The sequence below is a fragment of the Antechinus flavipes genome, chromosome 6, assembly GCF_016432865.1.
Source record: "Antechinus flavipes isolate AdamAnt ecotype Samford, QLD, Australia chromosome 6, AdamAnt_v2, whole genome shotgun sequence".
NCBI lineage: Eukaryota > Metazoa > Chordata > Mammalia > Dasyuromorphia > Dasyuridae > Antechinus > Antechinus flavipes.
In genome coordinates, this window is record NC_067403.1 from 227,556,640 (window position 1) to 227,700,818 (window position 144,179).

At 35.7% G+C, this 144,179-nt stretch overlaps 3 protein-coding genes across 12 annotated transcripts in view; 2 read left to right on the forward strand and 1 right to left on the reverse strand.

The window, feature by feature from the left end:
* Positions 1-10,200: 10,200 nt before the first annotated feature.
* On the reverse strand, positions 10,201-11,016 carry LOC127541532 (uncharacterized). The gene has a single exon (XM_051966763.1). The coding sequence runs from the start codon at positions 11,014-11,016 to the stop codon at positions 10,201-10,203; it is 816 nt and encodes a 271-aa protein (XP_051822723.1).
* Positions 11,017-11,117: 101 nt separating this feature from the next.
* Positions 11,118-103,517, forward strand: HIPK3 (homeodomain interacting protein kinase 3). Of its 6 annotated transcripts, none has more exons than XM_051966387.1 (17): positions 11,118-11,366; positions 42,054-43,131; positions 73,132-73,255; positions 79,240-79,359; positions 80,165-80,251; positions 82,552-82,736; positions 84,182-84,341; positions 84,656-84,755; positions 93,074-93,195; positions 93,402-93,529; positions 93,617-93,778; positions 93,924-93,986; positions 94,267-94,560; positions 95,682-95,822; positions 96,495-96,730; positions 96,995-97,122; positions 99,552-103,517. In XM_051966387.1, the coding sequence occupies exons 2-17, from the start codon at positions 42,056-42,058 to the stop codon at positions 100,026-100,028; spliced, it is 3,603 nt and encodes a 1,200-aa protein (XP_051822347.1). In that variant the 5' UTR covers positions 11,118-11,366; positions 42,054-42,055; the 3' UTR covers positions 100,029-103,517. The 6 variants fall into 6 exon arrangements, with proteins under 6 accessions (XP_051822347.1, XP_051822350.1, XP_051822351.1 ...); XM_051966390.1 differs by having other exon boundaries at positions 93,405-93,529; XM_051966389.1 differs by lacking the exon at positions 11,118-11,366 and adding an exon at positions 12,752-12,920.
* Positions 103,518-129,527: 26,010 nt separating this feature from the next.
* KIAA1549L (KIAA1549 like) overlaps positions 129,528-144,179 on the forward strand; it is a 284,289-nt gene continuing 269,637 nt past the window's right edge. For all 5 annotated transcript variants that reach the window (XM_051967501.1, XM_051967504.1, XM_051967502.1 and 2 more), the window contains exon 1: positions 129,528-129,975. In XM_051967501.1, the coding sequence (XP_051823461.1) occupies positions 129,756-129,975 (220 nt within the window). In that variant the 5' untranslated portion in view covers positions 129,528-129,755. The remainder of the gene's footprint in view (positions 129,976-144,179) is intronic.

Genomic DNA, 144,179 nt, shown 5'->3' on the forward strand with positions numbered 1-144,179 from the left:
AACCAGGTAGGAGGGTGGGGATCATTTTTAAGAATTTCCCCGGGCCAGGTGGCCCACCCTCCACAAAGAGAGGGAGACACAGAGTCCTTATTACATCAAAACTATCTTGTGAATCTACAAAAAAAGAGAGCTGCTATAAATATTTTTGTACATATGGATTTTTTTCTTTTTTTTGATGTCAGGATATAGACCTCTTGTTGGTATTGCTGAGTCAAAGAGTATGTACATAGTTCTAAACTGTTGGACTGGTTGGATTGGTTGGACTAGTCCATAGCTTCACCAAAAGTATAAATTTAAAAATATAAATTGATGAATGAGTTTTTTTGTGCAATTCTATCAATTTTTTAAAAAAATAAGATAACTCTTTCCTTCTCATATTTTCCCAGATTCATTCATTTATTTGTTATTTTAGAAGTTTCAAACTGATAAAAATGATAGTTTATATATTTATATCTGGAAGGCATTTCTTGCTCTCTAAATTCTAAATATTTTAATTCTATTCTACTTTACTTTATTCTAAATACTTTCTATTCTAAAATACTTTAATGTTAATCTTCAAATGTAATCTATAATGTAGTCCTTTTTGAGCTCACTCTTCTGACACCAAATTTCCACAGGCAGGTTAGGTCTCTAAAGTGTGGCTATTACTCCCCTCATAGATTTAGGGGTACCTAGAAAAGGTTGTTCTAATATGTGGTACAGTATGAATTCTTTCTAAAATTATTTTTATTTTCCTCAAATGTAAAAAATAACATTTTTTGGGTTGTACATGTACATTAGTTTCTTTCTTTCTTTTTTTTACACATTTCCTTATAAATCATGTTGGGAGACAAAAATTAGAAAAGAGAAAAACCAGAAGAGAAAAAAAAAAGTGAACACAGCACTTTTGATTGATATCCAGTCTCCATAGTTCTCACTCTGGATGAGGATGACATTTTCTATCCAAAGTTTATTAGGATCGCCTTGCATCATTGAAGCACTGAGAAAAAACAAATCTGTCATAGTTGATTATCACACAAACTTGCTGTTGCTGTAAACAATGTTTTCTTGGTTCTGCTTGTTTCTCTCAGCATCAGTTGATATAAATCTTTCCAGGCCTTTCTAAAATCAGCCTGTTCATCATTTTTTATAGAACAATAACATTTCATCACTTTCATATACCATAAGTTACTCCGCCATTCCCCAGTTGATGGGTATCTACTTGTTTCCTAATTCTTTGTCATCACAAAAAGAGCTGCAAAGTTTTTTAGCCTTTTGGGCATAGTTCCAAATTGCTCTCTAGAATGATTGGATCATTTCACAATTCTACCCACAATGCATTAGATGCATTAGTGTCCCAGTTTTCCCACATTCTCTCTAATATTTATCTCTTCCTGTCATCTTAGCTATTCTGAGAGGTGTGAGGTGGTTCATCAGCCTTGTTTAAATTTGTATTTCTTTAACCAATAGTAATTTAGAGCATTTTTCCATGTAACTATAGATGGCCTTAATTTCTTCAAGTATCTGTTCTTTGACCATTTATCATTTGAGGAATGACTTGTAAGCACAAATTACAAAAAACATTCTTCTAGGAGTCTGTGACTTTTCCACAAATCTATAGAGTCATTTGGAAAGTGGGCTCGAACTCAGAGCATATGTGGCACACAAGTCACAGTTCTGGTAGTTCTATAGTTGTACTTTGCCCCCAAACATAGCATGTCACCCAAGGCCAATTTTCCTTAATTAATCTATTTTGTCTTCTCCTAGTTCTCAGTTGGATGTCCCATCTATCACTGGTCCAGTTTCTCCAGTGACATAGTCAATGACAGAGGGGTAAGGGAGAATACAAATCTTCCTCTAAGCTCATTTCATTCTCTCTCCCCCTCCCAATCCCTTTTTATTATCTGGTTTAGGGTTTTGAAATGTTTCTATTTCTTTCAATCAATCCCAGCATATCTGTCATTCAATTTCACGAATAGCTGGGAACAGGTTCCTTCTTAAAGCTAGTTTATACCTTTAATTGATTCAATAGAGGTGTCTAGGAATATTATTTGCACTTAGTTTACATGTTTGATGCATTCTATAACTTAATGAAAGAGGCATTTGTCTACTGATAAAGATATTAAGGCTTAGAGTAGCTTTTTAATTGTATTAATTAGGTTAGGGGAAGGTGTGTGAAACACTCTTATACAATTGTGCTTTTTTTTTTTTTTTTTTTTTTTTAATAGTCCATGGAATAGGTTGTAAGGCTTTTGTTTGGTATAGGAAAAGTTATCAAGTGAAAAAGAAAGCATCCATTCAAACTTCCTTAGAAATTTTTTCAAAGGGACTCTGGCCATCCAAATCATTGGCAAAATACTCTGCTAAATTATATCATTAATTAGAGATTTACTATTAGCATATCCTGTCTTAGTTTTAGATTGGTTGTATTTATAATAGTAGTGTCTTTATGCATTCCTCATATACTTTGTGTTATACTGAAACAGTTCATACATTCAATGAATTTAGTATTTTTATACTTATTTTGAAGGATTTTTATAATGGAGGCAAGTATGATATTGAAGAAAAAACATTAAATTTGGGATCAGATTGTATTACAAGTCTGCGAGGATTTAGCAATATAAATTAACCTGTGTGAGCCTCAGCATAATTTGTCAAATGAGAAATTTGGGAAGAGATGATCACCATGACTTGGAGATTAACAACTTCATTGTGTTAAGTGACTGTAGCTGTCATGCCTGTTTTTATGACATGTTATTGATCAAATCTATGATTTATTTGATGCTGAGTTCTCAATTAGAATTTAACCCATAATTATAGCATTATTCCTGTGGGAAATATGTTCATTGACAATCTGCTTTACAACATTGTTACCAGAAGTGAATTGTGGTGACCAATTAGCACACTGTCTTTATAGTGGGTCTGAGAGCAATGGCTGTAGTATAGAAGTAGTTAATTTATATCTAAAGAGTGATGTCTTTCATTCAAAAAACATTTTTCTTCACATTCAATTAAATCCTCTCCATTTACAACGATAAACTACAGATAAACTGATTGGTAAACCAGCTGTAAAATTTTGGGTTCAGCAATAATGGAAGAAATATTATGTACCTGCTAGTGCAAAACAGCCTCTGGGTGGCTCAGGAGATACAGCCTTAGGCCTACAATCAGGAAGACCTGAGTTCAAATCCAGCCTCAGACACTAGCTGAATGACTCTGGGAAAGTCATTTGACCTCTCTCTCTTTTTTGCCTCTGGAGAAGGAAATGGCAAACCCTTACAGTATCTTTGCTAAGAAAACAACATGAACAATATTAGTGTGATATGGCCCATGGGAATATGAGAAACTGGATATGTCTGAATGCCTGAACAATAATAAATATTAAACAAAACACTGTGCTAAAAGCAAGGAACACATAGGGAGCAACTAGGTAATATAGTGGGTAGAGCACCAGCCCAGAAAGAAAGAAAGAGACAGAGAAAAAAAGAAAGAAAAAAGAGGGACATGAAGACAAAAGCCAGTGATAGTCCAGCCCTGAGATGAGAAAGGATTTAATTCTGATAGCAGAAGTGGGAGTTTAAAGGAAGATACAGACTTGAAAAAAATGTGAGACTGCTATCTCTTATTTTTAGACAATTCCTTTCTTTGGACAATTTTTGGTACATAAAAGAACTTTCAAAATTTAACCTTTTTCTATTCATTTTCCTCCCTCTTCAATACTTCTAAACAGGTGTGACTTTATAGGTATGAGTAATGCTTTCATACCCTAGTTTAAAATCTTCATGAGTTGCTATGTCAAAAATAACTTATCAGTTGATGGCCAAACCTTTGGAAATGAGCCTTTCTAAACTTAGCTTGGTTAGTCCTCAGTTGACAGACAAACAATCCATCACTGCCTCTATATTCCCTGGTTTATTAGGATCTGCCAGGGTTGAAACCTTATTAAGTATGGGTGAATTCAAGGTAATCTTCATGGCATGATGAGGCAACAGCATAAAATTTTGATCGAGGTAAATTGGGTAGGATTCAAAGACTAATAAAAACTAGTTTCTGTCTTCCTGGAGTTTGAAATCTAGTGAGTAAAATAAGGCATAAAGATGAGAATTTGCAAAATATCATTAATTTTCTAAGTGTGGGAGCCCCATTTAAGCAATGTAGAAGTTAGCGTGGAGCTAATTGCTAAGTTGTTGCTTGAGACACAAAGAAGTTAGATGACTTACAACTAGTAATTGTCAAGAGATATAAATTGACTTTAAGCCCAGTACTATATCCACTACCTTATTTTGTCCCCCCAAACTGTACATAGATAATGATCAGTCACTCATTTAGCAAGTATTTATTAGGCTTCTACCAGGTGCCAGCCACTAGATTAGGAATACAGAAACAAAACTGAAACAGCTCCTGACCTCAATCTATTAGGGAGGATGTGAGGGTAGTAGGGGGAAAGGCTTGATATATGCACAATAAGTACTCAATAAATGTTCCTTAGAATCATTAATCATTAATAATAATCATTAATAAATAAATGGTGTTGAGTAGAGGTGTCAAACATGGTCCCACAAAAATCCTGCATGTAGCCCAAAACATTAAAATATAACTTGGACATATTAAACAAAATAAATAAAAATACAGTAGAATATAATATATTTTTAAAATAAGTACTTTTCTAAATCAATATAGCTTGCAAGGATCCCTAGGTATAGTTTAGTGGCCCTAGTTTCTGTTTGAATTTATCACTATTGGTGTAGAAGTTGGATATCAGGCAGGGAGTCTCAAAGGAGGATTAATGAAAGAAATGAGATTGGAACTAAACTTTGAAGATTAAAATATTAAGAGGTAGAATATGATGGGGTTAGTGGGCAAGTAGGAAGTGGCTACAGCCAAGATGAAGGGAATGACATGAGCAATCACAAAGGTAGGAAAGCATCAGACATATGTGCCTAATAGGGAATAGATTAGCTTGGCTAGACCATAGAGTAATTTACAGGGGAATAGGAAGAGACAAGCTAAAAAGGTAGACTAGGGTCAGATGGTGACTAGTCTTGTATGCCAAGCTAAAAAAACTGGAATTTTTCCAGTAAGCTATGGGGAAAGGCTCTTGAGTAGGAGAGCAAAGAGATCAAAGGGAGAGGAATTTGGCAACAGCATGCAGGATGGATTGAAGTGCCCTGGACTAGAGTGGAGGTGGGGGCATCTGGAAGGAGACCAGAACCAAGGAAACAGTTATAGTTGAGCCTTAAGGAGATAATAATCTTAATTAAGATGGTAGCACTGGGAGACACGAGTAAATATGAGAAACATTTGAGATAATGCTACCTTTCATTTTTAAAAGAAGTTCCCTTCTTCCCCTTTTTAGAGATGACTACATCTCTAAAAGATGAACAATGTCATAAGTATGGAGCATGGATCCCTTTCCCTAAAGATCTCTTGTCCCTGGATAATGGTCTGAAGGAGTCTGAGAGTTGAAAGTATTGAGAGAACATTTTCTGATGTTCTGGGTGTTTTTTTGTTTTTGTTTTTTTTTTTTTTTGCCATGTTAATCTTTTCTCCTTTAAAAAAATATTTTTTGATGTTTTTTACTCTTCAATTGTCAACCAAAAGCCCAAAAGTTAAGGGAAAAGAAAACTTTACAAGCTGTATCTCAAGCCTGGGCACAATTCTGTTTATCCATTTTGGAAGTACCTCGTATTTAATGTAGAGAAACAAAAGATTTTTTAAATCTAAATTTTATATACAACTGATGAGGATTCTACTTTCTCTCCACCCCCTCCCCACTTCTTTTAAAGGTGTCACCTAAAATATTCTTGTCCTAGGTTGGGAAGCAATAAGCAATAAAAATATCTATTTAAGTATGCAATGATTCTCTTTTCCCTTAGTCCTGCTCTAGTTACAATAATGAAAAATGTGTGGAGATAATCATTCTGCAAGCTCTATTCCCCTTTGTGAAAGCACTGAGAGACAGTACGGTAGGGAGAAAAAGAATGCTGGACACAGGGTCAGAAGATTTGGGTTCAAATTCTACCTCAGGCCTTATTAGCTGTGTAACAATTAGCATGTAACATTTCTTTGAGCTTCAACTTTCCTATTTGCAAAATGGGGATAATAACACTTGCATTATGTTTCACAGTGTGTTGGAAAAGAATGGAAAAATGCTTTGCAAACCTAAAAGTGTCGAAAATAGTGAGTGGTTATCAATGGAAACTCAATTCAAGCTAACCATAAGTGTCTACCTTGTCCAGTTATTCTGAGGGGCTGGAGATAAAAAGAGAAAATAGAGCATCTGTGCCCTTAATGAGCTTATTTTTTATTGGAGAGATGAAGAAAACATATATGTGTAGCAATCCTTCCTTCCTTGCTCCCTTCCTTTTATTTTATTTCATTCATTTTTCCTTCCATTCTTTTTTCTTTTCTTTTTCCCTTTTTTCTTTCCTTTTTTTCTACTTTTCCTTTCTTCTCTTCATTCCTTGCCTCCCTCACTCTCTTCCTTCCTTTCTCCCTTTACCCCCCTTCTTTTTCTCAAACACATGCTCAAATTGGTGAGCCATATACTTAAAACAGAGAATTGCTTTTCTCAGGATTCAACAGGTAATTCTGAGTAGCTTTAAGTTTCTTGAACTGTTGCTTACAAGCCCCTACTGATGTATTTCCACTTATCATTCAAACAATTATTTTGAGAAAGATTACTTACTAAGCAGGTATGCAAGGACAATTGTACAAAAATATCTCCCTATCTCCCAAACAGGAGACAAACTCTCTCCTTGAACACACAAGATTCTTAAGAAGAATGGGCTTGTCAATGGATTAGGAGACATCCTGTTTCCCAGAGGTAAGGCCCAGCCAGCAGATTGTACCCTGAGGTTGGCATAACAATCCTTTGCTCTGATGATCTATCCACTGGACCATCTAGCTGCCTCTAAAGTGCTTTTAAGTCTAAATCTATGATGGGTCTATTTGATTTCATGCAATGACTTGAAGCCCCTGTGATTCTTTCAAATTGGGGAATTATTTATTCTTGGTTTACTTTTGATTGATTTATTGAATTGAGATGTCTAGGCTTTCATGATTAATTAGACTAGAGTGAATTTTAATAGGCAATATGTATGAAATAAACATATCCAAAATGTTTGGGTGAGAGAACCAAGAGTCAGAAAAGATTTCTTGTAGGAAGTAATTCTGGAGGTGAACCTTGACAGGAACTTCAGGTTTCAAGGGGAGGCCTTGAGAAGGGGAGTGCATTCCATTCATGGGGGACACTCTGTGCCTGTGCCTTGTAAATTGAAAAATTTATATCCAGAACAATCCAGCTAATACAGGTAAGTTTGTCTGAAAATAAGAGTGCTAAAGTGGGGGTGAGAAGAATTAATGTATAATCATCCTGGAAAGAGAAATTGGAACCAGATTTGGGAAATGCCAAACAGAATTTGCAAATATAAACATTTTTTCGCAATATAGCTAGAGAGAAATGTACTTCACTTTTCCAACAGAAGACAGCAAGGGCTGGCAGAAACCAACAACCTGGGTTATAATTCTTTGTCTGCTACTAATTGTAATGTTGTAACTTTGGGCAAGTCTTGAGCCTCAATTCCCTTGTCTGTAAAATGGGAGCGATACTACCCAAAGAACTTATGTCACAAGGTGGTTGTATCAGATGAGATAAAGCATGATAAAGATCAGCTATCATCATATTTAGTTTATAAAACTAAAAATGAGATAGCCTTTAATTTCAAGGAAGAAAACAAGCATTTATTAATCTACTATGCATAAGGCTCTGTGGGCTTTTATAAATATCTTATTTGATTTCCACAGCAATCCTGGGAGGTAGGTGATATTGTCATCTCCATTTTACAGTTGAGGAAACTGAGGCAGACAGCGATTAAGTGACTTGTCAATGGCAACACAGATAAGTGCCTGAGGTCAGATTGGACTCATATTTCTGAGAACTGGTCTAATGCTCTATCATTTTGCCATCTAGTTGCTTAGTTGAAGATAAGGAGCTTGTTTCCTACTAAGAAAATAAGGATATATGTGTTGCCTGTATAAAAAATATCTGTCCACATGGATTGTCTAAATTCTACTTCTGGGAAAGCATGAATATCTTTGGAATATTGCACAACCCTCCCCAGGGGAGATTTGATTCCTGCAAATAGGGGAGTAGAAAATGGGGCTATAAGGCTGGTCACACTTTTCTCTTTGGAGAGAGAATGTTCAAGACTGTAATTTTATGTCTGCCCTCTCCTTCCCTTCCCTCCCCCCCAATCTTTTTGGGCTAGGGAAATGACTTTTTTTTAAAAGGTTCATATAATTTTCCTTGTTGCCATCCCTTAAAAGGATATTAGAGGGTTTGACTCTCCACTAACTGCTACTTATAGGAACAGCCATCTCAAATTGTGAAGAGCAAGAAAACCCATTTATAAAAGAGAGCAAACAATATATAGAAAAATATAAGTTACACAGACTAGAATATACCAGAAAATACAAAATGAATGAGCTCTTTAGGTGGGAGCAAACCATTTCAGAACTACCAAAACCCTGAAATTTTTGTGGGGGAGATAAATTGAAAATCAGAGATGTGTTTAGGTGTCCACTCATTGTCTGCCAGTTCCCCAATCCTCCCCTTTCCCTTCTCTACAGATGTGGTAGGAGCAAACTTCTAACCCATGGCAGAATGCAAGTTAGACTAGTTTTTTCTTTAAATTTTATTGAGACTATCCTTAGGACTTTGGGAATGAAAGGTTCAAGCTGTTGGCATTACTTTTAGATTGTCTGACTACAAAACAAGGATGTCTCTAAGACTTCTAATACAGAGCTGGGAAATCATGAGCATCTTAGGCAAGGAATTCAACTTGGCCCAGCAGAATCAATGTGGTGTCCTCAAAGACTATCTTTGTTGGCTAGCTCTACCCTTCCCAAATGGCTAAGTAAATCTTTGTTAACTGTTGGCTGATCTATGAGTATCGTATTTTATTCTAATATTGAACCTAAGCTCTCGGAGAACCGACCAGAACAATGAGTCCCTCCCACTGGAGGGATGTGACTGGAGCCACATGTGACTTCTCCAAAGCTCTTTGTGCCAACTTGTTCCCATATACTAAGCTCTTCTCATCAATTGGATATCAACTCAACGATAGCATGAAAAACTCCAAGCTTGGGAGCAGAGAAGGTTACAAAGTAAATACAAAGTAATCTGAGGAGGAAGTGAAACGTCATCTAGGGGATAGATGGGGAGGGACTTTCTGGGACAGGTGACTTTTGAGCTGAACCCAGAAAGATAAAAATCGCAGAGAGGTAGAGTTGAGAAAAGAGCAAATTCTAGGCGTGCAGATGTCTGGAAGATATGGAATGAAAAGTACTAGAACGTCTAAGGAAGGTTTTTCATATCGCAGTTCAAATCTAAATGTTAAATATTCACAGAATCGTAGAGTTGGGAGGGACCCAAGTAGCCAAAAGTATGTTTCTAACCCTATGCAAACCACCGTAGAACTCTTCTTGTAGATTTTCAATGAATAATCTAAAAATAAACAAAAACGTTAGACGTGTTATTCATCCCCCTAATTCCTGAATTGAGAAGGGTAACTAAATGTAATGTAAGCCAGAGAAGGGTAGATCCCATTTCTAGCCTTGGATCCCGCCACTAGCTAGCTGGGATGACTTTAGGCAAATGCGTGGTTGGTTCCATTTCTGAAAGAGCCGAATTGAACGATTTCCTATGTCTCTTTCAGAACTAGAATTTTATGATTCTTAAAGTAGGCTGTGGCGAAAGGGCGCGAAGGGTTAAGAAAATCTACTCGAGGTGAAATAGCCCCGCACAATAGAGGACCCGGGGCTCGAGAGCTCTCCCATTCTTTGAAGTCCCTTCACCACTCTGGGACTCAGTTTGCTCCTCTGTGCTTTGCCTCGATGATCTAAAGTCCCTTCTAGCTTAGACCCGTGAATTTATGGTTGGAGATGAGTCATTCCACTGGTTTCCTGAGGAAAAAGTGGAGGAGGTTCACTTGGGGGTGGGGGAGTGGGGAGTGGAAGTGTTCAACTTCATCGCTAGCTCTCGTTAGGGGGGAGGGGGTCTTTCCGGAGTCATTTCGTCTCCCCTCCCCTGGCGCCGGATTTTCGGGTGCACTTGACCGTGGACGGGAGGGAGGGAAGAAAGGAAGGAAGGGTGCCGCTCTGGATGGAGGCTCTCAGGGTAAAGAAGGATTACATCTCTCGCTCTTTTCTTAGGGGTGCTTAGCCTTTGCAAGGGATGGCGTGCATGTACATGGGGAGCCGCCCCCTTTTCTCCCCCCAGGACCAAGACCCGGGCCCTAGACAGGGCCGGTGCGTGGCGCAGCTCCTGGAGCCTGCAAACGTCCACTTTATAGGATGAGGTTTCTCAGTGGTGTTCCCAAGGAGGAAGGAGTGGGCCAGACAAGGTTCAAGGGCATCGCTGGGGAGGGGGGTGGCCGGCTGGCAGTGGAGTCGTGCCTGGGATAGGGTGCGGCTCGAGCTCGCGCCCGCGCTGGGGAGCGGGGAGTGCGAGGGGTCGGCTTGCTTGTGCGGAGGGGAGGAGTGGGGGAGAAGGGATGGGGGTGGAGGAGGGACTGTTCCCGCTCCAGTTCGCGCTCGGGCCCAGGCCCGGGTGGGGGAGAGACTAGGAGCGGGGCGGGGCTGGTTCGCGCTCCAGCGCAGGGTAGGGGGCCGGGCTGGCTCGAGCTCGGGCACGCCCGCGCACGCGCGCCGAGGGGGAGGCTGGCAGGTTCTGACGCGGGGAAGCCCTGGGTTCCGGCGCGCGGCGGCGCTGCTGAGGCGACGTGGGGAGGAGTGGGGCGAAGGCCTCCGGACCGGCCTGGACGGAAGAGGAGGAAGAGGAGGAGAAGAAGGAGGACAAGGGGAAGGAGGAGCCGGAGCGCCGGCGGTCGGCGGCGGTAGTTGGAAGAGTGGCGGGCTAGACGGCAGCAGCAGCATCGGCCAGCTGCGCAGGGCGCTGAAGGGCCGCGCGGGCTCCCGCTTCCGCCGCCGCCTCCGCCTCGTTCTCGTTCTCGCGCGCGCCCGGGCGCCGCGCATGGGCCTCAACCGCCGTGGCCGCGGGAGCCCGCGCCGCCCGTAGGCCCCGCGAGCCCGCGCCCCGCCGCGCCCCCGGGCAGGAAGATGAGGCGGGCGGCCGCGGAGCTTAGCCACGGCAACAGCAGCGTTAGCCACAGCAGCAGCAATAGCAACGGGAGCGGGGCGTCGTCGTTCCGCCGTTTGATCTCAGCCGCCGGCCCAAGATGGCAGCGGCCGCCGAGAGGGGCTGAGCCCGGGCTGGGTGGTGCCGCCTGCTGAAGCGCCTGGCTCCGTGGTCGTCCCCGCGACGGACATGCCCCGGGCCGCCGCCGCGGCCGTCAGCCGAGGGGAGCGCGCCGGCCTCTAGGAAGGTAAGAACCCCCGAGGCTCGCGCTTCCGGACAGCAGCCCACCCCGGCCGAACTTGACCTTCCCCTCCCCCGCCCCCCGCAGCTCTGGAGCGTCCCCTCCTCCGCTCGCCTTGCCTCGCCTCTTCCCGGCTCCCCTGGGCGGATCTCGGCAGGCCCCCGTCCGGCGGCGGGCTGCCTGCTCTGGGGAAACGTGGGCTCGGACGGCGGCCGCCCAAAGTTTGGTTTGGTTCGAGGCAACTTGACCCTCCCCGGGTCATTCATTACCCCAGATCCCCTTCCCCCATTAGAACTCTGGCCCTGCATCCGTCCCCCCTTGTTAGGACCCAAAGCCCGATGTTTTTTCCTTGCCATTACATTAAGTTTTCCATAAAAATTATTCCTATACCCATGTCATTACCGTAGAACCCCCATTATTCATCTCCCCCCAAAAAACCTTTTCTGGCACCTTCTTACCCTTCTCTTTACTCTCTGACACCCATAACCTCCTACCTTCTTCCTCCTGTTATTAACTCCCCAAGCCTTCTCTGGCACCTTCTTATCCTTGCCATTACTCCTGGATCTCATAACCTCCTGCTTTCTCCCCCCTTGTTATTATCCCCCCCCTTCAATAAAAGCCGTCCTTAGCGCCTTACCATTGTCATTACCTTAAGACCCCCATAACTCATAACCTCCCTCAATCCCTTCCTGACACCTATTATCCTTGTCATTGCCCTAGAACCTCCATAATTCTACCCCAAAAAGGCTTCTCTGGTACCTTCTTATCCTTGTTATTATCCTAGAACCTTCTTAACCTCCTACCTTCTGTTATTACTCCACCATAAAAGCCCTCCATGGCATCTTACCCTTGTCATAAACCTAGAACCTCCATAACTCATAACTTCCCCAATCCCTCCCTGTCACCTTCTTATTCTTGTCATTACCCTTAGAATCCTCATAATACTTCCTTTTTCCTCCCAAAAAAATCCGTATAAGAAACGCTCCTCCTGATCCCTCTTCCCATAAAAACCCTTCCTGGCATTTTCTCCCCCTTTCTCATTATCCTAAATCCCCCTCCCATAAAAAGCCTCCGTAGCATCTTCCTACCCTTGTCATTACCCCGGACACCCCCTTTTTCTTGTCATTATCCTAGAACCCCACCTTCTTCCCTTTGTCATTACCTAGACCCCCACCTCTCCCTTGTCATTGCTCTAGAACCTCCTCACATAGCTCCTCCCCTTCTTCCCCTGTCATTACCTAGACCCCCCCCCCCCTCCAACCCCCTCCCCTCCGCTGGCGTCGGGCTTCTCCCCGGGCGGGCATGGAGTGTGTCAGACTCGCGGGAGCTGCGTGTGTGTGATTGTTGTGAAAGAGAAATGTGATCCCGCCGCTCCGCTTCCAATTGCCGGGCGGGGGAGGCGTGGCGGCGGCGGCTGTGCTGCCGCCGCTGTCGTCGGGACTTCTCCCCTGGCTGGAGCCGCCGCCGCCGCTTCCCCTTCGGGCAGGGCTGAGAAACTTTTGCAAAGGTGTAAAAATATGTGTCTATTCTTGTCGCGAGGGAGGCGTACGCTTTAAAATGGTACGGGGATCTCGGCGCGGAGGGGAGGGCTCCGCGCTTTAAGGGGGAGGTGGGGGAAGAGGGCGAGGAGGGTTGGGTGTCAGCCTTTAAACTCCTTTGGACCTGGTGGTGAAGTCCTAGCTTTCCGAGTCCTGGAACCGGGGTTTTCACGAACGCGTGGTGGGTCTGCTAGGAATCGCCTCTTTCCACCTGTCATGTTTTTGTTCGGGAGCCGCTTCAGGCTTATGAAGAAAGCTTCTTGTTCTCTTCTTTTGGAAACTCTGTTTTCTTGTACTTGGGGCATTTTGGGAACTTAAAAAAAAAAACCCAACAACCGAAAAAAAACCCAAAACAAAACTAGCTAAAGCTTTTATATATTCAAATCGTAATTTTGAACTTCTTAAATTCTTTTTTTTCTTTCTTTCTTTCCTTTTTTTTTTCTTTAGGTCTATTTATGCTGACGGTACTTTTCCTAAGTGGAAGTACTTAGGTAAAACTTTTTCCTCCCCTCAATTTTATACAGTAAGCAATGATAAGGTCTTGATAGATTATAATTCAACTCAAGTATTATATTTAATATTTAAAGTAAACAAAATTCCATGAATTATTATTATAGTCTCATACGTTATTTTTTTTTGAGTGCTAAAAGTAAGAAAAAGAAATAACGTTCAATTCCGAAGTTCATAATATTAAAGAAGACTTTTCCCAAAGAAGGAAGTTTCTTGTTTGGTTAAAACTTTGAACATGCTCCATAGTTACTTTTGTGATCATTTTTTAGAGTTTCTTTCATAATAGTTCATGAGATTTGACTTTTAAAAATTTGGGATTCTCTCATCCACCATATACTCAGTAAGACCAGATTCTGCTTATGGTTGCAAATACAGTGCTAATTTTATACAATGAGCAATGATAAGGTCTTGATAGGTCACAATTGAGCTCAAGTATTATACTTAGTATTTAAAGTAAACAAAATTCCCTTAATTATTTATTATAGTGCCACCTATATATTCTTTTTTGAGTGCTAAAAGAAAGCCAAATAAAGTTTCAAGACACCATTACATCAACAAGTTATTTTTTGCCTTTATGAACTGTGTGGTCCATTATTTATGAAGATAAGATTAGGATGTTTTTTTTTTTTTTTTACATTCTCCAATTTAACTTTATAACTTTTTTGAATTTTGAAATTTGTTTTAATGTTGAGATGAAAAGGTAAATTGGTGGCTAGTTAGTGTTAGAATATAAAATGTGCTAAGCAACTAAAATGAAAACATTTGAGATTCAGGGAGTAGTCTCACATGTTATTAACTTCAATTTAGGTATAGGAGAACTGCATAATTGAAATTCTTTTACATTTCAACCAAATAGAAGGAAAGTAAATTAGAAAGTAAAAGAACTGAGCAAAATGTAATGGATTACAATCCTATTTACTTAATAAATAGTTTGAATTCATACATAGGCTCAAATATTAACTAGATATGTCAGGCAAGCAGATGGGGAATCAGCCTTATTTTATTTTTATGTGAACTTTTTTCACTAGTCATTGTGACTTGAAAATAAATCTTATCATTAGCTTTTGGATTGGAATTTTAATCTTTTGTTAATATGCTTAGAAACTCTTTTAAGTCTTCTTTCCCCATATTACCGTTTGTGGAAAACTATAAATATAATGATTGTAATTAGATGAGTATAATGGCCATGGATTCTTGTTTTTAATCTGTCTTTTGTAGGAATTTTAGAAAATAGCTTTCAAGCTAACTTTGACCAGCACACTGGTGCTCTGATGAGTTTGTTTTTCTTTTAAATATCTGAAGCATGAATACTCAATGATAAAACAATATAGGTTTAGACAGGTGTGGGAAGAGTGCAGGAAGGAAACCCCTCCCTCTTCATGGATTTCAGAAATTTGGGTTCATTAGTGTTCCTTAAATTAACTCATGGGTAGATGTCATACCTATGGAAATACCCCTTTCTTTCCTTCCCCTCCCCCCCCCCCCCCCCCTTGTATTGGCCTGTGAGTGTTTTTGTATGTGGATGTGCATTTTTTAACATTATACTTTTCTTTTGGTTGTCTCTTTTAATGACATAGAAATTGTTAGTCTTCTCACTGTACACAAGTAATTTGTCAAATCTGTATTTAGGACAGAATTTCCACAAAGTTCATTCAGAAGCATAAAGTTGTAGCATTTGAAGAATCTTCAGATTTGAATTAGAAAATGAAAAGATGTTATGACATAATGTATGTCAGAACCTTTAGTGGTCAAAGGAGTTTGTAAATGGGCATATTTGAATTTGTTAATCTTGTTTTATAGTTACTTGGAGAGCATAGAATAACTTATTAAATCATTATTATAATGTTGCCAAAATAAATTAGGATATTGTAAAATTCGAGGGTTGCAGCTTTCCTAATTTCCAAGTGTCTTGCCTTACTATAGCTTAGAATTTGCCATTTTCTTTTGGCACTAATAGTGTGCTAAAGTACAACCTTTTTCTCTGAATTGAACCTTGTAAATGGGCCTTCTAAGCCTTTGTGACCTCCATTGTGATATGCTCTACATGGAAGGCACTCTTGAAGACAGAATAGAACTTCAGCTTGTCCAGAATGAGGCAGCCTGTCTGTGTCTCTCTTTTTAAAGGCAGTATCCTCCAGAAGCATGATATGGTATTGTTGTTCACCTTTTAAATAATGTGAATTGTGTTAAACTATTAAGATCTTTACTATGGTCAACCACTTTTTTATAAGGGAAATTTAGATCAACAGGAATTTTCTATAAAACTCTTTATGCGTTGGGATCCAGTTGCTGAAAGAAAAAAAAGACCACCTCTTAGGTAATACCTTAAGCAATTAATATCAAATAAGTGATGTTATAATTTTGGAGTTGAACTTTTGAGGGATTGATGACATTTGTATCAATGTCATGGGTGGGGGGGAGGATATTCTTAGAATTCATATATTATGAGAGTATAGTCCACTTATTTTGGTTGATTTAATTAAAATTAAATTAAATGTGCTGGTGGGGGAAAAAATGACCTGTTAGTGCATAACGTTTTTTATGTTTCATTTGTGTGGTGGATAAAATCTGTATTTTGTACATTGTGGTTAAATTAGATATTGTTTTGTTGTTGTTTTTTAAGCAGGTCAGGCTACTTTCTTCAGTTGTCTCTATGTGTCTTGGAAACTGAGCTAAGATAGTAATAATTGGTCATTCTAGTTTGCCATGATTAAAGTACTAAACCGTCGGAATTATGAAAACATTGCTCTAATGGTGTTAAAAATCAGCAGTGTAGGGGAAGCTAATTGGGGAAGTGAATAGAGCACCAGCCCTGAAGTCAGGAAGATCTGAGTTCAAATCTGGTCTCAGACACTTAACACTTCCTAGCTGTGTGACCCTGGACAAGTCACTTAACCCCAATTGCTTCAGGGGGAAAAAAAAAAAAAAGGAATTTGCAGAGTATTGAGCCAGTTGAATTTTTCTGGTTTTAAGTCTGGTTTGCCATGGATATTTGTATTTGTTTGACTTGAGTTTGGGACATAGCTGTGTCAGTTTTTTTTTTTTTTTCCTCTGATGTTTCCCTATAGGTCATTGAGATGATATTTGCCTTAAAAAGTTTTTTTTTTTTTCTTGGTGCCAAGTCACATTTTCTGAATTTTTTCTGGCCTAGGTAAGACCAAATTGTTGGACTTTAAATGTGCTGTTAATTGGATCCAAACCATTTATTTGGTGGCATAAAATGGTTTCATTTATGTGAACCAAGGGGCAAATTATTAAAAATCTAAAACATAATAGTATTTTTTTTTGGTTGGTTCCAAACCATTTTTATGAAACACACTGTTATTTCACATATAAATATTGTGAAAGATCCTAAAAAGAAACCAGTTAGGTTGATGAGAAAAAAACAAAAGAGAGAAATATGTTTTGGCCTAAAAGCTCAAATTTCTGGAGATCAGAGTTCATTTATTTATGAAGACAAAGTCAGTGAGCAGTTGTGGTAGCTGAAAGGATAAGAATAGGCCAATGACACCTGTTAAATGATCAGTCTAGTTGAAATAGCATTAGCATCTCTATCTCTGGTTTTATATTCCTTGCTTTCTACTTCCATCTTTTCTTTGTCTCTTGCTTCCTCTCTTCCACTTTTCACCTAAGCATGGAAAGGATTTACTTAAGATGTGGTATTTAGGAATGGTTTATTATTTTGAGTACAGTTTTTAAAGGTTTTATGTTGTAGGTAAAAGCAGCTTAATTAAACACATGAAACAGGGATATTTAATTAAAACATAGGGCTAGTCTACAACCTGTCATTTGACAAGTTCTGAACTTTATGACTTGTTGCTATTGTAGTCATTTTTTAATTAGTTGTTTGGTTTAAGCTGATTTTCTCTGTTCCTGCCTCTCCCTCTCTTCTCCCTCATTTTTCCTTTTTATGATTACTATTTTATGTGTTGCTTAGAAATTTTTTAGTGATAAATTAAACACTTTACTAAGCCTCTCTCTCTTGTTTACCTTAAGTTAAGATTACTACAAGGAAGTTTGATTTTTAAGAAGTCAGATTGCTTTCTACATATTTAGAGGAAAAATACTGCAGTTTACTTCATCATTCCTTTTTTCCCTTTATGATAACTGGAATTGGTGTGAAAGATTGTGCTACCCTTAGAAAAGTGATGTCACTGGAGATTAAAAAAAAGTTACAAAGGAAAAATGGAATTATTTTATGAGTAATTATACTGATGTGGACTTTTTTCCTCCTTTACTGCTATTCTTTTCTGCAGGGAAGACCATCCTGAAGGACTTCTTAGCACAAATCCTCATGAAACACAGTCATGGTGTCAGTCATAATATTTATTAAGCACCTTCGTCATATGTGCCTGGCACTGTGCTAAGCTCTAATAATGGAAAGACAGTTCCTACTCTCAAGGAGCTTACAGTTTAATGGGGAAACATCATGCAAACAACTATGTACATACTATATGTGCAGGATAAATTGGAAATTGTAAACAGAAGAAAGGGACTTAAGAAAATTTGGCAAAGGCTTTGTATAGAAGGTGTCATTTTAGTTGGGAAAGGACTTGGAAGAAAGCTGGGGAAAAGAAATTTTTTTAAAAATGAGTTGATGAAAACAATTACAAGTTATTTTGTGTTCTCTTTTCTTAAATGTTTTTCTTGGGAATGAATGAAATAAAATACAGAAAAGCTTAATTTTGTAGAATGGTGGAGTCTGAAATGCCTGTTGCAACGACTTTGTAAAACCCTGTAAAACAATCTTTTAAGAGCTTGAAAATGATATTGGTTTACATTTCTACATATTGGTTTATCATCTGTTTAATAATACAAAAATAATCTTATAGGCTTGGAAGACTATATGACTGCAAATGTATAACATTGCCAGTTTTAAATAATTAATAATCCAGGTAGAGATTCCATGTTAAAGATGGAATTGGATATCCTAGAGAAATTTGTTCATTATATATGTATATTGTTTCTGGTACCCTAAATCTGCATCTAAAGTTTCTTTTCCTTTCTCCTATTGATATAATTTAAGGGAAGACTTTTGGCAGTTTACTTACAAGAAATATAAAGCTTTATGATATTCTTAAAATACTGGCAGGTGTATGTTAGTCTTAGATGCTTGAGAAACTAGAAAACTGTTGTTAAACAATAGGACCTCACATTTTTGGAATTGAAAATTAAAAAAAAAAACCCTACAATGAATTATAATTTGGAAATGAAACTATTATACCACAATAAGTTTACTTGTGTATATGCAAATAGAATTACAAATTGAATAGTGATTGATTGCAACACTAGCTATAGTAAAATAATTGATTACATCATCAAAGTTAATGTGACTTTGCAATATGTTAATGGGAAGTGTTTAGATTTGAAAATTGATCTTGTGGCATAGATGATCTTAATTTTAAATTATTTTCAGTTTAATGACACTGAATTTTAAAAAGTTCTTTTCATCCCCTTCCCCTTTGTGTTTAGATAGCAATCCTCTAAGCTTTATTAGCGTCAGAGATCAGGAAATTTTGTTGATTCTCTGTAAGACAATAAATTTTTCATTTGATACTTGAAAGCTCTTAAATACTCTTAAAATTTTCAGCTCACCTTCCATTCATTTCTCCCTGTGTTTCACCCTTCTAAATTTGTTCTTCATCTTTTACCACAACCTCTTTTACTGCTCAGGCCTCAGTCTTTCCTAATCTGAATCCTATGGTTAACCAGTTTAATTTTCTGTTTCTTCCAAAATCCTTTGCCCCCTTGCCCCAACCTTATTCATGCCTTGCCAAATCTCAATCTTGAGTTACACCCACTATGTTTTTTCCCTACTTCTACTCATAATCCGCTGAATGGCACTGGAGGAAGTCTTACAACCATGTTGACTGTGTACACTACAAATTTCTGTTATTTGATCTCAGCTTGGCCCTCACTGCTTTATTTGGCAATCCTTTTATTCTTTCCTAAATGACTTTATGTAGTACTCCAAAGTAACTATTTCAAGCCTCCTTTCTTCTTAATTCTTTTAGGCCACCATTTTCTCCTTCAATTTCTCCTTTCAACAGAAAGCCTTCCTTCCTACATATTGAGAAAATAGAGGCTGTCTGTCATACTTGCCTTTTATTTTACACTTCAGAAATTCGTGACATCATTCCCCAGTCCTTGCCAAGGATAATCCTTCTGCTTGTATCCTCCATCCTGTCCTCTCTCATCTCATTGCTTCTATAATCCTTCTTTCTTTAATCATCATTCTCTCCCTGTCTGCTGGTTCCCAACCTTCTTCCTTCAAACATGCCTGGATCTCCTCAGCCTAAAAAAACCTCAAAACTTCATGTGATCTTACTATTCCCATGAGATATTATCCTGTAATTCTTGTCTTTTATAGCAGAATTCTGAAGAAAAGCTGGTTGCACTCAATTGCTTCCGTTTCCCTCTCTTCCTACTCTTTAACACTTTGCAATCTGGTTTCTGATTTCACTTTTTTGAGTTTATTAATGAGCTTATTCTTTCCAAAGTTATCAGATCTTTTGATTGCAAAATTTGATGGACTTTTCTCTATTCTCAAACTTTTAAAAATCCTCTGTCTCATTGACAGTGTAACTTGCCCCCTTCCCCTGTGTACTTTCTCTTCTCTAGTTTTTCATGAAATTATGCACTGTCTTTTTTCTTGGTGGTCCTGCAAGGCTCCTCTCTGAGCCCTCTTCCTTTCTTTTTCTAATACTTCTTTCTTGGGGGTATTATTAGCTCTCTTCAGTTTAGTTATCTGTGTAGGTGAGATAATGCCCTAAACTCCCACATGAGTTATGTAATTTTGACTCATCTTTTTGGACCTCACCTAGATGTCCTATAGGCATCTCAGACTCATAGTGTACCAAATGAAATCTTTTCCTAAACCCACTGAAATTCTACTCTGAAATTCCTTCTCTCTGTTAAGGGAAGCATTGTTCTTTATATTACATTATATTACTATATATATATACACACACAGACACACACTTTATATTACTAAGGTTGATGTCTTGAAGTCATCCCCAGTTTTTTTTTTCCCCCACATCTAATCATTTACCAGGCATTCCTTTTCTACAATATCTCTCTCATCTACCCTCTCTTTCTCACCATATGCACATCACCTACTTCAAATCTTCACCGCCTCTCACCTGCACTCCTATTGTTTTTTTCTAACCAATGTCCTGGCTTCCTTTTTTTTTTTTTTTTTTTTAAACCATTCCATACATCCTCCAAAGAGCTTTAAAAAGTTTTCCTAAAACTTGACATATCATCTCCTTGCTCAAGGACCTTTAGTAGATCCCTGTTGTCGTTAGGATTGAAATATACACTATTCAATTTGCTCTTCAAGGTCCTTCACTGACTCTTAACTATCTTAAATGGCTTATTTCATGTCATTCCCCGGGACATTGGCCTAAATTGCTGTTTCTCAAACTTGGCAGTTCACTTTCTACCTCCATTCTTTATATGTTATCTCTCCTATTTCTGGAATCTATTCTCCAAATTTTGTCCAGGTTTTATTAGTTTATGTATCATTTTCTTATGACAGCTCCTCTAAGGCAGAGACTTTTTTGTTTGGTGTTTATATCATCACTGCTTAGCATTATGCTGTGTATGTAGTAGTTGTTTAAACAAAGACCTAGTCCTTGAATTAGATTGGAAAGTTCAAAAACTTTATGATTTCCTGTTATATTTTACAATTCAAATATTTTTGGTTTTCTTTTTTTTTTAATTTTTAGAATTTTTATTTAGTTTTGAGTTCTAAATTCCCGTCATACCTCTCCTACCTCCTCTCTGAGACAGTAAACAGTCGGATATAGGTTTTATATGTGCAATTATGTAAAACATTTCTATGTTAGTCATTTTGTACAAGAAGACTTGAAAGAAAACAAATGAAAGAAACAAAGTGAAAAGTAGCATGCTTCAATCTGTATTCAAGCAGTATTCTTTCTCTGGAGGTGGATAGTATGTTTCATCATTAGTCCTTTGAGATTATCATATCATTGTATTGTTGAGAAAAACTAAGTCTTTCACAGTTCTTCATCAAACTATATTACTGTGCAGAATGTTCTTCTGGTTCTCTTCACTATGCATCAGTTCATGTCTTTCCAGGTTTTTCTGAAATCATTCTGCTTATTATTTTTTACAGTGCTTGTGGCTCTTCGTGATTTAGTCAATTTAATTGTTATGAGTGCAAAGCCAGAGAAGTATTTCAGATTCCAACAAGATTTCGCGAAAAATTTGAAGTTTGCAGCTTAGGTTGACTAAGAAAATAGAATACTTAAAAAAAACCTCTTATATGATGCTTATCTTTAGCACACATACCAGCCTTTTTACATACTTGTCTTTTTTTTTTTTTTTTTTTTTAATTCCTTGTCTTTGATGGTTAACACAAGGGAATTTCCAATTCTTCAGGGTATGTGCGTGTGCATGTGCGGGTGCCCGCTTGCACAGGTGCATGCATATTTAGCATAAATGAAAACTTTAGCTTCCCTCAGTCTTCAGATCAGGCTTGTGCACTAAGTGTGAAAATACCTGGAGAAGATTTTGGGTCACAGAAATAAATTCTGAAATCACTTACCTATTTGGCACAAGTATCTTTGTAACATAAGTTCCTTAAAACCAGGGTCCATTTGTGTCTCAGCACTACTCATCATGGCCTGTAACGTACGTGCTTGTTAATTGGTTCAGTGCCTGATATTTCATTTTTGATTTGATGCTTTAATAGCATTTGCTGTGTCGAATTGTGTTTTTTAGTGATTTTAAAGAATGAAAAAGCAATACTTTATTAAGCATCTACTCTGCTGAACATTGTGGTACTGGGACATATGCAAAACTAATGAAGGTGTGACACATCTTTAAGTAATTCTACAATCTAAAACAGGTATGCACAGTATTAAATGTATTGGAGAGCTTCAAAACAGTACAATGTGAAGTGAAAAGGGGAAAGGAGTGTTGTTATGGCTGTGGGAGAAGGAGAATCTGAGGAAGGCAAATCACATAGGACTTCAAATGTGAACTGAATTAACAGGATAAGTGAGAGAAAAATAGAAGAACAGATATCTCCCTCATGGGGAGGGAGCAGTGTGAGAAACGACTTTGAGGTGGGAGGGTGTCCTTTGAGATTATCAAAGGTGTTTAGGGTGTTTAGGAGTTAGAGTGCTGGACAGTTTGGTTGGAGGGCAAAGTGTGATGCATTGCATTTCTATTGATAGGGTCTGGTAATTGGATAAGGTAGGAGAAGGAAGAAACATAGAACTCTCAGGTTTCTCTGAGAGGTCTGATATAAGATCTTAGGTCATAAATCTAGAGCAAGGAGTCTTAACGTTTTTTGGTGGCCTGTACCTCTTTGGCAGCCTGGGGAAACTTCTTGACTCCTCACAATAATTTTGTCAAATGTATAATATGAACTTAAAGAACACGTTCATGGGTCTTGGAATAAGAACTAATCTGGAGCTAGAAGAGACCATAAGAGTAATCTAGATCAACCCCCTCATTTATAGATGATTAAGGTTATATGTTTGCAGGAGGTCAAGGAGCAATAAGTGGCAGAGTCAGGATTCAAAGTCAGCCCTATGCCTCCAAGTTTATCACGCTTTTCACTTCATTAATTTATATATTAAAATTTTCTAGCAGCCAGTATAAGTAGAACAAAAGCAGAAAAATTTTTGTTGTTACACTCCCTATCTTTACCCTTAGTAGATTAAAACTTTCAGCATGCTATATGTGGCAAAAATCTGCCACATTTGTTTTCTTGAAGAATACTTGCTTGATTTCATAACTATAATATTTGTTGCATTGTTATAACACTGACATCTTGAAACTTTAAAAAACATATATCAATAATATTTTAGAGTAATTTATGAATTTTAAGAATTCATGGTGGTATTTTTCTATCAATCTTTTCATGACCATGAATGAATCTGTATAACTGTATATACACTTAGAACTGTATAACAGTGTAACATTGGTAACCCTGAGATTGATGAAATAAGACTGGTCTTTGTTTGTATACAGTTGAATAAAGGGAAAAAAAAAAAAACTTGTACACAGTTGAATAAAGGGAAAAAAACTTTTCTTATTTCATTTCAGAAATTACTTCAGCTATTACTTATTGCCTAATGAATATATTTATTTTGAATTTTTAAAAGTATAATTTAAGGAATAAATGTTATACTTGGGTTAATATCGTAGATTTAAAACTGGAAGGGACTAATCTAGCTCCTCCATTTTATAGAGAAGGAAACTTGAAGGTCAAGGAAGTTCAGTGATTTTTTCCAAAGGTACAGATAATAAATGACAGCGCTGGAATTCGAACTTCTGACTCAAAAACATAATGTTCTTTATTGTTTCATGCTTATGTTTTCATTAGGGTTATTTTATTGTTGCTGATTATTTTAATGATATTAAGGAAGTTCCTAGTGTTCAGATTTCTTTATTAATGTCAGAACTAAGTACTAATTTTCCTTTTTCTTTTTTGGGGGGACAGGATCAGAGGAAAGAAAGATTTTCATAATGCATATGAGAATTGCTACCATTTTTCTTTTCTAATTAGTTAGGTTATTGAAACCCATCAATCAATATTATATCTTTTTATTCTCTTTTCCCCCCTTTGACTTCTATTTTCAAAGATTTGTGTGATAACCTGATGAATTCTTATGAAACTTCTTTTTGTGTGGATGCAAGTTTTTTCAGAAAGAAAATTCTTTTTGAGATTTGATCATATATTGTCTTGTTTGAAAAAGAATCTAGGAAAAGCAAAATGAAGATTTGATTTGGGAAGTATGTTATATAATCCAATTTTTAAAATTTCTGTTGAAAAAATTAGTCAATCAATGCTTTAAAAGTAGTGATAATTACTCTTTTGCTTTGAAATTAATGTCTTTCTAAATGTTCATACCATTTCCTTCAGAGATTCCACTGCTAACTATATGTCCTAAGTGAATAAAATAAATAAATAAAATACTATCTGCAACAAATAATAGTAATACTTTTACTGTAGTAAAGAATTATAAAGTAAATTGACTTGATTTGGGAAATGGCTAAGAAAGCGTGGCTCATGAATAATGGGTATTGTGCTCATGTGAATGATGAATAAAATAAAATGAATAGAAAAAGACTCACAAATTGATGCAAAGTGAAGCCCAAAGAACTGGGAGAAAAACATACTTAATATCTGCAATAATGTACATGGAAAAACAGCAATAAAACAAAATTTCATGCTTTAAAATTATAATGAGCCAATTTGACTTTAAAGAAGATATATGACAAGACAGAGTATATAACCCAATCACATCTTTTCTCAGTTTGTTGATTAATTTTGTCTACTTTTTTGCTCTCTTCTTTTTGAATTCTTTGGTGTAAAAGATGGGTGTCTAGAAAAGGAGTGGAAAGAGGGATATAGTAGGAAATGTAGCTGATAAAAACCAAAATATATTAGAAAAAATTTGTTTTAAATAAATCATTGGTCAGAAAAAAAGAAATTGATGTCTTCACTCTGTTTAGGACTCTGTTCCCCCATATAATATCCAAATTGATCATTAATATTTGACCATGATAAATGATTGTTTAAAATTTAGTGAGTTTTATGAAACTCCTAATATTGTACTAAAGATATATTAAAATCACTTATAATTCCTTGAATGATCACTGTAATTTTTCTTGAGCTTCATTTGGATCTCATTGGACATTTTGGCCTTTCTTTCATATCTGAGGTTCTGGAGAAAGGGTAAGAGAGAAGAACACAGTGGGAAAGTGGATTTGATATCAGAGAACTTGAATTCAAATCTTACTTCATTTACTGTTTTTACAATGTTAGGCACTTAATTCATTGAATTTATGGACTTGGTTTTCTCATCTATAAAGTGATGGGATTGGACTAACTGTCCTCTCCTAAATTCAAGAAAATTTGTATTTTAAATGCCTTTAACATTCTTCTTCTTTGTTTTTTATCTTTTATCTCATGAAGCGATTGTGTATGGTTAACCCTTTTAGAAAGGATGTATAGTAGAAAGTTTATAAAGACTTGTTTTAAAAAAATAACAAAAGTGGAATAGCTATTCATCCCAAATACGTAATGAATTACATCAAATATAGTTATAGAAACACAGTACTGTAGGCTATATTGGGATCTTAATATTCATGTTTTGACAATTTATTTTTCCAAGCCTCAAGATCTTTCTAAAGACCGATGTCTTATAAATATCACGTCTTTTCCAAGTGTTTCCAATTGGAGAGATGATTATTGTGATTTTCTATCCTTTCCCCTTTAGTTTCTTAGATACTTAAAAGAAAATTGAGATATATACTAATACTCTTTATATTATACACTTTTTAAAATTTAAATTTATTTTAAATTTAATTTAAATTATACACTTCAGTTAATACTCTGAGTTCATCAGTTCTCTGTGGCGAGTCCTTTAGACTTGTCTTCAATTATTGTATCAGTCAGAGTAGCTAAGTCTTTTACAGTTGATCATCATTACAGTATTCTTATTGCTGTGTACAATGATCTCCTTGTTCTTTTACTTCATTTTATCTCAGTTCATATAGGTCTTATCAGGTTTTTCTAAAACCATTCCCTTCATCATTTCTTATAGTCCAATAATAGTTTTATCACAATCATATGTCATAGTCATTCCCCAATTGGTGGTCCAATCTTCCAATTTCTAATTGTTTGCTGCAACAAAAAGAGTTGCCACAAATATTTTTTGGAGCAGATAAATAGCCAGTGGATAGAGTGCTGGGCCTGGAGTCAGGAAGTCTCCTCTTTGTGAGTTCAAATGTGGCCTCAGACACTTACTAGCTGGGTGACCCTGAACAAGTCACTTCACCTTATTTGCTTCATTGTCCTCATTTACAAAATGAGTTGAAAAAAGAAATGGCAGACTGTTTGAGTAGTTTTGCAAGAAAACCCCAAATGGGGTCACAAAGAATATGGCATGACTAAATGATGATAAATATTTTGTCCTTTTCCTTTTTTGTTGATCTCTTTGGGATATAGACCTTATAGTAGTATAGTTGGATCAAAGGGTATTCAGAGTATTACACCTCTTTGGTCACAGTTCTGATTTGTTTTTTAGAATGGTTGAATCTTTTCCCAATTCCACTAAATGTTCATTAATGTACCTATTTTCCTACATCCCCTCTAACACTTGTCATTTCTGATAGAAATAAAGTGGTACCTCATAGTTTTTTAAATTTGTATTTCTCTAATCAATAGTGATTTGTAGCATTTTTTTTTTTCAGATGACTATTAGTAGCTTTGTTTTCTTCTGAAAACTACCTGTTCGTATCCTTTGACCATTTATTAATTTAGGAATGGTTCTTATTTTTATAAATTTAAATCAGAAATGAGGCCTTTCTAAGTTTTCCAAATGATATTACTTTGTTGTCTGTGATACCTTTTAGCAAAATATAGTTTTCATGATTATCTTTTTAAATTGAATCTGGTTTTGCTTTTGCTATACCTGAGATTATGAGTATTATCCCTGCCTTTTAAAATTTTTGTTTTACTTCAGCTGCTACATAATAGATTTTGCTCCACCTTATCTTAACTTGGTGTACGTCTTTCTGTTTCAAGTATATTTCTTATAAACAGAATATTGTTGAATTCTAGTTTCTAATCCATTTTTCTATCAACTTCCATTTTATGGGTGAGTTGATGCCATTTATATTCCCAGTTACATTGCATTTTGTATTTCACTTCATCCTCTTTTCTTCTATTTCTTCTTCTTTCTCTTTTTATCCTATCTCTCCTCAAAAGTTTCTTTTTCTTCTGATCACCATCTCCCTTATCTATCCTCCCTTTTACCATTTGTCCCCCTTTCTCTTATCTCCTCTTTCTACTTTCATGTTGGGTAAGATAGATTTCTGTACTCAACTAAGTATGTGTCTGTGTATTTATCTCTTTCTCTCTCTCTCAGACACACACACACACACACACACACACACAAACTCTCTCCCCCTCCCTCCCTCTGTCTGTCTATCTGTCCGTCTCTGTCTTTTTCTTTTTCTTCTTCTTTGAGCCCATTTCAGTGAGAGAGTGAGGTACAAGCATTGTCTTTCATCTCTCTCCAACTATTATTTTTTCCAATGTAAAAACTCTTCCTTGCAGGTCTCTTTTATGTGAGCTACTTTCCCCCATTCTTTTTCTCCCCTTCTTCTTTTTTTTTTTTTTTTTTGGAGAGCACACCAACATAATTGACTCATGCCCTCTATTGTCTTTTAATTATCCTAATAATTATAAAGTTCTTAGGCATTATACATGTATCATTTTTCCATATAGAAATGTAAACAGCTTGAATTTAATGATTCTCTTATGATTTCTCTTTCATACTTTCTATGCTTCTCTTGAGTCTTGTGCTTGAATGTCTGATTTTTTATTCAGCTCTAGATTTTTGATCAGGAATGCTTGAAAATTTCCCATTTCATTAAATGTCATTTTTTTCCCCCCACTGAAGTATTATTCTCAGTTTTGCTGGATGGGTGATTCTTGATTATAATCCTTACTCCTTTGCATTCCAGAATATTTTATTCTATTCCTCTACTCCTTTTAATATGGAATCAGCTAAATCTTGTGTGGTTCTGGCTGTGGCACCATGTTATTTGAATTGTTTCTTTCTGGTTGCTTGCAGTATTTTCTCTTTGATCTAGGACCTAGGAATTTGGCTGCAATATTCCTGGGAATTTTCATTTTGGGATCTCTTTTAGGAGGTTATTAGTAGACTATTTCAGTTTCCTCTTTTACTCTCTCTATTTCAGTTTCCTCTTTTACTCTCTAGATCTAAGACATTAGGACATTTTTCCTTCATAATTTCTTGAAATATGATGTCTAGTCTCTTTCTTTGATCATAACTAGTAGGTACAGAGATCTTAACTCATATCTCAGTGAATTTACATGCTTATATTCTAACATTTAATCGAGTATAGTTGGCTTACTGGGGGCATTATCTAAAATTAGTAATTGCTTTAAATGTTTTATTGCCCTTGCAATATTTCCCCACAACTGGTGATGGCTGATAACTTAAAAACCAATTTTCAAAAACAGCTTCAATCACCCATGCTTTTTTATGTGACCATCAAAAATCTGGAAGTGATAAATGATTGTAACTTCTCAGAGAGGAAAAATTTTGATACTGACAAACAAGCATTAGTATAACTTAAAACCCCCTTACGTTATCTTTCTAGTAGAAGAATTAGGCTATGATTAGATGTGTTAAGTATAGGTTGAGTTTTTCTTTCTTAGAAATGTAGATTTTTGAATTTTTCCAGAGCAAGCCTATTTCATCCCCTTAAAAATATGTTGATGAGAATATATCCACTGCCCTTGATTATTTTCTTTAAAATATCAGAGTATTACCTGCTTCCTCATACAGTAGTTGTCCCTTTGGCAATTTTAATATTATGTAATTGAACTCTAATTTTTTAAAGTGTTCAAGCCAAATAACTTTTACAGTAAAGATTTCTTCATTACTCACATTTCCAGTTTTTTCTTGCTTTAAATAAACTTGAAGTAGAAAAATGTTTTTGCCTGTAATTTTTAGTTCATAAAACCTTTTCTTTTATTCTGCCTGTGTGTTTTTATAATTTTCTGTACCATAACCAAGTATTCCAACATTTAATCCTATTTTAGAGTTATTATCACATTCATACCATTCATTTATAACAAAATTTTCTTCTAGTATGATAATAAGCCTCTTCTTTTTGCATTGGTAGTGCTTCTCATTTTTTCTTTTGTTTATTTTGTTAGGGACTTGTTAAAAACACATACAACTGTTGGTAAGTTAAAACATCTCTTTGTAACTTACATTAGGAGCGCATCACATCCATATTCCAGAATAGGAAAATGCAGTTTTTAGGTGGAGTAGTGTCTTAAAACCTTTGACTCCTTTACCTTAAATGTGACCTGGTATCATTTTACAATTGTTATTAAATAAGTCCTTCCGTTATTAGCATTTAACATTAACCGTGATCTAGCTGTGCAAAACAGAAGTCAGTTGCTCTCCTCAAAGAGCTTATTTTTATGAATGGGAGTGACTATACATTTAAGAGAGTAGCAGTCAGGATGGTGTTATTTGGTGAATAGAGCTTTAGTGGAGTAAATAAGACAATAACATATCCTTGCTAGTTGTGTGATTGTATTTTCCAGCAGCTTTGAAATGTCCACCATGTCATTTTTTTGTTCCAAAGTTGGAATGTTTTGCAAAGTCAGATGAAATTTGTTATTTAATGTGCTGATTGTGTTGTAGTCAACACATTCTCTGGATGTTTTGGTCACAATACTACTGGAAAATGCCCAAGACCTGGGCATATTTTCACTTACATTTTTCAGCCTATACATATGCAAGTTTAATTTATGAACCTTCAGGATGTGTGATGGTTTATGTACTTAAAAATGTTCAGATCATTATATGCCTTTTTTAATCTCATCATTTGTGTTTTTCTTATTTTGTATTCTAGAAATAGAAGAAATGAGCAACATTAGGATAAGATGAGAAATCTTTTTTGGGAGGGGAGAGGGAGAATCTGAATGTTTCTGAGACATTTGATTTTATTTTCTAGTTTTTATAGGTTACAAATAGCTTTTTAGTGATTCCTAGGCACGTCTAAGCCAGGTCCTTTTGTACTAGTTTTTCATTTAAAATGGTAATTGATAAGCTTTTAACACAATCCTTTCCTTTTAGAAAAATTGAAAACACATTATCAGAATGTGAATTTGTTGAAAATTAAATCCTGAGTACTAATAGGAGAAAAAGACAGGTAGAGCAATAAATATTCATAAACCCTAAAATTTGAATGAATTTGATTAAAAACAAAACAAAATTACCAAAAATAAAATGCACAATTATTTTCTTTTAATCTACCCAAATTCATCCAAGTATTGTTCAATTTTTAGATTTGGAAGATTATTTCCTTTATGTTTATTTACATTCGGAATAGGATTGTTGGAAGTCACATATTTTCATTTCTAACATTTCAGTTGATGTATAATTATAGCGTGAGAGTATTTAAATATTGTGGAATAGGTATAAATATATTATGACTTAGTTTAAGCATTTTGTAAGGAAAGATACATTTGGTTGTAAAACTTTAATAAAATTTGAGGCTTTAGAGATGCCAGTAAATACAAAAAAGAAATAGTTAAGTCATAAATTGGTTTAGCTTTGTGATCTAACTTGTACCTGGGTTAAAGAAGTTCAGGAAATAGTTGATTTTACTCTAAAAAAAAAAATGAGGAAGAAAACTTGAATTAAAAAAAAGATTAAAGGGCTTTATTTTTAATATATTTTTTGAAAATTCTTTCCTATTAACTTAATAAACATCAACACATGTCCATGTTCAAATAAAAGAAAAGGATTGTGCATGAAATGATAGTTTTTTTCTGTGTGCAAGTCTTTTTAAAAAATTAACATAATTTAAAATGGTTGTTCTAAAACTTTCTCTTTTTCTCGTTGCCTTTTTTTTTTTTTAATATAAGTTTCATTGAAACTCTATTTCTTTTTTTTTTTGGGGGGGGGAGGGTGCTTCACTTTCATCACTTTCTTTCTCCAGTAAATTACCACCCTCCATTAAAATCACTGTTCTCCCTTATAACAAGTATAGTACAAACAAAAAAATTTATAGTCCATCACTTTATTCAATTGGTAAAAAGTATGACTCCTCACCCATCTTTTGGAATCATAGTATTTCTTGTATTGTTCAGTTGTTTTTCCTGTGTAGTATAGTCATATGAGTCATTCTAGTTCTGCTGATTACACAACTTGTATCAGTTTATACCAGATTCTCTGAATCCATCTCTTAGGTCATTTTATACATGTTTCTGCAGCATAAGGATGTTTCCTTCATGTACTATGTAGTTCAATTATTGCCAAGTTGATGGCTTTTGTTTCCAATTTTCTGTTGAAACAAAAAGATAATATAAATGTTTTTGTAAGAATGGGTTCTTTCTTCCCCCTCCCCTTTTTTTGGATATACTATATGAATAGTAGTTTTCTACCTGGATATTATTAGTTAGTAGTAACTTTTGGGACATAGTTTCAATTATTTTTATAGAACTTTAGATTAGTTCATGACTACCTAGAGTATGCTACTTTTCTTGTTTTCACACATATGCGCCATCTGTTAATTTTCCTTTTCCTTTTTTGTCATCTTGCAATATGATGGATGTGGGGTATAGAATCTCAGAGTTGTTTTAATGTGTATTCTTCTTATTAGTGATTTAGAGAATTTTAAACACTTGGTATATTTTTTTTAATATATAATTTAACTTTTCTCCTGTATCTTTCCCTTTTCCTTCTTCCTTCCAGAGAATCCTTCCATATAACAAGTTTTTTTTAATGAAAAAAGAAAAAAGGATGAGGGAAAAAACCCTAATCAGCAAAAACTTGATCAATATATTAAAAAAAAAAAAAAGAAAAGAAAACATGCAGTGTTCTACATCCATGAATCTCCCTCTTCTGCAAAGGAGTGGAAGGAGATGCCTTCTCATATCTCTTTGGGACTAATATATTTTTTTAATTTTTTGTATTCTTTGTAATTTTGCAGCATTACTTTCAGTTGTTTTGTGAATTTTTTCCCCATTTACATTGTGTCAGTGTATATTGTAATCTCTATTTATTCTTTATCAGTTTGTGTAAGTCTTTCCATGCTTCATACTCATTGTTTACAGCATGGTATTACATTCAATTTATGTAATAATTTCTTTAGCTGTTCTCCCAGTCAGTCAATGTTTCTCTGCTATTCTATTACTCATATACTTTGCACTTCTCCATTCATAGACTTTCAAGTCTCCCAGTACTCTCCTCCTTGCTTTTTCTCCCTCAGGATTTTCCATTTCTGATGGTGCATTTACATTGGCAACTGACTTCTCTTTTGCACAACTAGATCATTGGCTGTCCCCTCAGAAATCCCTGGAATGCTCTTCTTCTGATGAAAGAAAGATGATCATTTCTGACCTATTTCAGTCACCTCTCACTTCTGTCTCACTCTTTTGGCACTTAACCTGTGCTCTACAGTCTATATTGTTAGTCATTTCCTTATGTTTACATTTTTTTTCTTCTAACTAGTTTTTTAGTTGGCCCCTAATTTTCCTGGCTCTTTTCAAGATGAGATCAAATCCCCACTTTTTTTTTTATGTGACCATGAAAAAAAAGGGTCACAACAAAAAGTAAAACAAATAATTCTAGGAAATAACTTGCATGGCTAAATTCTTAACAAAGCAGAGAAATTAAAGATCATTTCTTGACTTTGCTTGATTCTTGATATTTCTTGACAAATATATAAATTCATATGTGTTTAATAATTTCTGTAGATTTTAAATTGGCCCATCTAGGAGGTGAAAGCAAGATATGTAATCAAAGAATTCTTCTTCCTCTCTGGACCGCAACTCCCTTTCTCCTGAATTTTTTTTTTTTTTTTGGGGGGGGGGGCTGAGGCTATTGGGGGTAAGTGATTTGCCCAGGGTCACACCGCTAGAAAAGTGTTAAGTGTCTGAGGCCAGATTTAATTCTTGTCCTCCTGACTTCAAGGCTGGAGCTCTATCCATTGTCACTTAGCTGCCCCCAGGTTAATTTTTTTAAATAGTTCCAGAACAAATAGTTTTTGTGTTATTTAGTTTATGCATAATTCCAGAGAAAAATCACACTGTATTTTATCATAGGCAAATAAATGCATGTTTGGTTTTAAAACCAGTTTTCTTAGTGAATATAGGCATGGAAATACAAAACAAATTTTAGGCAGTAGATTGTAACAGCAATAAGCTGTTCATTAAGTAAGCTTTAAACAAATTATGCAAGAGTATTTCGATATCAGAAAAGTCATGAACTTTATTCTATCACAGCATTGAGGAAATCTTTTACAAAATCTCACATTTATTCATGAACACATGAAATGTAGCAGGGGAATTTTCTATCAACATAATTTAAAATATATGCCTTAAACTAAAGGTAAACATAATAGGCAAAGAAGAAAGAAGAAAGTATTTTTCACTAATAAAAAGTACAAAACTAAGATTACAAGTTTGTGAGAATATCAAGTTTCATCACTTTTATTTAAATAATATTAGAAATTGTAGTAATTCAGCAAGAGAAGAAAAAGATATTATTAGGATTAATTAAGGTTGAAGATGAAGAGTTAAAAATTGTAGATGAAGTGATAGTTAATGGAGACAATAAATTAGTTCAGGAAGATTGTAGGATATAGGATTGCCCAATAAAAATAATTTCATGATTTTTTTTCTTACATTATTATTATTAACAAATAAAGTAAAAAAAATCATAAAAAGAGAACCCTATTAAATAAAAATAATAAGGTAATAGGGATTTGACCTAATTATATGATAGAAGACCAATATAAGAACAACTCTGAATAATAATTACTTAAAGGAAGACATAAACTGTCTAAAGGTGTTCACTAGGCATGAATAAATCAAATTCATATAGCAAAAACAAGACTTTCAATTTTTATATTTACTGCAATAGCCAAAATGACAAGATTTCTTCATGGAATTGGTCTAAATTTTAAGGTAATTTATGTGGAAGAACAAGTGACCATGAATATTGAGGGGGGAAGAGGTGGAGAGGGGGAGGTAGGGCAAGAGGGAGGACTTAGCACAAAACTAATGAAAATGATCTTATATTCACCAGCTTTAAAATATGTTACAAGTTAATTATCAAAACTTTTTGTAATTGAGCAAAATGAAATAGATCAATGGAATAGAATAGAGCCTACCACACAACCAAATTTATGCAGAAGATTAAAGTTTGATAAATGTAGAGCTAAGAAAAACCTCTGGAAAGAATTTGTTACTTAATGGATATGCTTGAAAAAACTTAGTAAGAAATATATTTAGAAGCATATCTCATATCATATACTGTAATAAATTTTAGTTGAAGAATAGATATGGACAGGCAGTTCTCAAGAGAAGTTCCTAAGAGAAGAAATCCAAGCTACGTGGAGCAATATGTGCTCCAGATTACCAATAATTTGATAAATGCAAATTAAAACCACTAACACCTCTCAAATTGATAAAATTAACCAATTTTGTAAGGGCTGTGAAAACTGATACATGGCTACACAGTGTTAGTAGATCTGTGAATTGGTCCATCTATAGAGTAATTTAGGACTATATTCCCAAAGTTACAAAACTGTGTGTTTGTCCCAGTGATACTAGTACTAGGATTGTACCACAAAGAGATCGAAGAAAGAGAAAAAGGTTTGTGGCAGCATTTTGTGTAGTGGTAAAGAACTGATGGGGGAAAAAGACTGAACAAATTATAGTATATGAATGTAATAGAATAACATTGTGCTATTAGAAATGGAAAGATGATTTCAGAGAAACTTAGATGTTCATAAACTGCTGAAGAATGAGATGAGCAGAGCCTAAAGTTTATATCATCAAATATGTTAAAGCTGAACAATTCTTTTTTTAAATAGTATTTTGTTCCCTCAAATTATATGTTAATAAAATTTTTAGCATTCATTTTTTGTATACGATTTTGACTTCCAAATCATCTTTCCTTCCCTCCATCTTCTGAAGATGTTAGGATTATAATACTGTTTATAATGTGCTATCATGTAAAGTTCCACATCAGATATAATTGTGAAAGAAGAAACAGTTCAAAAGAAAAAAAAAACATAAGAATAAAGTAAATGAAAAAGAATATGTTTCAATCTGCATTCAGTCTATCAGTTCTTTTATCTGGATCCTTGCATTGCTGAGAAGAACTGAGTCAGTCATAGTTGATCATCACACAGTGTTGCTGATGACTGTGTATAATGTTTTCCTGGTTCTGCTCATTTCACTTATGCATTAGTTTGTATGGTTTTTCTAAAATCTGCCAGTTCATCATTTCTTTTTGGATAATAGTATTCCATTACAATATCACAGCTTGTTCAGCCATTCTCCAATGGGTTTTCCCTCAATTTCTGATATTTTGCTGCCTTGAAAAAGACTGCTATAAAATTTTGTGCACATGTAGGTCCTTTTTTCTTTTTTAGTGATCTCTTTGGGATTCAGTCCTAATAAGGTAATGCTGTATGTCCTTAAGGCATAGAAAAACTAACAGTTTTGAAACACTTAACACTATGATCAGTGGTCTACTGTGATCCTAAAGAATAAGTGATGAAAAATGCTGTCTATCTCATTACACAGAGATAGATCGACTAATATGCAGAATGGGACACATTTTTGGATATAGCTAATGTGGGTATTGTTTTGGTTGACTATATTTCTGTTTAGTTTTATGGGAGGGAGAGAAAAAAATACTTGATAATTGAGAAAAATGATGACTCGAGATACAAATTCAAATAGTATTCAGGTGGCCTAATAATTAAAATCAATGACATGTGTGTGTATTTGTATATGTGTGTATAATCTTTGAATTTGTGGAGAAACATGTAGTATTCATTGCTGGTGAAATTATAATTTGATAGTATCTTTTGGAAAAGTAATCTAAGCATTACATAATAAAAATTACAAAAATCATTTTCTTTGACCTATTGATTCCATTATTGGTAATGTATCCTGAAAGTGTTAATAAATAAAAGTGTCATATAAAAAAGCTGTTTGTTGGAGATTATGTGTAATTTTGAAAAAGTTGACAATTTTGGTTTAAACTTGTGATTTCATAAGGAAATTACTTTCTGAATTTCAGAAATTCAGAACTGTGATATCTAGGAAATTATAAGAAAGGAAAAGGTGGTCTGATCAGAGGATCAGAATGAGGGATGACTGGTGGACAACTAGAGTGCTCTGCTTGTATACTGTAGAAATCAGAGAAATCCTGTATGAGGAAGACTTTCAGCCCAAAGAGTGGAAATCCTACACCTACATTCCTCTATGAAACTTATGACAACACATAAACTAGAATCATACAGTGGGCAAACATGGGCAAAATTTAATTTGTATTGCTGGGTGAGAACTTCCAAATTGATAAGAACATGGATCCATGTAGGATTTTTGAGGGAATTCTTGGTTTGTACCTCCAGTGTTGCAGATTGGCACTAATATGTAATTTCTAGTCTTAGAAAGTTTGTAATTCTGAGCCCAAATGTTGACTTCTCCATGGTCACATAACTAGCACACATTCAAAGAAACTAGAACAAATTTTCTCTGATGTCAAGACTGACCTTTTCTTCTCAGTGCTACAATGCAAAAAGCAGAAACCCCCTAAATATCGTAATAAGGAAAAATTTAAATAAATTGTATTTTTCCATGTAATTGAATATCATAACATTTTTAGGATAAGCATGTAAGGGAATCTGGAAAGACCTGTATGAAATAAGGCAAAATGGAAAAAAAAAAAAAAAGCAGAACTAAAAGTACAGAACATAGGATTGGAATCAGATAGGTTAATGGACAAAAAATTCTTGATAGAGACCAAGAGAGAATAACAAAAAAGTTATGATTTTAAACATTAAAATTCATTTATTTAAAGTTAGTAAAAAAGAAAGTGTAACAGTATGCATTTTTTCCATTCAATTTTATTTTCACTTTTGAATTTACCTTCATGCCTTCTCTCACTTATTAAGAAGGTAAGAAAACAAGATTCATGTAATAGGATGTCCTATTGTTGACTATTTTAAACAACCAATCTAAAGTTTAAAAATAAATTTGTTGTTTTCTTAGAGCCAGGTTATGTGCATTTTTCATTTTGTCAATTTCTCACTTATGTCCTGAAAAAAGTATTCATACCTTATAAGTATGAAGGTTTCATCAACAAACCTTTGACCTTTTTTTTAGTTTTTAAATCATGGATAACTTTTTTTTTTTTTTTTTTTGCCACTTGTTTTTCTCCTTGCTTACCTTAACATTGAAGTTACTGAATATTCATGTATTTACAAACTTGGTTTGGAGAATATTAAGAATCCTTTGTCAAAATTTTCCTCAGCAACTAATTTATCAGTTAATCTGTAGTTATTTACAAGGCTGAATGGTATTTGTTCCATGAAATGATAGTTGTGGCCTTCGTGTGTATGATGACACTTCCAACTTATTTGCTTCTCTAAGGAGAAACCGTGAGCAGTTTGTCCAGTTTAGCTACAGCTTAATGTCTGTTTCATAATGTCAATATAATATCATTGGTTTGTTTCTTAGTAATCTGTTAACCCATTTGTTGTTAGGGAAACATTTCATTTACTTGTTTATTGACTCTGAAAACTGAATTTGTTTCAAAGCACCTGCTGCCTCCTTTTAGGTTAGTCCTCCATCATTGTAGAAATAGGAGGAGGCTATTTTAAAATTGTTTTTTTGTTTCATATTTACCAAGTAAGAATTTATCATTAGTGAGTGGCCAGTCTAGTAGGGATGAACCTCTATACTCAGCTGTGCTTTCCTTGAGAAAGCTAACATAGGCTATTGACAGCACAGTATTTTCTAAATTTGTTAGAACCTGCTAGAATCTGTATATTTTGTCATCTTCAGAGTTCCAGTATTGCTTCTGTTTTATTTTCAGGTGTTCATAAGATTCTTGTGTAAGTACTACAAAACCATGAAAAAAAAAGTCTTATTTTTTACAAATGGCTGTGCTCATTAAGATATTTTATTTACCTCCATAGTAAAAACAAAGCAATTCAGATTATTATCGAGTTATATTATTATATATTGTAGACTAGCGGTCTCTCCAAAGTCAGTATTTGGGCTCTTTGGAAGTCAGGGACTTAATTTGACAGGATTTGGTATGTGTGTGTGTGATTAACCAATTGGAAAATGGGACGACAGGTTATTTTTCACCTTCAGTAAGTATCCAAAAATAGCATTAGTCTTCCACACAAACACATATACCCATATCTCTTCCCAGATAGTACTTTTTAACCTTCTCCTCTTCCTTCTTGATTGCCCCTTTTCTGCTTTGTGGCACAGAGCACAGAGATTGAACTGGGTTTGACATCAGGAAAATGTGAGTTCAAATTTGACCTCAGATTCTTAGCAGCAGCAGGACCCTGAATAAGTGATATAATTACTATTTGCCTCAGTTTCCTCAACTATAAAAAGGACATAATAATATCTACCTTATATGGTTATTTTATTAATCAAATGAAATATTTGTAAAGCATTTAGCCTAGTGGCATATAGTAAATACTTAATAAATGCTTGCTTCTTTCTCCTGTGGCATTTTTTTTTTTTTAAGCTATGGTCTTGCTAAAAATTCTGCATGTATCTCCTGCTCCCAGAAAATTTTCTAGAATGACCCTGGGTTTGGAGGTAGGGGCCATCAAGTAAGAGCTCTTCGTTCTGTCTTTTCATTTTTGGTGGACTTAGTGTGTTACATGGGATGAACCAGACTTGAATGAGTAGAGATTTGGATCAGCTATCATCTTTGCTTACAAAACCTATCCATCTTCCCAAAACTTATATACTTTCAATCCTTCTAGTCATCCAGATTCATAGCCTCAGTGTGATACTTACTTTCCTCATACATTGTCATACTTATAATTTCTGTCTTTTTTTTTTAATAATAACTTTATATTGACAGAATCCATGCCAGGGTAATTTTTTTTTACAACATTATCCCTTGCACTCGCTTTCTGTTCCGATTTTTCCCCTCCTTCCCTTCACCCCCTTCCCTAGATGGCAAGCAGTCCTATATATGTTAGATATGTTGCAGTATATCCTAGATACAATATATGTTTGCAGAATCGAACAGTTCTCTTGTTGCACAGGGAGAATTGGATTCAGAAGGTAAAAATAATCTGGAAGAAAAACAAAAATGCAAATAGTTCACATTCATTTCCCAGTGTTCTTTCTTTGGGTGTAGCTGCTTCTGTCCATCATTTATCAATTGAAACTCATTTAGGTCTCTTTGTCAAAGAAATCCACTCCATCAGAATACATCCTCATACAATATCGTTGTTGAAGTGTATAATGATCTTCATGATGAATTCTTATCCCAAGATCTTTGGGTTTGTCAAACACTAGATTGCTATAGTTGACTATTCTATCTTGTGAATCTAACCTTTTCCACTGATCAACTAATCTATTTCTTAGCCAATATCAAATGGTTTTGGTGACTGCTGCTTTATAATATAATTTTAGATCAGGTACAGCTAGGCCACCTTCATATAAGTTCTGTCTTTACAGTATCTCGGAATCCAGCTTCTACTATTTATATAGAACTTATTCTAACTCATGTTCTTATCATCTTGCCTTGACTATTGTAATAGTCTCCTAATTGAGTCCCCTGTTGCAAGTCTTTACTTTCTCCCATTCATTCTTCACATAGCTGCCAAACTGATTTCCTAAAGTGAAGATCTGACCAGGTCATCTCATTATTTAATAAAAGTCATTGTTTCCCTGTTGACTCTCGAATCAAGTATTTTACCTTTATTTCATCCTTTAAAAAATTTATATTTTGCTTAAATTTTAGAATGTATCTAATTACTAGTGTAGCAGTACACAGATATAATACCTAAACAAACAAATGTACAAATTGAGTGATGTGTGCTCAGAATTTTTACATATGATCAAAAAAGATTTTGGCTTTGACTATTATAAATGTCTTTTTACAAATCTTCTTATCCTTAATAGCTCCCCTTATCAATCCATCCTTCGTATAACTACGGTAATCTCCATAATGTGGGGGCTTGAATATTCTTCTAGTAAAAAATATTTGGGTGTTTTGTTGTCTGTGAGATAAAATTCTCTTTAGCCTCGAATATAAGACCTACAGTCTTACTCTAACATGTTTTTCATCTTTCTTTCATTCTGTTATTATGTACTGTTGTGTTCTGGAACTGGACTTGTAATAGTTGTTTCAGATGCTGCCATCTCTTGAATCTCTAGATTGATTCAGATGATTCCTTTGGGTGTAATGTATTTTTACTATCTTCCTGATTGTGTTTCTTTTTAGGTCTCATCTCATATGCCAACTCTTCCTTATGTCCAATAGCTGAAAGTGTGTGTTTTTTTTTTTTTTTAATTTTAAGTATTTCTTAGAGTCCTTTAATTTGAGCTCTCATTTGTTCTCACATCTTATCTTATATTTGTATTTATTTGTGTATATATAATACCCCCTTATTGGATTATAAATTAGTTGAGAAGGATTGTACTACTGTTATCATTTTTCTATCTTAGCATCTACCGTAGTACAGGTAGAACATTGCACATTTAAAAACTGTTTTTTAAATGGCTTGCATGTGTTTTTGATATTCCAAAGTCCAGAAGAACCTAAAACATATCTCTTTTAGCTTTTTTTTTTTTTAAATCAGGATTAAAGCTTCCAAATAAGATAAATCCTGTTCCTTAAGTATAAGAAATAAGATGATGTTCTTTTCACATTATCTTAGAATATTCCTTGAGAATCAAATAATTTGGCGAATATTTCATATCAGTGTCTTTGGTATTTATTGATGCAATTTAATGGAAGTTGTTTGTGGACTAACTGGTATAATATTCAGATTATAGATGGACAGAGAATCTATAAAGGCTAATGAGGTAGGAAATGGGGGGGGGGCGAGGAAAGGGTATCCTGTAGTTTATATGTTAGAATGCCACTTAGTATTGGTACAGAGTTAGTCTTGCCATGAGTGTTTTACTGTTTTATTTCTGTGTATGTTTATGCGTAATCTATATGTATATGTACATGTGTGTATAAGTGTATATATACATATATATATGTATGTGTGTGTGTATACACACACACACTCCTGTTTTGTTGGCATGCTGTTTTGAGTTATAAGAATACATCTGGTTTATGTACTCATTTTTCTTATACTTGACTGTTTAGGGTAAAGAATTCCTCTGTTAGAAATAATAAGCCTTTTTTTTTTCTTTTCTTTTTTAGAATAGACAAAATAGAACAGTGACAAAAGCAGGATTATTTAAACTTGGTTTTATTCATCTTCTTTTGATGTTCTAAATACTTATATTGTAGGTATAACTGAAATATTTTCAGAGCTCTTGTATACTTGATGATATTGCATTTGGGTGGGCTGGTTATTATACTGAATTCATTATATATAAATTCTAAATTGGTGAACAATAGGATGTCAGTGCTGGCAAAGAATGTTAGGTCCAATCTTTATACCTTATGTTTAATCATGAAATAAAATCATTTTTCAGTGATCAGACTTTTCACTTAGAATATGTAATTATCTGCATATATATATATTTCCTGTGGCTATTTGATGGATATTTAAAGAATTCTTAGAATTTTGTGGGAAATAAAATAAGTATGGAAGGACTCAAAGGAAATAAACCAAAGATTATGAGAGGGAAAAGTTATTTGATGATAAGATCTACATTGCTACAAGAAAATTCTTAACTAGGTACTCCCTGCACTGATGAAATTATAGATCTGGTTATACTACTTCTTTTGCTCTAATTTTTTTTGGTAAAAAGAAAGCTTCAATTTGGTGGGCTTTGTAAATAGTTTGAAGGACATACAGGCCCCTCTAGGAATGTTTAGACTTCTGCTTCATCTCCTTTGGAGACATTTTGCACAGTACGATGAATACAGATGAAACTTCATACTCCTGAAATTTTCATATGTAGAAGTATTTATACATATTAGAAGTTTATCTATTTGTATATTTTTATATTTTCTCTGCTTTGTACATTTTTAAGGGAACTTTAACAGTAACTTTTCACTACTGGTTTACCTTCTTTATGAAATGTAAATTAATTAATTTCTTATTTTTTCCTTTTTCTTTGTAGGTATGGCCTCACAAGTCTTGGTCTACCCACCATATGTTTATCAAACTCAGTCAAGTGCCTTTTGTAGCGTGAAAAAACTCAAAGTAGAGCCAAGCAGTTGTGTATACCATGAGAAAACCTATCCCCAGACTTATCTGAATGGTAGAAACTTTGGAATTTCTCATCCTTCTACTAAGGAGAGTACTTTTCAGACAAAAATACCATTGAACAGATCACGAGGACATAACTTTTTGTTGCAGACAAATACTGCTGCTTTTAAAAACACTGCAGGTGCTACCAAGGTCATAACTGTGCGAGCACAGCCCTCTCACGTGGAGGCACCTCCATCTGGGACCCGGGAAAGCACCCAGCGATGGGGATTGAAGCGTAAAAGTAAAGAGCTGGAGAATCAAAGTAGCACAATGCAGATTGTTGATGAACTGTCTATACTGCCTGCAATGTTGCAAACCAATATGGGAAATCCAGTGACGGTTGTTACAACTACGGCAGCATCAAAGCAGAACTGTACCAGTGGAGAAGGAGATTATCAGTTAGTGCAACATGAAGTTTTGTGTTCACTTAAAAATACATATGAAGTCCTTGATTTTCTTGGGAGAGGGACTTTTGGCCAGGTAGTCAAATGCTGGAAAAGAGGGACAAGTGAGATCGTGGCAATCAAAATTCTAAAAAATCACCCTTCTTATGCGCGCCAAGGACAAATAGAAGTGAGCATATTATCAAGACTCAGTACTGAAAATGCTGATGAATTTAATTTTGTACGAGCTTATGAATGCTTTCAACACCGTAACCATACCTGCTTGGTTTTTGAGATGTTGGAACAGAATTTATATGATTTTTTGAAGCAAAATAAATTCAGTCCGCTGCCACTTAAAGTAATACGACCTATTCTTCAACAAGTAGCCACTGCATTGAAAAAACTGAAAAGTCTTGGTTTAATTCATGCTGACCTCAAACCAGAGAATATTATGTTGGTAGATCCTGTGCGGCAGCCATATAGGGTTAAAGTAATAGACTTTGGATCTGCTAGCCATGTATCAAAGACTGTTTGTTCTACATATTTACAGTCTCGGTACTACAGGTAGGTGGGAACTGTTTTTGGTTACCAAAGGAATGTTCAGTTTGTGTTTCAAGAAGTGGTCATGTTTCCAGGATTGGAAAAGCATTTCTAAGACATGTATAGAAATCAAGATATGTATTCACAGAGAAGTTTGATGATTTCTTAACATCCTTAAAGTACACTATACACCCTCTATCCTCCAGGGTCTTCCCTATACAAAGGCTGCTTTTAAGAAATGGATAGTTGGGATTTAAGCTTCTGTTTAATGATGTTAAGGTTTATAATAATATTAGCTCACATTAGACAATAGTACTTTAGTAGGAAAAAACTACTTTTTCTTTACAACATCTGTAAAACGTGCAGTGCAAGGATGCCCATTTTTATTTCAGGGCTGAGGTGCAGGCAGACAATTAGTTTTGCTTGGGCTAGAAAGCTACTGGATTCTGTATTGAGAGTGCTCTGGAACTCTCTGCCCTCTCATGTTCAAAATTCTTACCTAAGGCACTATCTTTCCTGATCCTTGACTATTACCTACCACTTCTTTTTGTGGGAGAATGCAGGGATTGTTTACATGTCCATCTTTTAAAAAAAAATTCTTCGGCACCTGGGATAATTCTTAATAAATTGTTGCTGATAGATTAATATTTGGCAATAAATGGTTACTTGACATTTTTCTGAAGGATTACTAATCTATCACCAAAAAATCTATTTAATGTCTGAATAGACATAATCTTTCCTTACATGGGGTGTTTTTCTTTTATCATTTACAGAGCATCCCTTCTCATCATATAGTTTGTCTCATTAAATATCATGTGGATAGAGATGTGCAAATGATGTTTTTAGTGATTAGAATCTGAAATTGAATTTCTTGGTTTGATCCCCACAAGAGCAAGTCAAGAATCTTGTGCAGATGCTATCTTGCCATTGATTAGGGCCAATCCTGGGGATATTTAGTAGAAGTTAATAACTGTTACTGAAAAGTCAACAGATAATACATCGTTTGGGCATATGTAAGTAAGGTCATTATCTAAAGGAGACTACATTTTGTTTTGCTCAGGAGTAGTGATTCCTAAATTAGTTGACTAAATTAATTGAAAAGTAGATAAATTTAAACTTTTAAATATTTATGCTATCTTTCAATTTAATCAACATTAAGCAGAACTCTGAGGTTTTTTTGGGGGTGGAGGGTGTGATGTAGATAAATGCATATCCCATATCTCAACATAAGTTAGAATAATAATATTTTTCTGCATAACTTCCACCTTAAGATTTTACTAGATTCTCCCAACTTCATTTAACTCAATTTCTGCTTGCTTTATCCTTATATTTAATTCATCTATTATTTATGTAACACTATTATATTTGATTTTGAATTCTTCAGTAGCTCAGATGTTAGTTTCTGGTGGTGGTTGTTTTTTGTTTTGTTTTTTTTAATTTGGTAATGTTCAGTTGACCTGGCTTTAAGAAGAAATGGACCCTAAATAAATTTTGCCATTTAATATTTATTGAGTGGACAAAATAATAAATATTTTTAAAAGTTTAAATTGAAATATTTTCCCATATTTTTAGCATAGCACTGGTTTACCTAATAGTAAACTAAGTTTACTAAGGTGGTCTTATCCAGAATTTATATTCTATTTAAGGAATAGTTGTTAAGCTATTTAGAAACTATTTAAATAGCTAAACAATTTAAAAACTACTTATATAGTTAAACTAAGGTTTTAAAAAAATTAAGATAACAAAATTATACATAATACAATTTAAATACTTTTAATATAAAATTGTGTGTTTATGTTTGTGTATATATATATATATATATACTTATATATGTATATATGTATATATATATATATATGTATATATATATATATATATATATATATATATATGATTAATCATAATTTTCTTCATCTTTAGGATCTTTTTAAAGAACAAAATCTTTCCTGAATAAAAAATTGTAATTGTCATATAAATTGTCAAGGAAAAAGATTGGAAATTTGTCTTTATCTCAGTCCAGTTAGACCTAAATTTTCAAGACATCATTAGCAGTTATGAGGGGAAAATGGATTATGTTTTATTGTATACTTTCCTGGTGATTTCTAGAAATTGTTATACGAAAAAGTCATCTGGTTAGGAAAATATTTTACCAGTAGTTTACAAAAATGTAATGATAATGTTTAGAACTTGAATACCAGGAATTAGTTCAGTCTTCTGCCTGTCTGCTATATTAATTCACTTGTAGCTTAAATGAAAACTTAACCCCCTTGTTGTATGTTAACACCTTGATCTTTAAAAAAAATAGTGTAAACAGGAAATGGCAGTTGAGTCTCAGAGGCTAACCTTAACAAGTAAAACTTGAGGGAACAGAAGTAGTGTGAGCACAAGTGCTCACAATCCCTTGTAAACAACTTGCACTTAGGAATAGCTTCAGATGTTATTCTATCACTTTGAACTGTGCATCACAGTTATGTAGTGGGGGAATATCTTAAAATAGGCAGGGGGTGGTGGCCAAAGACTGTTGACTACTATAGATGGCGAGGCTGTCTCACTGTTACAGTGAAAGAAGCCAGAAGTGCACGCTGCTCAGGGTGTTGATTGCTCAAGGTCAGCATGTTCTAAAGTCAGCTGCTATACTTATGAATGTGGCTACTGTCAGGAATATGTTGCATGCATAAAAAGGCATAGCAAGTATGTGCCACATTTGTGAAGTAGAGTGGCTGAATTTAGGTTGTGAATTTCTTTTTAAAAATAGTAAACTTTGGCAGTAATATTCTGGGTCATTTCAAGACTTGATTCCTATTTGTTCCTTTTCATTTGAAAGTGGAGACACAGAAAAAATAAAACATAATACTGCTTTTTGGTTTGTTTTTTACTTTCTTGATTTTCACTAAGAATTTTGTGTTTTCTTGATGCACAAATTTGAGTTGCTTTTACTTTTAACATCATTTTAATAATTTGTGAATTTATCTTATCTACTATATCACAAATAGTTTATTTTCTCCACAGTTTTTCTCAGGCTATTTTAAATTCTTCTTTGAGCTTGCTAGTTGGTGCAGGGAGATGACCTCTTAATCAGGAATGCTTCAGTCCCAAAATCCCCACCTTAGATGCTTAACTGTATGATCCTAGGCAAGTCACTTAACTTCTCTGTGCCTCAGTTTCCTCATCTGTAAAATGGTAATAAATAAAAGCGCTGGTTGTGAAGATAAAATGAGTTAACATTTGTAAAATGCTTTCCAAGTCTTAAAACATTTTATAAATGCTAACTATTTGTATATAAATTTTATAGGAAGAGGAAAATTATTGTATTGGACATTCTAATACAGAGTTCTTTAGCAGGCTCTATTAAATGCTAAATTGGCAGTTCTAATATAAAAAAGCATGTAACAAAATTTAAAAGTTTATAAAATCATTTATAAACAGAATAGTAGATTAATATTTTATATGCTTTAATGTTATTTTTCAAAGTATTTTCACTTAATTATCTCTTCTGATAGAGGCGGTCTAAAATGTAGTAGATAGAATGTGGTAGGTTTAGAATTAGGAAAACCAGGGTTCAAATCCTAACCCTGAAATTTAGTAACTCTCTCATCCCTAGGCAAGACATGTAACCTGAGTATTTCTTGTTAAGCAACAGATGGGTTGTCAGTCGATGGAGGGAGCTACTGTCATGCTAAATCTTGCCCGTGCTAAAGAAATCACAAGAACTGCTATGTTGGGGTTTTCTTATGTGATCATTACATTGTTCTTATGTGAAAGGCAGAACTGATAGTCTGACAGTTGAGAATCCTGAGTCTTTTTTTTGGCATACATTAAAAATTTTTTTTTAATTATAGCTTTTTATTTACAAGATATATGCATAGATAATTTTTCAGCATTGACAACTGCCAAAGCTTTTGTTCCAATTTTTCTCCTCCTTTCCCCCACTCTCTCCCCCAGATGACAGATTGACCAATACATGTTAACTATGTTAAAGTATAAGTTAAATACAATGTATGTATACATGTCCAAACAATTAATTTGCTGTATAAAAAGAGTCGGACTTTGAAATAGTGTACAGTTAGCCTGTGAAGTAAATAAATGCAGGCGGACAAAAATAGAGGGATTGGGAATTCTATGTAGTGGTTCATAGTCATCTCTGAGTTCTTTCCCTGGGTGTAGCTGGTTCAATTCATTACTGCTCTATTGGAACTGATTTGGTTCATCTTTATTGTTGAAGAGGGCCACATCCATCAGAATTGATCATCACATAGTATTGTTGTTGAAGTATATAATGATCTCCTGATCCTGCTCATTTCACTCAGCATCAGTTCATGTAAGTCTCTCCAGGCCTTTCTGAAATCATCTTGTTGGTCATTTCTTACCGAACAATAATATTCCATAACATTCATATACCACAATTTATTCAGCCATTCTCCAATTGATGGGCATCCACTCAGGTTCCAGTTTCTGGCCACTACAAAGAGGGCTGCCACAAACATTCTTGCTCATACAGGCAGGCCCCTTTCCCTTCTTTAAGATCTCTTTGGGGCATAAGCCCAGTAGAAACACTGCTAGGTCAAAGAGTATGCACAGTGTGATAACTTTTTGAGCATAGTTCCAAATTGCTCCAGAATGGTTGGATGTATTCACAATTCCACCAACAATGTATCAGTGTCCCAGTTTTCCCACATCCCCTCCAGTATACTGCATTAATCTGTCATTCTAGCCAATTTGACAGATGTGTAGTGGTATTTCAGAGTTGTCTTAATTTGCATTTCTCTGATTAATAATGACTTGGAGCATCTTTTCATATGGCTAGAAATAGTTTCAATTTCTTTGTCTGAGAATTGTCTGGAAAATCCTGTGTCTTGACCAGGTTAATGACTTCTTCAGAGCCATCTGGAGGCCACACCCAGATTCCAGATCTCTTAAGCCTAAGTGTGAAGTATTTTCCACTGTTTTTCCCTCCCCTTGTACTAAATTGTTGGAAATGAGCTTTGTTTTGTGATGTTAGACTCAGAGAATTGCTGTTATTATATCCTTGCAAATAAAAATTTCTTTAAGACTTCAAGTTAATTATTATATCTGGTCAAATGATCCTTTTTCTCTCTAGTACAAAGAGGTTTGTTAGCCAATTTGTTGAGTTTTTCCTGTTTATGATGACATTCATTTACATTCATTCAGCATACAGTTTTTGTGTGTATATATATATGTGTGTGTGTGTGTGTGTGTGTATGTATATATATACATATAAAATGTGTTTATGTATATATTATATACATTATAGATAACATAATGATCTGTTAGGCACAAGGGAAAGTTTGAAAAAGAATAAAAATTGGATCTCATTCATAGTTATGTGGATGAAAAAGAAGGAAATGCATATCTTTTAAATTTTAAATGAAATGTTTCATATTGAAATTATTTGAGGAATATGTATTAAAGTATTACCTTTAATTTTAAGTATCTGAAGTGTTGACTCAGCCTTTCAAAAGAAAGTGACATAATGAAAAAAATTTGCCCTTTAGGAGGCTTTTTTACATTTTTAATTTACATTGTAGAAACTTTAAAACAATACTAAATATAATTTTTGTTCTTGTTAATTATGCAGTTGCCTTATTTTTGCATTCTCAATGTTTCTCTTCTTCCCAAATTGATTATTTTAGCTATCAATTCATTTAGCTACAATTTAGATAAATCATTGACTATCTCTAAAAATTGGTATTGGCTTTATACCTTTAAATTAAAAGGATAGTAGATTATAAATAGATAAGTTTGGCAGGAGGGGATAAATATTATCCTAGTTGTATGCCAAAATTCCAGTCATGATTCTTTTTTCTCCCTCATGTTTAAAAAAAGGTATATATGTAATTTTAAAAATCTAAATAAATTATATCACTTGGAATTCATTTTTAAATGAAAAGAATTAAAAATATTAAGGAATCCTTTGGTAGTATTTTGTAAGGTATTCTCTATTCAGTAGGTTTTTTTAAATGGCAAAGGACTGGGGACTTAAATCATCATTTGATCTTTTATTTCTTTTAAGCTATCAGGATCTCTTTTGATAAAAACTATCAAATCTTTTTTTATTGGCTGCCATGACCAATTTCCAGGAGTTGTTAGGTTTGTTTGTTAAGATGTTTAAACATCTTAAAACATTTTAATATACTGTAACCCTTTTATTAGACACTAGAAGCATATTAACACCAGAAGCTTTTGTTACAAAGCTTCAACTTCTGTAACTAATTTTAGATCATTGGAGATTTATTTATTTATTTTTTGTCTTTAGCACAAGATGAATTCTTTTAAGTTAGATGCAGTGGTAAAAAAATCTTTTTTTTTTTTTTTGGGGGGGGGGTCTAGTTTATACAGTTAGAATATTAAAATATTATTTATTAATTCCAGCAAAATATTAAATTGTGCTTATATTCATCTTCTTTATTACCAAGAATAATTGCTGACTTTTAAGAAGTTTTTTCCAATATATTAAGAGCTCTTAGGGAGAATCATGAAATAGACAAACCATTAACATGAGAGCTAAATAGTGTGTAAATCACTTGTTTAAAATCATAGTACTATTAAGTACATTAAAAAACATTGTTATTGAATAGGTTTTCTGAAGAAGTTTCTACTTTGTTGATGAAGCATGACTTCATTTAGTTAGCCCAGCACAGGCAAATTAAGCAAATACTAAAGTCATGCTTATACTGGCTTTTGGATTCATGCTCTGTGTCCTTGATATATGTAAAATTGCCTCAGAATGAGATTCTTTTAATACTTTAGTGATTAAATCTCCTTTAGTAGAATCCAAAGAATAATGTACCATATTCTAAGTTTTGTTTGGGAATTCTGTTAGAGAAATCTTAAAGTTGCTTTTAGCTTTAAATTCTATTGTTCTAATATACTAAGTGCCTTTTTACTTTTATAATTTTAGATAAATGAAACTAAAATATTGTGGGATTTGTAATTTCAGAGGTACATATTCTGTTAACAATATAGCTACTTTTTTTCAGCTCAAACGGTTAAATTTTTTTCTTCTTACTATTTAACATCCTCTGTAGTGACTCTTCTTTTGCCTTCTCAGATCCTTTCCCCATCTAATTTTATATAAAGTTAAAGCAGTGGAATTGTTTTAGAGAACATTAAAAAAATTTCATAGATAATATTTTTCTTTACCTTAGTCATTGTTGGGGGGAAAAAAAATCAAGTTAATATGACTCATTTGAATTTAAGAGTACATATAAGGAGGCTTAAATTCAAATCTAATTCTGCTGCTGACTTGACTCGTATGTAACTTTGAACAGGCTACTTCATATCCCTATTACTAGGTTTACTCATTGGTTAAAAGCAGATAATTATTCTCACTCATCTTCCTTGAATGAGTGATGTTAAGAGTATAAAGCCACATAATATCTAAGTACCAAATAAAGATGGAGTGAAAAATACTTTTAAAGGCTTACTGGCATAATGATATTGTGGTAATTGTGTAATTTGTAACTATAAAGTATGCTATAAATACAAGACTTAAAATCAGCTTCTGATTTTGAGTCCAGAATTGTTATGCCTATTAAGTTATTCATGTGCAGAGGGAGAAAACCTTAATATTTTTTATTGATTTACATTCATATAAATTCTTTTTGTGAAATAATTAAAAACACTTTTAATTTTTTATTCTTTTATTTGTCCTTCTGTAAAAGTGACATTTGTCCATGCTCAAGTATGAAAATCTAATATGATGGTAAAATTTTATGTTTATGCTAAGGAGCAAGTCCCAGCACTTATGTGCCTCTGTGTTTTTGACTTTTCAACAATTTTAATTGAGAATGGAATTCAGTTCCCAAGATGCTATTAGTTGGAGTAAGTCTTAGTATGGAATAGTGCCAATTCAGTGGCAGTAAATAATTCAGATGTCAGCTAGCATAACGAGGTTGTATTACTTAAGAAAGAGAATGTAATATGTGCTCAACTTTTGTGATCAAAAAGAATCGAATGTTAAGAATTAATAAAAGCTAAATTTTTCTCTTGACTATAATAAGTGTACTACATTTTAGAAAATAATCATGTGAGCATCCTTAGTTTTATATTATTTTTAAATCCTTTCACTTTACAAGGCCAAAATACATTTGAAAAAGAGGATATAGATACAATACAGATATTTTTCCATATAAATTCTTCTGAGACAAATATAAATTTGTTAATCAAAAATAAATATATCTATTATAGAAGAACATCTTGAGTGACAGAAAAATTGGTACTCAAACCATACATTATGGTGCGTGTTGGGGTGTGTGTGTGTGTGTGTGTGTGTGTGTGTGTGTATTTAGTGTTACAGCCAGTTTACTTATCTATTGTGGTTGTTTATTATGGGAACCAGAACTAGAACTTAGGTCTCTTATAGAAAGATCTGTAGACACAGTTTATATACAGTGGAAAAGGACATAGATTGGTTAAAATTGCTTTGGATATAGTTCACTTAGATTTGTATAGGCCAAGTCTATTTGATATTTTTAAATATTATCTTTGGTACATTTTGTTATGTTACACAAACTGAAACATCTCTCACAAAATACATTCTCCAAAAATACTTAAGGAAAATCACTTAATATAGTGATTATAATTGATGGCAATTTTAATTTTTTACTTTGGAGTTTGTTGGTAGCAAAATTGCTCATTGTATGTGAATCAGTCATCAATTCATTCTTTGTATTTGTATCCCTGTAGCATTAACATAGGAAAGTGATGGTCACTTAATATTGGTATATTGATTATTTCAGAGTCTGAATATGATAAAGTTTTCTTTTATTAATACAATTAGACCTAAACTTTCAAGATATTATTTGCAGTTAAGGATTGGTATGAGGGGAAAATAGGTTATGTTTTATACATATGCAAAACATATATGTATATACATATTATATGCAATATATATATTATATGCATTAGATGCATATACATCTAAAATAATGTTAATATGACTGACACAGTGTAATGTAGATTTCTGTCTTTTGATTAAATTTTTTTTAATTTTGACTTTGAGATTAATGATTACTACTCATATTTTTTTCTAACAAATTCTACTTCTAGTGTTGTTACTATGTTTATGTATATGTTTCCTATCACTGCTAACTCTTCCATTTTGCTTTTATGCCATAACTTGTCTTGCTTTTACTTAATCTCCCCTTCACTTCCTACTCCAAGGATCCTTCTGTTATCTTTTCCCCTTATTTTCCCCCCTATTTTTTATTTCATTCCCATTAATCTACACCCCTTATCCTACTCCCATTAATATATATATACCTTTCTATATCCATCTTATTCTTTCCCTCCCTCTTTATAAATTTTGAAAGGGTTTTATATCTTTTTGGAATTATATGTATTGTTCCCTCTTTAACCCATTCCCAAGATGAGTAGAATTTCAGAATTACCAGCCCTTCTCCTCCATCTAATTCCTCTGTATTATTCTTGCTGTCATACCTCATTTGTATAATATAATTATTGGTTGTTTTTTTTTTTTTTTTTGCCTTTTCCTATTTAGTTTTGCTTTTTAGAATCACATCATACTCAGATCTTCCTTATCTTTCTTTTGAACTACACAATTACTAATGGCATTTGGTTTACATTTCCATATATAAGACATAAACATTTTGTTCTTACCGAGTCCCTGGAAATTTGTCTTTGATGTTGACTCTCTTATATCAGATTTTCTATTAAGTTTAAGTTTGTTTTCCACAAAATCCAGAAAATCTGGCAGTTCATTTGAAACTTAGCAATAATGTTCATTGTAGGAAACCTTGTATGTTTTCCTTGTAGAATCTGTTTCAGATGGTGATTTGTGGATTCTTTTCTTTTCTTTCTTTTTTTTTTTTAATATTTTACTTTATTTTATTTAATAATTACTTTATATTGACAGAATCCATGCCAGGGTAATTTTTTTTACAACATTATCCCTTGCACTCGTTTCTGTTCTGATTTTTCCCCTCCCTCCCTCCACCCCCTCCCCTAGATAGCAAGCAGTCTTATATATGTTAGATATGTTGCAGTATATCCTAGATACAATATATGTTTGCAGAACTGAACAGTTCTCTTGTTGCACAGGGAGAATTGGATTCAGAAATAAAAATAACCCGGGAAGAAAAACAAAAATGCAGATAGTTCACATTCGTTTCCCAGTGTTCTTTCTTTGGGTGTAGCTGCTTCTGTCCATCATTTATCAATTGAAACTGAATTAGCTCTCTTTGTCAAAGAAATCCACTTCCATCAGAATACATCCTCGTACAATATCGTTGTCGAAGTGTATAATGATCTCTTGGTTCTGCTCATTTCACTTAGCATCAGTTCATGTAAGTCTCGCCAAGCCTCTCTGTATTCATCCTGCTGGTCATTTCTTACAGAACAATAATATTCCATAACGTTCATATACCACAATTTACCCAGCCATTCTCCAATTGATGGTCATCCATTCATTTTCCAGTTTCTAGCCACTACAAACAGGGCTGCCACAAACATTTTGGCACATACAGGTCCCTTTCCCTTCTTTAGTATTTCTTTGGGATATAAGCCCAATAGAAACACTGCTGGGTCAAAGGGTAGGCACAGTTTGATAACTTTTTGGGCATAATTCCAGATTGCTCTCCAGAATGGTTGGATTCGTTCACCACTCCACCAACAATGCATTAGTGTCCCAGTTTTCCCGCATCCCCTCCAACATTCATCATAATTTTTTCTGTCATCTTAGCCAATCTGACAGGTGTGTAGTGGTATCTCAGAGTTGTCTTAATTTGCATTTCTCTGATCAATAATGATTTGGAACACTCTTTCATATGAGTGGTAATAGTTTCAATTTCATCATCTGAAAATTGTCTGTTCATATCCTTTGACCATTTATCAATTGGAGAATGGCTTGATTTTGTGGATTCTTTTCAATTTCTACTTTCCCCTCTTGTTCCAATACATGAGGACAATTTTCTTTAATTAATTCTTGTATAGTAACCAGATTCTTTTTTTGGTCATAGCTTTCAGGTAGTTCAATTATTCTTATTTTCTCTTCTTGATCTATTCTCTAGATCTGTTGTTTTTCTTATATGAGATATCTCATATTTTCTTCTAATTTTTTATTCTTTGTATTTTGTTTATTATTTCTTATAACTAATAACCCTTAACTTCATTGGCTTTCCCTTGCCCAGTTCTGATTTTCAAAGATTTGTTCCCTCCTCCACTTCCTCTTTCTGTCCCTCCCTTGGCTCCCTCCTTCTGTACCTCCCCTCCATCTCTTCCTCCTTCCTTTCTCTCCTTTCTTCCCCTCCCTCCTTTCTTTCCCTTCCTCTTTCTCCTTTCTCCCTCTTTCTTTCCTTCTTTTCCCTCCCTGTCTCACTTCTTCCTTCTTTCCCCTTCTTCTTTCCTTCCCTTCTTTTGGTAGCGATGGGTTCCTCCTTCAGTTTTCTGGCTTGGAACCCAAAATCAAGAATTTCAACCTCCTACAAATGCCCACTGTCAGCAGCTTCCCTACAACTCCATTGCTTCTGCATTTATAGAGGAAGGGGAGAAATAGCGGGGTTGCTGATTCCTTCTTGGGCAGGGTTGTGTGTCTGCAGCACTGTTGGGTCTGATATTCTTTATCAGCAGAGGTTCCCTCAATCTTCACAGATTCAGACCTCTTGACTCCCCACATTGTCTGGGAAGTGAAAGTCCCTGTGGCTGGGGCTGAACCTACTTCTCAACCCAGCTAAACCCAGGGCCCTCCTCTTGTTGTTTCAGTGGAACTAGCCTGGAGATATTGACACATAACAGGGGCCAAACCTCTGCCTTGATATCTTTTTAGGAGGTCTTCTCATGTTTTCCCAGGATAACCACTGTTCTTCCCCAACTCTATTTGTTTTTATTTGCCCTGTTTGCCTTAAAGTGCAGTTTTATCTTGTATTTGGGGGAGAACTTGGAATTTTCTGACCTACTTCTACCATCTTCCCAGAATTCTCTCCTAGAATGGAATTTTTGTCTTATCTACTTAGCACCAGTAAAAAGAGTTCCTATGCTAGTGACTTCTCAGCTTTCTGAATTAGCACATTGCTATGATTTTCAGCATAAAATATGGATAGTCTGCATCTGAGGAATCTGCAGGATAAAAACTAAGGAAAATATGGCCACAAGTCCTTTACAGCTGCTGAATAGAGTGATATTGGAGTTAATGGCTTTGTAAAAATTATCCCACTAAGATAGCAAGATAAATTTTTGTTTCAAAATACTCTGTTTTTAGAACATGTAAGAAAAAAAAATAGCCTTTGAGAGAACTAACATTGGAATATTTTGATGAAATGTTGTTACATGAATGTGCTGAATATAATCAACAATTTTATAAATTTTTATTTCAGTGACTTTATATTATAATATAATAACCCTTGCAAAGAAATATCTCTGGGTTTCTAATATGTCTTGAAAGTATAATGTGCTCTCATAACAAGATAGTTAGAACTAACAATTACAGTAAAGGTCTTTGGTTTTATTAGCTGAAGAAATCCCAGTGTGGAAACTTCCTGTCCCAATGAAGGTAGACCCTAACTATTCTGCTTTGTAGATCATCCTGCTGAGTTGTCTGAGACACACAAAAAGTAAGTTACTTGTTCACAGGATCACATAAGTATACAAATCGAAGACTGGATTTGGATTCACATCTACCTCTCATCAAATATACAGCAGAATGTTTGGTCTCCAGGAAGCATTAATTATTTTAAATCAGCTATTTGATAGATAAGTCTTCATTTTAGAATCATTTAAATCATAGACTTTTAGAACTAGAAGGGATTTTTAAAATGTGGTCTCATTTCATTAAATGAGTAAGGAGAACTGTTCTCTTATATGTATATATTATGTGTATTATATATATGTATTATATATTATACATATAATATACATTATATGTATAAAATACATAAAATATAGTAAGAAAATTTTATGGAACTAGAAATGAATACAAAAAGCATTATGGTAAGGGTCATAATAATGTATAATCACATAACTGCAACAGTCTAAAAGAAATAAACATTATTTCTAAAGAAGGAATTCAAGAAGACTTACTTAATGGAGAAAAGAAAAGTCTTTGTGGAATTAGAAAGAATAAATAGTGTAAGAAAAGTGACATCATACCCTGTTTGGACATGTATGTACATATCAGGGGTCCTCAAACTATGGCCTGCGGGCCAGATGTGGCAGCTGAGGACGATTATCCCCCTCACCCAAGGTTATGAAGTTTCTTTATTTAAAGGCCCACAAAACAAAGGTTTTGTTTTTACTATAGTCCGGCCCTCCAACAGTCTGAGGGACAGTGAACTGGCCCCCTATTTAAAAAGTTTGAAGACCCCTGATATATATTGTATTTAACTTACACTTTAACATATTTAACATGTATTGGTCAACCTGCCATCTTGGGGAAGGGGTGGGGAAAAGGAGGGAAAAAGTTGGAACAAAAGGATTTGCAATTATCAATGCTGAAAAATTACCCATGCATATATCTTGTAAATAAAAAGCTATAATTTAAAAAAAAAGAAAAAAAAGTGACATCATGGGAGGTAATGCTGAATCTGTTCAGAAAATGACTGACAAGTTGTTTGTCTATAGTGTAGGATAATGTAGGAGCCTGCTGAGAAAGGGAACTTTGGGACAGATTGTCAGGGGTGTTGGGGCTAGCCTAAAGAACGTGAATGTGAATTAGTAGGTCTTGAGACTATGGAATGAAAGTTTAATTTGACCAATGTTCAGGGTGGATTGATGGAAGAGGCCATGGCAAGCAGTTAAAAAGAGTGTAGTTGATAGTGGGAAAGTATTGGATTTGGACTAAGAGAAACTTTCGGTTTGAAACCTACTACTTCACTGCCCAAATGAAATTGGGCAAGACATTTCACTGTTATGGGGCCTTAGTTTCCTCATGTGTGAAATAAGTGGATTGGATTAGATCCCAACTCCTTATTGGGTCTCATAACTGAATGTGGGAGTCACAATATTATGATTCATTTTCATTAAATGTTTGATTTGAATACCTATTTATATACCTATATACCTGGGGTCACATAAAAATTTCTCAGGTGAAAAGAAGTCATGAATGGAAAAAAATTAGAACATCTTGGGTTAGGTAACAAGGAAGTCTTTTCAGCTCTAAATTTCTGATCTTCTGTAGTATGCCAGAGAGTGACTTGCCTTAGGAGATATCCTGGGATTTGGACCTCAGAAAGCTCTCTTCCCCCTCTCCCCCCAACCCTATGCTTTTTCTACTACATCCTGTTTCATTTCATTTTGGAAATGTAAAACATTGATAATATAACTTCATATCTCTTTTCTTGAAAAAATATTAGTAAATTCATTCTCAGTATTTGTGAAATGCTGTTTTCCAAAATAATGTTTTCTGATAACTGGTGTGGGCTGATTTGTTGACTTTCATGTTTTATCATATTTGGGTTTTAATAGTATTTATTTATTCAAGTGCCATAAATGTAAAGCCAGAGTTTCCAAGAGAGAAATAGAACTCAAGGAAATTATATCCAATGAAGTTAATATCCACCTGTTAGGCTGCTCTTTAAATTCAACAGATATTTTTATGAATTGATACCTGTGATTTTATTTCACTTAGTTTCTTTCTTTTGGGGGGTGGCAGAGTCTGAAAAAAAAATTGTCCAATGGTTTTGAGCTCTGATGTTAATTGAAGCTCTGAACATAGATGTCTTCCTTTGACATCTTCAGCAGCACTCTTCTCTCTTCAAAAGGCCAAACAAGAGTAGTTGGAGAGATCCATCCTTATATGTTAGCTTTTGTCATTTACTTGGAGCCAACAGGTTTTAATTAAATAGAATTTGTAGTCTTTCATAAGGACCTTGGGCAAGCCACTACACCTCTTTCAGCCTCCAAATTCACATGGAATAACAGTGATGCTAATTGGATTGAGAAAATCAAATGAGAGTATTTTAAATGTTTTGCAACTCTCAATTATATCAGCTATTTTTTCCCTCACTATGGCCAGTTCTATCACAAAGTATTTGGTAGTGGTAGATTTATTGTCTTTTATTGATAGATAAAATGCAGTTAATAATACTATTTATAATAAATAATTCAGACTCTCCATTCCCTATTTTAGAGAAATATTTTCTAGCCATTAGTAGTTTATATCTGTTTAAACTGTTATTTTTTCTAACTTTTCTGATTTTGGCTAAAATTTGCATGTTGGTATATAATGTTGGATTTATGCCTTTCTAGTTTTTTTCCTCCTTTCCCTTGACATATTTGTTAGGTTTTCTTGTCTTTTTTTTGGGAGGGGGGGTTAATAGGGAAGAGAGGGAATAGTTAACAATCTCTACTATTTTCTATTAGTTTTTAGTTTGGATCACTCCCCAGCATATGTAACAGATAATATAATAGTAAAGTAAGTGTGTGTTTTAATATTATAATATAGGTAATCTGTGGCTAAAACTATATTTTAAAAAATATCAAGTCTGAGGAATATATGTTGATTATTTTTCAAAATGTAACTGTAAATACTAGAAGAAATTAAAAAAATAACCTCCAAAATAAGTCAACTGAAATTCAGAGAATTGTTGTATTTCTGTTAATGTACATGAAAAACATTTTGTTGTTATACAATGATATGATTGCTATTTTTGGTTGAGGTGATGTTTGGGAAAAATTTCCTGTTTCATTAAAAAAAATTATATAACATTTTTATTGATTTATTACATGCCTAGAATATTGCAACAAAAGCAGAAACAGAAAGTGTACTAAATAGCACAAACTTTGATAATTGGCAACTATTTAGCTTAACTCATCTTTTGTGAAATCCAATGTTTCTTAACTATTATACAATTTGAAGTTGGTTATCTAGTCCAATTCATATATGACCAAGAGTCCTTGTCACATACCAGAAAAGTTACTAACCATTGCCTATCCTTTGACCCAGTGCTGCTATTTTGTGGATTAGATGCCAAAGAAACCAAAGAAAGAGGAAAAGGGACCATATGCACCAAAATGTTTACTGCAGTTTTTTCCATACCAGCCCCAAATTAGAAACTGAGACTATTAGTGAATATGTAAATACATTCTGATATCTGTACATAATGAAATATTGTGATTTAAGAAATGACAAAATGAACAGTTTTAGGTGAAAATTGGGAAGGACTGTTATGAATTGACACAGAGCTAATTGAACAGAACAATTTTATACAGTGACAACATAGTGGAGAAAGACAACTTTGAAAGACTGTCAATTTCTGCATATAATGCAATGACATATGTATACCTCTGCATATCTTTCTGTATTTGTACATGTATGTATACATGTATATGTATATTCATTTTTGTAAGACTTTTCTCCCTCCTCCGTTCACCCCAAGACAGCAAGTAATTTGATATAGGTTAACTATGTGCAATCTTGTTAAACATATTTCCATATTTGTCATGTTATGCAAGAAAAATCAGACCAAAAAGGAAAAAAAAACAAGAATAAGGAAAAAAAAAAAAGCAAATATACTTCAACAACAACAACAAAAAGGTGAAAATACTATACTTTGATCCATGGTCTCCATAGTTCTTTCTCTAGATTCACATGGCATTTTCTATCCCAAGTGTATTGGAATTGCCTTGAATCATTCCATAATCTTCTTATTACTGCGTTCAGTGTTGTCTTGGTTCTGCTCACTTCACTCAGCATCAGTTCATGTAAGTCTTTTCAGGATTTTCTGAAATCAGCCTGCTAATCATTTCTTATAGAACAATAATATTTCATTACATTCATATACCACAACTTTTACAGCCATTCCCCAATTGATGGACATTTCTGGTTCCTTGCCACTACAAAGAGGGCTGCTAAAAACATTTTTGCACATATGGGTCTTTTTCCCTTCATTTATGCTTTCTTCAGGATATAGATCCAGTAGTGATTTTGTTGAATCAAAGGGTATGCACAGTTTGGGCATAGTTCCAAATTGTTCTCCAGAATGGTTGGGTCATTTCACAGCTCCATCAACAATGTATTAGTGTCCCAGTTTTTATATTATCTCCTTGAAAATTTTTCATTATCTGTTCCTGTCATCTTAGCCAATTTGAGAGGTATGAGGTAGTACCTCAGAGTTGGACAGACATGTATTTTTGTGCATGGCCAGTGTGGGAATTTGTTTTACTAGACTATGCATGATTATGACTTGGGGTAGGTTAAAGAGGAAGTAGTGGGAGAGAAAGATTATAAAACTAAAAATAGTTTATTCATTTTTTATTTTTGCATTTTATAAAAGGAAAATCACTTTAACAACAGTGTTGAGAAACAGATTGGAGTAGGGAGATATTTGAGTAGAGGAGACAAATCTAGTAGTCTAGATGAAAATATTTGAAAAACTGAAAAATATATGCTGATGCAAATATACATAGTAGTGACTGACCAGCATGATCTCATAAAATCAAAGGATCTATGGGAATAACCTTTATGAAGGATTTATAGGAAAATATAGGTAAGAAAAGTGCTCACTCAAGACAATATCTGATACATAAGAGGTGCTTAGTAAATGTTAGTTGACTGAATGACTCATTACTACCATTAGAATATTAGGAATATCATTGAAATCACAGAGCATTCACAGTATTGAAATATACTAAATGACAATGTAGATTGAGTTTTTTTCCTCAAGGAATGGCATTTAAGATGAATAAAAAACATTTACTTTTAACTTTAACAATTTTTAATTTTTCTATTTAAATTTTGTATAGCTAAAAAAAATAACACTTTTAAAATCTTTTAAATTATAGACAGACTGGGCCTTTGTGGGAATATGCAGTTATTATGTTTTTTATAGGAAAGTAAATTTCTGACTTCTAAACATTTGACTTAAGTGAGAGAGACAAAATTTGATCCATTTTTCCTTGACTTAAAGTCAACATGGTTAGCAATATGGTTCATATTTGAAATTGGTTTTCATTTGACTTCATTTTGGTAAATTAGAGCTGAGGAAAAAGTTAGTAGGCTTAAAAAGGAAAGATGATTTTAGATGTGAAATAATCTGAGTGGAAGGCATGTGTATGCAATATCGCCTATTAGGGTGACTTATTGAGATCTCTTCCTGCCTTAGAATATTTATTACATATAAGACTCACTCTTTAAGTGAGAAGGCAGATAGTAAGTGAAGTGATTAGAACCAAGAAAACATTGTGCATAGTAATAAGATTATGTGATGATCAACTGTGATGCATTTGACAATGAGGTGATTCAAGGAAGTTCCAATAGACTTGTGATGGAAAGAACCATCTGCATCCAGAAAGAGAACTATGGGAATTGAAGGTAGATCAAAGCATGGTATTTTCACTTTTTATTGTTGTTATTGTTTACTTATTTTTTTCTCATTTTTTTTTCACCTTTTGATCTAATTTTTTGTGCACAGCATGAAGAATGTGGAAATATGCTTAGAAGAATTGCACTTACTTAACCTATATTGGATTGCTTGCTGTTGATGGGAGGATAGAGGGGGGAAGGGAGGAAAATAATTTGGAAAACAATTTTTGCAAAGGTGAATGTTGAAAACTATCTTTGCATGTATTTGGAAAGATAAAAAACTATTAAAAAAACCCCTTTACTCCTGTTCATTGGGTGACATGTTCTGATTATATGTTCTGGATCTTAACTGACATGAACTGATGGTTTAAAAATCTGAAAGGTAAAAAAAAAAAAAATCTGCTATCAATTTGTGAGGATAAATAACTTTTAATCCTGAGCTTGACTTCCTTCCTCCCTCTCTCAAATAATGTTGCCTTGAGGAAGAAATATATTTTTAGTCTCCTATTTCTATTCACTTTAGTCAACAAATTTTGAAATTCTTATATTAATAAATAATGTTACCTTGTAGTATATAAAGCCTTTTTTCTATCAAATGCTTCAGGACTTTGCACTTTATTTTGAAACTCTTGTAATATTGTTTTATAGGTTACAAAAAAGTTTTATAATGACAGGGACTATCTTATCCAAACTTAGTATTTTAAGTGTTATGCAGTATTCCCCAAGTTAAATGGTTAACCTTTTGAGAACTGTTAAAACAACTCTAACAGCTCTATTTTTGGGGCAAATTATGTAAATTCTGGCTGGCTCAAACTGTTAATACTTTTTCCTGCTTTAGATTCTTTAGAAGAATTTAGAAGAATCCTTTAGATTCTTTTTCATGTGAAACTCTACTCTCTTAATGAAACATCTGTTTTATCAAGCACAGTGCTATACAATAAACGGTTAATTAATGTTGATTTGATTTGGTTATTGTCTTTGAATGGTATTCACTACAAAATAGAGAAGCCTTTAGCTACTATTACTCAGATCATTTCCCACAACTTAGTTGTCATCCTTTACTTTTTACTTTTTCTTACCCCTAAAATGAGGTGATAGGAATATGCAAGGAGGACTAATTTATTTGGTGTGAGGGCTGCTTTCCACCTTTGGTGTTCACCCTATTCACGCAGCCTTCACCTGTGACTTCAAGAAACTGTGACATGCACAATGACGATACCCTGGCACACCTTTTCAGTAGCCTGGATAAAACAGGTTGAGGGTAACTAAGGGGTCTCAAACTCTTCAATGAGTTGGGGAGGATTCTATCCCAAGCTTTTGAAGGTTTTTGCTAATGGAAGATTGCAATTTGTTCTGATCATCATGAAGATGACTGAAACAGGTGCTGTGGAGCATTTAGAGCTTGATTAGATATCAGAAACACTAAGATCTTTAACTGTATTCTGGGAGTATCAAAGACCTTTGTCTTTCCATTGATCTTTGATAACTGTAGAAAGTGAGGCTGACAACTTTGTGCAGCTCTGCCTCACTTATATCCAGTTTATGCATGAATTACAAGACATCACCTTTAGCATTTTACCATTTTTACCTACCTCGAAATCCTTTGGCTACAGGCAAGTGACAAAACAGCAGGTACAGATGTCCTGTGAGCTGTAGTAACAACCTAAAGTCCAAGGTTGGACACAGGTGACCCAAGCCATAGGGTTGTCTTCTCACTGAAGTGAAGCAGCAATGTGATGTAGCAGCCTCCAGGTGTCTGAGAAGCTTTTTTGAAGGACCACATTGCTCACCACCTGGCATGAATAAGGAGCTAGAAAAGGTGACTTAAAAATTGTCTGCTTGCCCAACTCTGGCTTGCTTACTGCCCCAGACGGGGATTATCTACCCTGTGGTCAAAGCACACAAAAAGATACAAAAACTTTTGCAAAGATGATTTCCTGTAATCATTGGCACATGGAATGTGTACTTGCCTATGGACAACACAAAATCCAATACCTGGAAGATGAGCAGATGTTAATTGCTAGAGTTCTTAACAGGTATCACATTCACATAGCAGCCTTGAGTGAAATAAGCTAGCAAATGAAGGCCTTACTGGAATTGGAACTAGATACCTGTTTTTCTAGAGTGATTGTAATGAAGGGAAGTGCTGTGATATTGGTATAGGTTTTGCAATCAAGACTAGAGGACAAGTTTGCCTACCAAAAGGAGTGAATGGCAGGCTAATGAGGATATGATTGGCCTTGCAGGAAAGTATCACACCACAGAATCATTAGTGCATAGCTTCCCACCATGACAAACCCTGATGAGGTCAAAGAAAAATTTTAATGAGGACCTGGAGACCCTCATCAATGTTTCAAAAAGAGATAAGTTTATAATTCTGGGTGATTTTAATGCAAGAATGGGCACAGACTACCAGATATGTCAGGGAATCCTCAAGAGGAATGGAGTTGGAAACAGCAATGGCACTGGTTATTTACTACCGAAGATTTGTGTATCTCATGATTTATTCATCACCAACACTGTCTTCCATTTACCTTAATACAGTAAAACTGTGGATATACTCTTGCAGCAAACCTTGGCATTATAAAGACTCTGTCTTTAAAAGGAGAAGAGACAGGATATGACAGTGATGAAGCTATGTGTGGTACGGAATGCTGGACTGATCAAAGACTTACCTTCTCCAAGCTAAATTTGTACTTTCAACAAAAGTGATGGCTCCAAGGTAAAGAGACTACCCGAAGACATAATTTCACAGATTTGAATGCTTCTCAAAAGTGAATAAATCATTGCTAACTTGGAGGAAGCCCAAACACAATTGTCAACAATGGAGAAGAAAAGGAGTGGGCAGTATTCAAAGATTTGGTATACAGCATCACATTTACTTATTTAGGCCAGAATACTTGTAAAACTCAAGATCTGTTTGTCAAAAATGATGGGAAATTCAGAAGCTCCTAAACAAAAAATGGGAACTCTACAAATAGATAGTTCATCTGTTTTTAAGAAGGAATTGTTTTTGGAAACTGAGTGGATACCTATTAGTTGGAGAATGGCTAAATAAGTTGTGGTATATGAATTTTATGGAATATTATGTTCTATAACAAATGATCAGTAGGATAATTTCAGAGAGGCCTGGAGAATCTTATATAGACTAATGCTAAGTGAAGTGAGTAGAACCAAGAGAACATTGCACATAGCAACAAGATTATATGATGATTAATTCTAATGGGTGTGGCTCTCTTCCACAGTAAGATAATTCAGGGCAGTTCCAATAGTCTTGTGATGGAGAAAGCCATATGCACCCAGAGAGAGGGCTGTGGGAACTGAGTGTGGATCACAATATAGTATTTTCATTCTTTTTGTTGTTGTTTGCTTACATTTTGTTTTTTTCTCATTTTTTTTCTTTTTGATCTGATTTTTCTTGTGCAACATAATTGTGGAAATAGGTATAGAAAAATTGCACATGTTTAACATATATTGGATTACTTGCTGTCTAGGAGAGGAGATGGGGGAAGGGAGGGAAAAATTGGAATACAAGGTTTTGCAAAGGTGAATGTTGAAAATTATCTGTGCATATGTTTTGAAAATAAAAAGCTTTAGTAATAATGGTAGAAGGCATTGTTTTAACGCTATTCAAAAGTAAGGTACAAGTGAAGCTTAGAGAGTTGCAGGATTCTTGGCTCAGTAAGAAAGCAGATGAAATCAGTTTTATGCTGATAGTATCAATCCAAAGTGCTTTTATCATATTGTGGAGACTGGTTATGGGCCAAAGACCTATGTTACATTCTCAACTACTCAGTGCTTATGGAGTCACATTTATTAGTGATAAGAGCCTGATCCTAGAAAGATAGGCTGAACACTTCTATGGTGTTCTCAACAGAGTATCATCAGTCAATGCTGAAGTCATTGACTGTTCACCTCAGGCTGAAGTCAATCCCTTTCTAGTCAAATTTTTAACTGAAGAAGAAATTTTGAATACTATTGGGCTTCTCTCCTGTGATAAAGCATTTGGCTCTGATTCTATTCCAGCTGAGATTTACAAGATGGAGGGGAAAGGTCTAGTGCTTATACAAAAGCTGATTGAAATTTTCTGCACTATATGACAAAGGAATCTTCCAGGAATTAAGGGGTCCCCTATCATCCATCTCTATAAAGGTAAAAGAAATAGATTGTCCTGTGACAATCCCAGTTGGAGGAGGAGAGGTCCTTCTTTCTCAGTCATGGCTGGCAAGTTTCTTGCTAGTGTCCTTCTTAATAGACTGATCCTTCACTTGGAAGATTGTCATCTACTTGAAAGCCAGTGTGGCTTCAGAAAAGGTCTAGGAATAGTCATTTTGGTATTTGCTGCACAACAACTCCAAGAGAGATTCCAGGAGCAGAACAGATGTTTGTACATAAGGTTTACAGATCTAAGACCTTTGATACTTTCAGTCACAAGGGCTTGTGGAAAATTATGTTAGAATTTGGTTGCCCAGAGAAGTTCTTCAGTATTGTGCAACAGTTTCATTGGCATGCTTGCACCGTTTCAGATAGTATGATGCTCTTGTGCATTCCCATTTACCAGTGAAGTAGAGCAGGGCTGTGTGGTTGTTCCCATGCTTTTTAGCATAATATTTTTAGCAATATTGTCAGATGTTTTCAACAAGAATGAGATTGGCATGAAGGTCAGCTACTGCGCTGACAAATTAGTATTATGTTTTTCTCAGTAATATTTTTCCAAATACATGTAAAGATGGGTTTCAGCATTCAAAGACTATAAGAAGTGACATTCATTTTTATAAAACTTGGTGATCCAAATTTTTCTCCTTCCCTCTCTTATCTCCTCCCTGCCTTACTTCCCCTACCCAAAGACAGCAATCTGATATAGTTAAATATGTGCACTCCTCTTAAATATATTTCCAAATTTGTGATATTGTACAAGAGAAATAAGACCAAAAATAAGAAAAAATCATGAGAAAGAAAAATCAAGCATACAAACAAACAAAAAAATTACAACACATTCTTTGATCCACATTCACTCTTTATAGTTCTCTCTCTGGATGTAGATGGTATTTTCCATCTTAAGTCTATTGGAATTGACAATAAATTATTTAACCTGAAAATGCTACAAGTTAAGCCTAAAATCGAAGAATTGGTGTATACTTTCTTTGTTCTCAGATGGATATCTACTCAGTGCGGCCTCTGAGGCCGAGCTGCAATAAAGCATGCATCAGTTCTCTGTGGCTTGTACTAATTTTGACCAAACAACTAACACCAAGAGAAAAGAACTTGTCCACCAACTAGCACCATAACATCCATGCATGGAACCATTAGTTACATTAAATGAAGAAATATTGATTGCTGTGGATAAGTTTATTTACCTTGGAAGTATACTTTCCGGGATGTCCACATAGATGATTAAATTGACACATGCATTGACAGAGCTAGCTTAGTGTTTAGGATGCTTTGAGGGAGAGGAGAGGTATTAGACTGTGTACTAGACTGAAGGTCCATAGAACTGTTGTTCTGCCTTCTTTGTTTTAAACCTGGATTTATGCTATTGCCATGTCGGGAAATGGAATTGGTTCCATTGGAATTGTTTTAGGAAGATTGTGAACATCACCTGGAAACATGTCACCAGACACTTGAAACTCTTTCTTGAGCTAAACTGCCAAGCATTCAAACTCTGCTGTAGAGAGCAACTCTGATGGGCTGTCCACATAGTTGGAATGCCAAGTGCACGTTTGCCTAAAGGCTGTTTTATTGAGAACTTGGCACAAGTCCTCACCTGGAAGCTATAAGAAGTGACAAAAAGACACTCCCAATGTCTTTCTGGAGATCTTTGAAATCGATTGTAAGGTACAGGGCTGTCCAGCATGGCACACCCACATCAAAGAAAGTGGTGTGCTCTGTGAGCAAACAGAATTGTAGCAGCTCAAAAGAGTTGTGAGATGCTCATATTTAGGTATCTCCATTTCAAATATTCATGTGGACTGGTTGTGCCTGATCTGTGGTGGAGCCTTCTGAACTCATCTGGATCTGATCAGCCTCAGTCAGACACTGTACCTTGACCCTGATGCAGTGATGCAGTGATTTTGGCCTGAAGGACAGAACACCAGCCAATCTTCAGTATCCAATCAGTTGGCACGTGTTGGTGATTCCATCCTGGATTGTTGCAATACATTTTTGACAATGGCCACTTAGCTATTTATTTCATAACACACTACATTTCTTAAATCAACATTTTTACCAGATGTTCCTCATCCCTGTAATTCTCTCCTCATTTTTGTCTCCTATCTTCTCTTCAGGTCTTAGCCAAAAGCCTTTATCAAACCTCATTAATACTAGTGCCTTCCCCCTGATATTAATGCCAAGTTTATTCTGTATCTTGTTTGTATGTAGTTTGCTTGTTGTCTCTTCCTTGAAACAGAGATTGACTTTTTGTATCCCCCAGTGCTTAACATATCAACATAGTAAGTGTTTAATAAATATTTTTTACTTCATTTACTTGACTAAAATTGTAATCTTGGGATTACATACTTTCAAAATAAATGGTTTTAACCAAAGCATATCAAAGTAGTGACATTATATTTAATGTAAAACAACATCAATCAAACTTTATAAAGAAATGTTTGTTATGGAAGAATTTAATTAAAATGTCAAATGAAGCTTGTAAAATCAGTACATTTACTCTTTTTATTATACCTGGCTAGATGTAAAATCAAAATATGTATCTACTAAAGAGAAAGGAAAAGAAAATGCATCAGTATTACAAATAATCTACCAATGGCAGAACTTCAGTCCAACTAATGTGTAACTTTGGGAAATGTTATTAAAATTTTGATTTGCAGATTGATATTTTTAAAGAATTATATAATGTTAAGAGCATGCTAAAACAGCTTAATGTTTTAATAATATGTATTTAGAAACTACTTGATAGCATTTAGTAATGCTGCAATTTCAGCCTGTCATTTTGATTAATCTAGAAATGTGAAAACTAATCAGAATTTGTGCAGGAAAAAAAAAAAGAAAAATTCACAGATTGTCTTGTGCTATACTATAGAGCTAGCTTAAATATTCCCATTTTAAAAGAAGAGAAATGAATAATTTTGATTAGATAATGGTTAGTTTTATGCAAATTTCTGTGCTGCTTTAGATCTCCTGTCACTCACTAACATTTTCATACTTTAAAAATTGAAATCATGATTATGTTTGTTAGTTTGGTAACAGAACACTTGATTGACTGGCTCTTGTTGGATACTATATGTAGGGCACTCTTCCTTTTTTGTTTTTAGTTTTATTGATTCCTTTTAAATTCATTTTCATTTTCTAACTTGAACTTAAACACCAAATAAAAGCATTCCAAATACCAAAATCCAAAAGTAGAAATAGTAACTGTGAATTTCTATTATTTAATTTTTCTTTCTATAGTAAATTGAACCTGTAACTTTCAAAGCTGTCCTGTTTGGATTTCCATATTTCCAATTTCTCTCTCCAGTAAGTCTTCCCTTATAATAAAAAAGTTAAAAAGAAAAAACTTGATAAACTTAACAGATTGACCATGTCTGTAACAGTATATGTAACATTCCTCACCCATTCTGTGTACATACTCTCTCACCTATCAGATGATAGTATGCCATGCCTGCTTCATATCGATTAAGGATTCTCCTTAAAAGATGAATAAATACTTGTTTATGTTAGGGAAGAAATTATTGTTTTGATATGGGGTGGACTCAATGGAAATGCAGGGTTTCTTTCCAGTTCAAAAATTTTGTAAAGATGAAAGCATTGTAAAGTTTACTTCAGTGGACTTAAGGTATTACTCTTTGACTATGAAAATTTGAATAATGAAAATTCCTTTTCCTATCCCCCTTATCTGTTATTCTTGACTCAAGGCTTAGTGCTCTGTCTACTTTACCATCTAGTTAACTGCCCTTCCGAAAAACAGTTTAGTAAACTGTGTAATTGCTTCTACTTAAGACCTCCTATGGGATCATTAAAGTAACAGGGAGAAGCTGGAGTTTTCAAAGGTGGTGCATTGGAGCTCTTAGAGCTCTGGAAGGTCCTACCAAGTGAGAATATTTTTTAATATAGTTCCAATGATGGATGGCTTAATTCCTATCATCTGAGAATTTATTTATCTGAATTAGAAGAGTTTCATTATAATGTTGGTCACAGGATGATATATACACATATAGACATAAAATTATATTTTTAACCAAAGCAACTTATCAAGATCATATACAGCAAGGCATGGAGGAGGTTGCAATTTGTTTTAATGTAAGGAATATTATTAACAAATCATAAATCCTTTTAAAAATGAAGTGCAAATAATAGTTTCAATTGCAAAAGCTACTCAGGAAGAAAAATCTACTTTTTAGTACTTTGACTTTTTTTCTTTTTTAAAGAACACTGCTGTTCCAGGAGACTGTGCTCTAGGGCTCTGCTAATTTAGAAGAGAGAACAGCTTAGAGTAAGGAGACTGGTAGAAAACTTGTTATGCTTATTCAATTCAAAGGATTACAGTCAACCCTCTTGCCTTTAGGAGATAACAGGAATCTATGCTGACATAAATTGTGCCTTTACCTTTTGACATCCAGCAAAACCACAACTAAAACTGTATCCCAAAAAGATCAAAGAAAAAAGAAAAGGATCCATATGTTCAAAAATAAATTTAGTAGCTCTTTTTGTTGTGGCAGAGAATTGGAAATTGAAGACATCCTACAATCTGGGAATGGCTGAATAAGTTGTAGTATGATTGTAATGGAATACTATTGAGTGTAGAAGAAGTGATCCAGGCTGATTTCAGAAAAACTTTCAAAGAGTTATATGACCTCAAGCAAAATGAAATGAGCAGAACCAGGAGAGTATTGTACAAAGGAACAACAATATTGTACAATCATTAACTGTGACTGAGTTAGCTATTATCAGCAATACAGTGATCCAAGACAGTTCTGAAGGTCTTATGATGAAAAATGTTATCTGCCTCCATAGAAAGAATTAATGGTGTCTGATTGCAGATTTAAGCATAATTTTTCACTTTTTTTCTTACCTTTTTTTTTTCAACATGACTAATATGGATTCAATATATTTTGCATATTGAAAATAGCAACAACAATAACAACAAATCCAAAACATGATTCTGAACTACATAAGCTTTTGTATACTGTTAAAGGAATACATGAAACAAAAGGTTAAGAACTTCTGCAGTAAAAGTTTTATAAAAATAATTTAACATTTCTTCATTCTGAAGGTACTTGTAACTCTTAAAGTATTTCAAGTTAACTAATAAATAGCCATTATCATCATACTGTGCATCATAACAGAGCATACGTTTTTGTAAAATATCAGATAATAAGAATTGACAAAAAATTCATCTTGGGAATTGCTTTTACCTGGGGGGATATCATAACTTGTTTTTGGTAGAAAGATTGTTTATTTTGTAGTGGAAAAAAAAGTGCTTAAGTCTGAAATTCCTTGGTGGCCATCATTCTAAAAGAAGAATATTTAAAGGACCTTTATTGACACTAGCATTGTCATTGGGTGTTCTTAAGTAGTACAGGAATGGTGGGTGTGGTTATAATTATAGATAACCAAAGTGTTCTTTTTAGGGCTATAAGACTTTATTTTAACCATTTTGATAAGTTTTCTAAACTGTGTACTTTCTAGCCTTTTAAAATTTAATTGTTTTCAAATTAATGATTATTCGTAGTTATCATGACTACTCATTATTTTACTATGTTCTAAGAGAAAATTTTCCTTTTTTCATCAATTTTCAATTATCATTTATTTTTCTAACTACTTAGTTACTGATCCTAAAGGTTTCATTTCCCTCTCCTCCAGTTTTTCTATTTATATAATTTGTTTTTTTGACAAAGCAGGATTTTTTTAGATTTATTTTTCTCTTGTAATAGTATTTTATTTTCCCAAATACATACAAAGATAGTTTTCAACATTCACTTTTGCAAAATCCTGTGTTCCAAATTTTTCTCCTTCCTTCCCCCTCCCCTCAAGACAGCAGGCAGTCTGATATAGGTTAAACATGTACAAGTCTTCTAAACATATTTCCATATTTGTCATACTGTGCAAGAAAAATCAGATCAAAAAGGAAAAAAGGACGAGAAAGGGGGGAAAAAAAAGCAAAAAGCAATCACCACCACCAAAAAAAAAAAAAAAAAAAAAAAAAAAAGGTAAAAATACTATGCTTTGATCCATATTCACAGTCTCCATAGTTCTCTCTCTTGATGCATATGGTACTTTTCCATCACAAATCTATTGTCAGAAAGAGCTAAGTCCATCACAGTTGATCATCACAGAATCTTGTTGTTATTGTGGACAATATTCTATTAGCTCTGCTTATTTCATTAGTTCATGTAAATCTTTTCAGGCTTTTCTGAATTTAGAATTCTTTTTTTGAATTGAAAAGAAAAAAAAAAGCTTGCTCATCATTTCTTATAGAACAATAATATTTCATTACATTTAATTTCCATAACTTATTCATTCATTCCCCAAATGATGGGTATTCATTCAATTTCTAGTTCCTTGCTACTATGAAAAGGGCTGTTATAAACATTTTTGTCCATGTGGGTCCTTTTCCTTCATTTATGATCTTTTTGGGATACAGACTCAGTAGAAACACTGCTGGATCAAAACTGCAGTTATATAGCCCTTTGCATATAGTTCCAAATTGGGCTCTCCAGAATAGTTGGATCAGTTCACAACTCAACCAACAATGCACTAGTATCCCAGTTTTCCCACACTTAAAATTATCTTTTCCTGTCATCTTAGCCAATCTGAGAGGCATGAACTGGTACCCCAGAGTTGTCTTAATTTTCATTTCTCTAATCAATAGTGATTAAGAGCATTTTTTTTTTCATATGACTAGAAATACCTTTAATTTCTTCTGAAAATTGCTTGTTTTTATTCTTTGACCATTTATCAATTCGGGAATGACTTGTATTCTTATAAATTTAAGTCATTTATATATTTTAGAAATGAGGCCTTTATCATAAATACTGACTACAAATTTTTTTTCCGTTTTCTGCTTTCCTTCTAATACTTGGCTGCATTGGTTTTGTTTGTGCAAAATTTTTAAATTTGTTTTAATCAAAATTTTCCATTTTGCATTTCATATTCTCTGATTCTTCTTGGGACATAAATTTTTCCCTTCTTCATAGGCCTAAGAGGTAGACTATCATTCTCCTTATCTTCTTATAGTATCACCCTTTATGTCTAAATCATGAACTCATTTCAACCTTATCTTGATATAGAGTATAAGATGTTGGTCAATTCTTTTTAAAATCTGCTATGATTTGGGAAGCTAAGTAAATTTTTAAAATTAAATATGAAGATTAGAATTGCAGGGTCTTTGACAAATATTTTGGAGTATCAAAATCCCTTTTATTTGGTCTTAGGAGTATCTACGGGAATTTTGGCACAAATGGCATATTAATGCAAAGAGAGTCTATGATTTGACATTTAGATATACAAAAGCTTTTATTAGAGTGTAAGAGAATCTCAGACTATAAAGGTGAAAGACCATATTTATCATTTATTATTTTTGTTGATGCAGTTGGGGTTAAGTGAATTGCCCAGGGTCACACATCCAGGAAGTATTAAGTGTCTGAGACCATATATCACTTTTTAAATAGAAAGAGATAAAACATTTTTTCATCTCAGAGTATATTTTACTTAAAACAATATTAAAGAAATAAAACTTTATCATTATGGTTTTAATTTAGTATGTTCATCATTGTACATTGTATTTCTTTCAGAGCTCCAGAGATCATATTGGGGTTGCCGTTTTGTGAAGCCATAGACATGTGGTCGCTGGGTTGTGTGATTGCTGAATTATTCCTTGGATGGCCATTATACCCAGGAGCACTGGAGTATGACCAGGTAGTAGAACTGTTATGATATTTGCTAACAAAGTTGAATATAAAATTTAAAATGCTATATATAAATGCCTACTCCTTATTGTCATACATGGTTGATGTACTGGTGGGTTTTGCCAAATAGCTTTTTTTCTTCTTTTTAAACCATATCTATTATGGTGTAGTTCACAGAATAAGGAAAAAATATATTTTCCATTTGAATATATTTCTTCCACATTAAGGAGATAAAGCAGGATTCCAAAAATTTTTCCAGAAAAAAAAAAGCCTAATCCTTCATGTACATTTTAACTATGGGAGTCTTTTAAAAATAAATCAGTAAAATCTAAGAATTAGAAAACTAAGATATAAAATTTATGTGCTAATGTTTTGGAAATTCATATTGATAATGCTGAAATATCTTCATGGACAAAGTTGTTAAAGTTTAAGCCCTGAAGTCAACATTAAGACTTTTTTTTTTTTAAACCTCAGCTGAAGCATAATATGTTCTTCTTTAGTCCCTTACCTTTATTCTGTGTGTTTCTCTGCTTCAGGTATGTTTTTAGTAAACAATATATTGTGATATTCTGGTTTTTAATCCATTCTGCTATCCTCTTCCATTTTATGGGTGAATTTATCCCATTTACACTCACAATTATTATTACTAACTTTATTTTCTTCCTTCTTATTTCCCCTCCTCTATTTCTCTTTCCTTCTCTCTCTCATTTTGCTTTTGACCACTTTCTTCCTCAATCTGACCTTCTGTCAGCTCCTCCCTGTCCCTGTCCTTTTAATCTTCTCCTCTTCTATTTCCTTGTAGAGCAAGATAGGTTTTTATACCAAACTGACTCTGTATTTTAGTCCATCTTTGAACCACCCCTGATGAGAGTAAGGTTCAGGTATTGCTCACTTCTCCTTTTCCCTCCACTATAAAAACTCCTCCTTTTTGCCTCTTTTATGTGATATAATTTACCTCATTCTATCTTTTTCTTCCCCCTTTTCTCAATACATTTCTCTTTCATATCCCTTAATATTTCTTTTTTTATTAAACTTTTTTATTTTCAAAACGTGCATAGATAATTTTCAACATTCACCCTTGCAAAACCTTGTATTCCAAATTTTTTTTCTCCCTCCCCTCTCTCTCCCAGATGGCCCATAATCCAATACATGTTAAGCATGTACAGTTCTTCCATGCATATTCCCACAGTTTTATCATGCTGCACAGGAAAAATCAAAAAGGGAAAAAATGAGAAGGAAAACAAAATGTAAACAACAATAACAAAAAGAGTGAAAATACTATGTTGTGATCCACACTTAGTTCCCCATAGTCCTCTTTTTGAGTGCAGGTGGCTCTCTTCATCCAAGACCATTGGAATTGACCTGAAACATCTCGCTGTTGAAAAGAGCCATGTCCATTAGAATTGATCATCGTATAATTTTGCTGTTGCCATGTACAATGGTCTCTTGGTTCTGCTCACTTCACTCACCATCAGTTCATGTAAATCTCTCCAGGTCTTTCTGAAATCATCCTGCTGGTCGTTTCGTATAGAACAATAATATTCCATAACATTCATATATCGTAACTTAGTCAACCATTCTCCATCTGGTGGGCATCCACTCAGTTTCCAGTTTCTTGCCACTACAAAAAGGGTTTGAGCCTATTTCTTGATGTTTCTTTAACTTGGTGTTAAAATTGGGCTCTACTCCTGGGGGGGATGAAGGGGATACTGTCCCAGTCTTCAGATTTTTTGTACAGCTTTTTTATTGTGAACAGGACTCTGCTCCCCTGTGGTTACAAGAGATTTTGCTTCTTAGGACTCTGGAATGGTGCCTTGCTCTCCTGTAGTCATGAGAGTCAGTGTTTCTTTCTGCCTTGGACCTGAGACTAGGGCCCATGCTCCCTTGTTAAGTAACCACAAGTACTTTGTGGCTGCAAGCATGAGTATGCTGGTACATCTCCTCATCCATCCTTGGCTTGGAACTGAATATGGACAATGCAACAGAATTTTGTACCCCGTGCCAACAAAGGGTCATCTGTTATCTCTTTCTAATTCAGTTTAACTCCATTATTATCTATGGACTGAGAACTTTAGAAACCACCACTGTCTCCATGCAGCTAGGGTCATAGGCCTTTCCTGTTGCTATTCCAGGTTGTCTTGGGCTGGAAAATTGCTTAACCCAAATCTGTCAAAAGTTGTCTGGAGGGAAGTTTGGGAGAGCTCAAGTGAATTTCGGCCTTTATTCCATCATCTTGCCTTTACCTTCTATGGAACTCTTTAAAGAATATTTGCTATTAAATATTGACCACCTTCCCTCCCCCTTTTTTTGTTATTGTGGCATCTGAAGTCACTTCTGAGCACATTGGTGTATTCCTGAACCAGTTTAATTTAACTGGTGTGTCCATTGCTTTCTGACTTCTGCCCCTCTGTTTCTTTGTAAGGCATTTCCATCCTCCCAGCCTTCACATGTAAAGCTTTACATTATTGATGACTCTTGATTCTCCCTTACATTTCATGGCCAGTCAGTTGACCAATCTGAGCATTTCTACTAATATAACATCTCTTGTTTTAGACCTTTTCTCTCCATTCACAAATCTATGACCTTAGCTTAGACCTTCCTCACTTTTTTCCTATACTGTTGCAATGGCCTCCTGATTGGGCTCTCTTTCTCAAGTCTCTCATCACTCTAATCCATTCTACAGACAGTTGTCAAAATGATTTTTTCCCAAATGCACCTCTGACCATGTGACTTCCCTACTTAATCCACTCCAGTAGCTTTCTGTTGCCTCTAGTAACAGGAATAACAGGAATAAAATATAAGCTATTTCTTTTAGCTTTTAAATCTCATATGAAACCTGGTCCAATTGATCTTTCCAGCCTCATTTGAGATTACTTCTTCTGTACTTTCTGATCTAGCCAAAATGGCTTTCTCTTTGTTCCACATTCATGAAACCTCCATTTCCTTTCTCTTTGCCTTCGCACTGACTATTTCACATGCTTTTTTTTTTTTTTTTTAAAGACATCCAATTGATGATTCTCTTATTTCTGTTTAGATCCAAGCAAAACAGGTCTAATCCTTTTTATGTGATAGCCTTTAAGATACTTGAAGCTACATCTATTGTGTGTCTTGCCAAAGTCTGTTCATTTCTAGGCTAAACACATCAAGTCCCTTCATTTGATGTATATATGGTATGATATTGAGACCCTTTGCCATCTTTATTCATCATTGTTTTATCATCATTCTTTTTAAAAGATGATACTCCTTCTCAGCCCCTACTTCCTGATATAGTCTGACATGGGCTGAAGCAGGACTATGACATCTTTTGCCATGCATGCTAAGAGCTTCTCTTAATATAGTCTTAAGATTGCATTTAATTTTTTTTATCTACCATATCATACTGTTGACTCATTGAGTTTGCTGTTCACTAACTCATCCTTTTCTGGATTTTTTTCTGAAAACTTATAACTGTGGTCCTTTGCCCCTACTATATATGACTATATTAGGTAATAGTCTATCATTCTAACCTGATGAGATATTTTTGGATCCTTAATGTTTTATCTAGCATATTAGTTAAGAGTACTTGAACTAGCTTTGTGGCTTATGCAATTTGGATAAGCAAGAACATGCAAAAGACATGCAAAGGTAGTTTTCAACATTCACCCTTGCAAAACCTCATGGTCTAAATTTTTCTCCCTCTTTCCTCCTCCTCTAGATAGTAAGCAATCCAATATAGGTTAAACATGACAGCTAGATTCTTGAAGCTAGTGGAAAAAGTTTAAATAACAATGTAATGAGATTTGTTTCACTAATGAAATTCTCTTCAACTTTTGATTGGATCAGACAGGCAGTCACACAGGTGGTGGTGGTGATGTCTAAACTCAGTGCTTCTATTTATGGTACTTGGCTTTAAGATTACAAATAACATAAGAAAATTTTTCTTGCACTTAAAAGTAACTGATGAGTGACTGCTTCCAGGTAAAATGAGCAGAACCAAGAGAACAATTGGTGTAGGAGCAATGTTATTAAAAAAAAAAAGACTTAAGAACTCTTATTAATGCATTGACCAACCTCTATTCCAAAGGGCTGCTGATGAAGAAGCATGGCCTCCTTCTGACAAGTGATGGACTTACGATGCTCAATAAGACATGTTTTCAGATACTTCCTTTGTGGATTGCTTAGTTATGTATATTTGTTACAAGGACTTTCTTGTTCTTTTTTTCCTTTTTAATTGGGGTAACTGGGTGTCAGACTTGAGCTAGGGAAGAGCATCTAAAAAGGAAGAAAAGAACTCGTTGGAACTTAAAAAAACACTAAACAGTATAAAATGAGAATTGTTGGGATGCTGGAAAGAATTCCAGGCAATATGAATGCTTTTGAGAGTTACTTATAGAATTTATTTAAAAATAAAAACAAACTATAGGTAGTAGTAGCCATTACATGTTAATGAACAGTTCTGTTTTTCTTTTTGTATGTGGAAATACTTATTTTATTTGACTTTAAGTACAGAATTTAAAAAATTTAAACAATAAAAGCAAGTAGTATTTTCTTTAGAAACATACACTTAAGTAAATATTGGTATTTTGCCCCATTCAATTTCTGGTCAGTTTAAAATGTTGTCTTACACCAGGGCTTCTTAAACTTTTTCTACTTGCAATACCTTTTGGTTTATAGTTATGTAAAATAGGTATACAAATGAAACATTTACTGAAAATAGGTCATAATTTTGTGACCCTCACATTAAGTTACAAACCCTCATATGGGGTTGTGATCCACAGTTTAAGAAACTGAGGGCTAGACTGGTCTAAACTTGAATTGAAAAGAAAGATCCTTTCCAATAATTTTTGGCTTGTCTTTAATCTTTTTAAACAAAAAAGTTTATATTTTTTCAGTATCAGGAAATAATTCCTGATATTCAACTCAGTAAACATTTAGGTGTGTGTGACTTTTGTCTAGGCTCAAATGTACAAAGGCAGAAAGGAAAATAGTCTTTGACCCCAAGGTCCTTTTATTTCCCTAGGTGAACACACATCATGTAAATGTGTGAGAGAAGAAGGAAAGATAATAACTAAAGGATTTAGGAAAGGCTTTCTGTTTTGGTTATAAAGGAACTATTGATAATAGCTCACTTTAACGGCAGGAAGTAATTTGGCATCTAATCTGACCTCATATAGCAGGGAGGTTTTTCAGCTGTTTGGTATTTTAAGAGGGTAAATATAATTATGGTAAAGATCATTTCAGAGAATTGCATGATACAAAAAGAAATTAGCCAAAAAGTTGTGATGTCTTAGCCAGTCTATCCATATGACTACAGTGAATTCTCTTCAACAGAGTCATGTGTACAATAGATGTATTTGTTTTCTCTTCTTCTGGTAGTGAATTTCTAGAGAATGAGACTTAAGAGTTTCTTCTAAATTGTTTGGCTCAGTTTTCTCATTTTATAAATGAAAAAACTGAAACCTAGACAGCAGGTTGGTAGAACAAAGAAGACTAGATTCTCATCTAGTTCTCATGATCTCTAATCTTCTGCTTTTCTTACTATACTTGGGTTATTCAACAGTATTTATTCAATCCTTTCTGTGTTCATGGTAGTCACGTAGTACTCTCAATTTACCTGTTACTTCATTAAAGAGCCAAATTACAGTTGAACTGGGTTTCATATATTTGGTTTTTTTTCTGCCTTTAAATAGTAATTTTCAAATCTTCATGATGTTTAACCTCTCCATTTTCCTCCTTCTTTTGAATATTTCACCTTTATAGGCACTGAAGTTTGGAGTCTTGTAGGTCATCTTTAGCTTTTCTTTCCTAACCCTACTTCTTCTGATCCTAATGCAGTCCTTTCCAAGTCTTAACCAGCTTCCACACATTTTTACTTCCGCAGCACTTGAACATTTGATAAGTTGTGCAGCGATTGTGATTTGTTGGTAGAAGGGAGAGTACCCACACTGATTAGATCACAGGTTATGAAGCAAGATTCAAAATTGAACCAAAATTAAATTTTTGTTTGTTTTTCAGATTCGTTACATTTCACAGACTCAAGGTTTACCAGGAGAACAGTTATTAAATGTGGGGACAAAATCTACAAGATTCTTTTGTAGAGAAACAGATATTTCACATTCTGGTTGGAGATTAAAGGTAATGAATAAAAATCTTAAGAAAATTCTTTGTTTAAACAACTCTTTACTCCTTCTGTATTTTTACTTTCTGTACTGCATCTATGTTCCAGTTTAATTCAGCCTATTCTCTCTTCATCTTCTTTTCCTTCTATCCTCACTCCCTTTCCCTTTTTCTAATTTCAGTCTTTCTTTAATTTATAAAGGGTATTTTATAGTTGTGGTCATATATATCCAGACTGAACATTGGTAAAATGACTCGAATATTTTATACTATTTTGAGTTAACTTGAATGGAAATTTTTTTTCTCCTATTGGTTTTTTTTTTTTTTTTTTTTAAATTTTGGTTTTCTTTTCAGTCCTAACTTATCTTCCTACCCTCTTTCCTTTCTTTACCCACTAGGAATCTCTACTCTCTAGTAATAAAGTCATTGATCCTTTCCCCCTTGATGCAGTTTTATAATTTTGGATTTGCAATTACTTTTGATATGTTTTTCTATAAAATTATATGTTGGTGGGGGACAGAGACTGGATCTACTGTGTAACTCATGTACCTTACCTTGTTCTTGTGAAGTCAGTTGGTGTTTCATAACTAATCACTGACTTAAGAATTACTCATTCTTAATATTAATTCTTAATTAATTCTTAATTCTGTAGCATTTGACAGTTTTCTCCACATCCATTCTACCTTTAATCTTCATGTTATACTTTATTGCTAATAACTATATGTTAGTTTAAATTTCTACATGTTTAAGTATACTTAAAATATTTTAATGTATATGCTTTAAAAAAAAGAAATAAAACTGTTATTTTTATTTATTGAATAAGACTCTTGAAGAGCATGAGGCAGAAACAGGAATGAAGTCTAAAGAAGCCAGAAAGTATATTTTCAACAGTTTGGATGACATAGTGCATGTGAGTACAATAACAGCTATTAGTTTTATGTATTTAAAAATGATGATTTTGCATGCCCACTAGAAAAATACATTAATCATTCTTTTATTTTGAATTTGAATTCCTTGGTAGCTTTGAAAAATTGACCATCCTAATTGATCAAAATCTCATTGGGTTTACTCATCTTCAAAAATTAAGTTACATCTTTGCTTGTGAAATTTAAAAGTCAGATATTCTTTCAGTAAAAGTTACTTTCTGTCATTCTTACTCTACATTGATGTATGAAAAAAAATACTAATTTAGCATTTCATTTTTTATTATCTATTGTTCTTTCTGGGTCTGACTCAGGTCAGTCCTCTGATAGAGTTTAGATTCACTATTGGAACAAAATGAGACATTGATAGTTCATTCAAGAGTTAACAAAGTGAGATTTACTTAAGTCATAGCAGGAGAAGGATGTTCAACAAGGAGAGGTATTGAGAACTCCTTGAGTTGATTTAGCTGAACAAAGTTACTGTCACAATCCTCAAGTCAAGCATCTGAGAGCCCTTCAGGCAGCTTTGTATTCAGAAAATGAGGACATGATAAGAAAGGATCCGCCTAAACCCTTGGTTTCTTGAATTACCCAATCCTTGAGAAAAGTCTCAATACTTTAATTTTCTTCTTTGCATATGAGATAATTGGATTCTTTCATAATTTACTATAACTTATAAATGAAACAAAGTTGATTTTTCCATAGAGCTGATATTTCTGATTTTTTACATATTTTTTTTTTAATTGTTTAGAATTATTTGGCTGGATCATTTAGATTCTATTTTCACTTCTAAACATTATTTAATTATGTTCCCCATAACTCAAAAGCTTTTGGTAATTTGTATTGTGCTTTTATTTCTTTTTCTTTTTTTTTAATAGCTTTTTATTGACAAAACATATGCATGGGTAATTTTTCAACATTGACCCTTGCAAAAACTTCTGTTCCAACTTTTCCTCTCCTTCCCTCCACTCTCTCCCCTAGATGGCAGTTAGTCCCATACATGTTAAATATGTTAAAATATATGTTAAATACAATATATGTATACATATTTATACAGTTATCTTGCTACACAAGAAAAATCGGATTTAGAAAGAAGGTAAAAAATAACCTGGGAAGAAAAACAAAAATGCAAGCAAATAATAACAGCCAGAGTGTAAATGCTATGTTGTGGTCCATACTCATTTCCCAGTGTTCTTTCACTGGGTGTAGCTGGTTCTGTTCATTACTGGTCAATTGGAACTGATTTGAATCCTCTCATTTTTGAAGATAGCACTTCCATCAGAATTGATGATAATATAATATTGTTGTTGAAGTGTATAATGATCTCTTGATTCTGCTCATTTCACTTAGCATCAGTTCATGAAAGTTTCTCCAAGCCTTTCTGAAATCATCCTGCTGGTTGTTTTTTACGGAACAATAATATTCCATAACATTCATAAACCACAATTTACTCAGCCATTCTCCAGTCTATGGGCATCCACTCAGTTTCCAATTTCTGGCCACTACAAAGAGAGTTGCCACAAACATTTTGGCACATGAAGGTCCCTTTCCCTTCTTTAATATCTCTTTGGGATATAAGCCCAGTAGTTACACTGCTGGATCTAAGGTAATGCACAATTTGATAACTTTTTGATTATAGTTCCAAATTGCTCTCCAGAATGGTTGGATTCATTCACAACACCACCAACAATGTATCAGTGTCCCAGTTTTCCCATATCCCCTTCAACATTGGTCATTATCTTTTCCTGTCATCTTTGCCAATCTGACAGGTGTATAGTGATAGCTCAGTTGTCTTAATTTGCATTTCTCTGATCAATAATGATTTAGAACACCTTTTCATGTGAGTAGAAATAATTTCATCATTTGAAAATTGTCTGTTCATGTCCTTTGACCATTTATCAATTGGAGAATGGCTTGATTTCTTATAAATTAGAGTCAGTTCTCTATATATTTAAGTCTCAGTACTTTTAAAGGAAAAACTAGCTTGACCTGCCTAGGGGTGGAGGGTGAGAAGCATGGGGATGTGGAGAGGGATACTCTGAAGCATCTGCTAAATATCTTTTGTGGTGCTGGAATAGCCTCCTACTATGCCTCTTAATCTCAAACTGCCATTTTGCCTTGTGTTCTGTGCCATTTTTAACCTTCACAGTATTTGTGGGTTCCCTTTTTTCCTCTCTGGTGCAGAATATACCTATATTTTAATTGTAAAAATGTTCAATATATGACTTTCTTCAATTTTTTTATATTGTATTTTTTCTCTTTTTAATTTGGAATTCTGGTTTTTCAGGTGAACACAGTGATGGATTTAGAAGGAATTGATCTTTTGGCAGAGAAAGCTGATAGAAGAGAATTTGTTAGTCTGTTGAAGAAAATGTTGCTGATTGATGCTGATTTAAGAATCACTCCAATTGAAACTTTGAACCATCCTTTTGTTAACATGAAACATCTTCTAGATTTTCCTCACAGTAACCAGTATGTTCTATGCAATATATTTTTCATAGTTTTCTAGGAAAAAACAATGGTATTTTCCTAGAAAATAATGGCATCCATCTATTTTAAACTTCAGATTTGTTGAATAAAATCTCTAAATCTCATATGTAAGGACTTATAGTTGAATAGAGCTCAGAGTTTTGTGACCTAAAAAAATCTGGTTTTTGATTCTGGCTCTTGTCACTAATTTAGTTGTGTGATATTTGGTGAATCACTTATCTCATGTTCCTCAATTGTTCATTAAAAGGATAGGGCTAGGTTAGAAGTCAGAAATTTTGTATTTAAAAATTTAAAAGCCATTCTTGGTACTCACACTGTGCAAAACAGATGGTAGTCTAGATTTGGTTCTTGGGCTGGGATTAGATGATGGCTAAGGTTCCTTCTAGTTCTATGATCCTATCATTTGCCTGAGATTATACATATAATTAGAGTGATTAATTACATGTTTTCATATATACATATGTTTTCATTTGTATCACATAACAAGAATGACAATTGTGTGACCAGGCATGCTGTTGATGGTTTTAACTATGGACTTTTCTGACACCAGTTAGTGTCAGGTTCTCCTGGTCTCTTTCTTTTTGCCCTATCTTGGCCTTTCCTAAAGAGGGAGCTGGAAGCATAGGAAGTTTTGAGATATATAGAAAATAGGACTCTGTGGAATAAGAGTACACTAAAAATACTATGACTATAATGCTCAGTCTGCTATTAAAAAAAAAAAAAAGAAAGAAATGGGAAATGGACCAAGGACAGGCAGCCCAGATGAAAAACCCCAATGTCATATAGTCTTTTGCATTTTCGTGCTTTGGGGTGGCTGAGGAAGTGGGAGGAGAGGGTCCATTTAAGGTTAGTGATTTCATTGATGCAGATGTTTCCTTATGAGGAAATTATCCTCTACAAATGGGTATCTTCAATTTAGTTTTGCTTGAAGCACTGAGAGTTTAAACGATTTGCCAGGATAATGCCAACCTGTATGTTTCAGAATGGGCCTGGAAGCCAGGTTTTCCTGAGTCTTAAGTCCTGACTTTATCCTCTACCAGATTTTGCCTTTCTTTATCGAAAAGCCTTAATAATATTAAGATACTCACAAGCATCAGACAGTTGTTTCAAACAGATGTCTAGAAATTTAGAAGCAATTCTTTTACTAGGGAAACTGAATATTTTATTAGTACCATTTTTTTTAAATCTTCAAAGGGATTACAGTAATTGCTTTTATTGGCTTTTAAATTCTATTGTATTTTCTAATGAATGTTTTTTGCTTTTGTTTTGGAAATTAACAATTTTCCTTGTATATTCTTCTCAGGCCTCATGTTGCATATGAACTTTCTATTTTTTTTCCTTATGTTTTGAGAACTAATGTATTATTGTTTGTTTATTTGTAAATACTATGCACCAATTGTACTAATAGTTACTTTTGTATTTTGCAGTGTAAAATCTTGTTTTCATATTATGGATGTTTGCAAATCTCATCCAAACTCATATGACACAAATAATCGCAATAAAACTTCACTTATGAGACCAGTTGCCTCAGGCAATGCTGCTAATCTGACTGCAAATTTCACCAAAATAGGCACATTAAGAAGTCAGGTAAGAGTGAGTATTAAGAATTTGTATTTTTGTGGTCTTTTTAAAGTTATTAACATTTACATTTAGGAATATAAAGAAATTTCATACCTTTTATTCTTTCATACCTTAGTGCATTTCCCACTGTTTCTCCTCCCAATTTTTTTTTTATTTAGTTTATTTAGAATCTAACCTCTATTATGCTCACTGTATTGGGCACATTTGAATCCTCCATAGGAAATGCAGTATTTGGGAAATAGTATGATTTTTGAAAAATTATATGTTTATGATTATAGAACATTGATCTGAATAAAGCCATTTCACTCTGAATCTTTCAGGCATTAAGCACATCTACCCATTCAGTTATGCACCATGGAGTACCTGTGCAGACCGGGACTGCCCAGCAGACATTGATTATCTGTCCCCCAGCAATTCAAGGTATTATTCCCTTAAATTGTATTTCTGATTTTGGCATATGCCTATATTTCATAATTTCTATGTGTAGTTTTCTCTGTGAATTTTGTTTTGTGTTTTTAATAGCTTCTGGGATCTAGTGCTCACTTATTTGACCCTGAAGCTATATTTATAGTTGCCATTGATCAGAATGGCACATCTCTTCACTCTGCTCTGTATAGCCTAATACAAGTAGTATGCCTGTATAGAAATTAGTGGTCTGGAAGAACTTGCAAGTAATGTAACAGAGTTATATGCTACTTGAAAACCATGTATGTTCTGAGAATTATGGCTTTAATTTTTCAATTTTGTATGTGATATCATTCATTGATACTACCCAGCAGAAGCCTACCTCATGTCTACCTTTTTATAATGTGGAGATTATCAAAGGTCCAGAAACTGACTGTTTTTGTTTTCCAAGGACTTTGGACTGTCTAATTTTATAGAAGATTATTTCCAATTCGATTGTAAGATAATCAGTTTTCATCCAGAGCAACTTTAGAAAACTACCTATTAATTTTTAAGGAGCCTTAACTTTTGCATTAAGTGTCTACACTTATGAAGTGGATCTTTAATGTTTTGATGGATGACCTGTGCTCTGGAATTTTAGTGAAAAGGTTTAGCCATGTAATTACTTAGTAATGGAAAAATATAATTTTTCCCTTTGGTTCTTCTTTACATTTACATGAATCTAATTGATTGGCTTTTCATATTTAAAGGCAAAGAAGAAGTAATTTTAATTGAAGATTATTTTTCTAACTGGTACTTCTTCTATACATATTAATGTGTGATGAATTACATTATTTGAGATTACAAGCATTTCAGTGTAAGGATTTGAATAGATTTATCTTACGCTCAGAACTTTCTAGATTACTTTATTTTAACTGACTTTATCCAGAAAACAGTTCTAAAGTGTTCAACTTTAAACACCAAGTGTCCTAGTACTTGAGAAATGAGAAATTGGCAAAAGTTAGAGACATCTCCACTCTATATGTTCATATGAACTATTTGTGCCCAACTTGTGGTAGAGAGGAGAATTTTATGAAGCCTTTGAGCTTGTATTGGTCTGATCAGCCACAGTCAGACATATTGCACCTTTCCTCTAACAGTGTGGTTGATCCTCTTCAAGAATGAAGAACAATGACCACCCAACCAATCCTAATGCTTGCATAAGTCAGTTTTCTTTGGCTTTTCAGCTTTAACTATATTAAATAGAAGTATATGTTCAAAGGTCTAGTAAAGGCGCCCTTCCACTAGTAAAATTATAGAACATATTTGTTCAGATTAGACATAATTGTATTTCCATATAACTCTGAAGAAGTATACTAAATTTTCATGTGCTGCACTGCAATTTGTAAAATGTTTTATGATGTCATCTTAAGATATGAAATGTCTGCCTAAAAATCCAAGTTAAAACATTAGTTTTGTGATCCATAATGTGCATCATTATATACTCTTGAATTTATCCCAAGTGGCAAAAAGATTATTTATGGCAATGCGTGGTATGAGACATAATCTTAAATCTGATTTTTCTTCGTCATTTCCAGCTGAGCATAAGAGTTCAACCATAATTTCTCAACTTCAAGCAGTTAAGCTTATTGGATGTCTAGATAAATACTGACTTTATAAAGAAAAATTTATTCTTCATTAGTTAAAATTGGAAGTTTTGAGTCCACTTTTTAAGTTATTACTCTAAGCAAATGCAGTTGAAGTTCCAGGAAAAACCTGACATATTTTCATGCTTTCAACATAAATTTTATCTCGAAGTTTAAAGTTTTTTCATTTTCTCTATGTATTATTAGAAGTTAGGCTATATAATGTGGTACAATATTTGTGATTCCAGAGTTTTGGGGAGTCTTGAAGAAGTACCTTAAAATGCTGTTGGGAACCTCTTAACTCACTGACACAAGATTTACTTCTCTTTTGATGGTCTTTTGGGCTAGATTGTTTCTTAGACTTAATGTTGTGTCTTACAGTCCCTTGGAATATAATAGAATTCTGAGTGGGTTCTAGACTACCTCCCAACCCCCCAAGCTACTGGATCTCTTTAAATTGTTTGGACAACTTATGACAGCAGAAAACTTGAAGACTATATATCGTGTATAGGGGAATCCAGGAAAAGTTTCTACTGTTGTTAGGTTCTACTTTTTTGATAGTATTCTTACAGATTATTTTATTATATTTTAGAATAATATGGAGTGCCTTGTAAGTATTTAGTACATAGTTCTAATATGATATTCTGTAGAGAAAAAAAAAAAAGCACTGAACCAAGAATCAGGAGGCTTAGATTTTGGTCTTAGTTTTCCTCCAGAATTCCTTTCTAAAATTAGCAAGTTAGACTGACTTGGTAATTTCAAAGATCCTTAATTATAGAGAAAGGCATAAGGATGGGAAGTTTGATTTCATTGATATGGAAATCAGAATTCCAAGTGAGAGAACTTCTAGAATTTCTCTTCATCTGCACCTTGTAATGTTAGAGAATTAAATAGCTCACTGAGAAGCCAAGTGGTTTATTTGGGGTCAGTCATGATAGCCATTATGTATCCAAAGTGGGACTTCAAGATGGATCTTTTTTTGGCTTTGTGTTTAGCTTGCTATACCTATGAGCCCTGCTGCCTCTTGACTATGAAACACTTGTATAAAATCTGTCTTAAAACATCTTTGAATGGTGTGACCCATAGCATATCTTGATTATTTTCAAAAGACACAAAACTCATGTATTGACATACATGGTTTGTGTGAAAAAGCATTTTCTGTTTTTTATTATTTTCAATCAAGAAATAGATTACTTTTTTGTTGCAAAGGTGTTTTATTATAATATTACAGTTTCTGTGTCCTTGGTATTTTGTGTTTTTAATATATGTTTTTAATAATTAAGATATTAATTAAACCAGAGCAGAAAATCATGTGCATCTTTTCCCTTAAAAACTTGAGAAATTTAGAGAGAATACTGTCTTATCCTAATTCAAGAGATTATGTGTAATAGAACTTTTTTGGAATATGTCTGGCAAAGTACTCTTTAACTTTTAGGGTGGTTTGTAAGTGATTAAATGTAGGTCATTGTTGCTTAATGTGGGTGGCAGAGGAAGGAGAAGGGATTTTATTAGATATTAATGAGATTGTTCATAAGTTGAATGGTGCACAGCTACTCTTTTGAATTAGAATGGATGACAAAACTTAACCCCTGGGTTTACTTAAAGGACAGACAGAGGTTGTAGGGGGAAAAGGCTTGTAAGGACGTCTGGATTAATAAATAGGCTCTTTCCCAACACGAGGGCTTCTACATTTTAGGACTAGATAATAATAGCCAGCATTATTATCTAGAACTTTATAATAAATGTATAGTTTTGCTAACTTTAAAGTGCTGTGCAAATTTAAAAAAAAATAATGATAACTTCTTATTGACAGTATGCAAATGTTAAATGTGATTACCATTAGCTAGAAATGGCTTTCTCTTTTTGGGGTTAAGTGGTGAAAACATTTGAAGTTGACCATTGAAAAAAGTAGGAATAGTTGGGTTACAATTACACTCCTTCAACAGCCCTTACTAGCTGCCAGCCTCTGCTAAGTGCTGAGGATGCAAAAAAAGGCAAAGAAAAAAAAAAGTCCCTTCTGAATATGTCTTGTTGAGGACCACGCCTAAGTGTAAAACCCAGAAAGCTTGCAAAGGGTTAAAGAGGACTGTACCATTAAGGGGCCAGTTGGTTCTCCGAAAGCCCCTATAGCTGTGAGTCACAGCACACTTGAAGGAAATGCAAATCAGCCTTTTCTGACACTGATGTTGCTTGTGAATTGGGAATGAAATAAATTGGAAATGAAATGAATTGGAAGCAAGAGGGAAGAGAAGGGAGGTCAGAGAATGCACCTGCCTCTCAGTCTTCTTGTATCGTTATCATCCTCTCACAGAAGGGATCTATTCTTCTGGTCAGAATTAAATCCCCAGCAGCCACTAACAGGTGGCTGCTATTACAGTGTCCTTTGGACAATTTTTTGAACTTTTTTTTCCCCATTGAACCTGAATTATTCTTTTACTCTATAGCATAGTTAGGGCAATTCATTTCAACAAATATTTAACAAATATATACTATGTGCTAGACTGTCAGAAACAAAGTAGCTCTGAACATCAGAGCTACTGTTTTTCTAGGAAGAAGTAGCTGGAATGCAGATACTAAGTATAGGGTGATTTTTGAGACTGGGGGAGTTGTAATAATGAAGAGAACCAGGAAAGATGTCTCTGAGGTAGGAGTTCAGATGAGAAATCTGGATAAAGAAGTAGAGGGAGGTGAGAGATAATGTCAGGTCCAGATTGCAGTCAGGAGGCCAGTTTAACTCCAACTTAAGGAGTAAGGGCAAAAAGCCAAGATAAGTCTGCAAAGATTGACTAGAATCAGGTACTAAAATGTGTTAAGTGACAAGCAGACAACCATGTGTTTGTTGTGTCTTAGAGACCATAAGGAGTCCAAGCAGAGCTGACAAGGCCAGGCCTAAGTTTTCAGAATAGCAGTTTAGTTTCTGGAATGGAGGATGGAATGGAAAAGGAAAGGAACAACACGTACCTAATGTTATCAAATGGAAAGAGCATTGACTCTCATGCCAGAAGACTAGAGTTCAGCTAAAATCTCTGACAATACCTGGTTGGCTCTGGGTAGGACATGCAACCTTTCTTCCTTAGTTTTCTTATCCATTAAAAGGATAGGGTTGGATTTGGTGGCTTCTGAGATTGTTTCTCACTCTAGATGTAGAGTATTATGGCCTTAATCAACTCACTTAACCTCTCCTCGGCCTTGTTTGTATCATCTTGAAGCTGTCAACAATTACGTGAAAAGAAATTCTAAATCTAAATAAATGCAAATTAAAGCAAGTTTAATGTACCTCATACCCATTGGGTTGCTGAAGCTGATAAAAAAGGAAAATGACAGATAATGAAGAGGCAATTGGAAAATGTACTTATTGATGCACTGTTGGAAGGCATATGAATTGTCCAACTGTACTGGACAGCAGTATGGAATAATGATCAGAGTTACTCAAGTGTGCATACTTTTTTGCCCAGCAATATTGTTATTAGTCCTATAAACCAAAGAAATCAAAGAAAGAGGGAAAAGAGCCATATGCACTACCTTCCCCTCAAAAAAGCTGCCTCTTATTGTATTGGCAAAGAAATGGAAACTAAAGCAGGGAGAGGGGTGCCCATCTGATTTGAGAAATGGCTAAACAAATCATGATGTATGAATGGCGTGGGAAAAAAATAGTGAAAAAAACTGAGGAGACCTGTATCAATTAATATGGAGTAAAATAAGCAAACCCAGGAAAACAGTTTATACAGTGACAACACAAACATCCTAACAACAACGTGGAAAGACTTGAGAACCTTATCAATGCAATGACCAATACTGATCCTATAAGTTTGTATCTAGTTGCCTTTTAATAATGGAGATTAAGGTTTCTCAAAGCAGAATGAGATTTTTGACACAATCAAATTTGGGGATTTTTTTTTTTATCAACTCTGCATATGTGTTACAAAAGACTTTTTTCTTTAAAAGAGATAAGGTGGAAAGGAGGAAAAAAATTGCAAATGAAAAAAAATAAGTTAAGGAACTAAAAGGAGTTATTGGCCTAAAAAGAGTCTGAGGTTCTTTCCAGTTCACAATCTATGAGTAGAACTTAGTAGGAAGTTCATTTACAAGTCTGGCAGTACCATACACTAGAGATGTGATGGGCTTCAAATGTGAAGGGGAAGGTGACTGGAGGGGAGGGATGGGGTGGAGGAGAGAGAAAGAGACACCTTCAACAGATGTTATAGAAGTAGAATTGAGAAGACATGACAACTGACAAGACATGGGGTAAGTGAAATGTTAGGGATAACTCCAAGGTTAAGAATTTAGATTACTAGAAGACTGGGAGTCCCTCAGCAGAAATAGGAAAGTGTGGAAATTAGTTAGGTTTTGATGAACAGATGATGAGATCTTTAATTAATGACACAGTTGGTTATTTAATATTGAATATTGTTAGACATCAGACTGAGGAATATTTTACTGCTTAGTGACAAGTAACTTTTAGTATCTTAACAATCTACCTGAATTCAGAGCATGTTCCTTATATAAATGTTTGTAGTTGTTTGTGAAAAGTAACTTATTATGAATCATCATTTGTGAGATATTTAAATACATTATAGCAGAACTCTTAATACCATAGCACTGATTATGCTTTCTAAGTATTTATTAAGGAAAATCTAATTAACCAGTAGAAAGGATTTGTAGTAAATTGAATTTTTGCCCATTGTTAGAAAGTCAGACTTTATAGTGACCTTGATAAAAGAAGACTTTTGTGGGTAATAAATTTTGGAAAGAAGTTTAGGATTTGGTGATTTTGATATGGTGGGTTTGAGAATAATTGGCTCTGCCCTATTACTCTTATCAAAGTGAATTCTGCTTTTTTCTCTGAAGAGATTATTCATTGCTGCAATGTACCTACTGTGCCTGGGTGTGCTTATATTCCATTTCTTGGAGAATTTGCTGATCAAGACATGCTTTTTGGAAGGGGTAAGAAGATCAGTAAAAATCTATAGATTTTTCTTGAAATAATTCACACCTACTTATGAGATACTTACAGAGTCCTTAGTAGTTGTACAGAGGCAAAATATTCTCAAGCCATAGTTCAGAGGACTGGGAAGAAAATACACAAGGGAACACATAATGTTAATGTGCTTCTTAGATCACCATTTGTGATTTCTTTGTGCAATAATATTATCAAGATTACACTTTAACAGCAAAGGGAAAAAAATTTTTTTTGGCTATCTAGACTGTCCAGAAAATCACATGATAAGTTGCTTCCAGGAATTGGTTGTATTTGAAATGTGCTTGTTCCTAGTCCATATGGAAAGTAACTTATGTAGTGGACTGGAGGTCTAGAGAAGTGTTTATTCTCTTGTGCAATCTTTGGAAATGTAACTAAAGGTCTCTTATAGCTGTAAATTGGAGATTTTGTTACTCGTTTGTCACATAGAGTTGTTTTGAGGTTTAATATTTACAAAATGATTTGCTGTGTTTAAAATATTAACAATAATTATTGTTTGGTGGATTAATTTTAGTGTCTTTATTTAGATCTTTGATTCTTGTTGGTTGTCATGCATGTACCTGTTTGCTAAAGAAATTTGTTTTTGTTTTTTAAGAGAAAATTCCTTCTCATTACTGATTTGTGATCTGTTGATTTCTTAGATACTTTAATGCTTTAAACTAGCTTTACTTTCTAGTCTAGCTTACTAGTAACCTAGCCACCTCATTTTCATTTTGATTAGAGAAGAGGTGACACTTTTCATCATTGACCTTTCAGTGTTTCTTCTTTTCTTAGTAGATTAGGATATATTGGCTACAAACCCAATTTTATGTGAAAAGCAGTAGAAAAAGTCATTTCTTGTTTTCCTGTCATTTTTCAAATGTCTTAAAGGAAACTTTTGTTAGAGATCTTTTTCAAGAGGAAAAAGAAAATAAGGGAGGCATATAATCAGACAGGATCTTTTGAGTATTCTGGTAAAACATATTTCTCACTTTACTCACATGCTTTTCTGTTGACCTTACATTAAATTAAAAAACAAACAAACCAGAATGCTACATAAGACATTACCAAGAAGATCCTGATGTCACAATTTTAAAGATAAAATAGTAAGAAAGTACAACTAAATATATGTTTTTGTTTGTTTGTTTGTTTTGAAAAAAGGGCATTTGGTGTTTTATTGAGACAGAAAAATCTTCCACTCACGTGATTATCACGTGAATGGGGAAAGGAAAATTAAGTTGCAATGCTTCAGTATTTCAGTAATTCTATGATCTTAGCTGGTATGGATACTTCCTCTGCTATTGGAAATCATAACCATTATTCTCGTCCTTTTTGATTTTTGCCCATATTTTCCCCAGTTGAACCAGAGAAGATCTATCCAGTGTGTCAGATCCTTCTTAAGACTCTTTATTGGGGGGAAAGGAGGAGAAAGGCAGCAATCTTAATAGCTAATTTTTAGTGGAAATGATAAACTTTTGAGCATTGAAAATGAAATTTTTTTTTGTAATATATATTTTTAACTACAGAGATAGTTTGAAACAGAAATTGGTAATCATGTGCTTGAATAAGTGGACACCTCTTTTCTAACAAATTGCATTTGTGTATGGTATGAAAAGCTTGTGTGCAGAGAACTTACCATGATGGTTATTAATCCCATCCAATTGAATTTATTTGTTATTTTAAAAATGCTTTCACTTTTCTTCATGAATTCTTATAAGCATAAGTTCTTATGAAAACTTTCTCTTTCACAGGTATTTCTGCAAACCCTACTAAAGCTGGCAGTTATTCAGTAAGGGTAGATAATGCCGTTCCACTGGTGACTCAGGCCCCAGCCATTCAACCAATACAGATTCGACCCGGTGTACTTTCTCAGGTTGGTCAGTTTTGCATTTTAAATGTATTTGCTTTTCCTTTCCTACTAGCCCTATAATTGTGAAAACTGTGGAAACTAGTGTTTATGGTGATTGAATACTTCTGTAAATGATTGGATTTTGACATTTGTATGTTATTAGTTTTTTCTTAAGGTTTTAAGTTTCTGGAAAGGATTATTTATTGCTTCATGAATGGTTATTTATTCAGCAGACTTGGTCTAATCGAACTCAGCAGATCCTGGTACCCCCCTGGCAGCAAGTAACACCTGTAGGCCCTTCTACTGTGGCACTGACTTCTGAAACTGTGGCAGGTCCACAAAGACTTGGAGACTGGGGGTAAGTTAAAAGAGATAGATTTTTGCAAAACTTTCAAAATTGATTTTTCTTCAGAAATTATTTAATATTTCTAAATTTTTTCCCTAGGAAAATGATTTCACACAGCAATCATTATAATTCAGTGATCCCTCAACCCATTTTAGCCAATCAGATAACTCTTTCGGCACCACAGCCAATCAGTGTGGGCATCGCACATGTTGTCTGGCCTCAGCCTGCTTCGACAAAGAAAAATAAACTCTGTCAGAACAGGTTGGTATTTAGTATTGGTGGGTTGGTGGTTAATCGTTTTGGGAATAAATTTTGCATGTGCACAAAGGGCCACTTGTGTTGTATTAGAAATAATCTTGTTTGTTTAAAAACAAACACTAAGCCAGCTCCCTTCTTAATTTCTCAGAGGTATTTTGGTAAAACTAATGGAATGGGAGCCAGGAAGAGAGGAAATAAATGCTTTCACTTGGTAAGATTGTTTTTATTGCACTTTTGATCTATTATTTGCCTATGACATTAGTAACTTAGAGTATCTACAAATATATCTACAAAAATGGCCTTTTGATTTGAGCATGAGTATATTTTATCTTGTTATTTGTAGCTAATGATTATGTTTTATATTTGTGTGGAGACTTAAACTCTGTATGTGAATGTGTATCATATGCATGATTCTGTATTTTGTTTATTATTTTTAAAATGTCTCTTAAATGAGTCTCTATAGAAATGAATAACAATTAATTTTTTTACAGGAGTAATTCTTTGCAGAATACCAATATTCCCAATTCAGCATTTAGTTCTCCAAAGATAATAAATATGAAAGCAGTTGAGCGAGTAAGTTGCACAGAAACACAGGACAATCATAATTCAGAAGAAGAAAGAAATTGTTGCAAAGCATCAGTCAGGGAGGAACCTGATTCATCAACTTCAGACAAGCAGCGGGAAGCTATCCTCATTACAGATACCCCAAGTCCTGTAGTGAGTGTGATCACTATTAGTAGTGACACAGATGAGGAAGACACCGCACAAAGTCATTCAGTCAGAAAGTAAGTGTTCCAAAAGAATATTATTTTTATTGTTCTGTAGGATATTTCTTTTTTTTTGTTTTGTTTTTGTTTTTTTAATATTTTATTTTATTTTATAATAACTTTATATTGACAGAATCCATGCCAGGGTAATTTTTTTAACAACATTATCCCTTGCACTCACTTCTGTTCCGATTTTTCCCCTCCCTCCACCCTCTCCCCTAGATGGCAAACAGTCCTATACATGTTAAATATGTTGCAGTATATCTGTAGGATATTTCTTTAAATAGAATGGTGCCCTTTAGTGTAGGGGGGCAAGTTAATTATTTTGTTTCAGTGTTAGTCCTTGTCTGACAGGATCTTTGGGTTAGATACATATCACTTGTGGGACTCTGACTTTGCTCCTTCTCTCTAGATCCGGATTTCATTATTTTAGAACTAATGAAAAAACTTAATTGTAAAGTTAGTCTTTTGAAATTCTTTGCTTCTTTATTAAAGATTTAAGTCTGAGATTTTGTTGATGAGGGAACTCCTAATGAGGAAACTACTTCTATCAATACCTCTCAATACCTTTGCTGCAGTTTATAGTTAAGAAGTTTTCTGAGGAATCTGATGATAATTGATTTGATCAGAGTCACACAGCCAACATGTGTTACCAGCAGGCTTGAACCCAAGTCTTCATGATTGAGGCTAATTCTCTGTTCACTCTTCCATAATGCCTCTTTGCTGTTTATTAATGTTAAAAATTCTTCATATGGAAGGACTGGGGTCTTCAAAAGTGGAAAGATAGTAGAAAGCTTTAAGAGGACACAACAAGAGAACTGTTTGGTTCTGCAAACATATATTGTATCTAGGATATACTGCAACATATCCAACATATAAAAGACTGCTTGCCATCTAGGGGAGGGGGTGGAGGGAAGGAGGGGAAAAAAAAATCGGAACAGAAACGAGTGTCAATATAATGTAATTATTAAATAAAAAAATTTAAAAAAAAAAAAAGAAAGCTTTAAGAGGAAGAGTGTAGCATTTCAGGATTCTTCAAAGATCACTGTGCTTGAGTAGCTGCCTGTATTTCCAGCTGTGTAATTTTAATAAACAGCCTTTATTTTCAGTCTTTTTGACCTATGTTCTTTCTGTTTCAGCTGTAAAGGTAGTCTAGATTGCGAAGCTTGTCAGAGCACTTTGAATATTGATCGCATGTGTTCGTTAAGCAGCCCTGATAGCACCTTAAGCACCAGTTCCTCTGAACAGTCCAGCCCATCTCCTGGCAAGAGACCGAACAGGTAAAGGAAGCTCAGCAGAAGGACCATACCTTGGTCATGCCCCTTAAAAATAAATTTTAGTAAATCTTGAGACTTGGGAAGTGCAAGGGATGCTTTTTGTTGAAATGAGCCCAAATGGTGGATCGTGAATGGGGGGGATTCTGCAGCAAGTTGGCTTTTTATTATTGTACTGACAACTTCTTTCCAGTAAAGTTATAGCACTTTCCCTAGCTTTCACTTTAAAACTAAATTATACAGGGACACTATGTATGATATACTCTAGTAATTGGAAAATGGTTATGGCCGATTCTAAAAAAAATGCCATTCTAATTTTAACTCATTAGTTATTCATTGTCCCATGATTTCTATTGGTGTCATTGAAGGCATAGCTCACATAGCCAATGAAATCTTCTAGATTTTATGGAAAGGCAAAGAATTGTGAATGGTAATCTTTTTTAAGGGAGGAAAACTGTGGGAAAACTAGACATTTAATCGATTCAGCTGTTTGATAAGGATCTACAATAGAAATACTGTAAAGAAATTTAGCATATGATAAATATGAAAATCTATCTCATATCCTGACTTAAATTGTTTGGGATTCAGTGTGCAAATTGGTGCCTAGGTTTCATGTTGGCTATACTTATTGCTTAATATTACAGAAAATATTGTCATAAAAAATGCCTTTTGTTTTAGTATGTCAGATGATGAACAGGAGAGTGGCTGTGATACAGTGGATGGATCCCCAACCTCAGACTCTTCAGGACATGATAGCCCATTTGTAAGCAGCAGCTTTGTAGAAGACTCCCCTCAAATTTCAGAGTCATTAGCTGCTGTTGACACAGAAACCAAACCAACAGTCTGCACTGTGGTGGTACCTCCAGTGAGACTAGAAAATAGACTTGACTCAGATGAGCATATGGCTAATACAGGTAAATAAGGCTCTTCTCTCTTCCTGACCTTTCTCATTTGTCCTTTTTAAAAGGACTTAAAAAAATTCTTTCTAGAAGTGTCTTATTAGTAATGCATATTTCTTTCCACTAGTTTCCTAAAGTGTTGTTGGGTCTTTAAAATTATGCCCATAAACTCCCTTTTCTTTCTTATTTTTAAGATTTTGGGTAACTATGCAGAATATCAAGAAATCTAAAGGCCATTGAGGAAATGCAACAACTGTACATTGTTTTCTCTATTGCCAGATTCCATATGTCAGCCATTAGGAAAAGGTCGATCTGCCCCTGGAAGATTAAACCAGCCTTCTACTATAAATAACCGTCAGCAAAAATTGACAACAGCATCCCAGCAGCAACATTTGAATTTTAGTCAGGTTTGTTTATTTATGAACTCTTTTGTTACTGTGTTTGTAATTTATAAGCTATGTCTTACTTTGTACAGAGGCCCTAGAAATGTTTAGTGTATTGATAGTTTTCCCTCACCCTTTTCCTTAAGTATGATAGACACAATCATTTGAATATTAAATTAAAGATTGTTAGAGATGAATACTTCTGTAAAAAGTTCTGGTTTTTAGATCATCAGATTATTTTATTTTCTTGTTCCGATTCACTTATTATAGGTTCTTCCAGTGCTTAATTACAGTGTTTAATTTGTTCTTCTGTTTAAGCATTTAAAAAAAAATATTTTTAATGTATGTATAAATCAGGATTTTTTTTTTTGTGGTTTGATGGAAGGTATTTCTGGTCACACTTAGGTGACAGTCATTCCATTTATTAAGCACTTTTATACTAGGAATTTTGCTGGACAATAGGGATATAAGATAAAAAATGAAATCAGTTCTACTTTTGGAAAGATGAGAAGTATACATAAAAACCACATTTCTATAGCCAAAATATAAAGTGAATAAAGACAAATATATTCAAAGCAATTAAAGACAAGACAGTTTGGGAGGAAGAGGACTAGCATTTGGGAAGGTCAGAAAGGCTTCATTCAGAAGATGGTGCCTGAGCAGGCAGGGAGGAAGAGAAGAACTTGTAAGAGGGCCCTTCCAGGCATGAAGACAAAGCCTTGAGCATCATGGATGAGACAGAGATGAGCAGAGAATCAGGGGATGGGGAAGTAATGTTTAGCAAGTTGAGAGAGTTTGGATCCATATTGTGTTGGACGAAATAGAAAAAATTGTCTAAGTGCAGTAGGATACCATTTGTAGAGTGAGAACATGGTTGTATCTATGCTTTGGTGGCAGTGTGGAGAAAAGACAAGAGGAAAGATTTGAGGTAAGGGTGTCAAGTAAGAGATTGTTGCAATAATTTAGGCAACAGGTAGTGAGCATCTAAAGCAAAGTGGTATCTGTGTGAATAGGGGGAAAGGAAGTGGATGTGAGAGATGCAAATAAGTAGATATATGGGGTGAATGAGAATGAGAGGTCCAGAATAATTACCAACTTTATGGATCTGAGGATTTGGGACAGAAACTTAGGGAATACCTGTAGTTATGGGTGATAAGCTGGCCATGGTGGAGAAGGGTTGGTCAACAGAGGAGAACTGCTGTACCCAAAGATCCGGATGGAGAATGCTCAGGAGAAATCAGTGGTCCACAGTTTCAAATGTAGCAAATGTACTCACAGTAGAACTAGCACTAAGAAAAGACCATTAAGACCATGAGTCACTTTGGAGAGAACTGTTTTGCTTGAGAGATGAGGCCAGAAGCCAGTTTACAGAGTTTTGAGGAGGGAAAGGAGAAATGGAGAAGATAGGAATTTGGCTTAGAAAGGGAGGAAATTTTTAGGATGGTGGTTTGAGAAGATGGTAGGATAGATACAGATTTTTTTGTGGATTGAGGAGGATAGAACATGTCTGAGGGAGCAGGACTGGAAACAGTTGTAAGGAAGAGACTGAAGATTTGAGGAAATGCACATGATTGAAGATGCAATCTTTTGGAGAAGACAGGAGAGGACAAGAGCTGTGTGCAAATGAGGAGTTGGCTTGACAGGAAAAAGCAAAACCTCTGTCACAGTCTGGGAAAAAGAGAGAATGGGAGGAGGAAAGTGGGAAAAGAATGAATTCAAAATGAATGGTCTGTTTCACTCCCCCCTCTCCCCTGCTTCAGTAAAGTAAGGTGCAAGGCCCTCAGATGAAAGGGGTGAGGCTAAAGAGAATTAAAATAGTTTTTGTGGGGAGTAAAATTCAGATTTTTTTGATAGAATGATATTCAGTTTTAGTTTTGTGTGGTATAGTTTTTGGTAGTGGGTGTTTTTTCCTTATCATTTAGGGCAAAGGGGAGGACTACCTTGATGCAGTGGAGAGCTGAGATTGGATATTGTGAATTGGTAGTGCCCCTAACCATTACAACTAGGAGACTTCTGGGCCTCAGAGTCCTTAGTTTCTTCATAATGTGGGGAAGTGAACTAGATCATTTCCCAAGGAGCCCTTAGATCTCTAAATCCTATGTCCTGTGCTTAATCAGTGTTTCACACATGGGCAGTGTGTCATTGTGGCTGGGCCAGTAGAGCCCAGGCTCTTCCATGAGGCTCTAAAGCCTTCCTGTAGAGACCTAGTAATGGATGTGTATTTTACATGCAAGGGCTCACCTAATTAACTTGGGAGACAATTAGTTGACCAGGTGAACCACCAGGGAATGATTTTTTTCCCTCTTGATTGGCAACTTTGGCTGATAAGTACTGTCTCATTTAGGTATAGAGGGGTTGTAATGTGTTAGCTATCCACAGAGATCTACCTTAATTTTGCCACCTTCCTAAAATTTAATTTTACTTTTATAACATTTTTTTCCCTTGGTGGACAGGTTCAGCACTTTGGATCTGGGCATCAGGAGTGGAATGGAAACTACGGACATCGGAGACAGCAAGCTTATGTCCCCGCTACTGTCAGCAGCCACCCTTTTGCCCTGTCCCAGGGGAGTCCGAATCACTCGGTAGTTCGTGCTCCTCTGGCTGGAACTACGCCTCGCACAGGGCAGCCGGCTCTTCTTCCGTACCCACCGACTGCACCCCTTGCTACTGCTGCGCCAGTGACCCACCTCTTAGCCTCTCCATGTACCTCAAGACCCATATTACAGCATCCCACCTACAGTATTTCTCATCCCAATGGCCTAGTTCACCAAGTCCCAGTGGGAATAAATCCCCGTCTGCTACCTTCCCCAACTATTCATCAGACTCAATACAAACCAATATTTCCACCACATTCTTACATTGCAGCATCACCTACTTACACTGGATTTCCATTGAGTCCAACAAAACTTAGCCAATATCCATATATGTGAGAACTCAAATACAGTATATTGAAGTTCAGTGATGCAAATGTTTGATTAAAAACAAAAACATGGTATTTAATAAATATTAGCCATGGCACAAGAAAATTATTTTTTGAATCATGTAGACTTGGGTGCAATTTAAACAACTTTGAGCTTTAAAAAAAAAAAAAACTCACTTTTAATGTGTTTTGCACATTTGGTATAACTTGTCTTTGGTCATGTTCTCTTATATAGTTACTTAGACAGGTGACTTTTGGGAGCTGAAGTCTGGTTTTGCTCCTATTATTTTTTATAAAATTGCCTTCTAATTAGTGCAAGACACGTCTACATTTGGGAAGCCATTCAGTGTACAGATTTAGAGCAACAGATGCACATGTGTCAGACGTACAGTGTACAAGTAAACTGTTTGTGTTATTATCTATGTCTTGGTATTTAAATGTTGGGTCACTTATCTTAAAAAGGCGAGCTATTGTTCTCACATTTGCATGTGTCTTGCATGGGCAAAATGTTGCCTAGACATTGCTCTTAAATGTTGTCCTAATAATCTCAGCTGCATTGTAAACCGTTCCCACACATAGTGCCTTAAATATTTGAGGTTGTTAATGTTACTGCATATATATAAATGTTGAGGACTGCAGCACTTAAAATTCAGATCTGCTGATTTTTTTGATAGAGTGATGTTCATTTTTGGTTTTGTGTGGTATAGTTTTTGGTAGTGGGTATTTTTTCCTTATCAAGAGGGCAGCATGTTTTGCTATGGCCAAATTCTGCTGTCTAATTTTTTTTTTTTTTAATGATCTAGCTTCAAGAAAAGCAAGCAGTTAGTAATGCTTATGAAAAGTTGATTCAGTATCTTATGAATAGGTGATAAGTAAACTCTCACAACTCAGCATTTTATACCGCTTAGTGGAACTGCAGTACAATCCAGGAGTTTATTTTGAAGGGTTCAGTCTAAGTGGATTTCCTAAAATGTTTAGAGGTGCAGTAGGTGTGATGTGGACTAGGTAAGGAAAGAAAGTACAAAATGCTCGTTGATTCATGATGTGGTTTCATCTTTGCTTGAGCAAACCATGCAGTATTTAATAAATAGTAGCAGAATATTTACTATTGAAGCTTGAAAAGATGTGAGTCCTTTGTGTGAAATCTTTCATTTATGCATGTGAGAGCTTTTAACCGTTTTACACGATGGTGTTTGTTTTTCGCCTGTTGGTGGTGTGTGCTTATTTAATACATTCCGTCAGGGACAAGAAATTTTATGTGCTTTTTTTTTTTTCCCACAAAGTGTGTCTTGGGTTTCTTTTTCTTCTTATGTGTGTTGTGTGATTGTGTGTGTGTGTGTGTGTGATTATGTATGGTTCTGTTGAAATGAAGTTGCTTTTGCAGCACCAAAGACTTAATCATCCATTTCCTATAAAAAGGTAGCTACTTTTTGCATAGACCTCAAGTATATCATAGTTTAGAGATGGGATTTAGGGAAAGATATTAAAATGAGGCTGTGTTTTAGCTTATGGGCAAGTAATAAATTGTATCATTTATCTTGAATGTATCATAGATAAGCTGCTATATAATGATTGCCACTTCAGATAGCTGTGAAATTAGATGATTAACTAGTTCTTGTTTAGCTTTCTAATTTCTGTATAAGTCTGATTGAATGAAATAGAAGTGGGGATTTTGATTTATACTTTGCTTTCTTGTTTGGCGTGTCATTGTAACTACTGTATTGTAAATGATGGAAGATGATTGCCTATGTTATTTTGGGGTGTGTTACTTGCATCAGTATTTTATCAACATTAACTTTGGAGCTCATCGCTGCATATAAATGGAATATATCAATGTAACTTAATTATTTTTACGTTTTCATACTGGCATTGCGTAGACACTTGAGAAGCTGTATCTTGCAGGCTTGACTTAACTTTCTTTTTAAGAAACAAAATCTGGAACACAGTCTTTAGAGCATTTACTGGAATAAACAGTGCAAACAAAGCATTTGAGTTTAAACTCCCCAAATGTTTTGAAATTAGAGCATTTCTTTAAATGAATGAATTTCATACCACTAGTACAGCTGTCTTACCGAATTGTCAGTAAGCTAATAAGGGATATATTTTTCTTTACTCCATTAACACAAGCAGTGTTTTATTTAATAAATATTTAGGTGAAATAAATGTGCCTAAAATTGATTTTTAAACAAAAACAAACAACAGTATTAGATCACAAAATAATACCAGCAGTACATTTTTAGATACACTGAAAATGAAGGAGCCTAATTTTTCCCACAAATTTCAGTGTTTTTAGTAATCAACTAACTCTATGCATTTTATACAAAGATAATTGTATATAAAACAAACATTGGAAAATGAGTAGCCTGAGATGAATTTAAATATAATTTACACTTGTAAACAAGCATAAATTTATGGAGTCAAGAAAATATTTAAATGAACTTGTCATATACCTTCACAGTCTTATTTTATTTATATGATTCAGCAGATTGTTGATTTCAGCTGCTTGGTCCTGGGAATCAGATTTCTCAATGCAAAATCCATTGCTGGCAATGGTTGTGTTGGGACACCAACAGTAACTGTTTTCTTTTTGTTTGGGGCCATGCAACTTTCATTGCTCTGATGTATTTTGTTTTTTCTGTGTTTTTAAGTAGTAAGGCTGTGATGGCGTTACATTGACAAGTAAACTCAAAACCTTAATGTTGTCTTATAATACAATAACATTTGTTATAGATTTCCCCCAGTTAAATATGCTACTCTTTATGGAATGTAATCATGGAAATCTTTTGCATTTTAAAGAAATGCAAAAATCTTTGGAAATTCTTTCATCTAAATTAAACAAATGGATTTTTTTAAAAAAAAAACTTCTGAAAAAATATTACCCTTCTTTAAAACCATTTATAAACATTTTCTTTGTTGGTTTTAATGCCTTTTTAAATAAAACACTGCATGACTACAGAGTTGCATATTTGCATACTATTTTTAATTTGCAAATTATTTTTATAAAAATGCCTGATCAATTTTTATCTTTCAGGGTGTTTAATCAAATATGCTACTGTATCAGCTAAATCTTTTGATTTTAATGTTTTAAATTTCTACTGCTAATTTTAACTTGATTTTTGTTATGTAAAAGTTAAATCACACTGCAAGGTGTAGGAAGATATTATTTGAATAAGCCCAATGATGTAGACTTGATTACTGAATTTTAACTGTTACCTGTGTAACAATTTATTTCTATGCTACACTAGTTTGTCATGTAGCAGTTGCACTGTGCAATATTACAATAAGGACTGGGAAAAAAATTTTTATGGCTGTAATGTGTCTTAGAGTTTGCGATAGTATTTCTCTCTAGTTCTCAGTGATTTCAGTGTGACCAAGCCTTCTGTACTTTGTCACAAAAAGCGGGTTTTCCAAGTGACTATTTTGGTGAGTGTCAAAAATAAGAATTTCTGGTGTATCACTGTCAAGACTCACTTTGAATTAAAACATACATCGCAGCAAACATGGGGCCGACTTTTATTTCCGCCAACAAAAATAATGCTTAGATACTTAAATGAGGGATTATTCCCTTTAAGGCAATCACAGATTTGTTTGGTAATTTGGTACCAATCCTATAGGGAGAATCAGGTTTGTGAAGTTTTCTTGGTGCCAAGGCATTGCTAAAAACTGCTATGGAATTGAGGTCCAGGAATATTTCAACTTGTTCTTTTTTTTTTTTTTTTTAAATTTTTCTGGGATTGTAGAAGAAATCACTTGTCTGATCCATATAATCAGTGAATAGTTTTCAATTTATTGTAATGAAATTTTCTTTTAAAAAGATGAGATAAAATTATTAACCAATTTTAATCTAAAAGAGAAATTTGACTTAAAAGATGAAGCTAAGAATCCAAATTATTTTCAAAAATTACAGCAAAAAAAAAAATCTCAGTACCTTATAGTCCTTCTAAATGTGACTTTATTTTATTTTATTAGGAGAAATTGTTTTTTTTTTTTTTATTTTTTGCTACTGTCCATAATTTATAATTGTCTTCGTCAGTACATCATACTTCTTTTCATTCCATTACAAATTTTAGTTTGATTATCCTATCCATTTTCAGAAGATTGCTTCAGTGATCTTAATTTAGACCATTAGATCTTTTACATATCTTAAGTCAAAATGCAGTTATACAGTACATTTAAAATGCATTTTTCTTGAAAGTGAGGTTAAAAAATACATCCTACTCACCAGCAGTACCCAGAATAATTTTTAGAAAAAAATAGCATAAATAATAGCACGGTTACCTGCCATATGTAATCATTTGTTGATTTCCATTTTTAATAGCTTTTTATTTTTCCAATTTTTCAAAAACATGCAAAGATAGTTTTCAACATTTACCTTTGCAAAAACCCTGTGTTCCAAATTTTTTTCCCTCCCTTTCCCCTCTCTCCCATAGACAACAAGCAATCCGAGATAGGTTAAACATGTGTAATTCTTCTAAACATATTTCTATATTCATCAGGCTGCACGAGAAAAAAAATCACTGTAAATGCTTTACAAAGATCTCATTTGATCCTCCCAACAATCCTGTGAGGTAGGTGCTGCTGTTATTTGTAATGACCACATATTTAAAATCAGCCGGAGTCAGGAACTCAGGTTAAGGGAAAAATCTTCAGTCTTTATTGAAGTGAAGAGGTGAAAAAAGATTGCGATAGCAATATGGGCAAGAAGGATTGCGATAGCAATATGGGCAGCTGCGACAGGAAGCCAGCTAGCAGAGCGAGAGACGTCTGAGCTCTCCTCCTCTTCCTTTTTCATTCCCCTGCCTCCACCCACCAGAATCGTCATTTCCTATACAACACATCAGGACTTGCACAAAGAGTGGGCGGGGCCATTCTTTCTCCAAGCTTATATAGTAATAGAGTATGGTCCAATTACTATTTAGCCTCATGTGCTTGGGACCTCAGTGTATCAACTCAAGCCTCAGCCCATTACAGTTATTCCCATTTTTCAGTTGAGGAAACAGGCAGACTCGTCTCATTTTTGAGCCAGGATTTGAACTCCGGTCTTTCGGACTGTGGTGATGCACTTGGTACATTATGCAGCCTTGACCAGATCTCTCTACCTTAATTGTATCATCTGTCAAGGGAGGGCACTGGACTTAATGATCTCTGAGATCACTTCTGTGAGCTAATGGTCTATGATTCCAACTTAAGAGATCTTAATTAATCTAGTCGTGTGTCCCTAGGGAAGTCATTTAACCTGTGTTTCACTCTGTTCATCTATAAATAAGGAATAAATAATGATACCTGCTCCATCTGCTTCATATAATTGTTGTGAGAATAAAATGAGATGAGTGCTCAAAGTATCTTTAAAAAGCATTACTCCTGCCAAGCTCTCGGAGCCAAAGTGATTACTGAGCTTTGAAATGAGGACTAATTCATCATGAATTCACTCAATTTAGACAAATGTCTCTTCTGTCTATGCTGTGGCTCTTCAAGCATAAAACAGATCCTCTCATTGGTTATCTTCATGATATAACATAAGGGGACCTTGGTGGTGTTTCTCTAGCTAAAGAACTCATTGTGCTGGGAACCACAATAAGTTGTTTGTCCTTCATCAAGGACCAATGACATGAAGGATGTCAGAAATTGGATTTAAGTGAGCCAGAGTAGTGTAAAATCATCACCTCATTCTCTCTTCCAGAGTCATGCATGGATGGTGGCAAACCAAAAATCAGGATGACTCTGGTTTCTTCGATGTCTGTCTAATTCGGGGGGAAAAAGATTTTATGTGCGAGGGGTGGGAGATGGAGAGAGAGAGAGAAAGAGACAATGAGAGTGAGGGGAGAGGGAGAGAGAGAAAAATGAAGGACAGTAAAGTGTAAAACTAGTTGTGAAGGACTTTGAAAGTTGTGCAGAAAGTGTTCTGTTTGATTCTGGAGAGTCACCAGTCTGCAGGGAGAATGTGTGTTAAAAACATGCTCAGAACTGTGCTTTAGGAAGTTTTTTTGGCAGGTGAGTGGAGAACAAATTGGAGGGAAGTGTCCATTGCAGTAGTCTAGACGTGAGGTAATGAGGGCCTAGAACGATATGGTGGCTGTACAAATGGTGATGTAAAATTTGCCAACCATTCGGGTATATGGAGTGAGTGAAACTCCGCATTTGGGGATGACACTGAAGTTGGAAGTCTGGATGACGGAGAGGGTGCTGGTATCCTCAGTAAGTTGAGTTCAGAGGAGGAGAAGGTTTAGAAGGAAGGTTAATGAGTTCTGATTGGGACATTTTGAATTTGAATGTCCAGGAGGCAGCTGGAGATGCGAGGCTGGAGCTCAAGAGCCGGGCAGTGAGGTGGCACAGGATAGCGTACCAGTCCAAATTTTACCTCCGATATCTACTAGCCATGTGACCGTGGACAAGTCACTTAATTTTTGTTTGTTTGCTTCCATTTCCTCATCTGTAAAGTGAGGATGGTGCCTGCCTCCCAGGGTAGTTGTGAGGATCAGATGAGATCGTTATAAAGCCCTTAGCACAGTGCCTGGTATGTAATAAGTGCTGTGTAAGTATTAGCTGTTGTTGTGATAGCTTCTGCATAGAGATCATGATTGAACCCCTGGGAGCCGATGTGATCACCAAGTGAAATAATGTAAGAGAACAGGGCCTAGGACAAAGCCTTGGGTAGGGGGACTCCCATGGTTGGTAGGCAAGACTTATATGAACAAGCAAAAGAGATTGAAAAAAGTGGTTAGAAAGGAGGTTAGAAAGAGTGTTGAGAGACTGATCAAATTTTGTAAAAAGCTGGAGGACTTGAGGAGGATGAAGATAAGGGAAAGGCAATTAAATTTAGCAATTAAGAGATCAATGAAGAGATTTGGAGGGAGCAGTTAGGAGAATAATGAGTTTATAAGTCAGGTTGCAGAGGGTTTAGATTCTAAACCGTCAATCAACTATCAATCAGTTGCTTATTATGTGGCAGGCACTGTGCTAATCACTGATAAACAGATATGCAAAAAAGAATCCCTGGAGTTCAAGGAATTTACAGTCTGAAATTCCTTTATCTCGTCACAATCTTTTATCATTGACTCCTAATCCTATTCTTCATCCTTATCATGCCCTTAGGTTTTTTCCTTGTTTATCACCCTTGTACCTTTTTTCCTCCTCTTGATCCTTTGGTGAATCAGTTCATCTCTACTCTGTCCTCTTTTTTCAAGTTCCTTGTTACCTTATCGTGTTGCAAATCACACCCTGATGGGACTCAGTCTTGGATTACTCCCGCTCATCCACTGCCTTTGCTCCTATTCTCTTCTTGTTAAACAGCTGGAGAAAATCCTGAAATCTCAGTAAGACTAGACCCACTACCAAGTTACATTCCATTAATGTAAACTGGTACCGTGTCAAGATACTCCTTTTATACTTTCATAATTCACTATGCTGACCACCACAGCAACTATTCCAAACTTAAATCTTCATGACAACCTCTCCTTCACCCTCTTTACTGAGCATCTAGTCTCATACTTTATTGAAAGTCAAGAGCTCCTTTCCTCTTGCTCATTTTGCCTCATTCAGACTCCTCCCTTGTTACATCCCGCTTCAGCCCAGTCTCATGAAGAAATGTCCCTTATCTTTTCTAGACATCCTCCACATACACCCTAGATCCCATGTTTCCCAATAGATTGTACCTACTATTCTTTCCAGTATTGCTTTTTATCTTAGATTTCTCCCTGTCAACTGGTTGCTTCCCTGCTGTCTACAAACCTGCTTGTGTCTTTATCTTAAAACAACCAAAAACCCCTCACCATCCTTTGATCCATTCCAGCTATCATCTCTCCTTTTGTGGCTGTCTCCACTTCCTTTCCTCTCAATTTCTTAACTACAATCTGGCTTTCAACTTCATTATTCATCTGCAATTGCTTTCTCTAAAGTTGGATCTTTTAATTGCCAAACAATGACCTTTTTAAAATCCATTTTTTTTCCTTCACCTCTGCTATTTCTGATGCTGTTGATCACTATTTTCTACTGCATACTCTTCTCTTTAGGCTTTTGTAACACTATTCTTTCCTGGCTCTCCTTCCTTTCTTTGAATCTTTATCCAGCTCATCCTCACTAACCAGGGATATTCTCCAAAGCTCTTACTTTGTGCTCTTCTCTTCTCCCCCATATTATTTTTAGGGATCTCATCAGTTCCCATGGATTCAAATATTCTCTCTATGCAGATGATTCTCATCTCTGTCTTGTATCTCCAACTGCCTACTGCATGTTCCATATCCATGTTAAATTCCCCAAACTGAACTCATCTTTCCTCCAAAATCCTCCCCCTTTTATATCTCCTTATTTCTCTGATGATACCACCATCCTCCAAACACCCATGCTTACCACCAAGGTACCAGCCTTATCTGCCATATCCAGTGAGTTGCCAAGTCCCGGTGATTGCATTTCTTCTATATTGCCCCTCTCTCCCTTTACCACCAGCCTGCTGCAAGCTCTCATGATCTCATGCTTAAGACTATTTTATTTAATAGCTGATGATTGGTCTCCCTATCTCGTCTCTCATCATTCCAGTCTATTCTATACTAGAATATAAGATTTGATTATGTCCTTCCTTCTATCCCATCCCATTCAATAAACTCCAGTAAGTTCAATAAACTTTAACTGCCTCCAAGATGAAATGTAAAATCTTCTGGTTGGCTTTTAAAGCCTTTCATAATTTGACCCCTTCCTATCTTTCCAGTTTTCTCATCATTTTACTGCCTTCTCTCTTCTAGATTTCAGTGATGCCGGCTTCTTTGTTCTTTGTGGAAGATACTCTAATTTCCAATTCTCTGTGTTTTCACCAGCTGGCTCCCATGCTTAGAATACTCTTCCACCTCCCCTCCACTTCCCCTTCACCCCCTGGTTTCCTTGACTTTTTCTAAATCTCAGCTAAAATCTTACTTTCTGGACAAATCCTTAGTACAAATCCTCAATGCTAGTTCTAACCTTCCCTATAACATTATCTGCCATCTACACATACACAGGACCAGCTGGATGATTCAGAAAAAAATCATAATCATCATTATACAGGAATCCAGAAGATCTGAGTTCAAATCCAGCTTCAGACATTTATTAGCTACGTGACCCTGAACGAGTCATTTAACCTCTGCCTTAATTCACTGGAGAAGGAAATGGCCAACTTTGCCAAGTAAAACCCATGGCCAGCATCGAGGCCCTATGGTCTATGGGTTCATGAAGAATCAGACACTACTAGATGACAGAAGAACGTCCTTGTTTACATCCTGTATAGAGCTATTTACTCCTGATTCTGTACTCTGGGGTTAAATAAAAGAATCTCCTGTTTTGCTAAAAACACATCTACTGTCTATGGCTATAAGAAGTAAACATTCTATTTTCAAATTTTTAAAAATAAAAAATATTTTTGAAAAATATTTTCAAATTTTGAACTATGATCTCTATTAATAGAATGTATTGTGAAGTGTGCTATGTGAGGTCTAATTAATGGTAACCTGCTTTTTAGTTTCCCCAGCAGCCTTTAATCAAATGAGTTTTTTTCCTAGGTATTTTATATGCCAGACCTTTATATATTTGAAAACAGCTACTGTGTGCTCCTTTGTGCTTTTCTTCTTTAGGATAAGCATCTTCAACCCCTCCAACCCTAATCATTTTTGCTTTCCAATTTTTGCAACAGATTCCTGTTCTCATTCCTGGTTCCTAAACTTGTGCATGGCTTATAACAGTCTATCAGTCAAATACAAAGCACTTCTAAAAATTGATTTTATGTGTTATAATTGGAAGCCAGAGATAAACATAACATATGATTTAAAGATAAATTTTTATAAAATAACTTTAAAATAAAATACCATTTTTATTTTCTTAATAGTAATAAAACCTTTTGTTTTTTTACATCATCGTAGTTTTTCCCCAATAGAGAGCTGTCTCCTAATTTTATACAATAGTATTTTTTAAAAACTTGGAAAAGAAAAAGGAGAAAAGACAGCATAATCAACCGATATATGCATCAAAAAGTCTGCAAAACATGTGCAATATACAATATCCATGGATCTTCCACATTCACAAAGAAGAGACATGATATGACACACCCTAATCTGTAGATTAGGGTATATCATATGTTTCTTTTTTTGAGACTTGATCTGAAAAATTTTGCTCTATTGACTTTTAATTTTTGTGTGCCGTTTTTCTACTTACATTATTTTAGTTATTATGGTCCTGCTTACCTGGCTCTGTATCAGTTCATGTAGACTTTACATATTTTTCCATATTCATCACATTTATCATTTCATACAGCACCTGTAGCACATGTATTCATGTTTCATAATTATTTAGCCTTTCCCTAATCATTAGATATCTATTTTGTTTCCAATTCTTTGCTATCACAGAGACTGCTGCTGTAAATATTTTTTTCTTATCAGTGTTTCCATAGGGTATAAGCCCAATAATGGAGTTTCTGGTTCAAAGGGTATAGGCATTTTAGTCAACTTTATGTAATTTTAAAATGTTTTCCCAAAAGGTCATACCATTCCTCAGATCCACTAGTAATGTATTAATGCTCCAAACATCCTACAGCTCCTCCAACATTGGCTGTTGCCATTTTTGGGTTATAAATGTCCATTTGCAGTGTGTGAGGCAAACCCTCAAGATTACTATGAGGTTGCATTCCTCTTATCAGTTATTTGGCATATTCTGTCATATGGGTGTGAATTCTTTGCACTTTTTCACTAATTCATAATTTAAGAATTATTCTTAAATATTCTTTGACAGCTTATCTACTGAGGAATGACTATTAGTCACATATTTATTAATTTTTTATGTCTTTGCCTAACTCTTGTCAAGAGAGCCATTTCCTTTCTTACCATAGACACATTAATTCTATTTGTGCAGAAGTTTTTCAGTTTCGAGTAATCAAAGTTATTCATATAATCTTTTGTAATTGCTTCTATCTCCTGTTTTGCTAAAAACACATCTACTGTCTATGGCTATAAGAAGTAAACATTCTATTTTCAAATTTTTAAAAATAATATTTTTGAAAAATATTTTCAAATTTTGAACCATGACCTCTATTAATAAGAATGTATTGTGGAGTGTGCTATGTGAGGTCTAATTAGTGGTAACCTGTTTTTTAGTTTTCCCAGCAGGCTTTAATCAAATGAGTTTTTTCCTAGGTATTTTATATATATATATTTTCACTTTATCAAACACTGGTTATTGAGTTTTGTTGTTTCTTATTGCCCCTTGTTTAGTCTGTACCATTGATCTAGCTTCCTATTTTTTAATCAGTACCAGATGGTTTTGCTTTCTGCTACTTTATAATACAGCATGGCGTCTGGAAGTGTTATTTTACATTTGTCCTTTGCATTTTTTCCTCTATTTTTCAAGATATGTTAGATTATAGGAAGCTTCAAATTTTCATGCTACCTTCAAAATTCCCCAGTGAAACCCTATTGGGTTAAAATGGAATTGAGAAATCTTTAACAAAATAATAAAAAAGTACAACATAACACAGATAGTGTTAATTTGTAGTTTTCTAAGTCAACATGCATGAATAGCAAGATATTTCTATTCAAGTTTGACTACTGATATTTTGTTTTTTTCAAAATGAGTTTTGTTATTTTATCAAGTTCTATAAAGTATCGATTGGGATAGCATTCATTGGAAATGTAAATCAACTTTGATTTTCATTTTTTGAGTAATTTTTAATTGTCATTTTTTATTATATTCACATGACCTAGTCATTCCTCAATCTATTTAAGTTATTCTTTATTTCTTTAAGGAACACTTTTATACAAAATAAATCGAGGCAGCTATCATTCCAAAGTCTTAGTTAATTTATTCAGTTTTGGAGCTTTCTTTGGGGCTACATTGTTCTTATTGGCGAATGACTGCCTTCAAACTTCCCTGATTCTCTTTAGCCAGCTACACCCAACCTGGACATCTCATCACCTTTCTTCCTAGCCCTCATCCTCCTTGATACTCTTTCTCTTTACATTTTTGTTCTGAGGAAAGCAATCAAATCAGTTCAACAACATTTATGTATATCTACCATGTGCCACGCACTGTACTAAATATTTATAATTTATTTGACCCTCGTAATAGCCTTGTGAAGTAGGGAGGTTGTTAAAATCATAGTGTTATGATCCCCATTTTTACAAAGGAGGAAACTGGGACAAGCAAAAGTAAAGTGACTTACCATAACTATATCTGGGACAGAATCTGAACTCAAATCTTCTTGGCTCTGAGCTTAGCATTCTATCCACTATGCTATTTAATTGCCTTTCCCATCAAAGAAGGTAAGCTCCCCAGAAAACGATTTCATTACTTTTGTATTTGTGGCTCCATCTCTTAACACAGAGTCTGGCACTATCATGAATGTACTTCATACTTTCTTTTTTGTTCATTCATTCATTGGGGGAGGAAGGGAAGGAGACAATTCTTTCCTAGGGAAATCAAAATTTTAGAGGGGTTTTTCCTAAGCCTTCCAATTTTGTTTGACTGAAAGGATCCAGTGGGCAACAATAATTTCTCCTTAGATTAAAAGAGAAGTGGGTGAGGCAATATGGAGGCCCATAGGCATTAGGTGCTGAATTGCTATAGTCACTCTGACTTGCTGAACTCCATTAAATATCTTTTTTTAAATGCTAAAAAGCATTTTATAAATAAAATATTTGTTGCTTTCATAACTATTTTATTTGATTGGCCTTTCAAGTTGCTATAAACCTAAATTGATGTATAAGAATTTTTTTAATTAAAAAAATTTTTTTGATTTATAAGAATTTCAAATAAAATAAGCAACTTGTTTTAAATACTTTCAAAAGAGAGAGAGAGAATAAAAAGATTGATGTTATAATGTGTGCTCTGTTGTTTTTGTCATTCAGTTATTCTTGTGACTCCATTTGGAATTTTCTTGGAGAAATAATAGAATAGTTTGCCACTTCCTTTTCCAGTTCATTTTACAGATGAGGAAACTGAGGCAGGCAATTAAATGGCTTGCCCAAGTTCATATAGCTAGTACATGTCTGAGGCCAAATTTCAATTCATGAAGAGGTTTCTTCGTGACTATTAGGCCTATCTACTTGCTCCACAATATGTTCCCTACTCCATCCATTTTTTCTTTAAGAATTTTTCTTCTCATTTGGAGACAGCAAAAAGTGCATATTATTATAATGATAATATTTCATCTTTTGGGCATAAGACTTAACTTTACTGACTGAACACCAGTCAACTTTATACCAAGTCATTTATCTGGCAGTAATAATGGTTTTGCATTTGATCAAGCCATAATATTTTGTTTAGTAACTTTTATAATCAACTCCATTTTCTTTTTTTTTTGACAGTAGCCTTTATTTTCAAAATAAATGCGAAGATAGTTTTCAACATTCACCTTTGCAAAACCTTGTGTTCCAGATTTTTTCCCTCCCTTCCTCTCATCCTTCCCCTAGATGGCAAATAATCCAATATAAAGTTAAACACATGCAATTCTTCTATACATACTTCCACACTTATGCTGCACAAGAAAGATCAGATCAAAAAAAAATGGAAAAAAAATCAAGCAAACAATAACAAAAAAAGTGAAAATATTATGTTGTGATTCATGTTCAGTCCCCATAGGACTCTTTCTAGATGCAGATGACTCTGTCCATCACAAATATTGGAATTGGCCTGAATCACCTCATTGATTAACTCCATTTTCAAAAAAAGCTCCAAGCTGGTTGTGGTGATGTGTCTTGTAATCCCAGATACTGGGAGCTGAGGCTGGTGGGCCTTGAGCTCAGGAGTTCTGAGTCTGCACTTAGGCATTAATAGAGTGAGCCTCTGAGAATGGTGGAGGGGATAAACTGGCTTAGAAATAGAGTAGATCAAGGCTTCTGCGCTCATTAGAGTGAAATTAGCCCGTGAGCATCCTTTGGATATCCAGCATGAGTGAAATAGAGAAACCAAGTTATTTGGTTAGGGGTGTAGGGGTGCAATCTGTGATCATGGAAATTAATTGTTCCTATTTGCAATTTCATGACAACATAGACTAATATGGCAGAAAAAATGAGCCAAATACAAAACTGCTTTGCCCTAGGTATTTCATTTTCACTTTTTCATCTGGGACATAGCATTTTGCTACGACCTTAAAACCAAAGCCTAAATTTGAGATAGTGAATATTTCTATTTTTTTTTTTGAGTACGATGAAAGAATTTTTAGAGGGGGAAAGGAATTTAAATACTCATCAGTGCAAAATCAGTTTTTGTAATCACATCCAAATTAATGTGCTAGGTAATTCCTTACTGATTCTTAAAATAAATGTGAAATATCCACAAGGAAAGAAAGTTGCTAGTTATAGAATTTGTTTTCAATCAATAATTGTGCAGTGTAGAGCTTTGGCTTCTGAGTTGGAGACCTACTTAGTTCCAACTCTCCTCTCTATAATTAGCAGTATAATCTTGCACATTTGCTTTACACCCTTTTGGATGTTCAGTCCAATGAAGGTATTAGACTAAATCAATGGTTCCCAACCTTTTTAGTAATTAAAAAAAAAAAAAGTTTTAACTTTGTGAGAGTGATTACACTGCTACTGAGTAAAGAATATAAGATGATACAACACACTCCTTTATGTGAATGTGGGTCACTGGCTGACAAATTATTAACTACCCAATACATAATCACTTAAATTCTTTTCCGTTCTCTATTCGATTAAATACAGTAGTGCTGCACTGTGACCAGCAGAGGGCAAAAATGCTTTCAAATGGTTTTGAATTCTATGGAGTTTCTACAATCATAACTGAAGTAATCAGAAAATTATCTGAATAAAGGTCAAAGTCACTATTTTCCACGAAAAATGGATAATGATATATTTTTTTTACTACATGGAAAGTCATCCTTGACTCTTTATTCTCCCTTGCCCCCAAAATACAGTCAGGTGCCAAATTTTGTCAATTCTATTTCTGCACCATCGGGCTTCCTCTCTTTCTCTACTCAGTCACCACCTTTTGCCTGGATTATTGAAACAGCCTCTTAGCTAAATTTCCCCACTCCACAGAGTGGCCAATTTTATCTTAATTATGGGCAGTCCATGAAGTCCTCTTGCTGTAATTGTTCCCTATTAGCTTTGGGAAGCCCTCTGCCTGGCATTTAAAACTCTTTACAGATTTACGAGATTAATATAGTATTAGATTCCTACTTCAATGCCTTAATGACATGGAGATGACCATCAGATCTTGAATCCCCTACATCAGTGGACCACAGGTTCTTACAGGTTTCTCCATGTTGGAAGGTCTTCAAATTTGGTCAGAAAAATGCTTGTAAAATTTAATGACCAACCCTTTGGAACAGGGAAGAAGAAGAGAGAGAAATGTACATACAGCACCCCTTTAAGTTTAATTTGCAATATTAACACGTATGTGCTGGCAATCTTCCAAAAGAACAATAATAGCACTATCCCATATTAAATTCTGCAAACTTCAAATTTATAAATTTTAAAAAAGCCAATTCTAAGGTCAAAATTAGTTTAAAGTAGATATTTAAGAACTCAGTAAAAAGCCATTTCTATATCTGAACTTGGCTGTTTATTCTTACGGGCTAGGATACTTTGGCATTTGATATTCAAAGAGTACTTATATTGGGATATAATGGGACGTACTATATAGTAAATCACAATAAATGCCTTTTGATAAATGGTAATATTTTAACAATGGAATTATAAGTAGGTCATTTATATTATGGAAAAATAAAGAATATAAACTGGAAATAATTTTTTTTTTTACAAAAATAAATGTCTAAGAATTGGAGAATGACAATAAGTATGTAGTGTATACTGAGAGGCAACTAGAAAGTGTAGTAGAAAAAAAAAATGCAGGAAAATCCTGACTCAAAGAGTAACTTTGTGACTCTGGACTAGTCACCTAAGTACTTTAGTTTCATCATCTATAAAATGGGATAATAATAGCATTTATCTTCCAGGTTAGCTTACTCAATGTTTTGTGCACCTAATGACCGTGATTCCTTGACTCTGTGCATTTCTATTGATTGTCCCATATTCCTAAAATGTGTAATTTTCCTACTTTTGCCTCTTAGAATCTTGGCTTTTCCATTTTCTTAGAGATTCCTATGGATGATGCCTTTGCCTATAGTACTCTGAGAAAAATGATTATTTTTATAGTAATACTCAATTTTACATTTGGGACTCAAAGGTCCTCTCTTTTTTTGCTCAAATATTCAAAGGCTTGGTCAAAGGCTTGACCTTAATCAAGGAACTCACCCCAGTAGACCATCTTATCTTTGTCCATTGTCCAAGTCAAGTAGAACTTGATGGAGATGGATTCCTATGTATAGATTTCTGGCAGTGGAATACTAGGAGAGTGCTGGATCAAAGTAAAGTCTCTCAGCCCCTCATTAGAATAAGCCTACTTTGGAGCAGCTAAATGTCGCAATAGTTAGAGCACCAGCCCTGAAGTCAGGTGGACCTGAATTCAAATGTGCCCTCAACACTTAACACTTCCTAGCTATGTGACTCTGGGCAATTGTTTCAGGGGAAAAAAAATAGAATAAGCCCACCTCTCATCATAATGTTCATTATCTTATTAGTAGTTAACCAATCAGAATTTATTTCTACCCTTCAGGGATAACCCCTTATCCAAAAGTATTTATTTACTTTCAAGAGGCCCTATGAAGGGTCTTTAGTTTCTGAGAGAAGTTGACCTCAATTTATTATCTGCTAGCTTAATTAATAAATTGATTTGCTCCAAAACTGTGCCTCTCGGATTTTTCATTTGTCTCATCTTTCTTTTAATTATTGGATCCTTGACTCAGACCACCATTTTAGGAAGTGCCCAAGTCCTGCTCATTTCACTCATTTCCTCCCTTGATCATTTTGGACGTTTCTATTTCCTCCTCAGCAGACTTCCTCCAGCTCCCTGTTTTCCAGCTCTTCCCATAAAACTCTCTGATAACAAGGACTGTCTTTTTTGCTTTTATTTGTATCCCCCATGTTTAGCACAGTGTCTGATATGTAGTAAATGCTTAATAAAAACTCTATCTATTTATAATCATCATCATCTATCCATTCTTTCCCTGTATCTATCCATCTGTCTATCCATTCCTCTGTGGAAGGGAAATATCTATCCATTCATACATCTATCTTTCTATCTATCTTATCTATCTCTATCTATCTATCTATCTATCTATCTATCTATCTATCTATCTATCTATCTGTTGTTAAAGACCATGCCTGGGTGAAGGGGCAGGTCAATTCACTGACAGCCTCCACAGCTGTGAATCATAAACTTGAAAAGTTGCAAAGCAGCCTTTGCTGCCACAGGTGTTGCTTGTGGATTGGGAATGAAATAAATTAGAGGCAGAGGGAAGAGGAGAGGGGTCGGAGAACAGCAACTGCTTCTCAGTCTCCTTGTGTCATCATCATCCTTTCACAAGAAGAGATAACAATTCCAGGTACTGGTGTCTGGATTCTGGAAACCACAAGAGCAGCAGATAAATCTGTCTCTTAGAATCACTGGTTTCCTTCTTTATAAAGGCTTTCTTGTATCCCTTTTCTTCATGGCATCTTCTCCACAAAACTATCTTGTATTCATTTAGCATATATTATCTATATACTTATATATTCATATTTATGATCTCATTCCCTGGCTTCTTTCCCCCTCCTTTCTCCTCTCCATACTTCCCCACCCCCCTAATCCTAAGAATGTGAATTTTTTGAGACCAGGGACCATTTAACTTTTGTCCTTAGATTTTTCTGTTCTTGGCATAGTGCTTTCACTTAATCAATGCTTATTGATTGATTGTTGGAAACACCACACAACTCTTTACTTCACTCAACCCTTTGTGATACATGTCCTCATAGAGCTGAGTATGTGGCCTTGGTGGTACTTTTGCTGCTGTTGGGTCCGTTCTTCCTGATTCGAGGTGAAGGAGTTTGAATATAGATATTAGGATGAGCTACTAGGAGGCCCAGGGACACAATTCATTTTAGGTTTTGTGGTTGACTAGTCCAGCAACAATATGGAGAATATCCACATATGGATAATTAAGTTAACTCTTTTTTTTTTTTTTTTTGTCTTTACATCTCCGGTCCCCAGCACAGTGAGTGTTACAGAGGTGGCACATAAAAATGCTTGTGGATTCATTCATCTCAGAAATAGTTCAAATCATTGATTTTCCCTGGCAAGTATTACTTTCTAGTTTTCTTTTTATACAGTAGTACAGAATAAATAATAAATGATGAATCCATTTGACATGATTTTAGCACTGCCAAGCACTGTGTTAATTGCTGAGAATACAAAAAGAACAAAAACACAGTTTCTAACCTTCAAGGAGCTCCCATTGTTTCAATTTTTTCTGTTATCAAGCATTTTTTTAAACATTGTTTTCCACATATTATTGTTCTGTAAGAAACGGCCAGCAGGATGATGTCAGAGAGGCTTGGAGAGACTTACATGAACTGCTAAGTGAAATGCGCAGGACCAGGAGATCATTATACATGGCAACAAGACTATATAACGATCAATTCTGATGAATGTGGCTCTTCAACAATGAGGTGATTCAAACCAGTTCCACTTATGCAGTGACGAAGAGAGCCATCTACACTCAGAGAGAATTTGGGAAATGAGTGTGGACCCCAACATGGCATTCTCACTCTGTTGTTATTTGCTTGCATTTTGTTTTCTTTCTCACTTTTTCTTTTTCTTCCTTCTTGATCTGATTTTTCTTGTGCAGCAAGATAACTGTATAAATAGGTATACATATATTGGATTTAACATGTATTTTAACATATTTAACATGTATGGGACTACCTGTCAGCCAGGGGAGGGAGTGGGGGAAGGAGGGGAAAATTTGGAACAAAAGGTTTAGCAAGGGTCAATGTTGAAAAAATTACCCCTGCATATGTTTTGTAAATAAAAAAGCTTTAATAAAAATAATTCTGAAAAATTATTTTCCACCTCTGCCATTCACTGAGGGGGGAAAAAAGAAATAAAGGCAGGAGAAAAGAAAGACAGACAGACAGAGGGAAAGAAGGAGATAGGGGATGGGGGGGGGGAAGAAAAAAGGAAAGGAAGGAAGAGAGAGAATGCATAATGTATTATGAAAGCACAGCCAAACAAAACAAATTCTCACACTGGTCACATCCAAAATGCATTTCTTATTCTATATCTATAAACTAAGATAAACTTAGTTTATCATCACTCTTATGAGGTGGACAGTGTTCTTCTTTATCAGTTCTCTGGAGCCATGATTGATTCTTTAGTTTAAAACAGTTCCCAAGTCTCAGAATTGTTCATTTTTGTCATGTTGGTGTATATAAATTATTCTGGTGCTGCTCACTTCACTCTGCCTCAATTCCTAGAAGACTTCCCATGACTCTTTGAAACCATCTCTTCTTTCCTTATAGCATATTAATATATCACATAGCATTAATTTGCCAGAAATTATTCAACCATTTCTCAATTAATGGGCATGCCCTTGATTTCTAATTTTTTGCAATGTTTCTTTGATCTCCTAGAGTCCAAGCAGTAGTTTAGGTGGCTCTAATGGCTTGTATTGTTTAGTCATTTTTGGAGTAGAGTTCCTACTTTCCTTCCAGAATGTTTGTTCCCTTCCAGATTCAATTCAGACATCCAACACTACTTTTCCTGTTTAGCAAATTGCCACCAACAAATTGCCATATCAATGTACATGTTTTTCTAAAATCCTTCCAACATTTTTCATTTTCTTTTTTGTCAGCTTTGCCAAACTGTAAAGTCACCTGAATTTGTATTTCTCTAATGATTTGTGATTTGGAGCATTTTTTAAATAGGGCTATAAATAGGCTATGAGATCAAATTCTAAAAACATGAAAACGACAGTGTGTATGTAAGAGAGATATAGTGTAAGAGAGAGGTAATCTCAGAAGGAAAAAACATTATTTATCTTTTGTTTTCATTCAGATCCTCACTCAATCTATCATCAGGTGTGAGGTTTCTTAAAATGATATATAGAATTACCTCCCCATGGCAGCAGTGAATCATTAATACAGCAATGTATATAAAGAAAGGAGGTAGGTCAGACTGAAGCAACCCTTCCCATCAGTCTAAAAAATGAGGCTCTCTTGGGTATGAAGATATGGGCATGAAAGTTTGAATCAAATAGGCCAGCTGGGTAACTTTTAAATTACTTTTTGAATCAGGTTTTCACAGTGTGGATTCATCATTTTTTTTGAAGTGTTATTTCACACCCAAATTAAGAGACATTCCATAATTTTATATAAATAGTGGTTGTGGAATCTATTTATTTTCTCTATGGCACTGTGACAGCTAGATGGGTCAATGGATAGAGCATCAGGCTTGCAGTCAGGAAAACTCATCTTCCTGAGTTCAAATTTGCTGTCAGACACTAGTGTCACCCTGCGTAGGCACTTAACATTGTTTGTCTCAGTTTCCTCTTCTATAAAATGAACTAGAGGTCAAAATGGAAAACCATTCAATAGCTTAGCTAAGAAAACTCTAAATAGGGTCACAAAGAGCCAGATATGAACAATTATCCTGGAATATAGGTTAATAATAATAGCAGTTATTAAAATATATTGATTTAAGATTTACAAAGTGCTTTATAAATATTATGTCCATTTGAGCCTTACAATAATTCTGGAAAGTAAGATGAGATATCCTTTCTTTGAAGTTGAGGAAACTGAAGCAGATAAAAGTTAGGTGATTTGCCTAACCTCACACAGTCTGGAAGTATCTGGGGATAGATTTGAACTCAGATCTTCTTGCCCAGTATGTTATCTACTATGATGTGTAGCTACCTTGTCAATTAATGGCTTTTATCTAGATTATCTCTGAGGTAACTGTTAGCTCTGTAGTTTAGAACTAAAAAAAAGGAAATTTAATCTTAAGAGGTTAAATAACTTCCCCAAAGTGATGTAGGTAATCAACCACAGAGCAGAAATTGTAATCTAGAACCTCTGACTCTAAACCCATTATTCTTTTAGCCACATAATTCTGCCTCCTAGATTCTGGTCAGCAATCTAACCAACTTGCTCTGAGCAAATCCTTTCACCTTTCCTGGATTCCCTTTCTTCATCTGACAAATAAGAGGAACTTTAAAGGCCTATTCCATCTCTGAATTTCTGAGCTTTTCTGACAGTGACTGTAGCTCTGCTTCTTTAGCACCTTATTATTCTCTCCAGTATCCCAAGGCTCTGGATGATTCTCAGAGGGAAGCAGATTCTGGGATTTTTCCACCATAAAGCTCTGGGTAATCCTGTTAATTTCTTCAGCACAGAGGACATTATAAAAGAAAGATGACTATAATTTATGACTTTATTTGAGGAATTTCTGGGTAGATTGGTTATGCCACGATTGGTGCAAGTTGGATGCTATGCTTAACTGTCACTGGGAACTTGCCACAGATCTGGAGATTCAATGAATACCGAGTCCAAGAGTCTCTGTTCACTTTCCTAGGTCCCCTGAATAATACTGCAGGAGCCCTCCCTTCTTCCTCCTCTTCAGTATTTTATAAACCAAATTTTCTAGCATAGAAGAATGGACAAGGAAAAGAGAAGGAAGAAAGAAACCTAATGATGCTTATTTGAATATTTACTTTAATTATTCATATATTGAAGCTACAATGGTCCATATGTTGCCTGTCTGTATTCATTGGGTACAAAAGAGAAATAAACCTGAGAAAAGAAGTCACTTCAAGGGGTGGGGGCAGAGCCAAGATGATTGTAGCAATTAATATATCCTAATATTTTTATTAATCTATCCTATACTGTGAACTCAACAGGTAGGTACAGGTAGATCTGGGAAGGCTGTTTTCCTTCTGATAAGGAAAAGCAAAATCAATTGATTAATTAATGAAAGCTCGGGCTTTGAGAGCCCTCTACTGGCCAGAGGTGATGTTAAAACCTCCTGAAAGGTAGAGAGTTTTTCTTCATCCTGAGTTGCTTAAATTGAACTTAGTGGCTCCCCCTGCTAGCTGATGCAGATATTGTACTCTGATTTACTTTATAACCTTTAACTGGATTTTAATGTACATGCTCGCTGTTTCTTTTTATGTTCCAAGAGGACAGCTCTGAGCAAGTCAAGCAAATGTCACATAATCTTTAGAAAGGAACTTGTGTGTTGACAGCTGTCTGCTTGGGGAATTTAAATTCATTCTTCCAAATTTTAGTCCACTAATCTTCATTAAAAACTAAACAACTCTATGATGTGTTTATGAAATTTATCCTAAATTACTTATAAAAAATAACTGCTTGATGTGAATTTCCCATAAGCATAGATCTTCTTTACTTTGATGTGCTTGAAGGCAAATTGTGTGTCTCTGAAAGTGAACTTTTATTTGGCTTGGTAGGTGGCTCCTGCTTCTCTGTGCTATAAAAATAGCAAATAATTACAAAATGTTTGAAGGTTTACAGAATGTTTTCCTTACAACTCTTGTACAGCCCGTACAAGATTAAATGGGTGAGACGGACTTTCCTTGGTCATGTAGCTAGCAAATGGCAAAATTGGGTCCTGTCACTCTAAATCCATAGCTAAGTGACCTTAGACAAGTATGTTAACTTCCTTCTGTCTCAGCTTTCTCATCTGTAAAATGGGGATAATAGCACCTACCTTATAGAGTTGTGAGGATCAAATGAGATAATATATGTATAGTATGTAGCATGGTGCTTGGTACATAATTGACACAATAATTGCTTGCTCCCTTTCCTTTTTCTTATCCCATAGTTGACTAGGACAATTACAAAATTACATAGGTATCAGGATATGCTATACCATGTCATCAAATACATGTCACTTTCCCATTCAGTAAGGTCTCTCTAGGATTAAGTACAAACACATCTGTCTTACATTTAAAGCCCTTTACAGCTTGATTTTAGCCTATCTTTCCAGGATTGTTAGAAAGTATTCCCTTTTGGGCCAAGCAGACTGGCTTAAAATTTTTTTTGACTGTTTTTCACACATGGCATTCTGTCTCTCATCTCTGTGCCTTGTCTTCCCATGCTTTGAATGTATTCCCTCCTCATATATCTGTCCTTCCTTCCGGAAGAGGACTATGACATAAGGGAATGATGTTTCCCTTAGAATTAATTCCTTCAAAGCTCAGCTCAAGTACCATCTCTCATCCCCCCTCCCAGAAATTGCCTTGTATTTAATATGTGTACACACACACACACACACACACACACACACACCCCTTATGTATTAGGGGACCCAGCACATAGTAGGTGCTTAATAAATGTTTATTGAAAAATAAATTGAAGGTGGTTCTCAGAAAGGGATGAAGGCATATACCTAGCTCCATGTGCTGGGTCCTTTGATAAAGTCTGAGGAAGGAATTGCCTTTCTAAAAAAGAAAGGCAATTAAGAGAGAGGCTGAAGAACAATGGGCTCCTGCTGAGGAAAGTTCTGAAAGAAAAAAGTGATTATACAATACCAGAGTCCATTGTCACTCTTTCCATACTGATGATCGTATTCTGTTAAGAAATCTTGGTGTGTCAAAGACACCTGGAATAGCAGACCGATAAAGACACATTCTCCGATGTCATGGAAAGACAGAACCATTTGCCTATTTACAGAGTAATCCCAGAAAAAGGTCAAGCCTCTACAATTGTTTTTTAGGGAATCAACTGTACTTTCTTGATGAGCCAATAGAAAGTAATGCTGTACAATCAGTTATATAGACGCTGTACAATCAGTTATGTAGAAGAATCTACCATACACCTGTTGCAGAGATATTAACAGAGTAAATAGCTCTACAGATGATTATTTTTATGAGGATGAAATTGGATTTGCATTTCCACCAGACAAAGGGAACTCAATGGAATATTACTCAGCTATATAGAAAAAATTTCTCTTCAGATGATAAGGAAGACTAAACTTTGAGAAAACCCTAAATCAACACGATATCCCGGTTGTAGAGGCTCCTAGGGACCTCAGTATAACCCTGGGAGATTGTGAGCCTAAATAAAATCAGAAGTGAGAAGGATGATTGCCAATGATCTACAAGCTGAGGGTGATGTGGTAGAAGTGGCAAGACTGCTTTGCTGGTACCAGAACTAGTTCTGATGCATCATGACAAATTTCAGGCTATTCTTACAGCCAGATGGAATACGTGAAGTATGGATAATATGTATTTTGTGTGTGAATACAAAATATTTTGTTATTTCTTTCACTGTATTATGCATTATAACTAATGAATTATGTTTCTTTATTGTAAATGAAGGGTTGATATGGATGCTGGTATGCAATATTTGATATACATTGTGTCTATATGCTTCTTTGATATATATTACTACATAATAATAATAAACATTATAGAAATGTTATAAAAATTGCAAAATGTTTTACCCATTATTTTGATCCTTGTAACCTTGTGAAGAAAATGTTTTTGTTATTTTTTCTCACTTTTTTTGGCAAGACAATTGACTTGCCTGGGATCACACAGCTATAATTGCCTGAGATAGGATTTGAATTTGGGTTTTTCTGTCTCTTAATAAATGTGTCACCTACCTGCTTTTCTCATGTACATATGGCCTATATATTTATTTCATACAACTGTGTTATGTGACTGCATATGATGAATGCCATATTTAAAATTATATTGTACTTTGTACCCAAGTAGTGTGACACAGTAGGAGATGCTCTCTGGAATACTCCTACATATACTGGTTTCTTCCAAGTGATTTACAGGGCCTTCAAATTGTAAACTATGGAACAGATATAGTAATGCTCTCAGTGATCCTTCAGCATAGCTAAAAGGTCAGGAAGTGTGAAAGGATAGATACATTGAACTGTAGAACTGTAAAAAGAAGAGCTTCATATGCAAAAAATAATAATAATTCCATACCTTAGAACGGGTCTGAAACTCAAATAACTCAATTCTGTGTCAAGAGACAGCAGAAAAATGAACTTCTTTTAGGGCAAAAGGCATATACCTTACTTTGTCCCAAGCGATTGGAACAGAAAACCTCAATAGGAATCCGACTAAATCGGGACTAATATTCCATAAGCCAAGGAAGTGGGATTGTGGGAACTGGCCCAGAACCAGGTAGGGATGCAAATCAGAAAGAATAGACTTCTTCCTCTTGGAGGGGACAACTTCCTGCCTGAAGATGACAAATATCTGAGCTGAGGCTCTTGATGGAGTCAGAAAAGAGAGACTCCTGCCAATTCTAGGTTAAAGATCACAGTAGAATGAAAGATGGAAAAGGTTATACAGCATTTAAACTAAAAAGGATATAGATCCAGCCAAGTGAATGGCTGTAGGTGGTGAAAGACTGATGCTGCCCAATGAAAAGTGGTTCCAGGGAGATCAGCAGATTAATCCAGCTAGTGGAGACACTGCTGCACCTGAGAAGAGCAAGTGGTCACATGACCTGCTTGATCATCTCCATGGTGGGTTGACTTGTCTACCTGAGACCAGCCGTTCTCTGCAAGAAGCAGGTTCGGCTGTACAATGGCTACATTTGACTGTCCTTGATACCATTGCCACAATGACCAGAAAGAGAATCCTCCAGACAAAGAAAGTATATTGGGTCCCTGGCATTCCAAAGTCCTGACTTGTTTTGGCAATGTGTATTCCATACATGTAGATCTCACCATCCTTATTCTTTAAACCTGTGACCACACTGCCCCTCATGGATGCTGTGTGCATTTGTGGGAGAGTGTCCCCCAGGTTTTGAGGGAAGTGCTTTATAATTACTGTTCTTGCTATGCCTTTTGAATAAATGTATTTGCTGAGTCTATCTGCCATTTATCAAAGAGGAATGCACATCTAGGGATTTATGAGCTATAAAGTAGGAAAACAGCCATCCACAGCTTTATCTCCTTGAACCTTGGGAAGGAAGGGAGGAACAAGCATGTATTAAGTGCCTACTGTGTGCTAAGGGGCTTTAGAAATATCTTATTTGATTCTTACAACAATCCTGAGAAACAGGTGCAATTATTATTCCCTGCTTTCCAATTGAAGAAACAGAGGCAGACAACAGCAGCTTTCCCAGGATCATACAGCTAGTAAACTTCTAAAGCCAGATTCAAATTCCTTTTTTTTTTTTTTTGTTCAGTTGTTTTAATTCTGTCTGACTCTGTTACTCTTTTTTTTTTTTTTTTTTTTTTGCAAATAAAATGGAATGGTTTGCCATTTCCTTCTCTAGTTCATTACACAGATGAGAAAATGGAGGTAAACAGACTAAAGTGATTTGCCCATGGTCAGCTAGGGAATACCTGAAGCCACATTTGAACTCCAAACTTCCTGACTCCAGATGGAACTCTATCCACTGGACTATCTCAATAGCCTATTTATGTTAGATTCAAACACCGGTGATCTTGTTTTCAGACCCAATTTTTTTTTGTTGTTGTTGTGCCAATTGGTTGCTCTCTTCCTCTGAGGGCTTAATCTGCCAGTGCTAATGTGGATTGGGGAGGGCACCCAGATAAGGTTTTATACTTCCATTTCACTACAGCTATCTATCTTTTCGTTATCCCTGTCTCAATCTTTCTAACTTATTCATCTTCACTATGACTTCCCATTACAAAATCATGCTGGGTTCTCCTTTCTTCAAACACCTTACATCAGTCCCTTTCCCCCATGCCTTCCTATCTTTCTACTTTATTGAAAAAGCAGATTCTCTAATTCATGAGTATCCATTTTTCTCTATCCTATATTTGAAAACCCTTGAGCATCTTCCCCCATTCTTTCTTCTTTTGCTCCAGTCTCTGACAAAGAGGGATACTTCCCTCTTTCTGGACACCTCACCCCTCCCACCCTTCTATATTTTCCTACAGTGTATGCCTTTGATCTTCCCCATTTTCAATATTTCTTGATTTATTGGTTTTTTGACTTCTGCTCACAAATATGCCTTTTATTAAAAACCCTTTTCTTGATTCTATCATCCCCTCAAGATATCAACATCCTAGCTCTCTCCTCCCTTTTATAGCCAAGCTCCTAGGAAGAAAAGCTGATCATACTCATTATCTCCACTTTCTCTTTTCCCACTTACTTTTTAATTCTTTGAAAGCCAGCCTCACCACTAATTTAGCAGTGATTTTTAATAGCTAAATTCGATGATTTATCCTTTTCTTATTCCTCATCTTTCTTTACCTTTCTGTTGTTTTTGATCCTATTAACCATTCTATTATGATGAATGGGCAGTTAAGTGGCAAAGTGGATAGGATCTGGAATCAGGAAGATGCATCTTCATGAGTTCAAATCCAGCCTCAGACACTTACTAGCTGTGTAACTCTGGGCTTATTAGGTGTGTGACTCTGCACAAGTCACTTAACCCTGTTTGCCTCAGTTTCCTCTTCTGGCAATGAACTGGAGAAAGAAATGGCAAACTATTTCAATATATTTTCCATGAAAACCCCAATTGGGTTATGAAAACTCATGAACAATTATGCTAAATAAGCTCTCCCGTTCTCCTCCAACTGTATCTTCTCAATCTTTTTTTCTGGATCAATTATGTCCATCTTCCTATCAGATATATCCCAGGGCTCTATCTAAGATCTAAGATAAGAGCTATCTAAGACTATTTTTTTTTCCTTGGTGAATTCTTCAGTTCTCATGGATTTGTCATTTCTATGTAAATGAACACCAGATCTAAACATCTAGCCATAATCACCTTCCTGAGTTCTAGTCAGCATCACCAATTACCTATTGGAGATTTCCAATTGGATATCTTTTACATACCTCCAAACTGTCACATCCAAAATAGATCTCATGATCTTTACCTTCCCCCAATCCAAACTACACCTTCTCCTCCTACATTCCCTATTTCTGTTGAGGGCATTTAACATCCTTCTAGCTATCCAACTTCCTAATCTTAGCATCATCTTCCTTCTCCCTTACCTCCCACAATCCTCACTTGCCAAGTGTAGGATAAAATTCAAAATTCTCTGTTTGGCATTTAAAGGCCTTTATGAGCTGATTCTAGGTTATATCTTTCTAGGTTTACTACTTCATCCCTCTTCATGCCCAGTGTTCCAGCCAAATTGACCTATTTGCTCTTCCAGCATCCCCTCTCACCTCCATTCTTACAGAACCTACTATATTGTTCATGCTCAGGCTAGGGGCTCCCATGCCCAGAATGCCTTGCCTCCCATCTCCTTATCTATCCACATTCAGAATTTCTGGCTTTCACTGAAATCAATTCATGTGTTCACTCCTAGGAGAAGCTTTTCTTGATTCTTCTAGTCTTCAAGGATCTTTCTGTCCTCATATTGTCGTGTATATTTACCTGTGTCCAGAATGTGCCTCCTCTGAGGGACAGTTTGGTCTAGTGGAGAGAGAGCTTGCTCGCTGATGGCTGTGGGACCCTGAGCTAGTAACTAGCCTGTCAGGATGACAGGCGTTTCCCTTGTCCACAAAATCTGCGGTCTGATCCGGATCCCGTCAGTGGAATGGGTATCCCTTGGCTTTTAGTCTTGTATCCCCAAGCCTGGTGTCTGGCACATAGGAGGCACTGGAAAAAGACTTATTGGACTGGATTATTTTCTGTTTTCTCCCATCGTGCTTACTTAGCACGGTGCTTTGTATAAAGCGGTCGCTAAATAAATATTTGTCTGTTCGACTTAGAGATTCCTCGGGCTTCTTCATGTGTAAAATGAGAGGAGAAAGCCAAGCTGGCTTCTTCCCTGGGAGACGTGACAGCTCGGGGAATATGTCTGCAAAGCATTTGTCCCATCAGGGCTGACCGGCTCTGGGGCTGCTCCGTTCGTCCCGCAGAACGGCCCTTGGCTACCTCTTACCTGGAACGGGAGGCCTCCTCTTGGGCTAGTCCCAATCAAGAATTATGAGGGAAAGAAATAGAAGCAAGACACCTTGCAGCCAAAAAAGGAGAGCCCAGAAGGGGGCCTCCTTGCCTCGGCTGTTTGGAAGAGCTGGGAGGGATGCGTGCCTGTGGGAGTGTGTGTGTGCGTGCGTGTGTCTCTCTGTGTGTGTTATACAGAGAGAGAGAGGAAGAGAGAGGGAGAGAGAGAGAGAGAGAGAGGGAAAGAGAGAGAGAGAGAGAGAGAGAGAGAGGAGAGAGAGAGAGAGAGAGAGAGAGAGCGAGCGTGGGAAGGGGAGGGGGGGGGTGGCGCGCGCCTCTCTTTCCTCCCTTTCCTCGCTGGCTCTGGTCGCTACGTGATTTCTTTGTCAATGAAGAGCCGCTTCTCAGCTGCAATAGCATTCACAGCCCCAGAGCGTGAGCCCGAGAACGAGCGGGAGCGGGAGCCCGAGCCTGAGCCCGAGTGACAGGCCGGAGGGCCGGAGAGACAGCCTCGCCAGCCCGCGCTCCCAGCCCCAGCCCCAGCCCGCATTGGCCGCCGAGGCGCCAGGCAGGAGCCCCGGCGGAGCCCCAGCCTGCCTTCCTCGCCTACGTCCCCGAGTGGCGCCCGCTCCCTGGACAGAGCCCCGGGGCCGCCACCCTCGCGCTGCCCACGGTGCGCCGGATCGCGGGGGCCCGCCGGGTGCGGAAGGAGGATCCGGAGCCCGCGGCGGCGGCGGCGGCAGCGTGGGAACCCCGGCTTGCGGCCGGGGAGGACGCGGTGGTGCTCGGGCGCCTGGCTGCTGCCCGCGCCCCCGGGCGCGCTGAAGCTTTGGGCGGCTCGAGCTCGGCGCAGCGCCCTCCTGCAGCGGCCACTCCAGCCTCGGGGCCATGGCCCGAGATGCCCCGTGAGCTGGCCGGTCCGGGGCGCGGACGTCGGGCGAAAAGACGAGGCTCTGCGGGTCCGGGAGGTCGAGGACCGGGAGGCGGCTGAGGCTGCGGCGGCTGGCATTGATGTGGGAGCTGCCCCAATGGCTCCTCAGGGCCAAAGGGGCGCGGGGCCCGGGGCGCACGGGGCCAGGCGGGCCGCGAGCGGCCCCAAGAGAGCTCGGGGCAGCCCGAGGCCGGCGGCCAGGGCTGCACCTCCCACGCCTCGGCTGCCGCCGCCGTCGCCGCCGCTGCTGCCACCCCTGCTGCTGCTGTTGCTGCTGCTGCTGGCGCTGGCCGAGCGCGGCCGCGCAGCCGACTCCGGTAAGCATCTCCCGGAGCTGGTCCCGGCTTGCCCGGGGGCCGGCCGGGGCTAGAGGGAAGGAGAGGGGGGAAATCTGGGCAGCCTCGGAGCCGCGGGCTTGCTCCCCTCTGCTTTTGCCCGCAAATCTGCTGCAGGGACCCAACTGCCTGCGGGAGAAAAAGAATGCCACACGCGTGTGTGTGTGTGTGTGTGTGTGTGTGTGTGTGTGCACTCGCGAGTGTATTGCAATATTTTTGCTTTCTATGCAAGTTACTGTTTCCAGATGGTCGCCCAGTAGCTACCCTTCACCCCCATGGAATAGAGTGTATTCCCTGCACAAAGGGTGCAGGGAATCCCATTTCAGTGTAGGGACAGTCCTTGCTAGGGTGCCCCAAGCCACTTTCCCCCCTCACTCTGGCTTCTTTCAGTCTGATTAACGAAAGGAGCACCGATTGCAGGTGAATTCCATGTGGATGTCTAAAGTAGGATTTCTGGCTTTGACTTTCCCAGGAGAGAAAGCCTCTTTTTCCTTAGGGAGGATAATACCTGAAAAGTCATTTATGATCTCTTTCAAAGACCCCAGAGACTGACCGCTTCTCTTCTGTTTCAGGGCTTACAGTATTTTTTTTTCTCATTGAAAGAGAAAAAAGGTTCTACCTGATTTAGCCTCCCAGATTGTATGATAGTTAATTCTTTAGGATAGTTTTTAAAAAGTCTTCTCTAACCGCTGGGAATGCCATTCAGTTGTCCTGTTTTGAAACTTATCATTATTAGTGAAATGAGAATGATTTTCTCCACCCTGAAAAAGAACAGGCTTTCATTGTCTGCTCTTGGAATATAGCTAGTTATGGAAAGCTAGGGACTGCTAGTACAAGTTGGTTAGGGAGCAGCACGAGAACACACTAATCTATGCTGAAATGATCACTCACTCTGGGGATGTGGAACAAAGATTTCCTTAATCATGAAATAGCTCAAACCTGAACTTCAGGTCCTTTATACAAGTAGGATTTCCTGACTTTAGACTATGGCACCCTTTACAAAACCTAAAAGGTATGGAAGGGCTTTCTTTGACACACAGATGAATATTTCACCTATCTGTATAGGTCCTGTCTTGAAAATTGGGCTTCTCATTGTAGTTAAGAGGATATGAATGGAGATCTGTTCGTGCACTGAAATTTGGGGATAGGTGAGATGTGGAAAAGGAATCTGTTTCTTGACTGGATTTTATGCAGGCAAATAGTTTGCAGGATATTTGTTTGGCATGGGCTATGATAAATAATAGAAGACAAATAGCATCGAGTTCATTAGATCAGACTGGAATAAGTTGTTTTTTTTTTTTTTTAAACTGCTAATATCATTAGTTTTATAAATTGGTACCGAAGGCTTTTTGTTTTGTATTTGGGTTGGGACCAAGACTGCTAAGTAGTGAAAGTTGTTTGGCCACCGAATGTCCTTTGATGTTTCCAGTTCTCTGTGAGCTTGTTAATGTGGGCTTAATCCAACTGTGCAGCTTAGGGCCTATATGGTCTTCATGTGGTCCCAGAATTTCATCACGGGGTCCATCCACTGTGCTAAGGGACCATCCCCAAGTTCTGACATTGTAGTCATACCAACAGAGCATGGAGCCCATCCCCATTCTCACTGTGGGACTAGCCTACTTTTTTTTCCCCTTCAGGTGATACATTTCTCCAATGACATCCTTCATGCCATTTCTGCCTACTAACTGATTTGTAGTGTCTTGTACCCTATTTATATTCACGGCGTTTCTCTATTGTCATTTGGGTGATTCTCAACCTCAGTTTTCTGGACACTGCCCAACAGCCATTCAAGATCAAAGGAAGAATATTACTGTTAACAACATGGGCCTTTGTTTCTGCAGCCGTCAAAACGGTATCATGTATATCAAGCAGTAACCCATAACCTCACCCATTACCAGCCCATTGCCTTCTGGACCTTCTTGCCTTCTTCATCCACTGACCATCCTGAATCTCTGTGATTCTTTTCTGAATTAAGCATTCTCAATCAGTCACCTGGCTATTGTTTAAAGGTTTCTGATCTGTACCTCCTGTTTTGGCTGTCTGTCTTGCCTTCTCACCTTTTTTTTTTATTTGTGTGTGGATATAGAGCAAAGATAGCGGGAGAGATTCATTGTTTAGCAGAGTGGAGGAGAGAGAGAGGAGTAAATAACAACAGCATTAATAATGGCATTTATATAGCTCTGTAAGGCATGTGAAGCACTTTCCATATATTATCTTGGTTGTTCCTCATGACAATCCTGTAGGGCAGTGGTTCTCAAAGTGTGACCCAGAGAATCCTGGAAGGTTCTGAAACCCTTTCAAAGAGTCTACAAATTCAAAATTAGCTTTTATTTTCATTACCTATAAACATAAAGAAGACTACATATGTACACATATGAACAAAAACTCTTTGGATAGATCCTCAATGATTTTTAATAATATAAAGATATTAAGAACAAAAGTTTAGGAACCACTTATTATAGGGCAGGTGCTATTATTATCCTTATTTTATAATTAAAAAAAACCCTGAGGCTGAAAGGGTTAAGTGACTTGCTTAGGATTACATAGGTAATAAAAATCTGGGGCAAGTTTTGAACTCAGGCCTTTCTGACTCCAAGTGGATGGAATTTACCCTTTTTGCCATTTAGTAGAATTGACCGATGACAACAAAATCTCTAAAGCCCCATGTTGGTTTTGTTTTTGTTTTTGTTTTTGTTTTTGTTTTTTGGCCATAACATCTGAGATTTAGAACTCCCTTCTCCAAAAACTTTTCTTCCTTTTCTTTATAGTCCTCTCTGGGTTCCTTGCTGTTTTGGTCATTTCACCAGGACTCCCAGGTCCATTGTAGCTGGATCAGCATAATTGCCACTAGACTTATTCCCAGCCATATTGTTCACTTTCTCTTTACACATGACTAGCTTTTGTCTCGATCTTAGTTTACTCTTTCTCTTATGATCTTTCTTCTTAAACTCTGCCTTCTCATCTCTTATTCCTATTCAAAACAGTTCTTGGCACTAGGGCCCTGGGGATGCTCTGGTCCCCCGACCTCCTGCTGTTTTTGCACTTCTGATCCTCATTCCTGGGTAGCCCTTACCATCCAAATTCCTCTTCTTTAGCTTCTGGACCACTCAGCTCCTCTGGAGAATGGCATGTAATTGGGCTGATTTCACCCCCCATAAATTTCTGATGCACAGACTTAGCTGGGCTGACAGTGTGGCACAGAGGGCCTTTGAATGGGGTCTCTGATTTTCTAGCTCATTCTCCCAGCAACTGTTTCATACCTATTTCTCTCTCCCCAGGCCCCCATTTTCACCCCATTTCCCATGGGTTCCTAGGATTCAACATCTCATCTCAGAGAAGATCAAAAATACCATCTTAAGCTCCTTTAGTTCCCTTCTACCAAATCTTAATCTTCTCAAACATTTTTGCTAGCCTTTATATAGGACTTTAATGTTTATAGAGTGCTTTACAAATATTATCTCATTTGATCCTTAAAAAATCCTGTGAGGTAGATTTTACAGATGAGAAAACAGGGGCAGCTGGTGGTTCAGTGGATGGAGCACTGAGCTTGACTCAGGAAGTTCTTAATTCAAACCTGACCTCAAAACTAGCTGTGTGACCCTGGGCAAGTCATTTTGCCTCTGCATGCTTCAGTTTCCTCAAATGTAAATTGAGATAGTACAAACCTCGAATTGTGAAACTCAAATGAGATAATATTTGTTTTTTTAATTGAAGCTTTTTATTTTTAAAACATATGCAAAGATAATTTTCAACATTGACCCTTGTAAAACCTTGTGTTCCAATTTCCTCTCTCTTTCCCCGCATGTCTTCCCCTAGATGGCAAGTAATCCAATATATGTTAAATATGGTTAAAAATATATGTAAATCCAATATAGGCGTACATATTCATACAGTTATCTTGCTGCACAAGAAGAATCTGATCAAAAAGGCAGAAAAATGAGAAAGAAAATACAATTTGGGCAAACAACAACAAAAAAAGTGAAAATGCTATGTTGTGATCCCCACTCGGTTCCCACAGTTTTCTCTCTGGGTATAATTGGCTCTCTTCATCACAAGATCATTGGGACTGGCCTGAATCAATGAGATAATATTTGTAAAAAAAAAAAAAAAAGCATTCAGCACAATGGCAGGCACTATCTAAATGCCTATTTCTTTATCTGAGAGAGCCTAAGTGACTTTCTCTAGAGCATACAACTAATATGCCTTTGAGGTGCATTTGAACTAAGGTCTTCCTGACTTCAAGCTGTCCAGAGCTCTGTCCACTTTGCCACCCAGTTATCTCAAACTTCTCTAACAGTCTCTTCTTTCTTGCCAAGGCTAATCCCTGTGCTATTTATTATCAATCTATTAATAAGCATTTATTAATCACCTCTATGTGTCACATAAGGAAATGCTAATATGAAATCAACAGTCCCTGCCCTCAAGGAGCTTACATATTCCTAGAGGGTTACAACACATTCTGAGGCTGAGACAAGAATGGTCTAGAGGTGGTGAATGGAGATATAAGAGAAAATATAAAAGTCTCTGCCCTCAAATAGTTTACATTTCCCACTGGCTCCTTGTCATCTGTTTCCAAACATGCTATAGTTTCTGTGCTTCTAAAAAGTGCATCCCCCTTACCCATTTTTATCGCATCCCTGACCTCTGTTTCACAACCAGACGTCTTGGAAAAGTAGTCTATTATCTTTCCTTTGTGGTCTGGCTCTTGTGCCTCTCTGGAAAGCATTCTCTCCAAAGTTACCAGTGAAATTTTCTGTGACCTTTAACATCATCAGTGGCTTCCTTTTAAGCTCCTTTAGCTGCATCCTGGGCCATTGCCAGTCATTTTGACTTTTGCCTTGCCACTAGAATGCAATGGCCCTGGAGGATAGTCTGACAATTTTGCTCAGCTCTGCCTCACTTGAATCCAATTCGTGCTCAAATCAAGATGTCACCCTGTGATATCATTGATTCTTTTTGAGAATGAAAGATGGACAATAACAGTGGATAGAGCACTGGTGTTGGAGTCAGAAAAACCTTGGTAAGTTGCTTAATTTCTGTCTACCTCAGTTTCCTTAAATGGAAAATGGGGATAATAATAGCTCCTATCTCCCAGGGTAGTTTTGGGGAAATCAAATAAGATCATATTTGTAAAAATATTTTGTAAATCTTAACTGTGCTACATAAATATTCAATATTGTTATTATTTACTTGAGAAGTTGATTTTTTTTACTTGACATTTAATCTTATTGAATTTCATTTGATTAGGTTTGAGATCCTAACTCTTATCATCTTGAAAGCAAGCTATCCTTCCCAGCTTTATATCTTCTACAAATTAGATGAGTTTCCTTCTTTTTTTTTGGGAGAAAATTAGGTAAACATATAGTAACCTACATGTATAGCAAAGGTTTCAATAAAGTGTCTTCTCTGCTTGTGAAGAAGATGGAGAAATGTGGATTAGATGATAATTGAATCAGATGAATTAAAAATGTGTTGGATGACCAAATTCAAAGAATAGTTGTTAATGGTCCAAGGTGAACATGGGTGGAGGTCTCCATTGGAGTCCCCTGGGTATCTGTGCTTGTCTCTGTGCTGCTGTTTAACCCTTCATTTAATGAGTACCAGTACAAGGCATAGATGACAGGTTCATCACATTTTCAGATGAAACAAATTGAGAGGGAGATATCATCACTGGATGAGAGAGTCAAGATTGAAGAAGCTCTTGAGGCCCTCACTGATGACTTCTGAGGCATCCTCTAGCCCTATGATGTGATAACTTAACTATCTATAGTGAGATCATGCTTCATATTATCTCCAGCCACCAACTGGGTTCATCTTGGTATCTGCCCTGCTCCTGGCTGGGTGCCCATTATTCCTTTGCTTTTTACTCTGAGTATAACAATCAAGTCAATGTTACCTTTCCTATTGAAAAGGGCATGATACTGGGTTGCCCCAGGTCTTCACTCATAAACCTTGTAAAGCCCCAAATTAGCCATTCTCTCCCTCTTGTTGCCTTCTCTTATTAAAATGAAAATTCCCTGAAGTCCGGGACTGTCTCAGTTTATTCATCTTGATCTCTAGTGCTTAGCTCCCTTTAAGTATGAGAAATACTTTTTCATTGATTCATTAATCTTTGCATCTGTTTTGATGTAATTAAGTTGGATTCAGCAAATACTTATTGAGCATCCCTTTATTCAGCTCAATTGAAAGGCTACATAGGAAAACAAAAGAAACAGCTGTTGCCCTCAAAGGACTTATATTTTATCATGGATATCATGCTGATAAGTATAATATAGGGTAGGGAGTAAAGCTGGCAAAAGAAAGAAGAAAAAAAGAACTATAGAATAATTTAAGGAAGAAAAAAAGCTGAGGATAGTCAAGGAAGATGGATATCTTTTGAGCTGAGTCTTTAAGAGAGACACTCCGAGAGGGCGAAGAGTAGGGGAAAGAGGAGCAGGAGAATATAACAGCCTTGGAGAAAGGCTTCTGTGACTGCCTATAGATGGGAGATGGCATGTGGAGTTTAGGGAAACACAAGTAAGGGATATTAGACTGAATGAGCCTCCGGGGTCATCTGTACTCTGTGAAGGTAAGGATCTTGCATTGCTTGATCTCAGTAGCTTTGAAATGTAGCACTATGGCTTGTAGTTAGTAGGTTTTTAATAGGTGTTGGTTGGAACTGAGGAGCTCAGTGTTTTGAGGTTGCCTCTGTGGCTAAGTCCCAACATTCTCGGCATGGGAGATTGTGTGGTAGAAAGATCACTGGCTTTAGGACCTGAGGACCCAGCTTTGAATCCCATCTTGTTACTTGTGTGACATTGGACAAGTCATGAAACCTGCTTGGATTTCATTCAATTTTGCATCTGCCCAGTAGGAGGGTCGGGCTAGATGCCCTCTGAGGTCCCTGTGATGCTGAAAAAGCCATATTCCAAGGAAACAAGCTTAGATTTTTCAAGGCTTCTTGTTGCCTGGCTCTGAGAATCAACCTGTTTCTTCCCAAGGACAATGGCTATCAAGCTTCTCAGTTATTTTTCCCAGGTGCATATTAAAATCAGAGTCAGAGTGTTTGGAATTAAACTGCATTCATTCATTACTTACGGTTAACTTCAGCCTTGGCAACTCTTTTATGGCATTTGGCTTTGCAACAGCCTCTAGAGAGGTTGTCTGTTTGTTCCTTGGGCTTGGGGACTCAAAGGAAACTTTCAGCAATGAGTCAGATAGGCTGGTAATGCTTTTAAAGCAATGGGCTTTTATTATAGGTTTTAAGCCCCCCAAGGGAAGGCTTTATTCCTCAAAGGAGACCAGCAGGGGTGAAAGCACAGTGGGAACCAGGCAACAAGGCAAGGAGAAGAGCCCAGAGCTGATACAGTACTCTGAAAACATACAGAGTTTCGTGAATGTCTTTTTTTGCCATTGAAAGGATCCATGCTTTGGGGAGTTCTATGCTGGAGATACACACACACATGCATGAGCACACACACACACACACACACACACACACAAACACAGATACAAATGGATAGACAGACACACATACACACAAAGAGGAACAAAGAGAGACAGAGACAGGGCCAAGACTTCTGATAGGATGGTCTTTGGGCCAAGGCAGATGGCAGAATATGTTAGTGATGGTCCTGAAGACAGACTGGACTCAGTATGCTCCTTTCTTTCCCTTTCCATCAGCCCTCCTTATGCTTCTGGGGAATGCCTGGGGTTTTATTTCCTCCACACCATGGTGGCTAGTGGATGGCTCAGGTGAGGACAGTGGGTTTCATAGGAGGAGATTCTTGATCATGCAGTTGGATTGGTTTCCCCATCCCTCCAAAGGCATGGAGATGCTAGAAGTTACCTGAGTGATACAGGGTGAAACATTTTTTCAGCAAAGCCCAGAAGGAAGGTAAAGTGATAACAGGCAGGAGGAGGAAGTGGATCTAGAGTAGAGGGAGCCCAAATCATTAGACCCTAAGCCCTAGGGAGATTTGCAGACTCATCTCCAAGATTGTCCATACAGAACCCTTAAAAATACTCCAAAGCATTTGTCTCCTCCTCAGTTCAGACAGATCCACGCTGCAAGATCAGTCTGAGCAACTCTGACCTGGATAATCCTATCTCAACCCAGAAGTCTAGTTAACATGCCAGAAGCCTTCATGGTCTTCTCCTGACATCCAATAGTCTAGATGTTTATCTGACATCCCTCATTCTCATCCAGTGACCAGCCCATTTTCTCTCCAATACCAAAACAAGAATGTAGAAATCATCTTAAAATGAATGACAACAGAAATCAGGAATATGGAAAGGAAGGGTTTTGTTTATTTGCTATATACAAATACCATTAGCATGATCAATAAGCATTTTTTAAATTAAAGATTTAATTAATAATCATATGCATGGGTAATTTTGCATAATCTTTTGTTGCAAATTTCCCCCTTCTTCCCCACATTCCCTCCCCTATCTGGCAGGTAATCAATAAGCATTTTTTTAAATACCTGCCATATACCAGGCACTTTACTAAGTGCTCAGTATACAAAAATAAAGGTGAAATAGTTCCTGACCTCAAGGAGGTTAATAAGGGAATTTATAATGTCTTTGTAACAAGAAAAAGCAACTTTAGCAATCAAAAATAAATGCTTTTATTTAGTTTCTAAAGGTCTTCACAACCTTCCTACCTTTCCCACTCTCTTGCTGGTTATTCCTCTCCATGCATTCTGGGCACTCTGTGGTACAGTTGGACAGGTCAGCTTGGTATTATTAAGCAATACATACATACATAAATCAACACACATATACATACAAACACCTATATGAATCTTATACACACAAGATCCAATTGATCCATCTAAATCTGTATATTTTTATGTATTAATCGCCTATCAATCCATCTATTTATCTGGGAGGTATTTTTCAGAGGGAAGCCCCCCGCAGTTGGGAGAACTGAGGAAGGTCTTCTACAGAAGATGGCATTTGAATTGAGTGCTACAGGAACCTAAGGGGTGGTGGTGACAAGCGATAGCCTTCTGGGTGTGGGAGGCAACTAAGGCAGAGGTGTGGAGCTAGAAGATGTACAGCAAGCTGACCTGTCCAGCTGTTCCCCACAGTGCCCACAATGCATGGAGAGGAATAACTAATAAGAGGATGAAAAGGGTAGGAAGGTTATGAAGAACTTTAGACACTAAGCAGAAGAGTTTATTTTTGATTGCTAACGTTGCTTTTCCTTGTTACAAAGACATTATAAAGCAGACATTTGGCTTTCATTGAAAAATGGTGGTAAAAATAGATTCATTTCTGAGAAACAACGTAGCATTTGTGTACAAGCTTTTATGAATACAGTCCTCCACTATTTGGGGGCATATAATTACATTTTGGAGGCTTTTGATCTTTTATAGCTTGCTGTGTTTCCTCTTCCTTCTTCAACCCTCCCCTTTCCTTCAATTTCCCTTAATTCCCTCTAATGAGTGTTTCTTTACCTTCTTAGAATCTTCGATGACTGGATATTTTCTCTTTCATAGATACCAGATGTTCCCCCTTTTTTTCTTCTGCAAGTGGTCCCTATAGTTTCCTCTCCTTACCTTATCTCTGAGTCTCTGATTTGCAGGTAAAAACTAGTGCTAGAGCCTCTTTAGTTGGAGGCTAATTAGATAATCCTGCCCCTTATTCATCTGACTTGCTTCCAGATCAGCTAAATTGTTGAGATAAGAGAAGGCTGAGGGGCTAAAAGACAGCTCCCCCTGTTTCCCTTACCTCAAAACTCCACCATTTCCTAAGCCCTTTTCTCCCCATCATGCCTTGCCCTTTGATTGGGCAAAGCCCATAAAGAATTCACACTGTGGCTCTTCTTGCTATGGTTGTGACCTCAGTTAAATTGCCTAAAGCCTCAGTTTCTTCCGTTTTAAAATAGGGGAGATAAGAACTAGATGATTTCTAAGCTTCCTTTAAACTCTCGATCTATGCTGCTTTGAATACTCAGGAGGAGCTGTGATTTCATTGGAGTGTTTACTCCCTTCACTAAGACAATCCCACCAGCCTTGCTGTGTGCAAAGTATTGGATTAGGTTCCTTGGCTACAAAATCAAAGCAAAGAGCAATTCCTGCCTCCATGAAATTATGTACTTCTGGAAGTAGTCTGTAGTTTGCCATATCTAGGATGGGATGGTCTTTATAAATTGCCGGGTGGGTCCTGGCTCTGGTGATAAATGTTTTCAACCTGAGCCCCATCACTGGGTCTGTATGGAAGAAGGTAAAGATAAGGATAGAATCTGTGATTTCACAGGTATAGGAGTTCCCCAGTGAGGAAACTCCCTTTACCAGTGCAATGGGCACTATTTCTGCCACTTAAAGCATTAGCGTTACCCAGAGTACTGACCTTGCCCAAGGTCTCACAGACAGTGACTTTAAACGTTAGTTTTCTGTCTCCTATATCATGTTGCCTCTGTAATTATGCATAAGATAGTTGGAATTAAGCTAAAAGATCTTCCTTGGATTTCTAGACTTTTACATTACTTTATCTCAAAGAAGATACATATATATATACATACACATACATATATAAATATATACACGTGTATATGTATGTTTATACATATGTATATATAAATATAATATGAACAGAAGCTGGATCATTAACACATCAATTTATCCATATATTCTATATGACCCCAACCTCTCTTTCCTCCACAGATTATTCCCTCTGCCTGAAACATCATTTTCTTAATAGGGATATGTGTGTACATATGCACATGTATCTGTGTATACAGATGTATGTATGCATACATTTCATTGAAAGAAAAGTCTCATTTTAGGGTTCACTAATACATTTCCCCCTGCTAATTTTTATAAGCCAGAACTATACATATTGTTAGATCTGATTTGCTCCTCTCTTCCTTTCTGTATTCCCTTGCCTTTTCCCCTTCAAATCATTAGGAGGTTTCTCCATATGTTTAGTGGGGAAATCAAGGGTCTTTTAAAATACTGCCTAATATCAGAGTAAGCCCTATATTAAGCCAAGTATCATCAGTGTGAATAAGCCTTTTGAGCTCGTTCAAACATTCAGCCAGTTTGTCATTTCTCCTGTGTTATGTGGGCTCATAAAGTGCTACCTTAGTGGGGAGTATGGAGGTTATATTGATTTGGTTTCAGATAGATCCAGTCTATTCTTGATATGATATAAAACTTTTTGAGATCGATAATGGATTTTTTTAAATATTTAAAAATGTCTTTCTGACTCCCTGTTATCACTGGGGCAAAATTCAGACTCCTAAGCTTGATGGTTCAGACTCTTCATGATGTGGTTCTGATTGACTTTTCCAACTCTGTTTCATATTACCCTCCTTTCATGCACTCTAGATCCCAGGAAAACTGGCCATTTGCTGTTTCTTGGATATGGTATTCCATTTCGTGAATTTGGTTAGGCTGTTCTAGTGCCTAGAATGCACTCACTCCTTTCCCATTTCTGCCTTTAAAAATCTTTAGCTTCCTTCAAAACTCAACTCAGGTGCCATTTCCTACAGGAAGCCTTTCCTGATCCCCCAGTTATTACTGTTCTGTCCTTCCTGAAACTATATTGTATTTACTTTTGGCCAATAATAAGTGAACTATCTTCCGTACAGGTTTGTTCTGAAGAAGACATGTTGTTGTGGTTATGGTTGTGGTTCAGTCTTGTCTGACTCTGTGACCTCTTTTGACATTTTCTTGGCAAAGGCATGAGAGTCGTTTGCCATTTCTTTCTCCAGCTCATTTTACAGATGAGGAAATGAAGGCAAAGAGGGTGAAATGACTTGCCTGGGGGCCACACATTTAAAGATGGATTTGAACTGATATCTCCCTGACTCCAAGCTTGGCATTCTATCCCTTGCCCTATCTTTGCAAGTCTCTGAATCCTATAAACCTATAATCAATTAACTAACTTGTAAGCAAGGGTTATATTGAAGTTTCCTGAGTAACAGAATAATATCCAATCCAATTAAACATTTGCTTATTAAGCACCTACTCTCTCCAATTCACTGTGCTAGTTACTCTATATAGAAAGACAAGATAAAAATAATCTTTGCCCTCAAAGGCTTACCTTTTTCTGACTCTAATGTCTTTGCGAAGAAAACTTCCTCTGAGGAAATAGTTCATTTATTAAGACCCCCAACTTCTTGATCATAAGCTAAGGCTGAAAGGATCTTCAGACATTATGTAATCAAAGTTCGATGCCTCATTTTGTCAATAAAGAAGTGGAGTCCCAGAGATGTTAAACTCAGCTGAAGTCAGTTTTGAAATTAGGTCTTGGACTCCAAATTTGTTACTGCTTCTCCTGCACCCATGATAGTTTTTTACTTATGAAAGAGTACATATGAAAATACAATGGATAAGATGAGGGAGGAATTCTTTATTAAAAGTCAAGAAATCCACAGTGGATAGAGCACCAACCCTGAAGTCAGGAGGATCTGAGTTCAAATGGAGTTTTATCCAGCTATATAAAGCACTGAGTTCTACTTTAAGAGTAGGTCATGGCTGCTGGGTGAGGAAGAGCCAACCTGGAGATGCTTTTCCAGATTAAATCTTATTCAACAAATATTTTTGAGATGTCTACTGAGGTAATGCCTCAAATGAAGCCATCACTGTCCTCAAGGACTTACCTTTCTGGGTGTGATGGCCTGTGTGTACCAACAGGTAGATTACTGATGGGGCAAAGCGAACATCAGCCGTATTCTAAAGAAGGAAAAGAAATTAATTAATTGGGGGAAAGGATTTTTAAATTTTATTTTTTATTTTATTTTTTTAAAATATTCATTTTAAAATTTGAGTTCCAAATTCTCTCCCTTCCCCCTCCATTGAGAAGGCAAGCAATATGAGACCCATTATACATATGAAGTCATACAAAACATACTTCCTCATTAACCATGCTGCCAAAAAAATAATAAAGGCAAGGGGAAAAAAGGGAAAAAGCCAATCTGCCTCAATCTGCATTCAGAAATCATCAGTTCTCTCTCTGGAGGTGGAGAACAGATTTCATCATGAGCAAAAGAGCTTTTTTTTTTTTAGGCAAAAAGAAAAAGAAGAATGAAGAGGCAATCAGAAAGTTGAGGGAAGTAAAGTGCCTAGTCCATGTCATATGGCTATTATTGACAGTCTGGATTGAATCCTAGCCTCCTCATTTCTTATTCAGATTTTGAGTTCCTCTAGGGCAGGTACTATCTCTTGCCTCTTTTTTGTATCTTTGCCAGTAGCATAGAGCCTGGTACACAGTAGGTGCTTAATAAATGTTTACTTATTGATTTTCAGAAGTAATTAAACTGCCAGTTCCCAAAAGGCAAGCATTGTCTTTTGCATCTTTTTGTATTCTTGGCATTTAGCATAGTGCTTGGTACACAGCAGATGCTTAATAAATGTCGATTGATTCTCAGAGCTGCAGTTAAACTGCCACTTTCTGGAGGGCAGGGATTATCTTTTTGGCCCTTTTTGTATCCCCAACATTTAGCACAGTGCCTGGCATACAGTAGGTGCTTAATAAATCTTTACTTTCATACTTGCTGGGGAAAAGAGAAAAGATTTACTAGTCTTCATTTTATTACAGTATGGACATAAAATATGAATCTTGGGCAGAAAATATATAAAAATGTATAATGGATATCCTGATGCTTGGCTTCTCAATGGGGAAGATTAGGGATGAAGAGAATATAGAACTCCAAATTTTAAAAATGATGTATTTTTTTTTTAAGAAAACATATTAAAAGAGGTGGAGCAGCCCTTAAGTGCTTATGGAAGCCAGCCCGGAGTCAAAAAAAAAAAAAAAAAGATCTCTCCAAGAACCTAGGTATTTCATTATCAAATAATGAGGCTTTGTTTGGAATAGAATAGTGAGATCTGGATTATGAGCTTAATTTTGCATATGATTAAACTGGATGAAAAGCTTATTTAAAAGTCAGCATCCTGGAGCTGTCCTTTGCAATTTCCCATTTTGATCTTGTTAATAACTGAGGTGTCTGAGGACTGCAGGGGGAAGAACAGCAGAATAGAAACGTGTGTGTTGGGGGGTATGAAGATGACATTTCCCATAACTCAGTCAAACTTCTTAAAACAAACTTCTCAGTTGCTTTCCAATGAAATGACATCAGCCTTGGAGCCAAGAGGTCTGGCTGCCTTCTCAGTTTTGAAACTTGTTAGCTTGGTGGAGCTAGGCCTTTGCCCCTTAGGGTCCATTTCCTCATCTGTAAAATGGGTTTAAAA

What these genes read in the sequence shown, in the direction of transcription:
- LOC127541532 (XM_051966763.1), bottom strand. Translation starts at nt 11,016, where the DNA reads ATGCGCGGCGCCCGGGCGCGCGCGAGAACGAGAACGAGGCGGAGGCGG.
- HIPK3 (XM_051966387.1), top strand. Translation starts at nt 42,056, where the DNA reads ATGGCCTCACAAGTCTTGGTCTACCCACCATATGTTTATCAAACTCAG. An exon ending in CTGTCCCCCAGCAATTCAAG is followed by an intron (nt 84,756 to 93,073) that starts GTATTATTCCCT and finishes TCTCTTTCACAG; the next exon opens with GTATTTCTGCAAACCCTACT. An exon ending in TGAGCATATGGCTAATACAG is followed by an intron (nt 96,731 to 96,994) that starts GTAAATAAGGCT and finishes CTCTATTGCCAG; the next exon opens with ATTCCATATGTCAGCCATTA.